The following is a 144179-nucleotide window of genomic DNA, read 5'->3' as shown; positions in this document are numbered from 1 at the left end:
GTGTCCAATCGAAATCGATCACTACTTACCACCTTTTTGTATATTTACCGTCTTGTGAGTAACAGTATAAGCTTAAATATGTGTTTAAAGTTTTATAAGACGCTACTTTATTTACTTTCCGTAAATTTAATAACACGTACGATGCTGATCAAGAAGTTATTTTGTCCTAAATAAGCTAAGATTGGAACTTTGACATCGTATCTGGTATCAAACCGAACGTTGGACTACTGATGAAGCAATTACTGATGTTTTTGTGAGAGTCGTAATTGCTGTTTAAGGAGTTTTTGGATAAAGTATTACCTACATGCAATTACAGAAACTACTGAGCACCAACTTCGTTTAACAACCAACACCTACCACTCACAACCGTTGTGGGTTCGCTGACTGAGCAATACACTTTTTCACCAGCTTTGTAATGGAACGCTGCTTTGATCTTTGTACCAGACAGAGTTAACTCAACCAAAGCACTTTGTGGTACACTCGAATGTTTACACGAGAAAATCGCACTTGAACAACATGTCATTATAATCCTATGTGGACAGCTACATCTATTTTGTACAAAGACCCGTTTAAAATAGCCTGAATGATGTTCTTTAACCATTCTAATATAGTATTATTCTAATGAATTCATTGTTAATTTCATCTGGTGTCCCAAAAGGTTCTAATTTAGGTTCTCTACTTTTCAAAATTTGTTTAATGACATTGTTGAATTTATTCATCATAGTAACGTTCTTCTATATGCTGATGATTTGAAAGTCTTCAAAGAAATAAACACCGTTAATGACTGTATACCTCTTTAGGAATACCTAGATCGTTTTGTAGGCTGGAGTAATCAGGGCTTGAAATTTCATCCAGATAAATGTTCTGTGGTGTGGTACACAAGACGTACGCAGAATATAATTAATTTTCACTACTCAATGAATGGTGAAATCCTTCAATATCTTTATAAAGCCAAAGATCTTGGAATTACAATTGATGACAAGTTTTCATATGCAGAACATATTGCTGAATCCTGTAAGATTGCGTATCGTAACTTGGGTTTTATATTCAGATCTGGGAATTTCCTGAAAGGAATAATGGACTCAAACTACTATATTTCTCCCTGGTTAGGTCTAGACTTGAATTCGTTTCAATAGTGTAGTATCCACATCATGCTTATCTCATTGAGATGATAGAACAAATTCAAATAAAATTCCTACGGTACCTATTTTTCAAAAGATTTGGCTATTTCACTTATGACATTTCATATCCTATATTACTGGATTTGGGGATGTATGATATGTAATTTCTCTATTGTTTTACTGTAATAGCACAAGTATATAATATTATTTATTTTAAAGCAGAACAAGACTTAGTGTTGATTCTATTTTAACAATCCCCTAAATTGTTTGGAAATTTTAATTTTTGTAAACAGCTTATAAATAGTTTGTAGGTGTTTGTAAAAACAACACAGAAGTGGAAACGTTTCTTACGACATCGTCCGTTTAATGTCATTCTTAACGACCTAAGACAACCACAGTATTAATGCCAGGCGTCCCTTAAAGGTGACAGCTTTTAATTTAGAACAAAAACAACCTACTTTTACATCCATTAATAATTAATTCTTTCCTATTTCATGTCTACAAAATATATTCTAGTAACTTTTGAACAATTTCAATCTGTGTGAAACTTAACAATGCTGTATGTGTGTTATCCTTTCAGATTTACACATATCTCCAGCTTCAACTCTTTATATTACAAGTAATATGATTGTGTAAATTTAACTAGTATTTGTACTAGTTTTACAGACGTCCTAAATTCACACCAGCATACAAATATTTTAAAGAATTTTAGGGCATACCTGTACACATTAAATGCCAGTTGATCTAATGTAATGATGGAGGATAAATCAAGTGCCTTTTATGAGCAGACATGCAAACACGTTTACATAAACACTAGATAACTCAGAACCTCAAAAGGGAGTTCAGGTTGGGATATGACAATTCATAATGCCTTTAGTTTAAAGACAATTTTGTAATCTTGAAATATCTTGCAATTTATCCAACCTATATTTTACTGATCTAAAAATTATATCCTTGAATCTTTCAACAAGTTTGTGCTTTTAAGACTACAAGATTTTGTTTAACGTTTAGAGAGCGTTTTCTCTCATATGAGCTTTTAAGCCGTAATGCAATTCCAGACGTCGCATTCTACAGAGTCTCCCTGTCACCTGTCTTTCTTCCTCTCACTTAACTCTTCCTAGCACTTAACTATGCCTTGCACTTAACTGTGACTCGCCCTTAACTGTACCTCACACTTAACTGTGCCTTGGACTTAAATTTGCCTCGCGATTAACTGGGCATCGCACTTAACTCTGCCTTGCACTTAACTGCCGTTCGCACTTAACTCCAACTCGCACTTAACTGTGCCTAGCACTTAACTGTGCATCACACTTAACTCTGCCTTGAACTTGACAGTAATTACCGTACGCTAAGTTATTTGATATTGATTATTAATGCTATGTATAGAACTTATTGGAATATTTAAAGACCTGCAATGCACAACTTAAGTTCAATTTTTGTCAAGTTTTGGCAGTTTTAAAACTTTTAATTTGTATACTAACACCTTGAGATATTATAATGTATTAAATATACTTAAAGTATTTAAGTGTCGTTAAAGTATTTTTAAAACTTTAAATTGTGATATACGCCAAGTATTCAATCACTGGGTATTGTCAAATTTTATAACTTAAAAATCAACTTCATTCTTATAGTTTATCTAAGTACAAACCAAAAAATACGATTTTCTCAAGCACGTGAAACTTAACATAGTGGCTCACTTGAAATTAAGTCTTTAGCTACTTACTTTAGCTGCTTAAATCTAAAATTAAATGTTTAATTGATTTTTGTTTACAACATACAAAACAAACAATACAGTGGTTTTATGAAGTAAATTTAAATTTTTTCATCAATTAATTGTAAAATACATGAACGTAACACATTTTGCAAATAATCATTAGATTATTTCCAATTTGTCTATTTAAGAGACACAGTATGTTTTTAGAATATACATACAGCCATATTTCATGTATTTTCTAAATATTTCTATCGGTAAAACAACAAACAGCCATAATTTTCCAGTGTCAAATTTAACCAAATCAGACTCTGTGGCTAAGACAGCTAATGACAAGTCCAGCTGATGTTATGTCCAGCTGATGACATGTCCAGCTGATCTCTGTACAGTTCAATTACCATTCTATGACAGCTGGATGACCACAATGTGTAATTGATGGATGGTCCTACAACAGCTACGTCATAGGCCAAATAACATCACCTTACCAAAGATAACACGTACCTCTTATAATTACCAATCGACTATCAAACGTATGAAAATTTCGGTTTATGAATAATTTTTTAATTTGTAATATAAAATTATCGACTTAATGTGACGATATTCCTAATATTATTTGCAGCACATCTTATTTGTGTAACATCAAGTCGAAATCAAATAAAACTTCTGAGGATGTAGAAAAACATCAAAAGGCTTTATCTCACAGGATCAGAAAGCTATTTAAGTCAATACATTTTTAACGTTTTTTTAGAAATTTTAAAAAAATACAGCATATTTTTTAACACGCAGAATATAAATGCCAAACATTTATTTAATTTTATATATTTTAATTGGACCTTGCAGGGTCTGTTTTGATAATAGATTCATAATTACTTTAATTAATGTTTATTGCAGTTATAGGTAATTTTATCATCGATTGTGTACTTAAATACCACGTGATGTATTAAATGGAAGTACGTTTTAAATTAAAACCGCGTGGCATATATATAAGACCACCCTGACCCCTGAACTACACAAATGCCCACACAAGCTGGAGCCCTCAAACGTTTCATTACTGCTAAACTAGACCAGACACTTCCACAAAGTACAAAGTTCAATCCACAACATCCTGAATGTAAAGCAGACCTGGCTTCGTGACACTAAATGATTTTAAGTTACTAAAACCGTTTTAAAATGTGATCACAGTCAAAATTAACTTAACTTAGCTTAACTACGATATAAATCTATTAAATAAAATATTATGCTTTTCAAATAAAATAGAACATTTAATTGAAGTTTTATAATACACAGGCTACACAACACAGCTTTTCTTTCTTCGCTACGATAACATTTTACGACCAATTTCCACGTGAATCTCCAACAAACCTCTCTGCTTGCATTATTGAAATCTACGTTGAGATCTTGAAAAGGGAATTCAAACTTACTGGAGAGTGATAGGTCGAATATTACGAAATTAGTTGTTAAAGAAATATAATCGTCATACGGCTTAGGTAGAGTTTCTTTGCCCAGAGGGACCCTATACTTTATTATTTTTAATCCACCAAACTATACGCTACCTATGTGTTGAGCGTGTCTTTTTTGGAAATTAAGAAGCTTGACCACTCAATTCCATTCAACAGAATTATTTAATATGCACCTCTAAAATATTTAATATGCACCTCTAAAATAAGATTGTACTTAGATGTTTTGAAGGGCTAGGACAAGAAAAGGAGTCAAGATTGGTTACGGCAGCAAGTTCCACCCTTTGATCTAGATAAAAACCGTAGACTTTTCCAACAACAGTAAATTAACAATGGTTTGTGTTTAATAGTACAACTAAATATCTATGAGGAATATAACAACTTAAACTGGCTCCAATCAAAAGGTTTGTTCTTTAAATTCTAAAAAGCTTCCTAATTAAAATCTGAGCTAAGTTTATGTACGATTTATGTAGATTTGATAACGCAGGTTGAATTAAACTATAGCTAAAATATATATCAAATGCAGTAATTTTAATTAATTCAAAATATATCCTAACCAAGTCAGGACGTAAAAATTTAATTCCCCATATTCTTGTAAGTAAATAAATTTTGAAAGGATTCTACACGTCTTGACAGAAAATCGATCAAACGCAAATAGCTCGGTTTCAACATAACTGATCAAATATTTTAATGTTGGAAGGTAAAGTTTATGGCGATTCTAATGTGTAATATTCTAATAGGCTATTGTGCATGGTTCAAATTAACCTGTGTGTATTAGATTCTCATAACTTTTATCAGTCCTTTATGGTTTAATAAATTTATTAAATATGTTCTGTTCATTTTGTTATAAGATAAAGCAAATGTGTTAAAAACTGGTTTAATCTAATACTTTTATCAGTACAAAAACTTAGCATGTCGATAATATAAGTAAAAATATACGTAAAAATAATTGTTTCTCTTGAATTTAATCCAAGCAGTATTGGGAAGTCTAAAATAGGTTACGTTATTCACTTTAGTAAATCGAAAGCTGACCGTATATTACCGTCAAGACTGTGGTGGACCTTGATTACTCGCAGGAGATATTGTCAAAGATATATCAAGCCCAGGTAGGGGCTGTTTCTACCCTTCACTTCAAAACACCTTACAACAATTTACCTGGCCAAACCTCATATGACTGTCCTGTGTAATATTGTCTCTCTTGGTTAAACTCTCTTTATACTAGATATCACACAGACGTCAACAAAATCAAATCAGAATTTTCATCCTCTTCTACAATATTTGTTTGAACAAGTCTTATTGAAATCAGCTCATATTCAGTGGTTATGAGGTTTTTCCGATACGTAAATGTTCTTGATCTTCAAGTTTATTGAGTTGTCCGGTGTTACTGGTCAGAGGCTCATCCTAGCAACTACATATTTCAGCTCTCTCTGGCATTACAGAATTTCAAAACTCACAATATAGGCCTGAGCTTCACAAACTTTGACAGATTACTGGGAAAATCCTCAAATGATTATGGTTTCGTTACACTTACCACATAACTTCTGCAGTTGCTGGATGAATAGAGTCATAGGCAAATATGTTTTTCTTTGCACAATAAAGTTCATTACATAAATTTATATTCGTCAAAAGTTTGGTACTAGTTTTAAAATACACTTTTTATAAACCCAGTGCCTTTTGTGTTTATTCTTTCAAATTTTAAGTCAGTTTGACTTTTTACTGAGTAATAACTAAAAAAAAATGTAAGTTTCACCCTAGTACTCCTTTTCCAAGATTCATGTTTTCAGCACCCCTTATCGAATTAAAATATTATTGAAATCTATCATATTCCTGTACATTAGCTTAAACTAAGCTAATGATCAAGGTTTTATGTAAAAATCTTTCAGTATGAAATACATTCATGTGGGTCTCATATCTAAGTCATATGGATTTTAGTGGAGAGTTGTCGGACCCAGGGAAACTTCTTCCCTAACAGACACGATCTTATTGTGTTTTGTACAGACAGCCAAGATGGGTTCCAAACCACACGCTCTATGCATTTTTTTTTTTAGCTAAATGCAACAATAACTGTGCGGTACGGCATTTGTAAACTATCACAATACAACAATTTCATCAGTATAAATTCAAATAAACTGTATAACAGTACTTAAATCAAGAAGGCATGGTCTGGTCAGCCAATAACTGTCATAGGTACTTGCTGTAATCTCGACAGTAACGACTTCGCGTTTCCGATCCGAATGAAGTCAATTTCACCTACTTCCGGTAACAATTCAGGATCATGAATATTTTTGTATAAGGCGTACTTTACTTAAGACTAATTAATTATTGAGGCACCTTACAGTATACAATTGTATAGTCAATTGTCTAAGCCCAGGTAACATAACACTAGTCAATATTTTTAACTAAGGTTTAATAATGTTAACTTACCATCCCCGAAATAATACTATAGAATGTTTACCATTCATTGCGATTACACTCATTGCGAACACTTGCGAGTTGTGCTAGAAACCATGCTCTAGAATAGCTTGCTTCTATCTTAACGGGGTCCAATAAGATCCCACTAGTTACCCACTAGTTAGCATATATGTAGTTTTTAGAAGTTTAAAGTTTAGAAGTTTAAGGTGATAACAACCTTTATTGACCAATAAGTGGAAATGCTAAAATGTAAAAATAGTATTTATATACTTGTTGAGCGGAGCGAGCGAAGCGAGCGAAGCTCTTTGGGATCAACTTCAATGCAAACAATATAACACCATCACTCAATAACGGCTGAACACATTTCAGCCAAACTTAACAAGACTGCTTAGACTAATAATGAGATGGTTTGTAAGCAAACACATTTCAATTAGATAATGCTAATGCAATTTAAAACGAACTTAAAATTTAAAATTTTTAACATTAGGCTTATGGGACTAAAGTAGTTATGACAGTTTTTTTGTTTACAAGAAAAATGTAAACAAGAGAATCATAAGGTATTTCTGAACTTTCTATACTTTTCTTTTAAACGATTTTAAACCATTCCTATGATTTTAATAAACAAGAAAATGCCGTTAAAACATTTTTTTAAGGCACGGAATTCACTGAAAATCGAGAAAATATACGGAACTACTTTCTCAATGCGCGGAGCATAAACAAGGAGCGGAGGGATACGGACCGGTGACTACTTTCTTGGGAACCTATTTGTGTTGCCAGCTGATTAGAAACAGCCAATGTTAGAAATCAGGATTTAATAAGCGATATATCGAACCGCATCGAAATCGGTATTTAATCCGATAATACCTCATAGGTTATATTATGTTGAATTACATCGATGGTACAGTAAGTTATTACACTTATTGATAAAACGCAGATTGAACACTGGTTTAGGCATGTGGGGAGGTAGGTCGGGGTTTATGAGTATTCGTGACTACATTAAGTGTTTTGAAGTAAGGTTAGATTAGGAAGGTATAGTGTAGGTTATAGGTAGGCGATCGGGTTGTTTATTTGTGTTGCACCATGTAATTTTTATCTTTTGGAATGGAATAGTTGGTTAAGGTTAAACGGGGAAACGATTTCAAAAATGCTTGCATATGATCTTAACTTAACAAACCATCTACAGTACTCTAGCTTTGACTTTGTATAAAGTCAATGATTCTAGCAAATTATTACATACTGACCAAAAGAAAAGAGAACATTTGGATTTGTACCTTTGACCATAGCAAAACTAACATATAATTATGGAATGTGAAAAGTTGTATATCATTATATACTATTCTGTAATATTAATAATTGTTCGGCAAATCCTCATTTTAATGGCTCGGCTGAAAATGGAATCTGCATTTTGTGAAACAGTAATTTGGTAACAATTCAGTCATTTCAAATGTTGATAACAGTAGCCTATCCTATATAAATACTGTTATTTGATTACCAAGCCACGGACTATACCAACTATACATACGTCCAGTTACAACCGTTGATAAGTAAACCTGGGCTTATAGAAGTACACTTTTAACCACGGTATGGATAATTGTCTAGGCCTGTCCAGAAGTAGGCTACTAATTTCTAATCATATTATCTACATTGTATATTTAAGGCATGTCTTCCCTTCTTATTATTATTCTGTTTTCACTTAAATCAGCTGAATGCGATGTTTATTTATTACTTATGTTTATGCCTACATTTCAGCCATCTTATTTTATTGTTCAATAAGTAAGACTTTTTGCAGTTTTTACGTTTTTTAACATTGAAATACATGACTGATAATTCAGTTTATTTTAGTCTTTTAAAGGCGTTTTACATTTGAGTCTTACATTAAAATAGCCCTACATTTTTAGTAGGCCTATGTTTTATCTTTGACTATCAAATATCAATACAACTAGACATTCCATCCCCATGTTGAATTTGTAGCCAGCATTTTCATCAAAATCTACTGTATTCAATGGTCAATGGTATTATTAAGGCCAGTATTAAAATGCCGCTAAATCGTCCTAATAATGGCAGAAGACCTACATTCCAGTTACATTACAATCATATCCTCCATCAAGAATACTTGGTATTAACAATCATAAATTATTTCCAGCAAAGAAAGCTGAGTTTAAACTATGTTTATGCTGCACAGTTGAATTTAAATGTCACATTTCCTCTCCTGTTGTTATACAATACTCGTTTTTTAATAGGTACTGTTTTTTTATACTTAAATACTTTAACCAATTGTAAGGGTGAAAAATGAAGTCCAATGTTTTTGTTGTAGGCTACAGTTGAATTTGAATGTTAAATTTCCTTTCTCTTTTTTATACTTTAATGCCTTTTTTGGATGTTAATATCAGATTCCAACTACTGTAATATTTTCCTGGTCAAAACTACCATAATGCACTTCTCGAAGAGGTAAATTTGAATTATTATAATTTTAATCTTTAAAACCAGCATTAGTAAATAAATCTATTGACCTTTTTACATTTAGTTACTTATACAAATATACGTTTGTTCCGCTCAACTGGCTTTCACCTCTCTGAAAGCAACCCTAGTATAAGTATAGTACGGTAACTACCATTTTCCATTAATAACCATATTTAGGTTGGTGCAGCCAACCTTTTATTGACTCCAGAATCGGAACACTTGTATTCAGGATGAATCCATTATGACAAATTAGTGAAAATTATCATTCCACTGTTGTGAAATTTACATTACTTACTAGATTGAACTATTTTGTTATTCCATTATTTAATTAAGACAATTTTTATCAAGTTTTCATTAATCTTATGTCTACAACAATTTAAAATATTTTTTCGATTACACACAATCAGTATGAAACAGAAAAATTCATTAAAATTCCCAAAATGCCAAGCACTAAGCGAAGTAAATTGGAAGAGACCCTATTTTCATCTTAGAGTTGGCTCGAGTCCTTTCTAAGAGCTTGAAGGACCTCTCCGAAAGATTAGTAAGCAAGTTGGGCCAAAATCAATTGATTCAATTATTGACATCTGGAGAACTAAGTTCTATTCGCACTTGCTACTAAATAATTTTAGAACCCGGTCTTATTTACTTGGGCCTGTTAATAGATCAAGTTATGTTCTACATTTTAATTAAATACGATATTCATGTTGTAACTGGAACATGTATACGATAGTACAGCTATTTATCATTTTGATTACTTATTCAATATATTTAAGGTTAGTGATCTAAATAAATACCACCAGCATCCTTTCTCTAATACAGTATGTTTTACATTTCTACTAATACAACGAGACAAATTGAGGTAATTATTTGGGCCTGTTTCCTGATTGTGGAAATGTAGAATTTGTTTTAAGTTTACGGGAAGGATTTTAATACACGAGTTGTAAATACATCTTTTGAGGAAATCTGAATAACTGTTTTTAAAGTCACTCCAAAGTAAAATGGAACCCTCCGAGTTATAATTGCAGTTTATTAAACTGCTTCCTTAAGAAATTGTTTCAGTTACGTAGAAATTGCGAAGTTAATGAACAAAGAAAATTACCTTCGCTTAGGAAATCCCAGTTAATTATTTAACCATTTACTTTTCTCTTTACGGGGAATTTTAATTATTGTAGGCTATGAAAAGGGAACTTTATAAAGCAATTACTGGTTTATAAATTTTGTTCTTAATAAACAATTGTATTAACTATTCGCTCCCTAACTTTCGGCTAAAATTAAGTTAGTTTATTGTAAAGTGACACTATGTAAACTATATATGCAAACATTCACCAAACACTGATCGTAGGCTTCATGTAACCGCATTGGTCTACACAGTCAACATAGACTTAAATTACGACATTAGAAAAGGTTTGTAGGGACAAAAAAATTGGAAGGGTTAGTAATATAAACAAATTATTTATTACAGGTGGGACAATGAGAGCATAACATTTTTTTTTTCGCTGTCATATGATAAGTAATGCAACAATGAATGAATAGCTTTGCTAATAGAAACAATTAAACTTTACCACTTTAGTAAACGTTGTGCTTTGGGGTTTGTTAACACTGTGATTTTTATGTGGAAACTTATTTTGAAAATAGTGATTTCAGTGCAATCCCCAGGAATTGTTGGGACCTAATTCCATCCTTGATCAACTTGACACTGTTCCAGATCACGAAACGATAAGGAACTGGTGAAATTATGTATGATAATAGCTTAAACCCTATAAAAACATGTGGAAGCTACAAAACACTTCATGCACCAGAAAACATCACAAGAGTGCATGTCGCAGTAAAATCCAAAGAGTAACGCAGACAGAGTTAACGCAACCAAAGCACTTTGTGGTACACACGAGAAAATCGCAGTTGAACAACATGTCATTATAATCCTATGTGGACAGCTACATCTATTTAGTACATAGGCCCGTTTAATATAGCCTGAAGGATGTTCTTTAACCATTCTTTCGTTGTATTTTGTTGAAATCTAGCGTAGAAGCAAAGCAAATACCTTTAAAGTGTATCAGTGTTAAAATATTTAATGTATGATGTGTAATTATTCTCTATTGTTTTACTGTAATAAAAACTTACTTAAAGTTTAAGGTTTTTTTAAAGTCATCCATAGATTTAAACTGAAGCTAAGAATTTTCCAGGAAATTAAAGCTATCCCTGAAGATAAGCTGGAACGATTATTCGTGGAGTATTCAAGAGACTAAAAGGAAATTTTTAGTATGACAAGGTGTCATTTGAAGAAAGTAGTTTGCAAGAAAAGAAAAATGACCCCGTCAAGTTAAAATAGCATAAGTTAACTTTTTTATGTTTTATTTATTTGTATAAGGTATATAGTATGGAATTTTTGTATTTATATATTTGAAGCTCTTTTATTGCATCACCCTTTATTTAAAAGCCCAACAAATTATCTCATTAACAGTTTAGAAAATCGTAAATATATAGTTTTATCACTTTAAAATAGTTACGTAGGATAGTAAGGTTGATGAAATTACAATCCTATTTCCAAACATAATAAAACTATTTATAACAAATCAAATATACCGAAATAATCAACAAAAATAGCCTTTAATCAATATAATATCTTTTTGAAATTTTAAGGTGTTTCAAGGTAGTAGAAAATCCCATTACAGAGGGTATTACTGCAATATGTACAACTCATAAATCACTGATTACCAATTTCACATTAACATGCTAACCTTAGATTTGGTTATTTAGTCCAAGGTAATCAGAATATGTAGCTAATTAACTATTCTCATTAACACCTATCCACTGCGGAACGGTTGACATTTAGGTAGCTGATGATGACTAGTTTCAATAAGAAAACTCTTATTTTATTTTAACTCCAACGGCCAAGTCCATTACATAATTGATACAAGCAATTACAATCACATAATGTACTCACATAGGCATTTGGGCAGCTATACAATACATAATAAATGAAACAATATACATTTTGAGTTAAAGAGAGCAAGAAAGAGACGACTATCAGTTGACATACACTTTGAATAATAAATATATTATATATTTAAATGTGTCACTCCATCTATTATACACAAAAACAATAACTAGTTTATGTGGTTGATGTAAGGAACTCAGACGGGCCGTAGCCTTCCTCTGGAAAGACTCTGTGGTATCGTCGTACATATCGATACTGGCCCACAGTGTACCTCCAAGGTGGGGGAATGTTGCAAGAGGCTCATGACCGGTAATCGTATCGGGGCCACCTGAAGTGCCGCCTGACGAACAGATCTTGTGGACGGGTTCTAGAAGGCATTGGAGGTCCACTTGGGAAAGTAGTCCGGGGCAGAACCTCTTTGAAATCGAACCTTAAAAAAACGTTGAAATTGAATCACTCAATATAACATATTAAAGCAAACTTATCAGGGTTGTTTCGACAAACAGTAAACATGTTATTTAATGCCTGTACAATATAAAACTAAAATACCCCCGCCGCAGCAAACCTGCCGTCTAAGCGAATTTCCATTTGGCCGAATTGATTTTCAATTGATCTAATTAAATAACATTATTAGGTTTAACGAGTACCTAGGTTTGCTGCTACAAGGAAACTAAGAAAGTAGTGTGTTTTTAGTAAAATATTGGTAGCTTACTATAAAATAAATAAATTTGCCAAGTTTGATCAAAATATATCCATAAACAAGCAAACTACAACATTTTACAATATTATCCATAAGAATAACATGGGAATTTTAAATTTACCATTTTTTTAGTTTTCTCCGTAACCAATAACCGTACAAAAACCCTTTTATATACTGAATTGTTTGTTTTTTTAAGCTCTTTAAGAAGGTTTAGAGAAAAATTGGGAAATTTTGTGTTTTGAGGGTAAGAAGTGAGAAAAACCAATTTTTACCCCATAAAACCCCCCATAAAACCCTGTTCCCATGGTCCGATCATGCTGGATCGCGAACTCATTCAAGTTTATCCCGCCTTATACCTTCAAACCAAATTTCATCAAAAACGGATACAAATTACTCAAGTTATCGTGTTCACGGACACATATATATATATATATATATATATATATATACATATATAAAAATTTGAACGAATGGTGTTTTTGGCCTCTGGGGACATTAAAATGAAAAAGTAAATCGGTCCCGGGCCTAAGTCTTACCATGAGACCTACGGTAATAGCTACTTCCCTATAGGGAAATTCGCTAAAAAGCACTTTTCCATTTTAAACGGTAGCCTTATGGGTCGCTATGATGGTTACGAGATAACAACGTATATGTGAACAAAGAATCATTGCATATACAAAGAAAATGTAAACCAAATGTAAATAGCTATGGCATGTAGTATAAGGAATTTTGTATATATTTTATGTATTAACTTACTATAATTGACATAACCAATGCATGTAAACTATGTAAATCTGGGTGAATAAATGACTTATGACTTATGACTTATACTTATTAACGACTACGATCCACTACGATCTACAAAACACTACAAAAAACTACGATCTACAAAACAAAGGAATGCCTCCACCGCATCAAACCTGCGGACTAAGCGAATTTCAATTCATCTGAGTGGATTTTTACTAAAATATTACCATAATCAAGACATATTTATTACCCATTAAAAATACATTATTCAACGAGTACTTGGGTTTTCTCCTACGGAGAAAGGAAAAGGTGGTTTTTCGTCAAATATTACATAGGATTAAATAAATAAATTTTCCAAATTTAATCAATAAATATCCATAAACAAGGTAACCACAACTACCTTTATTTGGCATTGATAGTATGCTAGACATGAACGTAGTCAAGACAATCAATTTACGGTACAGAAAAACTTGAAAGAAAATCATCTACACACGAAACCTTAATGTTAATTGATAAAACTGTAAATACACTAAGAAGACATATTCATTAAGGTCATTAATACGTTTATGAAATAATTTTTCTTATTATATGCTTACAAAACGAAAAAATATTCTAACACGAAACTGACCTTTAACGTAACTTAATCTACCAACAAAGTCCAGATATGTCAATTCCCCTCAACAGAAGCAACTTAAATGAGTTTTCTTTGTTCAGAGCACAATTCTTCTGAGGAAAACCCAATTTAAGTTATCTTTTTGATCAACGGTTTAATAAAGGAGACCCTCCAATCGCTGATGAGTTTCAAAGACCGTTTGAGCACAATGTAACACATTGTATTTCCTCTCGAAAATAAAAATAATAAACATTATGCTAAGTGGCCCAAGCAATAACAAAATAATTAACAATCGTATGTCTTGGGACATACAATACCGTGAATCTAGTAATTGACTTGACTCTAAACATTCCTGAACAAATATACTATTGATCACTTTACTTACAGGGTTCTAATGAAAAGAATATCTGGCATTGCGTAATATTGTATCTTGAAAGGAAACCTGGTAATTTCGAAACCCTTACTGGAAAAATTAAATCAAAATCGTTACTACTACTGTATTATAAGTCAAATATGCCATTACGAGTTTGCCAAACTTAGAAATGAATTCAATTTGTCAAGAGATGTGATTTAAAAAATAATTATTAGAATCTCATAGGTTTGAAAAGGAGATATATAAAACATGATCTGCATCTAATAAAAGTCAAAACTGCCTTTCTTCTCAGATACTTCTACAAACTATCATAACATAATTCGGATTTGAGGCAGTAAACTAAGTTCTTTAATTTTTTTTAGTTTATTAACAACTAATATTGTGACTTATAAATACTAAACGTGTCTCCACTTTGTTTTCCTAATGAAACAAGTTATAAAATGTTGGATGTTAGTTTTTAAATGATAAATGATTTCAAAAAGCATAATTAAAATTTGTGATGCTCAATATTATTGCGTTTTTAGAACCCCAGTTAATTGTGTCTTCTTTCATCATGATTATGAAATAAAGTTTATGGAGTATACTATACGTATGGTACTATTTTTAAAACATTCAATTTATTGAATCTACAATTGAAAATATTTTCTTAAATTAAATTGTAGAAATAATTTTAAATTATTAAACGTCCCAAATATTTATATTTTCACGCTATAATTTATAAACCTAACAAAATGGCTGAATGTGTAGTAGTGTATACATCCTAACTCCATTTAAATCTTTGACTACGCATTTGCCTCAAGTGGCAATGTAGGCTAATGTTCTTTTCCATATAAACTCAGACCCTGATACAGAATCAACAGTGAGGTCCAACCAATGAATGTTACATGAGGGAAGGTAGGAACTCGTTTGAATTCCTTCTACCTGCAAACTTTGTACTTAAAAATTTCCTTTGTCCTCTGCATGATGCATGCATACATCACCATTACCATAACACGGGTTATGTGAGAAAGCTCCCTTTTCTATGAGTTTGGTGACTTCTAACTTAGGACAGTATAGCATTATATGATTCTAAGGGTGATTCTATTGTTATTTTGAAGATATATAAATGAAAATCCATACAAAATATCATATCAGGGTGAGAATCGACTGAAAGAGGAGATTCTTAAGGTTTGTTTGACACCACTTTGGTGGAACATAGTTGCAAAATTAGCCTCTACAGACATTTTTAGATTATAACTACGATGTTATATTAATTACACATTTTTACCTCTCTGAATCTCAAAACTTCATACTCTACGTTGAAGTATCAAAATTTTTAAGAAATACCACTAGGAGTCAATTAGTTCTATTTACCGCTCAGTTATTGTTGTTCACCATGATTGTAAGCTGAGAGGAACATGATTTCAAAAGAGCAAAAAGTGTTTTGTAGTGTTTCATTGATTTAAAAAAGTGTCTTTAGAGGGTAATTTTGCATATATGTTTACCAAAGTGGTGCCAACCGAAACTTTAAAATTTTCTCTTTCAATTGTTTCTCATCCCGGTTGTATAGTTTGCATTTATGGAGTTAAAAAGTGTAACATTAATTTATAATCACCCTGTATTTAACATCAAAAGAGTATACCAACTGATTATTTAATAGCGTTTGAAGTCGTATTCATCTGCTTGTTAAAATATCCTAAAATAATGTAAGGCTTATGGAACCTAATTACTGAATGTAACTCAAAATGTAGAAACTAACCTGTGTGGGCTGCCTTGACGGTTCCCTTATCTGTGCTTGACGTCATGGGCTGCGGCGTCGTGGACATTGTAGGTGACGTTGGCCTGCGGCGGCATTGGCAGCGGCGGCGGCGGTGAAGTACTTCTTGACCGTGTTGTTGGTGTGCCGCTAACAATTGCAGTCGGCTTTCTCTTTCTGCTCAACACCTCGAACCGCCGGTGCCGGGTCGTATTGCAGCGCATCGCCGATGCCATCAATCCATCTGGAGCAACAACAAATGTAGCCAACAACAATGTACCTTGTATTGTGAATGAACAACAAAGTTGTGCTTTACATTATGTTGGCACAACTTTCTCAGACAACTTCCTCTGACTGTCAGACCACAGTTGACTATGTAGACGTTACCAATGTTATTTTTACACTTTTTTAGGTAAAGCCTAGTAGTTGTTTGTTTAGTGTGTTTGTGTTATTGTTGTTTTTATGAACTTGACTGTTGTTGACTGTTGTTTCACTTTATCTTGGGTCTTTTTTAGCGAATTTCCCTATAGGGAAGTAGCTATTACCGTAGGTCTCATGGTAAGACTTAGGCCCGGGACCGATTTACTTTTTCATTTTGATGTCCCCAGAGGCCAAAAACACCATTCGTTCAAATTTTTATATATGTATATATATATATATATATATATATATATATATATGTGTCCGTGAACACGATAACTTGAGTAATTTGTATCCGATTTTGATGAAATTTGGTTTGAAGGTGTAATGCGGGATAAACTTGAATGAGTTCGCGATCCAGCATGATCGGACCATGGGAACAGGGTTATATGGGGGGGTTTATGGGGTAAAAATTGGTTTTTCTCACTTTTGACCCTCAAAACACAAAATTTCCTAATTTTTCTCTAAACCTTCTTAAAGAGCTTAAAAAAACAAACAATTCAGTATATCAAAGTGTTTTTGTACGGTTATTGGTTACGGAGAAAACTAAAAAAAATGGTAAGTTTAAAATTCCCATGTTATTCTTATGGAGAATATTGTAAAATGTTGTAGTTTGCTTGTTTATGGATATCTTTTGATCAAACTTGGCAAATATATTCATTTTATACTAAGCAATAATTATTTTACTTAAAACGCACACTTTATTAGTTTCCTTGTAGCAGCAAACCTAGGTACTCGTTAAACCTAATGTTATTTAAATAGATCAATTAAAAATCAATACAGCCAAATGGAAATTCGCTTAGACGGCAGGTTTGCTGCGGCGGGGGTATTTCTTTTTAACGTGAACCCCAATAGTTGTCTATTCTTGTGTATGGTATACAATAGTGTTGTAATATATCTCTGATTCGTAGTGGGTTTTGATTCCTATAATTTCTCAGTTTAACCTTTGTCTAGTGATAGAACTTTCTGTATCCAATAGTCGACTGTTCACGTAGGGAGTTTTAGTGGAGAATTTGCTTTTACTGCTGTTAAATACTGTACGTACATATTATACATTTTTTTAGCCAATGTTGTCCGACTGCTAAGGATTGTATAGGATCATCGCGTAGTATTGTTTTATCCGTTCTCCCAAGATATATAAACATATTTACCAAGTCTAAATACATCGACATTTTTTACTGTACAATGTCCGACTTCAAATCGAAGCTCAACGACTTGAAAGTCAGCAGGGGTCCACAGAGGACGGCTATAACTGATTTATTTGGTCAACCCAGCTGGGTGTGAGCAAGGCTAAAGCACACTGAAAATACGGTGCAAATGTTATACTCAACATTGTATTTAATGGGACGCCGCATATAGTCTTCTTACCAAAGCGGTTTGCCTTAAACTTGACACAAGCTGAAATCAACTTAATCGCAGGCAGCGGGTACAAGATTAAGTGTACTGGCAAGACCGGGAGGTCACCTAATGTTCAGATAGCTATAAATAATCTACTCTTATTATTTTACTTATTTACTAACCTGGAGTGTAATTGGTCCCCACCTCAGTGATATCATATGAACTCGATGGCCGTACCTCGTACCGGGATTGTAGGGCCTTCAGCGCTGCATTCGCGTCAGACTCGTTATCACACTTGAACAACACCACAAACCGAGGCATTTTGACTGCATATCCATCCTCTGCTTGCTTTTATACCAAGTCCGCACTGAGCAGTTTACCCTGACTTTGAGTGCAGTCGGTCACCTACATTATGCAACGAAATACACTGGTTTAGTGACCCCAATAGTGCACTCGGTCACGGTGAGCGCCTAATTTAAAAGCGCGTATCCAAGGTCAACCAGTGTCGGCGGCGCTAACATTAACTCCCCTCCAAACCGAGATATGTACATCTAGCGACTAACCCAGACAAGCGTACCCAAGGCCGTCTGAGGAATATGATATCTACTAAGTTGACACACTCACACACATTACCTTCAATGGATCTGCTGAACTGAAAAGTGATAATGTCTCTGAGCTTGAGGAACACTTGAAGGGATGTCAGGTTGCTTATATCCATCCTTTGGTACAAATGGGTTTGTTGCTGAGTAATGATTATTCTATGTCTGAGGATAATTTATATAATATGTCCCACGAAGAGGTTTAAACGTTTGATTTTATATTACTTGCCCGTTTATGCTCCGAACATTTTGAAACTTTACTCAACTTATAAAGTACGTTTTAAAAATATTCCGGAAAAAATGCAGCTCTTTACCTCACGTAAAAACAAAATAGTGGCACATTGAAAAATTACACTTTAAAAATATTAAAAATAGTATTTTTGGTTTTCTTAAAATATTTGTGTTATTACATTATTGGAAAATGATGTTTTTTCATCAGGAAATTAGAACATAGCCTAATAAAAACCCTAAAAGTAGATTCAAAAATTATTTAAACTGTGTACCATCACTAGTTAATAAATAACAATTAACTCATTAATTTTATATATTTAGTTAACAAGAACATTTAATATACCTCCATTTTGATTCCACAAGTGTAAGGGAACTGAAATTCTCTAAGAATATTTTTAAACCCTACTTTATAAATTGAGTAAAGTTTCCAAATGTTTGGTCTATAAATGGGCAAGAAATATAAAATCAAAATTTTAAACCTCTTCGTGGGACACCCTATATAATTCTAATGACAAATATTATAAAGAGCTTTTCCATGATGAAAATCAGATAAATCCGTAAATTTAAGACAATCTCTTAAAGATGTGTCATTTTAATAATCTTTTAGACAATTTTAAGTTCAATTTTAGCCCGGTATGTTTCTGGTATTTTGAATAAACCGCACAGATTAAGGTGCATGGTGTGAAAATATCCCTAAGATGTGGAATAAACCTTAAGGCAGTTTTGCACTCGGACGTAGCAGTATATAAAACGCATATAAAACAGTATTCATGGGTTTTGCAATAGAATAGGAGTAGTGGCAATAAAGGCACATTATAGGGGCATTTTTTCCACGAGAAACATGTAGAATAATTTTGTAGCCACTGTTTTGAAAATGTCTTCTCTCAGCATGTACTACTGTCCAACCCCATATACAGGGTGTTCAAAAAAGGTGGGGACATATTTTATCTAGTGATTCCTTTTGTCAAAATAAAGAGAAAATAGTAGAGGGATTTAGCGGCTCCGGCGGCAGTGAGCGTGAGTGAGCGTGTGAGCGTGTGACGTCACACGACGCCGCCCCCGCCCCCGCCCCCACCCCGACGCCACCCCCACCCCGACGCCACCCCCGACGCCACCCCACCCCCGGCGCCACCCCCGTCGCTAACCCCTACCACCCTCGGGCAGGTTCAAGGTCATCCTTTGTTGTCTGGAACCACCCTACGCATCGTGGGAGGTCTCCAAGCCTACCCTCCCTACACCATCACTCACTGTCAGCCGCAGCTGCTCCCCAACACCTGCGCTCCAAGCGGCCCCCACTCCTCCCTTGTATTCTTTGTTCTCCATATAGCGCACACTTATTTACCACCAATAGGATGTTAGCTTATTTTGACCAATCAGAGAGCAGTATTTCACATATTTCAAATATTTTAACCGTTTTACCTACCAGACTGTTTGAACGACCAACCCAACTGAAAAAGTGGTAGGAATAGTGATGTAATAGACTAACTATGAAAACTATGAAACTATGAAAATAGCATACATATGACACAAAATTGTAAGAAAAGTGTATGTTTTTCAAGTCCAATAGTTTAGTTTATTTTACTTTGCGGACTATGAAGAGAGAAGATGCTACTCACATTTAGATAGTTTCGTTTTAAACTAAGAATAGAACAGACTGAAACATTATTACGTTAACATATTCTGCTAAGGTTACAACATATAATAGAGTGTTAAATGTAAACCACGAGTTATGTGGGAGGTCTCCAAGCCAACCCTTGCTCCTCCCGCTCACTCACGATCCTCCCGCTTACTCACGCTACCCCCACCCGCCCCAACACCAACCCCCCCACACTCACACCTCGACACCCCCACCGCCCAACGCCTCACCACTATGCCCCCACCCCATTCTTCCGCCTTCGCGAAGGTTCAGGGTCATCCTTTGTTGTCTGGAACCTGCCTATGCATCGAGGGAGGTCTCCAAGCCAACCCTCACTACACACCATCACTCACTGCCTTAGCTCACTGTCAGCTACAGCCGCTCCCCAACAACAGTGCTCCAAGCGAAAGTGTTTCACTAATTAAATGCTGTTTAATATTCAAACCATGACACGTAAAATTAATTTTTAGCTTAATTTAAATAAAAAGTATTAAACAAATTATTCTATAGTTTTTTTTTTCAATCCATGCAACTAATGAGAAAGCAATAACAGGATTAATCATTACGATTTGGCAGGTCACCAAGAATCGATTTTACTGCCCAACAAATTTACTAATTCCACGATTAAATTGTAGATTCCTTGGGAGAGTAATTAAGGTGTGAAATACAAACATTATCGTTATTATATCACTTTTTCTTCAAAAAAATAATTATCATTTAATGCCTACATGACCCGTAATGAGTATAAATTTATCCATTTTCCACTAATTAAACTGTCACTCTTGTTCAAGAAATTTAAGAATTTGGATTTGTGCCTATACATAAAGTTAGTAAATAAGATAAATTACGTTAAAAACTTCAAGTTTTTATGGTTTAATTTAAATTGTTGTCGTACATTTTTCTTTTTTTTTTAAAGATAACTAGGTTTGATAATACACATCTATTTTGTATAGGTATGAGTACAAAAATATATTGATTCTAGTTTTGGCTTAGACTGTACTCAAAAATTTCACTAAAATTAAAAGTCGTATAATTTAGCTGATAACGTTACATAATACTATAAAACTAATATTTTTACAGAACTATTATCTGACATTTTCTCACTTGAGGAACATCAATTGTCTAGGCAACGCACATTCAGAATAATATACGGGCTTTGTTGGTTGATAGTTAATCAGTTAAAAAGTAGGTTACGTAACTGAATAATTTCACCACGGAGATAATATTTGATAAAACGAAACTATTGTCCCTGTTGAGTTTTGCTTGTCTTCAAAAAGGTGTTATTGAATGATTATTTTTTGTTAGATTTCTTGAAAAAATAGTTAGCTGTTTTGACAAAACATTTAATTGAATTAATTTCAGACAAAGATATCACCAATATTTTAGTTATGTTTTATTATACGTCATAACGAAAACGTTACAAAATTAAATCTCACTTATGGACAATGTAATATAAAATATAATTTTGTTTGGTTATTTTAGGTAACATTATAAAATTATCTCTAGTTATAATACATGGATTTATTAATGTCATACCTATAGTTTTATCAACGTAGAAACAATAGAAAATTCTAAAAAACAAATAAATACGGGTAAATTGTTTGGGAGTGCAATTTTAACGTTTGTTAATCAAACCAGTATTGCAAAGTTGGTCACACATGTGTTATTTATTTTTCTCCTAAACTTAGTTGAAAAAAAAAACAATAAACAAATGTAAATGTATACCAACTCCTTTGCACTATAGTCGAAGCATTTGTATGTAATTTTGTTAACTCCTTTTTACAATTTTCGTCTTTTACAGAAAATAGTATTCATTTATATTTAATGGGTTTTACGGTTTGTCTTAGGAAAACAAAGATCAATATAACTTAAATATGAAAAGCTAGATCTCCACTCTTTTCTTCGTGTTTAATTAGCTTGTTTGGGCGTATATTGGATTATACTTTTACCAACTCATATTGCAATAGTAAAGTGATTAGGCATAGCTATCACATTAGTTTTAAATATTATGCCATGTTTATGTAAATACAACCATGATGGTAGGCTAATGTTGCTTAAAGGGTTATTACAGACACTTTTCATCACACATGTAAAACACTCTACCCAACGTTTCAGCATCTAAAAACTCATCTCGTACACAAATGAGAAAAAACTTAACACATTGTAACATTGTAACTTAACATATTGTACAACTAACAATACACAAACTCCAACCTAAGTTGGAATACACTTCAGAGAACATTCAAGTATAGGCTATCCACTGTATAGCAGTCAAGTCATGATCCTAAATGCAAAATACAACAAATCAAAACACAACAAAATCTAAAATGTAATAAAAGAAAAAAATAAGATATGTGGTTTCAGCTGTTGGCCTATGATAAATACATAATACAATAAAGTTAAAATAAAGTTATATAATAACTAAAAAGTGAGAAATAGTGACAAGTTCTCACACAATATCTTTCGTCAAAGTTTGGCAATTTTTGGTGCAGGTTTTGCCTTTTTTGAGCTGTCATTGGTTGGAGGAATAAAAATAACTTTAGATGAACGGGATTTTATTTCTTCCACGGTCAACGTTCAATTAAATATGCATTCTCATATACAGTCAATTTAAATATAATTTCAAAATATAATTGCTTTATTTTTCTTGAAAAACAATCTTTCTTTTATTTTCATTATAATTTTTCTATATTTTAAGAAATATATGGGGTTTTGTAGAACTATTTAGTTTTAATTATTGAAAAGTCAAGTAACATTACTGTGCGCAAAACCTATACAAACAATTGATTGCAAAGAAGATGCTTTGTTCTCAACCACAGTTTATTTATCTTTCATATTGTCCCACTTAGGTTCGTATTTTAACTAACTATGAATGTAGAATGAAGTATTCACCTTTCCAAGTCGATGTCAGTACTGATCACGATACCGTTACAATCGACACGTAACTAGTCTAAACCTTGTTAATAATTTTAAAATAAACTAACTACAATTCCTTCTATAAAAAAAAAATAATAATTAAAAATTTATTAAAAAAAACTTGTATTCGGTTTAAAAAATATTCTTTCCAAGCTAGAGATGTCTGATATGTCTAAAATAGGTCAAATTGTTATGAAGTTTATGTGCAGTTTTATTTTATTGAATGCTACAGAGAGTAAAATGATGATTTAGTTCAGAACGCGTTTTATACTCAGATTTATAAGTTCCGCTCGAGCTTTAATAGTTTATGAAGCAATATAGCATTTAATAAGTTTATACCATAGCATACCGTGAATTTAAAGAACCAAATTCTATCAAACTGTGTCCACTCCCATTGAAAACACAAAGCTTGAGTATAACTGCAATACGCATTTTACACCTATATGCCAACCGCGTACAAAGGACGGATACTCTGCTATTAAATAAATAAATAAAGCAAATAACTCAAAACAACATTCGATAACTTCCATTCACATAATAGTGCAGCTTGATTATCAGCATACTTGTAATTCCTTAGCATCCAGAACCTAGAAATTTTCAAATATATTTCCATCCCTGTTTTATTTATCAGTTAACTAAACCTGTAAAAACATGAAGAAATAAGGGTTCACTAACTTAATCCGTTACCAAAGACACCACTGTCGAGTATAATTATTTATCTCATACGGCAACACCCAGTCGTAAATATCCATTACTTTCAAAAGATATAAGAAATCATCGCGGCCAATTGTATCATTGTTTGAAAGATTGGTATATCAACCGCATACTCCTCAGTGTTGTTTGCATACACATTCCTTTCACAGGGTAGGTAGACAATAAGAAGCGATTGTTGTATAATAAATTTATTCCTGAAAGACGAATATATACAAATAAGAATCCTTGTCCCTGGATCAAGTGTGTTAGGTAAAATATTTGATAAACTTGTGTTTCAGCAAATCTCTAGTTATATTTGTGATATTAATAAGTTGTATAAATACCGATCAGGCTATAGTTTTAACTATAGCACCCATACTGCATTGGTGTCAATAACTGATGATGTAAGAAGAGCAATGGACAGTCGTGAAGTTACTATTATGGTTTTGTTAGATTTTTCTCGTGCTTTTGATAGTGTCCATCATAAAATGTTACTGGCATTTATGAGATCTTTTTCTTTTAGTGATAGCGTTGTTAGTTGGTTCGAATCATATTTATCAGATAGACAACAAAGAGTTAGAACTAGTAAAGGTTCATTGTCAGAATGGAAGTGCAATCCCATTGGCTCTACCTTGTCTGCAATGTTATTTTCTCTATACATCATTAAAATTTGCGATTCATTGGTTTTTACTAAATCTATTCTCTGCGCAGATGATTTTCAATTGTATTTACATGCTCCTGTTAAAAATATTAATAATGCTATTGATATGTTAAACACTGATTTGGACACTTAATTAGAGTGTTGCAATGGTCATGACCTAAAACTAAATATAAATAAATAAATATAATTTTAGGTACTAGCAGACTATTGAACACAATAGATTTGGAAGTGGTCCCTAAAGTAATGATAGATAACAATGCTTTAGAGTATCAAACTACTTTTAAAAACTTAGGTTTAAGAATGATGAACAGCTTATCATGGTCCGAACAAGCTAGTTACATACACAGAAAGGTATATCAGTGTTTATACCAGTTAAAGCGCATGTGCTTCAATCCCTCTGTAAAGTGAAGAAAAACTTTAATTTTAACATTGGTTTTTTCCCATTTTTGATTATGATAGTGTAGCTTTTTGTGATATCAGTAATGCTCTGTTAACTAAACTTTAGAGAGCACAAAACGCTTGTATTAGATTTTTTTAGATTACAATTACATGAACACGTGACAGAATATTGTAAAAGATTAAATGTCCCGAAGGTTAAAGAGCGATTAGAATATAATACTCTCGTCTTAGCTCATAAAACAATTAAAAGACACGAACCAATGTATTTATTTGAGAATTATAGATTTATGAGGAATGTTCATCTTAGACAGACACGTTTTGGTGATAATATTTTACATTTTACTAGACACAAGACAGTCATATATACTAATTCTTTCCATGTTCATCAATCAATACGTTTGTTAAATTCCCTCAATGATGAAGTTAAAAAGTAGTATTAGTGACAAGATTTTCGCAAAAAGACTCAAAGCTAAACTCTTAGAAAAATATAGTTTGTAAGATGTTCAATATAAACATGTTTATAATAAGAATCCTGACAATTTGTTTTCTTTTTTTTGTATCTATATATAGTATACTAAACATAGTTGGGTTTCTTTTTCTTTTACAGTCCAATTGTATAAAATAGTGTGTTTGTATTATAGCTACAACATTTCATTAAACAACTTGTGAATAAAAAAAAAATCGGCATTGTAATAAATATTTTATTGAGTGTAACCACAACAATGTATTGTAATGTGTTTTTTGTGCCTGTTGTGATGGAAGATTGGACCATCGAGGTCTAAATCAAAGCAGGTGAAATAAAGAAATGTCAATTGTCAAAATGTCTCTCTCTCTCTCTCTCTCCCTCTCTCTCTCCCCCTCCCATTCTCTCTCTCTAATAGTAATATATGAAGAGTGAATTTTGATATTCACTCTTTTTCATTTCTTATCGTCATACTTGCATTACAACATTTTAGCCAAGAATTAAATAGTATCCTGTTTTATTATAATTAATTTTAATCACAACGTAAAAAATATTTAGTTACGGAAAATACTTCCAAAAATCGAGCCAGCACATTTTAATGTATAACTTCCGCGAAGCGCATTACGCGAGAGAGTAACGCGAAAGAATAACGCGAAAGAGTAACGCGTTACCCTTACGCGTAACGCGTTGTCTTATCGCGCAATGCCACCACCGGCAGCCGCATAAAAAATTTCAAAAAATTAAATATTTTTTACGTTGTGATTAAAATTAATTATAATAAAACAGGATACTATTTAATTCTTGGCTAAAATGTTGTAATGCAAGTATGACGATAAGAAATGAAAAAGAGTGAATATCAAAATTCACTCTTCATATATTACTATTAGAGAGAGAGAATGGGAGGGGGAGAGAGAGAGGGAGAGAGAGAGAGAGAGAGACATTTTGACAATTGACATTTCTTTATTTCACCTGCTTTGATTTAGACCTCGATGGTCCAATCTTCCATCACAACAGGCACAAAAAACACATTACAATACATTGTTGTGGTTACACTCAATAAAATATTTATTACAATGCCGATTTTTTTTTTATTCACAAGTTGTTTAATGAAATGTTGTAGCTATAATACAAACACACTATTTTATACAATTGGACTGTAAAAGAAAAAGAAACCCAACTATGTTTAGTATACTATATATAGATACAAAAAAAAAGAAAACAAATTGTCAGGATTCTTATTATAAACATGTTTATATTGAACATCTTACAAACTATATTTTTCTAAGAGTTTAGCTTTGAGTCTTTTTGCGAAAATCTTGTCACTAATACTACTTTTTAACTTCATCATTGAGGGAATTTAACAAACGTATTGATTGATGAACATGGAAAGAATTAGTATATATGACTGTCTTGTGTCTAGTAAAATGTAAAATATTATCACCAAAACGTGTCTGTCTAAGATGAACATTCCTCATAAATCTATAATTCTCAAATAAATACATTGGTTCGTGTCTTTTAATTGTTTTATGAGCTAAGACGAGAGTATTATATTCTAATCGCTCTTTAACCTTCGGGACATTTAATCTTTTACAATATTCTGTCACGTGTTCATGTAATTGTAATCTAAAAAAATCTAATACAAGCGTTTTGTGCTCTCTAAAGTTTAGTTAACAGAGCATTACTGATATCACAAAAAGCTACACTATCATAATCAAAAATGGGAAAAAACCAATGTTAAAATTAAAGTTTTTCTTCACTTTACAGAGGGATTGAAGCACATGCGCTTTAACTGGTATAAACACTGATATACCTTTCTGTGTATGTAACTAGCTTGTTCGGACCATGATAAGCTGTTCATCATTCTTAAACCTAAGTTTTTAAAAGTAGTTTGATACTCTAAAGCATTGTTATCTATCATTACTTTAGGGACCACTTCCAAATCTATTGTGTTCAATAGTCTGCTAGTACCTAAAATTATATTTATTTATTTATATTTAGTTTTAGGTCATGACCATTGCAACACTCTAATTAAGTGTCCAAATCAGTGTTTAACATATCAATAGCATTATTAATATTTTTAACAGGAGCATGTAAATACAATTGAAAATCATCTGCGCAGAGAATAGATTTAGTAAAAACCAATGAATCGCAAATTTTAATGATGTATAGAGAAAATAACATTGCAGACAAGGTAGAGCCAATGGGATTGCACTTCCATTCTGACAATGAACCTTTACTAGTTCTAACTCTTTGTTGTCTATCTGATAAATATGATTCGAACCAACTAACAACGCTATCACTAAAAGAAAAAGATCTCATAAATGCCAGTAACATTTTATGATGGACACTATCAAAAGCACGAGAAAAATCTAACAAAACCATAATAGTAACTTCACGACTGTCCATTGCTCTTCTTACATCATCAGTTATTGACACCAATGCAGTATGGGTGCTATAGTTAAAACTATAGCCTGATCGGTATTTATACAACTTATTAATATCACAAATATAACTAGAGATTTGCTGAAACACAAGTTTATCAAATATTTTACCTAACACACTTGATCCAGAGACAAGGATTCTTATTTGTATATATTCGTCTTTCAGGAATAAATTTATTATACAACAATCGCTTCTTATTGTCTACCTACCCTGTGAAAGGAATGTGTATGCAAACAACACTGAGGAGTATGCGGTTGATATACCAATCTTTCAAACAATGATACAATTGGCCGCGATGATTTCTTATATCTTTTGAAAGTAATGGATATTTACGACTGGGTGTTGCCGTATGAGATAAATAATTATACTCGACAGTGGTGTCTTTGGTAACGGATTAAGTTAGTGAACCCTTATTTCTTCATGTTTTTACAGGTTTAGTTAACTGATAAATAAAACAGGGATGGAAATATATTTGAAAATTTCTAGGTTCTGGATGCTAAGGAATTACAAGTATGCTGATAATCAAGCTGCACTATTATGTGAATGGAAGTTATCGAATGTTGTTTTGAGTTATTTGCTTTATTTATTTATTTAATAGCAGAGTATCCGTCCTTTGTACGCGGTTGGCATATAGGTGTAAAATGCGTATTGCAGTTATACTCAAGCTTTGTGTTTTCAATGGGAGTGGACACAGTTTGATAGAATTTGGTTCTTTAAATTCACGGTATGCTATGGTATAAACTTATTAAATGCTATATTGCTTCATAAACTATTAAAGCTCGAGCGGAACTTATAAATCTGAGTATAAAACGCGTTCTGAACTAAATCATCATTTTACTCTCTGTAGCATTCAATAAAATAAAACTGCACATAAACTTCATAACAATTTGACCTATTTTAGACATATCAGACATCTCTAGCTTGGAAAGAATATTTTTTAAACCGAATACAAGTTTTTTTAAATAAATTTTTAATTATTATTTTTTTTTTTTATAGAAGGAATTGTAGTTAGTTTATTTTAAAATTATTAACAAGGTTTAGACTAGTTACGTGTCGATTGTAACGGTATCGTGATCAGTACTGACATCGACTTGGAAAGGTGAATACTTCATTCTACATTCATAGTTAGTTAAAATACGAACCTAAGTGGGACAATATGAAAGATAAATAAACTGTGGTTGAGAACAAAGCATCTTCTTTGCAATCAATTGTTTGTATAGGTTTTGCGCACAGTAATGTTACTTGACTTTTCAATAATTAAAACTAAATAGTTCTACAAAACCCCATATATTTCTTAAAATATAGAAAAATTATAATGAAAATAAAAGAAAGATTGTTTTTCAAGAAAAATAAAGCAATTATATTTTGAAATTATATTTAAATTGACTGTATATGAGAATGCATATTTAATTGAACGTTGACCGTGGAAGAAATAAAATCCCGTTCATCTAAAGTTATTTTTATTCCTCCAACCAATGACAGCTCAAAAAAGGCAAAACCTGCACCAAAAATTGCCAAACTTTGACGAAAGATATTGTGTGAGAACTTGTCACTATTTCTCACTTTTTAGTTATTATATAACTTTATTTTAACTTTATTGTATTATGTATTTATCATAGGCCAACAGCTGAAACCACATATCTTATTTTTTTCTTTTATTACATTTTAGATTTTGTTGTGTTTTGATTTGTTGTATTTTGCATTTAGGATCATGACTTGACTGCTATACAGTGGATAGCCTATACTTGAATGTTCTCTGAAGTGTATTCCAACTTAGGTTGGAGTTTGTGTATTGTTAGTTGTACAATATGTTAAGTTACAATGTTACAATGTGTTAAGTTTTTTCTCATTTGTGTACGAGATGAGTTTTTAGATGCTGAAACGTTGGGTAGAGTGTTTTACATGTGTGATGAAAAGTGTCTGTAATAACCCTTTAAGCAACATTAGCCTACCATCATGGTTGTATTTACATAAACATGGCATAATATTTAAAACTAATGTGATAGCTATGCCTAATCACTTTACTATTGCAATATGAGTTGGTAAAAGTATAATCCAATATACGCCCAAACAAGCTAATTAAACACGAAGAAAAGAGTGGAGATCTAGCTTTTCATATTTAAGTTATATTGATCTTTGTTTTCCTAAGACAAACCGTAAAACCCATTAAATATAAATGAATACTATTTTCTGTAAAAGACGAAAATTGTAAAAAGGAGTTAACAAAATTACATACAAATGCTTCGACTATAGTGCAAAGGAGTTGGTATACATTTACATTTGTTTATTGTTTTTTTTTTCAACTAAGTTTAGGAGAAAAATAAATAACACATGTGTGACCAACTTTGCAATACTGGTTTGATTAACAAACGTTAAAATTGCACTCCCAAACAATTTACCCGTATTTATTTGTTTTTTAGAATTTTCTATTGTTTCTACGTTGATAAAACTATAGGTATGACATTAATAAATCCATGTATTATAACTAGAGATAATTTTATAATGTTACCTAAAATAACCAAACAAAATTATATTTTATATTACATTGTCCATAAGTGAGATTTAATTTTGTAACGTTTTCGTTATGACGTATAATAAAACATAACTAAAATATTGGTGATATCTTTGTCTGAAATTAATTCAATTAAATGTTTTGTCAAAACAGCTAACTATTTTTTCAAGAAATCTAACAAAAAATAATCATTCAATAACACCTTTTTGAAGACAAGCAAAACTCAACAGGGACAATAGTTTCGTTTTATCAAATATTATCTCCGTGGTGAAATTATTCAGTTACGTAACCTACTTTTTAACTGATTAACTATCAACCAACAAAGCCCGTATATTATTCTGAATGTGCGTTGCCTAGACAATTGATGTTCCTCAAGTGAGAAAATGTCAGATAATAGTTCTGTAAAAATATTAGTTTTATAGTATTATGTAACGTTATCAGCTAAATTATACGACTTTTAATTTTAGTGAAATTTTTGAGTACAGTCTAAGCCAAAACTAGAATCAATATATTTTTGTACTCATACCTATACAAAATAGATGTGTATTATCAAACCTAGTTATCTTTAAAAAAAAAAGAAAAATGTACGACAACAATTTAAATTAAACCATAAAAACTTGAAGTTTTTAACGTAATTTATCTTATTTACTAACTTTATGTATAGGCACAAATCCAAATTCTTAAATTTCTTGAACAAGAGTGACAGTTTAATTAGTGGAAAATGGATAAATTTATACTCATTACGGGTCATGTAGGCATTAAATGATAATTATTTTTTTGAAGAAAAAGTGATATAATAACGATAATGTTTGTATTTCACACCTTAATTACTCTCCCAAGGAATCTACAATTTAATCGTGGAATTAGTAAATTTGTTGGGCAGTAAAATCGATTCTTGGTGACCTGCCAAATCGTAATGATTAATCCTGTTATTGCTTTCTCATTAGTTGCATGGATTGAAAAAAAAAACTATAGAATAATTTGTTTAATACTTTTTATTTAAATTAAGCTAAAAATTAATTTTACGTGTCATGGTTTGAATATTAAACAGCATTTAATTAGTGAAACACTTTCGCTTGGAGCACTGTTGTTGGGGAGCGGCTGTAGCTGACAGTGAGCTAAGGCAGTGAGTGATGGTGTGTAGTGAGGGTTGGCTTGGAGACCTCCCTCGATGCATAGGCAGGTTCCAGACAACAAAGGATGACCCTGAACCTTCGCGAAGGCGGAAGAATGGGGTGGGGGCATAGTGGTGAGGCGTTGGGCGGTGGGGGTGTCGAGGTGTGAGTGTGGGGGGGTTGGTGTTGGGGCGGGTGGGGGTAGCGTGAGTAAGCGGGAGGATCGTGAGTGAGCGGGAGGAGCAAGGGTTGGCTTGGAGACCTCCCACATAACTCGTGGTTTACATTTAACACTCTATTATATGTTGTAACCTTAGCAGAATATGTTAACGTAATAATGTTTCAGTCTGTTCTATTCTTAGTTTAAAACGAAACTATCTAAATGTGAGTAGCATCTTCTCTCTTCATAGTCCGCAAAGTAAAATAAACTAAACTATTGGACTTGAAAAACATACACTTTTCTTACAATTTTGTGTCATATGTATGCTATTTTCATAGTTTCATAGTTTTCATAGTTAGTCTATTACATCACTATTCCTACCACTTTTTCAGTTGGGTTGGTCGTTCAAACAGTCTGGTAGGTAAAACGGTTAAAATATTTGAAATATGTGAAATACTGCTCTCTGATTGGTCAAAATAAGCTAACATCCTATTGGTGGTAAATAAGTGTGCGCTATATGGAGAACAAAGAATACAAGGGAGGAGTGGGGGCCGCTTGGAGCGCAGGTGTTGGGGAGCAGCTGCGGCTGACAGTGAGTGATGGTGTAGGGAGGGTAGGCTTGGAGACCTCCCACGATGCGTAGGGTGGTTCCAGACAACAAAGGATGACCTTGAACCTGCCCGAGGGTGGTAGGGGTTAGCGACGGGGGTGGCGCCGGGGGTGGGGTGGCGTCGGGGGTGGCGTCGGGGTGGGGGTGGCGTCGGGGTGGGGGCGGGGGCGGGGGCGGCGTCGTGTGACGTCACACGCTCACACGCTCACTCACGCTCACTGCCGCCGGAGCCGCTAAATCCCTCTACTGAAAATCAAGAATAATTTTTTCCCAAAATCGCTTCGTTAACCAGATATCCGCCATTTTGTATTTTTACATAAACATTTTATCTTTAAATATTTTTAATCGATCTTTAGAAAACTTGGTATGCATGTTAAGGAAAAAGATACCCGGGTTAGAAAAAAAAGTTCATCTTGATTCAACCTAAAATTTCAAAATGGCCGCCATTTAACATTTTTAAACTTAAATTACTCAAAAATGGCTGGATTTATGAAAAAACGCCAAAAAACTTTTATTTCGCATTTTAATTATCTATCAAACGATATTCAAAAAGATCGAATAATAAATAGCTGAAATATTACGATTGTTAGTTGTTTTTTTTTTTTTTTTTTTTTTTTTTTTTGTTAGGGAGGTGTAAAATGCATTAGGCACACCCTCAGTCCTTGAGGGTAGTGTGGGACTCACCAGTTCTGGTATACCCACTAAAAGCACCTCCCCCCTCCACTCACTTATGTGGGAGGGCGATCACAGCGAGATGACACGTCTCTGCTGCCGGAATGAATCTTGGAGTATCTGAAACAAGACTTAGCCGTGTTTGTTGAATAACTGACATAGGTCTACTGTATTTCTGACTGACTTGCTGTGCGTGAAATTTCTAACAGGTTTTAAAAACTAGCTTGACCTGGTATGCAATGGGCCGGAGCTGGGCTCGACGTACCCGGTGTGTGTCGGGGCGTGGTGACTCTGTTACGGTGGATCATCCAGGACGGCTGCAGGCCGGGGTCTCCAGTCCTCGGCTATGTCATAACGCCTGCAAAGGTCGGAAATGTGGTCGTGTTCCGATTGCGCCGCTTTTTGGAACAAGCGGCTTGCCTTCCGGACCGTGAACTCCTCCAGACTTGGGATTCCTAAAGAGTTTCTGATGGTAGCGTTGCTGACAAACCATGGTTGGCGGGTGATGCGTCTGAGCGCTTTCGATTGGATGACCTCCAGCCGCTTCCTGTGTGTCCTGCTGGCCAGGGCCCACCAAGCTTCTGAGGCGTACATCATGCAGGAGCGGACTATGAGCAGGAACATGCAAATCTTAGTGCTAAGTGGCAGAGGAGTCCTCGGGGCGATCATCGGCCACAGCATCGCTTGGATGGCAGTTGCCTCGCTGACTTTCTTCCTCACGTGGTCCCCGAATCGTAGCTTAGAGTCTAGTGTAACACCTAAATACTTCACCGTGTTCTGCCAGGGTATTTGCACCCCATCTAGTTCGATTTCTGGTATGGCTGCCCCAGGCATCCTTCTACGTTTCCTGAAACAAATGGCATTGCTTTTGTCGGCATTAACCTTTACCCTCCATTTCTGCAGCCATGGTGATAGGGCGTCCATCTGTCTCTGCATGGTCCTTGCGGCCTGGGTTGGTCGACAGCTCCGACATTGCAAGAGAGCGTCGTCTGCGTAAAGTGACAGGGTCACACGTGGGATTGTCGGCATGTCATTTGTGTAGATTAGGTAAAGGACTGGGCCTAGAACGCTGCCTTGGGGGACTCCGGCCTCGACTGGTCGAACTGTGGACAGCTTACCCTCGACGAACGCTTGGAACGATCTTTCCTGAAGGTAAGATTTAAGCAGGTGAACAGCAGACTCGGGGATGGGTGACTGACTGAGCTTATAGAGGAGACCTTCGTGCCATACTTTGTCGAATGCCTTGCTGACGTCTAGGAGGACTCCGACGGAGCACAAGTTTAGATTATGGTTGTCTACCAGCATGTTGAGGACCCGTATGAGCTGCTGAGTTGTTGAGTGTCCCCGCCGAAACCCAAACTGCTCCGGTCTGATGTAGCCATCGAGGAAGGAGCTTTTGCCTTATTCTACCCCCGAGTCTAGAGAAAAATATAAGGACCCGTTCATGATAACCGTGGTCGAGATAGATCTACTTATTCTAACAATCATTAGTGACAATGATTTCCAACACAATTTTTTAAGTTTTGCTCCAAAAATAAAAAATATATACTAAGATCTAAAATGGTTATTTTGTGCTAAGAGTACATACAGATTATATAGATATAGTAGCTTGCTGTACAGTTAACCTAGGTAATACTGGTTATCTTTGTTTGGTTATATAGGAATAGGACACATCATATATAACCAAATTTTTGTTTATAAATTAATTGTACGTCAAATTTAACTTCTACATACTAGTATAAATCCAATCATTTCAAAAGTTATATTTAGAGACTCTTCACAGAGCCAAACTAAATCAATATACAAACAGATATCTCACTGATTGCCCCTACTATACACTTGGTTATTAAGCAGCAGGTAATCAGAAGCTAATCACCTAGTCTCACCCTACCCTCGTTACTGTATCATGTATGTAAATTACACCTCATCGGTTAACACTTCTACATTCAAACGATCATACTCCATCAAGTCATTGGATGACCAGGTTATTTGAGTCATAGGTAATTAGCTTATTGTTTTTAATGCCTAACCACTGCAGAGTTTTTGACCTTTAGATAACTTATTAGGACTTCAATTGCACTTCCTTTCGATTTGTTATAACTTGCATTCTCAAAATAAATATCATACAATTCAATGTGTTTAATTAGCCCGGGAATATGGATTGTCTGCTTTTTGAGACATTGAAATAATAATGTAGGTTAAAACTTTACCCGTGTATTTTTTAAATTAGTTAATGAGTAAGTTGCATTAACACACATGCTTAGAAAATAAGGGTACATCAAAGCAATCGTGGTTTAATCAAGCTTATAAATATGTTTATTACTATTCTGGCCAAACAGACACACCTTCGAAGTATAAGATTTGTTTGAATTACTCGTTTCCTACCATTCATTTAATTGACGACGGCCATGATAAACTACCTGATAAGCACGCTATGTATTGCTGGGGGAATATGTTTAGAATTACTCACTTATGTTTAGCACAAACTATCTATATTTGTCGACAACTTCCAGTCAAAGCCTCAGAGTCTAAAAAAGAGAATATCAGAGAAGAGATCTTTAAATTAATTGTGTAAATTATTTTTATGGAAACCCCATCAATATTTCTTAAAGTTCAATTTGTCACGGACCGTTCGGCATTCCTCACAAACTCATACAAATAGATGTTGGTTTATTAGCTAAATTTTATTTATTATTTTTATTTACTATTTTTATTTTATTAATAATCGTTCTGGAATAATCTTCAGATACAAACCGTTGATACAAACACGCACATTAATGCTCAACGGACGGTGTTTTACAACTTCAACATAGATAAAACAATCTCAACCAAGGACAAAGTAGTAAAACAGAACGTAGCGTTTCCAGATATGCAGGCTAAACTGTTATAGGAATGCTATAGGAAGTACTCATACTCATAGGGTAGCTGGTCATCAGTGTTACAAAATATTTTTGTTGTAAGTACACAGTAAATGGAGTGTGATGATTCATATAAGAGACAGTCTAGACGCAACTTCCGCATTCTCAAAACGGGTCCGCTTGTCGAGTTCAATGTTTTTATCGGCCATATATTATGTGTGCGCACTATGTGTTTATTGTTCATCGTGTGTTTGTGTAAATGTAAAAAAACTGTTACTGACGACCTTCATATGAAGTAATTCTTCCTTGTACTCACCTCATGATGACCTCTTAGCAGGTTGAAACTAGTTGTGGAGACAACAATTGGATTGCATGAATAAGGTATTTAAACCACTATCATAGTCATATAAGAGGTTTCAAGAAAAACAATTTGCTTAAAGAATTATTTTAATTTTGTTACCTGCAAACTGATTTGAGTAGATGATGTCATTTTCGAGTACTACGTTAGATTTTCATTCCAAAGATTAAAATTAATATCTATTAATTAAAAACCATTGGTCTATTGCATATTTTATCCTATACCCAAGAAGGTAACAAATTATATTCAAAACTGCGCCATTTTATATTTCCAACCATATGCTACACTATTGAGGCTTGATCTGCCTATGTTCGCTTTAGTTGTTTGAAGACTTCAAAACACAAAGTTGTTAACATACCCTAATTAATAAATGTTGAATACATTACTAATATGTCTGATTAAATACTCATTTTGTAGCATTGAAATAGTTGTGGTATTTTTAAGGAAATATTATAATAAATCTCCAATCAGATAAATGGTAAGTCGATTCCCCTGCATTCTATACTGTGACGGTTCCTCATAAATTAAAACAATAAAAAGATGATAGTACACGATGAAAAATTAATTATTTACGTAACTATCCATGCCACGTTAAAATAGTGGTCTTGATAGAAAGGTGTGGAGACAGAGATGTAGCATTCAAATTGAAAAAAAAAAAAAAAAATACTAGAAGACTATTTACGGTTTCAAAGGACACGTTTGCTAATTCATAGGTTTAGGGTTCAGAAGAAGAACACTCTTTTCCAGCTGCAGACCTCATTCGTCAGTTCTCTCCTCGGCACACCTACGTTGACAACAGACCCTCAACCGCAAGTCGATAAACAATATTTACAATTAACGCTGCCTTGATCTTCGTCACCGACAGAGTCTTTGCCTCGTAAGGTTACACAGCACAGGTAAAATAACAATGAAACTGTTTGATCTTCGCATAATTGCGTGTCATCTATTTATAATCGTCAGCGCACACCTCCACAATACCACAGAAAACATAGTATGTTTTCTGTGACAACACCAAGATCGCTTCCAACAATACCCGTGCTATCTCCATCCAAAAAAGATCTCTACTAAACCAACTGTAAAGTCAACTTTCAAAATCCAGCCGAAACCTCACGAGATGCGCTTAAAATCCGCAAATCTAGACCTTTCCATGAGAAACGTGATTTTATATCAAAACTTAAAAATAAGTGCTCAGCGTTGACTTGTGGACGTAGAAACATAAATAATATAGAAATAGAGACACAGATTAAACCAATACGACGAATGATGTGTAACTCGTCCGAGGGGCCTTGATGTCTTTCAAACATGGACAGAAAAGGAATAACAGGGAAATACCTAACGAAATTCTAAGTAGAAAATGTAATAGAGAAACGTACTTTTTTCAAGAGACCGATGACGTCAAAGAATATTTGCAATCCATTACCCTTACACTTTCTGACGAAGCAGATATGGACCTAGAATATTTGGCAAATACCGTTAAGAAAACTAACGTCCTCAACACTATAGTGACAAATTAAAAAAAAAGACGGTACAGCCTAATCCCCCTAATAATGACTTTGAGCGGTCACCGTGATAGCCTCGGAACAATAGCAGAATTTGACTATGAGGTTGTTAGCCAAACTTGGAAAAATTGAAAATCCCAGATCGCATATACAACCGATACGTTCTATCATTGACTTTTGGATACAGAAGTTGTTGTATTAATAGTCAAAGGTTCTATGCAGCCCAACATTCTTCAAAATCAATTAGACGAATCTGAGAAAAGCATAAACAATAGTTGTATTAATAGTTAAAGGTACAACTTAGCCAGTCAGTTGTGTCAGACAGAATCCGCTGCAGATAGGATTGCATATTATGAGTGAATCTTTCCAGACATGCAGACAAAACTGTTTTAGGAATACTGTACTTATAACCTTCATAAATACCATATATCTCACAGTTTTAACCAAACCAAGTGCTAAACTTGGTTGCGGTTTCATAGCATAAACTAACATTTGGAAAACATTACAGTAAGAAATAAATGCAATTTTATATGATTGAAAGCTGCAACACCAAACGTTGTAAAATTTAAAACTTATATATCTCATCTCATTTATTTATAATTAATAACAGTAATGTGTTGGTACTAATGATTCTCTCACAACAGTATAACTATCTAATGTTACAAAATTAGTAGTTAGTAATCAGTAATCCTAGTATATATATATATAATTCTAAAACATGAATTATAATGAAACCATATTCCTTTGGGTTTTATTCAAATCGGTTAGCTAAAATCAGAGTGAGAACCAACTGTTTGTCTGGCGTTACCGAAAATAAATTGTAGCTTACTCTATATTTAGAGTCTGTGCGACTTGTCAAATAATAATTTAGTGCCACGTGTATTATATTGTTATTTAATACAATTTCCAGATTTTTATCACCCAGCACGACTCAAAAATGAGTTATTTCATTACACGTGTAGTGCCCATAAGAAGAAATAACAATAGGAAGGGCTTGATTGGATTGGGGGTAATGTGAATGTAGTATTTTCAGAATAATTTCTTGGTTCTGAATCCGAGGTTAAAACCATGCATGGATTTTAGTCCCTAGCACTATAAAAGAGGTTACTAAACTGTATATGCAAGCAAAATGTTGTAAAGTATTTCTCATTATTATAAAACTTCAAATTTATAGGTCAAGGAGTAGAATTTTGGAAACTATAATGGTACGAAATTAAAGGTCAAACCTTAGAAAGTGTCAAACAGTAATAGTTTTGCAATACATACTTTAAAGGCATAAAAATTTACAAAAACCGTTGAAAATGTGATTAATTTTGTCAATTTTTGAGAAATGTTATCCTTGCCAGTTACAAGGTGAAGGATAAAAGTAAGGATAAACTTACTTTATCCTTACTTAAAAGTGAAGGATATACGATAAAAGTTTTGTTAGAATGTTAAAGATAATCAAAAATGAGTAACTCCAGAAACTGTTCGTTTAAGATACGACCAACCAGTTTATTCAACCCACTATCAATGATCCGTAGAAAAACGTGATTTGTAAATTTTGACTACCCCAAATAAATATTGCTTGAAGATTTGGTTTGATTATAATATATTTTTTGGGATGTACTACAATTTGCAAAAAGTTCAAATTGGTTTGAACTCAAATTAAAATAGATAGATTCATATAGATATTCTACAGTTAAAACTTGTTACAGTTGTAGAAAGGAGTTTCCTTCATGTAAATGGCCTCAAGGTAACTTATAAACTTATAACTTATGTGAATTCAGTCTTAATTTGTCAGATAAGGCAGAAAACTGTTTTGTTTTGTCAATAGACCCCGTGTCTATTGTCATACCGGCTTAACACTTGGATGGCAACCGTCCAAGACCACTATTGAATAGGATGTATGTCTCTAAATCATCAAGTAAGTTTTATTTCAATTAATAATTACAGGATCAATCTAGATTGACAAACGTTACTGACATTTTTTATTCTTCCAATATATTATGTTGAATGCCAGCTCCATGTTCAAATTCTCGAGCAGATCTCACTTTTTTTCTTCTCAAGCACATACTCTTTGCCATTAAAATTAACCATGCGTTCTTTATTTCAAACGTTTCTGGTATTTTTGAACATTAACTGTCTTCTTTTTTTTATTTTGTCACTATAGTGTTGAGGACGTTAGTTTTCTTGACGATATTTTCCAAATATTCTAGATTCATATCGGTTTCGTCAAAGCTTGATAGGGTGAGTGTGACGACGGATTGCAAACATCCTTTGACGTCATCGATCTCCTTGAAAAATTATGCTCTTCTCATCCATTTTTGACTTATAGTTTCTTTGAATATTTCCCTTCTATTCCTTTTCTGATCATGTGTGAGGGACATCATGGCCCCCGGACGTTTAATCGAATATTCTATCACCCTACACCATCAGTAAATCATACTTTCATTCATCCCTGCCTTAAGTGCCTTCTCTAGGGTCCGGATGTAGTTCTCACTGGTTTGGGAACTGAATTAATCTTTAACTTTCAATTCGTTCCAATATGTGATGTGAGTCAATGACTTTTAAATAGCACCTCCATTTCAGACCTTGAGGAGTGTGCTTCTCTGTTTGTGTGCGTAGCACATCATCTTTTGTATTTGTTTCAGATGATATTCCATATTGTTGATCTAACCACCGTCAACGCTGACCTCTTAAGGCTGGGTTTCGTCCAGATATGCGGTTTTAGCGAATCGTGTGTTAGTTTGGCTGGCTTGTGAAAATTGACTTTGGGACTTTCTTGTTCCTCTTCTACTATTTTTTCCTTTAGCTTAATCAAAATTATTTTGGATGGAGATAGCATGGGTGATGTTGGAAGCGATCTTGGTGTTGTTGAGTTGTGCGCAGACGATAATAAACGGATATACATATAAACTTTAAGGGAAGACTTTTCTGACGTGGTCTGTGAATTGTTGGTAAATAATAGTTTTCTTCTCGTTTCATTCTTGTTTTACGTGTTCTGTTTTATCGTGTGACTCTGTCAGAGACGAAGAGCAAGATAGCGTTGATTGTGAGTCTTGTTGATTGACTTGCAGTTGAGGTTCTGTTGTCAACGTAGGTTAGCCGACGAGAGTCTTGGTAAATGAGGCCTGCAACTGGGCCGGGAAAGCAGTGGTCGTCATAGAGTGCACACTTAATATTAATAGTTTTTATTTAATAGACGATAAAGTCTAAAGTTTTATTTATTGGCAATAATGCTTTAATAAGGATTGCATGGACTCATTTTGCAAGGAAATCTTTGTCTCTGCGTGATCTAAATGTGCTTAAAATTCAAGCCTGGGGTAACAATATTATTTTGCTTGTACCTCCTCTCTATTCCAACCCACATTTTTATTTTCACGTTCTTATGGCAATGGATTTCTTAGCCAGATAGCGTGGATGGATCTAAAATTTGCAGCTAAACTAAACACACATTTTCCTAGGTTTGAATATACCGTTCCGAAGCTTTGACGGACAAATTTGAATTTTATTTGTTAAGTCGATGAAATTGTCTTTATATTAAATCCTCGCCTTATTTCGTCTGTATTATAATGTAATCAAGATTCTAGTTTTTGTATATTGGGAATTCACCAATTTTCTCAACAAAATTTTTTTACTTGGATTTTAGGAATATTTTCCAAAGAAATTTAACAATAAAACTAAAATAATTGCCTCAAATGCATTTACTTAATAACAAATTTTGAAATAATAGCCAATTTTAATTTATTGTTTAATATTTGTAGTAATAATTTTAGTTACTGAATGCGGGGTTCTGTATTTAGATACACTACACAGAAGTCATGCACTCCCATACAAGAGTTGTCGAAAGTCCCGAAGTGTCTGATATTGCGTTGTATGTACACATAGAGTGCAAGCAGTACCCATATCACCTGGGGCTGTTTGATAACTTGAACATCTTTGCACTAGGACTCTTTTGAGATAGAGACAGTACATTTTGAGGTTTCGCTTGTTTTCTTTGTTTCAATAATTTTATAATACAAGAATTTGAGAACAACAATAAATGACTTATTTCAGATGAATTTATGAATTTAATTTATTAAAGTTGCAGATAAAGATGTGAATAAAAAAATATTTATTTTGTTAAAACTTATTTCAAAGCTACTTCTATTGGATTTACCATTGGGTAATGATTTTTTTCTAACATCAAAAGACGGCTTAGTCACTTTTGCGTTCACCAAACACATAAGTAAAAACCACAAATACTAAAATAAAAACTGTAAATATCATAACCATAAACAAATGATGTCTTTGGTACGACTCCTATACGAATACCATTAGCAAGGTTTGCAATTTTTTGACAGTTCCATTTGAATAGTAATACAAACATGTTTACTTTCAGGCCAGTTACCTTATTTGTTTATGTTTATGATCCATACAATTTCTATTCTATAATTCGTGGTACAAATTATTATCTCAGGGTATTAAGGCTGATGATACAACACAACGAGTGTTGTATATCGTTGGTTAAGGTTAACAAAACTGACAGACTAACACTAAGATTATATAGTCACTAATTCAACAACAGTATTTTTATATTTTATATTTTATAGATTATTTTAAAAGTATGAAATTTATGCAATGGGTAATAATATGTCAACTGTAGTCTACGTAATTTACATAGAATTATCATCTTTTATGACGAGGGAGAAAAGTAATTTTGAGAACCTTGGAGAAATATTTAATTACAATAGTCTTTTTATTCTGTGAATAAATTATGCCATCAATGTGAAAGGTGTTCACAACTTCAAATTGATTACTGACTCTCAAAAGTAAAAAATAAAGTTATTTTTAAAAATCAACAATGTGTTGGCCTGATTGGATTTAAAGGTTGGTAAACAGTTGTTATTAAATAAATAATACGTTTTCACAATAATTATAAATTCCCCTTTTGATAAAAAAAACACACATTAGGTTTTAAAAGCTTAAAACAACAAAGTAAAGCTTGTATGATGAGGGGGTGAGTGCATTTACGATCCATTAGGATAGGTGATTAAACAGGCAGAACACTCACTGCAGGATGCTTAAAGGTCACTGCTTAAGATACTTTAAACCTTGCATTTGAAGATGTAAATATCAATAACCAAAATGTATACATACTTTTGAATATTGAAATTATACATTAGAATTTGGTACCAAGCGTTTCTTAGCCATTTTTGTTGGAACCATTTATTATATTTCGTCCCAAAAGGTACCTCACTTAAGTTTATTCCGCATTTCCTGCATGCATTTGTCTAAATAACGTTTAAATATTATTATATCTTAGAGATAATAATTGTTGAGTCCAATAAAATAAAGATATCAATAAATCAATATATGGTGGATAAAGAGTGCTAGTATTTATAATTAGGCGATGATTAATTATTTGAAAAGAGTATACAAGGCAAGGTTGTATAATTATCACGTGTAATAATGAAATTCGTAAAAAAGGTAAGTTTAAATCCTAGCATTGACTTTATATCGACAAGATAGATATAGAGTAGATATAAAGTCAATGATTCTAGTTTGTAGTCATTATTGGAATAATAATTACATAACGTAATTTACATTATAATTTAAAAAAATTTAAACAGTTTTATTTTTATAAACACCTCAAATAAATTTAAAAATATTATTGTAAAATCTTACGTTAATTATCCCTTACTGGAGATAATGATTCGTTTAGAAATTCTTCAAAGGCGATCCTTTATTTTTCACACATCCAACAAGCTGAAGCAGACAAACAGTTTGTACCTAAGTATAGCACATTTTGAGAAGTGTATTGCCCATCATCAACCTCCTAGCGCTGTTTGTTATGAGAAATGTGGACACTCTAACTTGGACCACACTCTTTCTCGTTATTTAAAGTGTTTACATATAATTCAAGAGCATAATTCGTTGTGTTCTTGAGCAAAATATAATCGTTTTTTACGAATACGGAGAAAATTTGTTTACACCTGAAGTTTTATTTTTATTATTTTGTCATAACTTAATTCCAGAGAGTCTCAAAACCGAGTCAATGTTTAACATTGGTGATTGGAGTGAACGGAATTTTACCTTTAAATTCGAAAACAAGACCTCTTCTCTCTACTATTTAAAATAGACCTAACTTGCGCCCAACGCTGTATCCAACAAATAACAATGTTTTAGTATATGCGTTATATCGTGTAAATTTTTAGGATCCTAATCAAAATGTCTACTATGGTTTTTCCTTGTTATATTTTATTTGGTGTTTATTACCTTTACTGGTATTTAAATATATACAGTATCTGTATTGGCATGACGTTATAATTTCAAAATATATATATATGCATCGCATTTATTAAAAAAACTATTAAATTATTTATTTTGTTAAATCAGGAACCAACACATTTTCTAAGACCAAGGTGAAATGGTGTTTTATACTTTACTTAAATGTACACAATGAGTGTTAGAAATATTCTAAGTACTATTTAAATAAGTAATGTTTCCAAAACATATTCCAGGTCGTATATTTTATATATACTACATGTTAAACCACTTAGACTTTTATGTGCACCACCACCTTTATATACTAAATTGCCATGTCAGTTTACTACAGAATATAATGGACTGAAAGTGCATGCCACACTTATAACGTAAGAGGTAACGTAGGTAGTGATGAGCTTTTAAGACTGCAAAATTTTGTCACAATGATGTTTCGATACCAACATTTATTTTTCGGTAAATTAAAAAAAAAAAATATTTTTTACCTACATGTATATAAATAATGATTTAGTCTTACAGTATGTAAAAACGGTCGACATAATGTCTATACACTAATCGATTCATATGTATAGGTCCATTCCCAACCTGGTATATATTTAACGTAATTTTACTCCAAATCATAAGTAAACTCAAAAAATATTAATGTTTTCGATAATTAGTTAAACAATATTTTATATGTTTAAATAGTGGAACGTATCTTATATTTTGCTAGATATAATTTTCATTCAAGTGTATTAAAAAATAAACAATCACCTATACAATACTCACATTTTAACTTGAAAACTTCCCATCACCTGGCAAAGAGGCGGAGATTGGATGTCTCAAAAGTCAACTTTTCTTAACGTCTTGCGAAATTTGACATGTGATTGATTTGTAATCGTTTATTTGTGTTATTTTGATTAAAACTGTATATATTAGATTAGTTTTAAAATGTTTGTTTATTTCATAATACGGATCAATAATTTTAGAGGTAATTATTGTGTTATACGTAAGTTTTTTAATTTATTTCATATAAGTTGCTGTAATCTTATCGGATCAGATATACAGAAAATCTACAATTCTTATATAAAAAAAATCAAATTTCCTTTCTTTCAGGGACATGATGTTTGAAACCCCTGTTCAATAATTTTTTTGTAGGAAAACGGCACTCTTAAAATGTTAAATATTTGTAACTGATTAATTTTCGTGGGTTTAAAGTAATAAATTATTTGTTTCCATTGGATAAAAATTTTATGAAACTTCCATAAGTCACTGGAATTACTTTTAACATGGTTACAAAACAAACAAAGGAGTATGTACTTTTACTTTTCATATTTGTTATAGTATATGTCATATATTTACTTCTGTACAAAAAATCTTTTTTAGTTGTTTCTATTTAATGGTAAACCTGAACTTGCAGCGAATTCTAACGTTCGGGAAATTAGACTCATAAATTTCAGCCACAAAGGCCAAGTTCACCACTCGATTACATAACTTGTAAACTACAGCCTCTCTCAGCAGGCTACTACACTTAACCTCATCACGTGACTATTTTATATTTAAGTGGGGGGGGGGTTAATGTGTCGACTTTTTACTGTTACAAGGATGTATGTTTGTCATGATGTAGTAAATTGTCTTTACCAGGTAAAAAAAATATATCAGTTTGGTTGTAAGTTAATTTTAGACTGTCTTTTTACAACGTACATATATGCAGGGTGGGGCAGGGAAGTATCCCTAATTTCGAAGGTAAATTAAAAGACAACCAAAAATGTTATAACCAAACTTTTTATTGAGATTAAAAGGTTACATCTGGGAGTTTATTTTAATATAACTTTACTTGGTTTTAAACAGCTTATCCTGCAAGTGGTGTTCCTAATCTTAAATGCATTGCTTTATTCTGGTTCTGGAGTTCATAATAACTTTGTGAAGCATGTGTTGTGGAAAAAGGCAAAATTCAAGGTGAATTGCATCCTTCAAGGCATCTAGGGTCTTCCCTTGAACTACCCTAGGCTTAGCATCACTCCAATAGAGCACATTCTGCTTATTTACCCGCTCCAGGAATATGGAAGTGTGCCTCGTCACTAAACAAAACCCGAGCAGCATGAGGTAGTCCTGCAATTAAGATTTCACATTCCTGCATTCGTTGTTGCCAGTCCCGTTGTGTGATTTCATGAGCAACGCTCTTGTATAGATGGAGGTGTAGGTCCTCATGGAGAATACAAGGCACAGTACGATTAGACAACGCCAGCGCGGATGCATGCTTACAAGCACAACTTTGAGGAGACTGCAAAATCGATCTTCTGACAAGGTCAATGTTTTCAGGACTCCGGACGGTTCTTTGAGCTCCAAATATTCTTCGCAATACACCACCACATACACGAAAGTAATTCACCCACACCAAATTGTAACAGCTTTGCGACAGGCCACCCGATAACCCGACAGCCAATGGTAGCTGCACAGCAACAATAGACTGATTTTTGAAAAAAAAATACATCTCGAGTGCAAAAGCACATTGCTCACTCGAACAAGCCATATCTACTACTGATAGTGATACTTTTAGAAATTCCCAAAATAAAAGCTTCATTTGAGCCTAACCCCATTCCTCCAGCACACCCCCACTACTCACAGTGCCATCTTAAAAGTAGGGATATTTCCCTGTCCCACCCTGTATTAAATTATAAATGAACGTTAACGGTCGTAAAAATCTATTATTCTAATTCCGTAAGGAATTTATTGTTTACAGCAAAACTCTTTTATTTATTAACCGATTTTTATGATTGATGTGTCAAATTAAAGGGAATTATCTGCAGAATTCATGGAATAATTTTCGTCACGCTCAGTTCAAGGTGCTTCACCCTATTGGACTTTAAAGTGTCCATGTGTTTTTAATATCAGTGAATATTTAGTTAAGTTTATCAAACATGGATTCATTTCTAAAAAAAAAACCATCCGTCTTCAGAAAAATAACCGATTTTCCTTATGTCATTTAAATATTTACTTGTTCTGTTTATTTACTTTCAAATACATTGATGACTGATGAAATTTGATATTTAATACCAGTTTCATGTACCTGATGAATGTATTCAAACTTAAGCACCAAGTACTTTACCACCTCACAAGTTATGCCTTAAAAAAGGCCTAATTTTAATTTTACGAAGAAATTTAAATCCCCGAAAAGGACTGGTTAATAGAACCAGATGAATGGTATAAGATATGAATAACAAAGTCCTAAATCTTGAAATTATTACTGGAATTTTGGCTGGAAAACAAGTGTTACTGCTTCAATTAAGTTTAGAACCATCAGAAGAAAAGTTTTCCCTAAAATTCAAATTCCCAAACTCCCATGTCGACTCGCTTTTGCCATGACCATTACAAAAAGTCAAGGACAGACACTTGAAAAAGTTGGTCATTATCTGCCAGAGCCCTGCTTTCAGCAATAGTCAATATGCCGCATTTTTGATGATCTAAAAATAATGGTTAAAGAACAACGAAACCAAGGTCATCTGGCTAAAGACGTTAGTGTTTACAAAAAACATAGTATGGGAAGAGTTTCTCATTTAACATTTTAAAAGTAAGATGGAAATTTTAACTGGTCTGTCGATCAGTATTTTGTAAGCCTACTCTGTTAGAACCTTTATAAAAACAGTACTGAGCTTAACGTTTTTATTTATTGTTAATACAAGTTTAGCTCTTAAAAGGTTTTTTTCCTTTTTTTCGTAGTGATAAGTTAAAAGGTCATTTAAATTGTTTAATGATATTGAAATATATTTCAAATAGTTAACTGGAAACAACTTGTTATACACATATTTTTTAAGGATTTTTCGTCATTAACAAGGTTTTATTGAGAAGAAGAGGTTTTATAAGAGGAAGAACATATTAATACTCCAATAACTTTGGCTATGTCGTACGATTTTGTCATGAATTACCATAAGGTAAAAGAATCCAGTTTGCTATCCAGTTAAAAAGCACATTTTAGTTAGATTCCAATTCACAAGGCTCTGTCTTGTAGACCTTGGAAGTAGTTAGAGAACAATGTGTTTATCTAAAATAAAGTGAGTAACTTAAGCATGATGTATAAATCTAAATTCGGCGGAAGTTAGAGCTACATTTTCCCTGTACCTCTTACACAGATATTTCACTTGTGACTGATTATAGAAACTGTACAATGTAGTTAATGTACAATCAATAAAAATAGTCTTTAAAAAATGGTTATCATGACGTCAAAATTACAACATGTTGATAGTGATTTTGATACAACGAAGTGCTGCGGGTATAGCATATTTAGCGCCTTGTGTGAGCTTTATGTACAAAACATATTCAAGCGGGCTGTACTACCTAAGAAATTATCTGTTTAAGCAGTTACTATGTGATATAGTTAAAAATCATGAAAAGCCACGCTTACGGTACATAAAGAGAATGTCTGGCGAATGAGTAAAGTTACTGGCTCCAGAAAATCATTGGACAATTTTCTCTACAAAATAAACTATATAAAGAGTGACGGCTACAATTAAATATATGGCAACAAGAAAAGGTGACTGAGCTACAGTACAGTTCTGATAACTCGATTCCCTTTCAGTATTCAACAGATAAACACAATGTGTTTGCATAAGCCAAGTCAAAAAAAATTAAACATAAAATTATACATTTAAACTAATTAAAAAAACACAATTACAAAGCACTCTTATCAGTAACAAAATATTTTCACTTCACTCAAAATTTTACATTTTGTTTTTAATATTAATCAAAAGTGTAGCCCATGATAAAAAGGATCATCTATGCACACCTTGTCTCAATAGTAACATTGGCGTGTTGAGTCCTCATTGTCGACAAATTGCTCGTCGGCGTTGTTCAGCTAAACATTCTTTCTAATTGTTGTTTTCCACGGAATTCGCCGGTTACAAGGTGTGTTTCTTAAATGATTGGCATGAATTATTTGGCTTACAATAGTTGGCTATTTCATGGATCTTTTGACACTTTACCATGGATCAATTTATATTTTATTATTTTTTTGATCCAGTAGGTATGACAAAGATATACATATTTAGGCCAGAAGAACTGTCTCTATAGAAAATTTCTCAGGGAAAACGTTGCAATGGTTTCTTTGGTAATGTCGATCAACAGTAAGTTTGGTTGTTACAGTTTACACCCTTAAGTAAAAAATCATGACAACAGTGTAGCGATGAAAACAAACAAAATTTGTCCTAAACACGTCTACAGTCAAATTTGACTGGTTATACTTACCTTAGCAGATGTTATATAATACTTGATTTACTTTAAATTTAAAAGGCCCACAACTAAAAAAGCCTAGTAAACCTCATGAAATGATTGGACATGACACTTGGTTAATTTAAAGATTTTTATTTATAAAGCATATCCATATAATACTACATTCTAAAAATGTCCAACATGTTATTTAAATTAACCGCCTAGTTGAGGTGTAAAAAGTCGTAAATTCAAATTAGAACGAATGTAATAAAAAGGTGGAAAGACTGGATGTAATAAAAAGTAGTTGAGTTGTCGTGGCGCAACCGTTCCGTGCTAACAACAAAACTGTCATATTGCGGTAGTAAACGTAACGAGTGGCTTTGATTGTGTCTCTACGAAATTAAATTTTGTATCTCGTCTGTTTCTAAAGAATTTACAATCAATAAACTTGAACAAAATTATATTTTTTGGTTCACAGGCTAAATTCTTTTGAAAGACGAACTTAAATAGCATACCCAAAGTTTTAACGGAAGAACATTTTTAAATTTGTTTCATTATTTTAAAAGTGATGCATTTTTTAGCCAAATTTAAAGTTGTAACATTATAATCTACACTGGTTAAGGGACAGTCTGAGACACATCTCAACTGAAACCTTTCTTCTTCCTTTTTGCCAAAGTTTACGTGTCTTAGCATGTATTTAACGTTATTTTACACTCTGCTAACCTCTACTTTACACCTAACACATCGTTACACCACGTTTACACGTGTGTCGTGGTCACGAAGTTTACACGTGATTGTGTTAGGCCTACTGGTTTAATTATTGTTAACAATAACAAAGTTCAAGGTCACCTAATATTTTATTGAGCTCGCGTTGTATTTTAATTGGTAGTTTTTCTATCTGTGATTGTTAAGGATTCCAATGATCTAAAAACGATCGATTGTATCGATAATATTCGTAATCTGATCGTTATCATTATGCTTTTTACACAAGAATTAAAGAGAAAAATAAACGGTATAAGCATTCTGACACATACTTTTTCCCATAAGCTCGTCAACAACCTTTATCATGGTTAAGAGTAAATATGATATTTTGTGGTTAAAAATCACAAAAGTTGCAATAACTTTTGAAACGTAATTGTTACAGCAATGGGGTGTTGTACATTTTTTTTTTGTTATTTTATGGGTTTTTATGAGGAAATGATATAAGTTACAATAACTTTTGAACCGTAATTTTTACGGAAATGGGATTTGTACCATTTTGTTCAGAATTTAAAGGACTATAAGATTCTACATTATTAAGAAAATCGTTTAGGCCATTTTCGACTAAATCCGTTATTTTATGGGGTTTTATGAGGAAATCCCCATTAAAAATCTAAATTTCTAAAAAATGAAAAAAACGTTCAAAATTTTAAGTACCACAACATATTTAGTTATATCAAAACAGGGTTTTTTCTAAAATCCTATTTTTTATTTTATGGGGTTCATGGGGTCATTTTATATATTTTTTTTCATTTTATGGAGTTTTTAATGGAAAATAACATAATTTACAATAAATTTTGAACCGTAACTTTTCAGAAATGGCAGTTGTTCCATTTTGTTCAGAATTTAAAGGGCTTCAACGTACTCAATTTTTATCAAAATCGTTTGGGCCATTTTTGAGTAAATCCGAGGTTTCCGTTATTTTATGGGTTTTTATGGGAAAATCAACTTTTACACAATTTAGTGAATCGTCATTCAAAAACCTAGTGGTTGTAGCATGGTCCACTCAACCAATATCTTTTCATTCAAACTATTACAAAAATAGGTTGACTTTTGATTTTACCAAGTAAATTTCTCCATTAATTTAGAATAAGCGTTGTAAGCTTATTGTAACTTGTGTATGTTATCTGGCAACGATTGGGTTGAATCGACAATATAGAAAGAACGTTGAAAATATAAAAAAATTCGTAAATATGCCAAAATACTAGACCTTTTCTGATCCCTAAGGGTAATAAATATGTAGGAAGTAGTAATTGTAGTAATATAGTATAGTAAATATGATTGAAGAAGTTTTATCTATCATAACCGTCACACTGACTCAAGTAGTGAAGTAATATATGCTAATCCTTTTAGAACTTAATCAGTTGATGGTAAAATTATCAAAGAGGAACTTTACGCTACGGATGATGACAAGATTTTCCAGTCTCTTGAAAATGTAAAAAACGTCATGTCGCAACTTAACATTACATAACAGCTCATGCGACACATTGTAACTTCGTGTCATGCAAATATTTTGTCGTATTGCGTCATAACTGGGTAAAAACTTTAATACATTTATTTAAAGTAGTTTATACAGTATAATAGGTTGTTCGCAACATTCAATTTATTTTTTACCGTAATTCCAGCTATCTACCTAATTGGTTGTTATGTGGGTTCTAAAATCATTTAAAATATTGTTGAATATACGAACTGTAGCCGAGCTGTATCATTAATCGCAAAAGAGTATTTTCATTACCAATATTATTGTAATTCTTAACCAAGATGTGGATGATCATGGGTACATTTCAAATCAAATTATTTACGAAGGATTAGTGTAGAATTGAGTTGGATGGAAAGTAAATGACATCAGCGCTCTTAATCGCAGCCAGCCATAAACACCTTGCTTCGGAGTTTGCAATAGTGATGAGTCTACTTGCATGATTTTGACTCACTCACTTCTTAAAGTTTCCCAATGTCTGAGATATAGAACCAATTCTCTCATGTACTTAACCAACTAAAAAATCCTTCTTCATAAATCGTATCGAAACATCTTAAAACTGGCTTCATCTGAACTTTGAATATAAGAATACAGTACATATGACGGATTATCATCATACGTACAAAGGGATTGTGTTAAATGTATCATGTTGTTTTATTATTTCTAACTTTTGTCAATTCAATTTCCGTATGTTTTCATGTGTGTGTGTTCACATGTTTTCATGTGTGTTTGATCACATGTTAAATGTACTCTAATCAATACTTTTGCTTACAATTATTGTCAAATTAATTCAAAATGAACAATTGTCCTTTTACATCCAACGTTGCGTGAAAGCTAATAAAGCTTCCAACTTTATTATCAGCACGCAATGAATAAATTTAGAAGTTTAATGATTAACATTGAACTTTTCCTAAGGACGCGACCATGAAACAGTTTTGGTTGTGCTAAGTAGATTATGTTTGGACATACAATATACAGAGTGTACGTAAGTAAACAGCCAAACTTATACAGATGTGAAATAAGGCAAAATAAGACTAGTCAGGCTGCACCTCATGATCCTTATTTTACAACTAGTGGTATTTTAGCTATTCGTTATTAGATTGTTTTGAAGTTGGTGTCGTTTGATTAGAAATTTTAAGTGCTAAATACAGATTTTTATCATAAAATGACCGACATTTTAAATTGGAATAGCTGAATTTTTCCAGCATAGGTTTCTTCTACCTCAAAATATATATCAAGATTCATAAAAATCAGTTGAAAAAAAAATGAAACATTAAAATATCCATGTAAAATAAATGGCGGATATATGGTTATATCGGGAAATTCTTATAGGTACACTTGATTAGTTTCGTCATTGACTCCAACAAAACTCTTCATATTTTTTCGAACGTCATAAAACTAATTATTAGAACGACCTATTACGGTACATTTATATAGCCTTATCAACAAGCTAAATCAAGCTAAGAAACAGGAAAACAATGTATTAAAATGTAATTGTAATTCTGACATAGAGTAATGTGATCTCGGCCAAACAGAGTACGAAAGACTCAGTTATGTGTCGTGTTAGTGACGGGTCGAGCCCCGGGGAAATTCTCAAAGAGCAGTAAATGTCACAGACAAAATCTACAGGCTGTGTATCAGCTTAAGTTTATACTGGAGACAGTATGAAGTATACAATGTCCATAATACACTATAGATGTATACAAAAGTCAATGATAATAGCTAACGATGTAACACACTCCTCTGTAGCTGTATTACTTAAAACTTTTGTTTCAGTTTTCCTGAATGAGTTTTGGCACGATATCGTGATTATTTTCAGATATATCGTCAACCACAGTAATAATTGGTAATAGGTTTAGTTTGCACTTGGAGTACTCATACAAATGATTAACGTAATTTTCATCATCGCATGTCTCGAAGTTAGTGCGTGATGAACCTTAATTATGTATTTATTAGTTAAATTACTTTGGGTGAACACCACATACAAAAAAATTGCCAATATTATGTCAAGCACACTTAAATTTGTTTATTTTTATGCGACGCTAAGAACACTTAATTCATAGAGCCACCTGACAAACAAAAATGTTTACCTTAAAGATTAAAATTGATTAGTACATCATTCAGGGTACTAAAATGATTACCTTTAATTTACTGTGAATGTTTTGCTAAGACAGTGTTTTAATTATATACCTCAAGCTTCATAAACTATCTTCCAAACTGTTGCATAGAAAGATTGAATTGTTTTAGGAAAGATAACGCATTTCTACTCCGCCCAAAAAAGCTAGCTATGCAATTATTACGATTACACGTATTTTATTCCAGTATTGTATATTGCAGTAGCAATAGGACTCCAGCTAGAGAAAATGGTGTGCCTCGTCCACCTTTCAATAAAATACAATTTAATTCTACACATTTTTGTGACCAACTTGACATCCTAGGACGCTAGTATCTAGCTCGGAACCGTGATGCACATTGTTTAAAGCTACGTCAAAATGATTGTGGGACTATCACAATGCTAAAACCATTAGTGGTTTGGCAGGATTTGGACCCGGGACCTCATTGACCCCGCTCTAGCTCACTCTGACATCCTGGTCACAACATGGCCACGTTCTTAGTTTTCAGTGGTCCTTTCTCTGTTCACAAGCGTCCTCAAAGTTTTGACCAGAAGATTTAAACAACAAAGTACCTAAAACATAATTAAAGTAAGATTAAATTACCCAGAATTATGTTATTTTATGTAACCAAATCATGCTTACCTGTGTAACATGGTTACACTGACTGATAATCAAATCATGCTTAGGGCCTACCTGTAGCATAAATATGGGAAAACTCTTCATAAAATGTTTATATTATCTTTGCAAATATCTCGCATGCAAAGGCTTGACTAATTGATGACCCTTTTTATGTAAAAATCGTTGGTCGGTTATCAGAATTTAACTATAGCAACATGTAGTCTACCTAGTTTATTTCCGCGACTGATGTCTTGGGCAATCACAAGCTGTAACTAATGAGCTAATGTCATTAGCACCTAAACACTGCAGAATGTTTCACCTTTAGGTAACTGATTATCTATCCTTGGAAAGACTCGCATTTTATAACTGTTCTTTTCAATATCCGAAAATATTATGTTACTTTAGAAATGTGTTTTCGTTGTTTACGAGTTTTGATATACTGCATCAAAGTGTCACATATCATATATCAAAGTGTAACATATCATATATCAAAGTGTCACATATCATATATCAAAGTGTAACATATCATATATCAAAGTGTCACATATCATATATCAAAGTGTCACATATCATATATCAAAGTTTCACATATCATATATCGAAGTGTCACATATCATATATCGAAGTGTCACATATCATATATCAAAGTGCCACATAACATATATCAAAGTGTTACATATCATATATCAAAGTGTGTGATATATCATGATTGTCACAAATACAATTTCAAAAATTAATAAGTAATTCACGGTTAGTTAATGATTTTCACAACTTTTGGGATTGCCTGAATAACTTTGAGTACATAACGCTTTGTTAATTACTACTAGTAATTAACAAAGTAAACTACTTAACCTACATACCTAACTAAATTTATTTTTACAGTAACTCGAGAGTAAAAAAACTGTGTATTCATTTTTGTCAGTCATCCATTTTTTTCTAGAAACAATGACAAGATTCAAGCTTGAATCTTCAACGGGATGTTTAGTTAATTAGTTAATGTATTTGCATACTCATATTCACACGCTCGACATGCAAGAGCGTCAAAGCAATTTTGGCTTCAGGTTTATAAATATGCATGTTACTGTTCTGGCTTGACCAACTCCTGCAACGAGACAATTCGTTTGAACTTCTCTGCTTTAATAATCTCTTGCTTTATTTCCTAAAACTCTGGATTGTACTGTTACTATTATTGTTAAATTTTGGAGACTTTATATTTTATAATTAGTTTTTTTTGCGAGTACATAGAATCTGAATGGTCTTAGGTCAACACATTCCTTCTTTACTAATTTACGGTAAAAGGCTAAGCAAACCAAGATACATGTTCGAGAAGTTTCAACAAACAAATAAGGTTGAAGAAAGTTGGAACGAAGATGTGTTCCGTAAAATACCACAGTGCTACTGTAAAAGGTTAAAAGGTTGCTGGGAAATACTCTTTACAAATAAGAAAGTAAGTAATGGAATTAAGTAGAAAAAAAACTAATCTTTAACGTGAGAGGTAATTTAATTCAGTAACCAAAATTCATCACTAATGTTTATTTTTAGGCCTACAGTTTATTATTATTACAGTTTAAATTACAATTAATTATCAATATAAAAAATTGTCATATTATTAAATCAAATTCTACAATATCACATTTAAAACTTTAACAAATATTTAATTATTAAGATTAGTAACACTGTCATGCAAATAGTTGAATTAACTCTAAAATAATTTTACATTTAATTAACCCTAAAATAATGATTTTAAAACAACTAGATATATATATTTTATTTTATTTTGTAGATAAACTATGAGAAATAGATAGAGATACTAAAAGGTGCTTGATAAAAGTGAAACTTGAAACCCATTAATTGTTGGCTCCTTCTAACACTTAATGGGTGTTATATTTTTTAGTTTTAACATAGATCAATTACTCATAGAATATATTATCCTTGAGCTTAACAAAGTTATACTTTCCATATTTCTTGGCTGAATCAATATTGAATTTGGTGTTATTTTTTTCGCATTTTAACAACTTACAAACGTTATAAACGAAATGAGAAGATTTATAAGCTATTGTTTTCCCTCTGGCATTTCAGCTAAAGATGAAAGAACTCTAAATCTAAATAAGAGAAAAACAAAAATGGAATTTTTCGCACTCAACCGTAACTGAACATGAAACAGGCGTGCATACAAAACAGGTTTTAGATTTTACAATATGATTAAACATCTAGCCTACTTGTGGCTTTCAAAGAGAATGGTTGTAGTAGTTTACGCAACGATCGCGTAAATAGTGTCAGAAACATCTACAAGTATCGTTAACACTATTTACGCGAGTTGCGTACAGTACTGTCTACGACAGTTTTTTTTTTATTTCCCTACTCATAACTTCTGTTATGTTTTCGTTTATAACCTATCATTGTCACTGAAATTGATGCAACGACTGGATTGTACCAATCACTAATAATTGCTCAACAATTAAATTGGTAAACAGCTGATTAGTTGAATTTCGAAGCATTATAGCATTACAATACCCGTGTTGTTAAGTAAAACATGGTAAAACTATGCTGTTATGTAAGTAAACAATGCTAATGCTGTTATGAAAAACTTTTCAATTCTAAGAACTTAACTGAAATGGCTACTTTAAATAACGGTCGTAGATAAAATATTTTAAAGAATCATGATTGCGGTTCTGTCACTATTAGTAATATCTTATGAGTAAACTGGTTTTGAAATTTAAGGGAGCGTCCCTTTCAAGAGTAACGAGAACATTGTTGATGGTTATAAACAACCCGACATAACCTTTCAAGTGTTCCTTAAGCTCAGTGACATTATCTTTTACCTGTCAGTTCAGCAGATCCATTGAAGGTAAATGTGTGTGACAACTTCTATAACCTCTTCCATCCAACTGTGTACCAGTTTCGCTTTCAACTGATGTGCCCCCATTTTACAATGTTAGAAACAAGCAAAACGGTGTTATACTTAAATACTGCAGACTACGAAGCGAATTTCCATTTACCCGGCTAAATTTCTACTAAAATATTCCCTACAAATTGTCAGATTTATTTCCTACTAGTTTACCTGTTGCTCGAATTCGAGCAACTGCTAAGTATTACAGGCGTTATTTCAACACGAGGCGTTTTTTAACTGTCGAGATTCGATAAGTTGTGGTATAGGCTCGAAAATAAGCACAAAAACTTAATTTAAAACTAAAAAAAGATTAACATTTGCATGCAATGCTGGTGACGAAATAACAACGAAATATGAACAAAAATTCAAAACCAATGGAAGAAGCTCTAATCACATGTTTTATTTACAGCTTGGGGTGAAAATAGATGAAGTCATATTTTTATCTGTACATTACATATTTTTGGTCGAGTTTTAGACCACTGGACGACCTCTAGATTTATTTATTCTGCTGACATATTCATCATTTCAAACCAATTTACACTGTCTATTACTCTAAAAAAAAACCTTTTCCTCTATTGCAACTAAAGTGTATAAGATTAGGATTCAAATCCAAAAATTTACCTTAAAATAAGAGAGATTTGCCTTCAACGATTAACATTGATCATTTTTAGGACGCCAAACAAATGTCACAACAAAACGTGAAGTGATCGTGAAGTTTCAGAGGGCGAGGAGCCTCTGAAGCTGTTCTATGAATTGGTCCACTTCGACCTTGGATGATGTCAGCTTTGAGCTTTGAGTACAAGAACAACAACCATAATAATAACAACAATAGAATAACAATATGACTTCAAACAAAATTAATAGGTACTAAATGATCAGCTTTGATCAGACGTATTAATTTTGTTTGAAGTCATATTGTTATTCTGTTGTTGTTATTATTTTGGCTGTTGTTTTTGTCACTACTTCTACTTTGTTCTTGTTCTACTTTATAGAAGTCTATGTTGTTATTCTTCTTTCATCATATTGTTGTTAATAACTCACGTCTTTTTCAGCATGATACGGAATTAAAATGAGATTAGAATGTTATATATCAAAATGTTCTATTGTTTGGGTGTAAATTGACAGTTACTTTTGTTATACTTATGACATATCTGTTAAAATAAATTATCTCAGTGTGAGGCAGTGTATTGCAAGACTTTGCGGTTAGCTCGAATTTTACTAAATATTTGGGCGTCTGTCTATTTTCTGCATCCAAAGTCAATAGTGTGTTGTGAAATCTGTGGTTTTCCATAAGTGTTTCCTATTTTCCGAGGGAGCATAAATTAAGCACACAATCACTGTTTTCCTCAGACGTTGCAAAGTAAAACAACTTAGAGTCCTTGTAGGCTAGCGGCCTTCTTGGATCATTCCAATCAGCTGCTGAATAGTTATTTACCGTCCAAAAATATTTATTCAAACACTATAAATATCTAGTATACTTTTAAGATTAGAAATTGGTAGTTCTTTATTTTTACGAGTTAGAACTTTTAGGCTCCAAGGACTCTTAGAAGAAGAAAGGATCTTTATCCAACATCACATGTATCAATTGCATATTGGTTCAACGTTACTCACCGCCCTAATGTTAAAATATTACATTACATCATTTATATAAAATCATTGCTATCACAGTGTCCTTTTGTTTGAGTTTTTTTACAAAATAAACTAGCAGTTGACAGCAAATATTGTAAGCAACCAAACATTTACGCATGGACGCCTTTTCAATCACGAGCTGTCGAAACTGTCATGATAAATATTTACATTTCCGCTTCAATCAACGAATCAACACTTCTTGTCAATTCGAGGCAAAGCTAAATGTTAAGCTAGTTTATTTGTTATGAAAACAAACTGAACTAGCTTTGATTCATAAGCTTAACAAAACAGTTTAGTAACGTAAATAAACGTAACGTCCAGTGACAATTAACTCTTGATATATATATATATATATAGATTTAAACCCGAGTCTCAATAAAGAATTATTGAGACGTTATAATATTTCGTCTCACATGATTAGTGAATTTAAGGTTAAATAAATCAGTTAAAGTGTTTACAAGTACTAGTGAATTATCTAGAAGAACTCAAGGAATTGAAACTCCACAACGTTAAAAAGAGCTGAAAGTTCTTTACTAACATTTTCCTATTTCCCCCTTTATATAAGTATATAAAATATACTTCTCCACTGTAAATTACTTTATTTTTTAGAGAACCTATTATTTATTATGTAATTGAGTACAATTACAAAAATATAGTTCTCCGACTTTCCGAACCCCTGTTTGAATAGAAATTTTATTTTCAATTATAGGCTGTGGGAACATAGCATTCAAAATTGAATCTTTGGGCTTAAACTGTTAATAAACTTGACAGAGTCACTTTGAGGTGATAGGTAATCATAGGTAATCAAGGTAATTCAAATAGTAACGCAGAACTGTCAACAACTGTTCAGCCGAACTAACAGTTTGTCGTTACTAAATGCCAGCTCCGAATCGTGTTTGCGTTAAAAAGACTGCAATGTGTGGTTTGACCACCAAATATACAATTTTTCTGTAAGCGGATAACACGATCAAACATTTGTGATCGGGACATTAGGCGAGCCGAAATATAAATGTTTGCTCGGGTTTCAGTCAGTGTGTTTAACCAAGTAAATAAATATTGTTTGTGTGGGCTGATATTTAACAGCCTCTGTTGGGCGTTCGACTGACAAAGCAAAGACCACTGATAGTACAGTCCATTGTATCAGTAATGATACCATTCATGTTTACTTTATTTTAAAGATATCTCTTTTCAACGCAATATTTTGTCGATTTTCATATCGATCTTTGATGTCGCTGTTTAGATTATATTATTCATTAAAATGTTGAACTATCGAATTTAAAAAAATACATACAACCTTTAGTTAGCTTATATAAATTGCACATACACACTTGTTTTTTTTTAATACTTTAATTCAAACTAATTCCTTGGAAACCAAAAAAAATGTAGAAAAAATGTTCTTGTTGCAATTTTGTAGGCATATTTAGTATAATTCAATCAAATTGTATTAAATCACAAAACTAAGCAAAATTACATTAATCTAAAGATGATTTAAATCCATCCAAAATACCAGTCACAAAGATCACTTCAATTTGCTCCCTTTTCCTGTATTCTTCGATTCTTGTGAAACTTGAAATCCATTTGAAAACATCCCGATACCATATTTATGGATAATAAGCACATATATCCTTTGGGTTTTTTTCCTAGGATGCTAGGCACGAGCCTGGGGTGTTTTTCACATTACTTCAGGCTAGACCTAGAGGTTGCGGCATTATCACTTCGATAAAATCCATTGGTGGCTTGGCGGGTATCGAACCTGGGACCTCAGGGACTGCAGTCCCGTGCTATAACCACTACGCCAGCTCACTCCCCATCCTTGGGGATAGGACGAGCCAAAATAACACTGTATAACAGGGAGGATTAACAATCTATAATAGGCTAAACATATTATATACAATACTTCGATTCTTAAAAAAATTATAATTGATTTGTATTGGTTATTTCTATTCTTGTATGTTGATTTGTATCATTAGATTGTTAGAATTAGAACCTAAAGCATTTTTTTGGGAACACAAAACTATTGATAATATCACGTAATTATTCTGGGGCAGCTTTTAATCTAAGAAGCTATCAATCCATCCATGACATTTCCAGCTGTGTTTTGATTGATCTTCTTGGGGTGATTAGTTGAAAGGAGTGTCTCACCAAAAGTGCAGTAAGCTATTGTCTGATGTTACTTTTGTAAGTTAGGCCTATACAGTGAATTTGTATATAACTTACCAAATGGCGTCTTCAGCGAGCCGCCACATATTGTTTAAGTTGTATGTAAATAAATAAACCTTCAGTTCAATATGCGAATATGCTTACAAGAAGGTTTTGGTTTTATATAAAACAAGAAGATAGTCTCTTCCCATCAATTGCCTAAATTTAAAGCGCATAGTCATTTAATGTCAGCCTCGTGCATTCTTTGAAAATTGGAAAATCTACCAGGAAAAGTTTATAAAGATTGCCCTCGAGAATCATAGTATAAACTTAAAACTTCAACATGACGAAACATCTACGAACTTCATACGAAATGAAATACTAATGTATGTAATAGTACCGGGTGGTCAAGAGTTTGGACACAAATATATAACAAAGCAACTTAGAAACATGGGAATTCTTTAATTGAATAGCGAATTTAAAACAGTTTTATACAGTTACTTAAAAAAAGTATTATAAAAATTTTTAGTTATTATAAAAAGTAGTTAAGAAAAGTCTGTTAGTCACCTAAACTGTAAGCGTAAGTTGTGTTTTTTTCTCAATGAGAAAGAAAAGAATTACTTCACTTTTTACTGGTAACCCCTATTACCACTATCACCGTGGAAACCCATGTTGCCATAGTTACCCATGTTGCCATGGTTACCCATGTTGCCATGGTTACCCATGTTGCCATGGTTACATATGTTGTCATAGTTACCTCTGTTGCTTGGTTTACCACCGTTGCCATGGTACCACCGTTGCCATTGTATCCCCTGTGACCATGGTTACTGCCGTTGCCGTGGCAATCACTGTTCTCGTGGTTACCTCTTTTACCCTGGTTGCCTCTGTTGCCATGGCTACTGCCTTTGCAATGGTTATAGTGCTGTTATCACGGTAACCCCCGTAGTCATGGTTAACCCTGTTACCATGGTTACCACTGCTGCAATGGTTACTCCTGTCACCATGGTTACCGTCCTTGCCATAGTAACCCCTATTACCATCATTACCGCCGTTGCCATGGTGACCCTTGTTACCATTATTACCCTCTGTTGCCCTTGTTACCACCGGTGCCATGGTTACACTGATGTGATGGTTACAGTACTGCCGTTGTCATGGTGTCCCCCCTCACAATGGTAACTCCCGTTACCATCACCGTGGAAACCCATGTTGCCATAGTTACCCATGTTGCCATGGTTACATATGTTGTCATAGTTACCTCTGTTGCTTGGTTTACCACCGTTGCCATGGTACCCCCGTTGCCATTGTATCCCCTGTGACCATGGTTACTGCCGTTGCCGTGGCAATCACTGTTCTCGTGGTTACCTCTTTTACCCTGGTTGCCTCTGTTGCCATGGCTACTGCCTTTGCAATGGTTATAGTGCTGTTATCACGGTAACCCCCGTAGTCATGGTTAACCCTGTTACCATGGTTACCACTGCTGCAATGGTTACTCCTGTCACCATGGTTACCGTCCTTGCCATAGTAACCCCTATTACCATGGTTACCGCCGTTGCCATGGTAACCCTTGTTACCATTATTACCCTCTGTTGCCCTTGTTACCGCCGCTGCCATGGTTACACTGATGTGATGGTTACAGTACTGCCGTTGTCATGGTGTCCCCCCTCACAATGGTAACTCCCGTTACCTGTAATCCCCGTTGCCATGATAACCCCTGTTGCCATGGTTACCTCTAGGCTCTGTTACCCTGGTTGCCGATTTTGACATAACTACCGCCTTTGTCATGGTTAGTGCTGTTATCATGGTACCCTTTGTATTTTTGGTTAACCCTGATAACTCCGGTTGTCATGGGGGCTAGGCCTACCGTTGCCTTGGTTACACTGGTTGCTGTTAGCAGTTAGCGAGACCAAAAATTCAAGGAAGCATATTTCAAATACGGATCAAAATACATCTTTGAGTGTATTATACACCAGTAATACAAAATGAATGACCAGTTAGAGCCTATGCATCCTTTGACAATACAGCTTGCATACTACAAAAATAGACGTCATTCCATTTGTACGAACCACACTTAGGTCTGGTCTAGGTGCAGTACCATTGCAATAAATTTGTGGTTGATTGACTGTTGAGTAATAGACGCAATATTGCAAGCAGACAACTGCATTTTACTCCTAGTTATAATAATTTTACAAATACTTTCTTGTAGTATGTTTTCGTTTTAGTTGGCCGTATTCTGAATCCAAAAGCCAACAGAACAGAGCATCAGTTTGCATGGTCAAAACCAATGAAGAACAACGGAACAGAACAAGAGCTCACCATACCATCACAAAATCAACAACAAAAACAAAAAACAAAATAGGTCTTGGAGTTAGACAATGGAGTTTTGTCCTGTCAAAATTCAGTTATAAGGTTAATCTTTTTCAGTCAAAGTTATGTAAGTAAAATGCTCATGTTGTTTTAATTTGTTTGGATATCTTAAAAATGTCAGATCTAAAGTATATTTTTATTCTAATCGAGTTAACGTTGAAAGTAAGATGACAGACCGGAGCCCTAGGTCCCTACCTCCTCTCATAGAAGGAAACTCTTATGGGCGTTTATCGGTGAGAATTGATGAAATTCTGTGGTGTAGCAAGTTAACAAACGAAGTGATTGTTGTTTTACAATGGTGGGGAGACGTAGATTCAGTAACATTCAGGTAACTAAGTTATTTAGCTTGGCATAAGTTAGGTCTATCTTACTTAAAGCAAGGAATCTAAGGCTAGGCCTAATTCAAGTTATGGCCCAGGCTTTGGCTCATTTGAATGTAGTTTTATACAGGTCGATTATTGGACATTAATATGGCTGTATAGGTTATTCCATCTAAAAAACATGCAAATACCTTTCCAACAAACTTTAAATGTAGACCATAAAAGTTAAGCTAGTGATAGGGAGTCCTAGGCTAGGCATAAGGGATTTTATGTAATAGCCTAAGTTAGGTAAGGCTAAGTTATGATTGTTATGGAATTAAGTTGTGTGTTTGTCACACATTATTTCTGCCCTCTGTTTATCCGGCCCATTCCAGGAAGCCAATATCAAAATGTTTTTCTCACTGCTCACAGACACCTGCAAGCAATCTTCGTGACACAGGCTAAGCGCTCTCACTATTTAAGTTATCTGTTTGTTTACAGTTGACCTTAACCCTAGATCTGGCGCTGGTCGATTATCGACCACTAAAATGAGAATCCTCAGTGGCACTAGTCGATTATCGACCAAAACGACATGGGTCGAGCTTTTCTATTATTAAATTATGAAAACCGGTTTTGCAATGAATATTATACCATTCGAAAGATGAGATTCTGAGGATTCATTTTCATGTATAAAACATTAGCCTATTGAGCGAGTATTATGTAGTGAGAAATCAAATCAAATCAAATCAAATCCATTTATTGCCATCAACACTAAAATACATGTATAGCAACGTCATACAATTACATCACAGTATATGCATTAACCTACTTAATATGTTCTACAAATTCTTTGACCTTATACACACATAAATCACACAAAATCTTTCTAATAGTAAATTTAAATTGTCGTATTTCAAGACATTTAATGTGAGCAGGTAACATATTATACAATCTTTTGCCAAATTCACTAAAGTTATTAATTGTGGTCATAAAATTACATTGGTTTGGACGGAGAAAAGTGTTTTGTCTGGTAAAATGGTTAAGCTAACAACATAGTTTCAAACATAGTTTGAAAAACTAGAGCGTTCTCCAAATAGATTTTGGTGGTGGAAAGTTTTGGTCACCTGACTACAAAAGCAGCTGTTTTTTGAGATCCACAATTAAATTGTTGGCTAGGCTACACAATATTATTATATAGGTAGGTATGTCATAAAAATTATGTTACATTCTGGTGTAAATTAATATTCAGAAATGTTAGAATTCAAGTACATATAGCCTTACCACTGTCTTTCCGATATTTGGTATATGATACCTCTACAAAGGGCCAAAATATACCCGCCACTGGTGAATAAAATGACCGCCAGATCTAGGGTTAACTTTAGTGTGACATTATTCAGTTGAGCCAACTTAGTACCTAACCTCTGAACGGTTAGTTAATTATTTCCAAAGCAGTTGGGTCAGGGGCTTAGTCCCATGGTGGTCTTATATGAGGGGTTATATTGTAGGCCTATAACTTAACTCAGCTGCATTTAAGTTTACGCCCCACAATTTACTGACATGAAATTACAGCATGTTTGGTTACGTTAGGTTAGTTAAGAACAGTTATAATCAGCTGGTATTTAATGTACCTAGGCTAAGTTTTAACTTAAAATAGTAAATGTGGAGCGTGAACTAAAGTGCAACCCTTAGCGCTCTAGCATAGAGTGATAATTGTCAGTTGCCAACCAACCCTTAACTGAGAGGAGGTGAAATGGACTTTTAAGTTGCATATTTCTAATGATTATAGATACTGGTAACAACCTCATAGGCCTACACCTTTTTTATTTTTATATATCTCCCTAATACAAATCTTTAATACGGAACCTTCCCTTTTTTCCAAGGTTGAGCTAATGTTTGTTTTGGCCCAAATGTTTAGTTAACATTTTGTTTGTTTCAGACCTGCTGACATTTCAAAGTATCCCGAGTCAGTAAAGAGCAACAATACTGTTCAATACAACATCCAAACAAATATATCTCTCTTTGAGACTTATTTAAAACAGTGTAATAAATTGAAACTTCTGGTTGTGAATGATGAAAACAAAGAGATTGTTGGTCATGTTGAAATAAGTAACTTACTTGACCACATAACTAAGATACAATTGCAGAAGTATTTCCCAATCGTAACATCTTCAGGCAAAAGAATTGGTGACTTACGAGTTGATTTTGAACTATCCATGAACGCGTCATCTGAAGAAACATCCAAGAAAACTAGGAAAAGATCTCGCAAAAAATCAAAGACCGGCATTAATTCGTCTAGATCAACAATTGAAGAAGAAAAATCCAAACAATTCAAAAAGGGCTACAAGACTTGCCCCACTCATATTAATATTCCCAAAGACTCTTCTAAAGAAAAATTTGTAAATTTTGATATGCCTGAATCACCGAAGACCAATCAGGCACCTCCAAACACAGGGAGGTCCGAAGCTTCCGATTATGTACTGCTAGATGTTCTTGAGAAGGGAAAAAAGCTACGAGATGCAATGGTTTTAAGTGTCTTGGAGGATTCAGACTATCCTGTTGATATACATGACGAATTACTTTTAAAACTTGACAACAATGATGAAAAATACAACAAAACCGCTTACAAATCAAGCAGTAGCACTAAGAGTGGAGAGTTAGTAACACCTCATGAAGAGAAGTTAATCAGCAACTATTTGGAGGGTGAGTAAAGTTTAAACCTGCTTATCTAGATTGAAGCTCAAATTCAGGTATTTTAACAAAAAAAAATAATGACTTATGATTTAAAAAAATTGAGATTAGGCACTTCTACAGTACCGGTACCTAGGTTTCTCCAAATCGAGCCAAACTGTCCCACAACCTGTCCTTTGCTGTTCGGCATAGGTGTTAGTTCTAATCATGATTAGATTCATAATTTCATGATCAAAATAGAATTCAAAAATCTAGGGGCTGGAATTTAAGGTATATATTAACAACGGTAAATGGTTCTCTAAAGGGTTTATGACCTTTCATAGTTTTTAGGTTTGAAAACAATACTGTCTCTGTCGCACTCACTACCATCAAGCCAGCTGTTAAAGATTAGCAAATAATGGACATTGTGATATATGCAATCTTGGTTTGAGTTGTTGTAAGATGCCACCACTTACTGGGTCATGTCATGACGAGTGGGTCTGGTCAAATCGATAAGATCTGATGTTGACAACAAAATCGAGAGGAGCCAGCAAAAAAGCTTTGTTCAGGAAACGAATGCTTCAACTGGACCAGGTGTTTTATACAAAGTGGTTTCTAAAGTCAATGATTGATTTTTTAATTAAGGTGATATTCATCCGTTGAATAATTTTATCAACTAACTTAAACAATTAAGTTAATCATAGTTAGGCCTAGCTACCATCAATCAGGATTGTCCTTTAGGCTACTATTTGTTTGCTTTCCAAACGCCATGTGTTCACTTTCCTGCCTATAATCATGATATAGGTTAAAATATACAAAGATGATTGTTTTTGTAGTGTTGCAATGTTGTAAACTGGCCTGTTTTGCTTAGGTAAAGTTATGAAAGAAGAAGAAGAAAAGCTTGTTTTAGCCACACTCCATTCGGAAAATCTTCACGGGAATTCAGTTGTTACAAATGATCTTCAAAATCAGGTTTGCTTTTAGTTAATTTGAAAATGAATTTTAAAATATGTTTTACATAATGTTCTACATAATTAAATAAGTTCTAAAGCTTAGAATCATAATATTTTAAGCTAATAATTAATTAATCTGCAACAAACTCATTCAATCAACTATTTTCTTTTTTTTTAAGATTGCATCAATTTAAAAAAGTTGGTTGCTGTTCTGCAACAATTAAAACCATAAATTAGCCTATTTAACAGCTTGTGGCTCTTGGTTTTTATTTTTATAATACAAAAATAGCTCTGCTATGCATCTACTCTTACTCCTTATTTACCAGTTTTTATTTATGTTTTGATAAAATAGCTTACTATTAGCCCTGCTCCCTGATTTTTCAATGAAAATCTGCCCATTTGTTGTAATTAGGTCTTCTGAAATAAAATTTGCAATATGCCACCATTTTGTTTCTAAGGGAGCGGAAATTTGAATTTTTCCTGAATATTTTTTTTATCAACTCTTTACAATTTGTAAAGTAGGGAATATAAAATCAAACTGAATCGGTCTTATGGTGAGTCGGTGGCTCAGTTGGTAGCATCACAGACTTCGGGCCCAAGACAGTGTTGTCGTGGGTTCGGATCCACTAAAATTTATCAGTACAATTCACCTTCGTACTGTACCGGCTAACCCCTTGCTTTGCTGGATACATTCCACACACAGATCTGTAGTCTATGTGGACAGGCAAATGCAAGGTTAAAAGAGACCAACAACCTCTTAAAAAAAGGTTTGAACCTTTTTGTTGGCCACCCTGTATTTCAAAGCTGTTAAGATTTTTTTTCTCAAGGAGATTCTTTAGTTCTGCTTATGGTTTCAGGATAACTGTAACTCTGCAAATACCAGCTGCCCGCCATCTACCTTTGGTCATCCAGCGGGCACCAGCAACATTGGCATCAATTCTCTTACTGGTCAGTTTTTATTGATTTTTATATGAACCGACTGCACAGTTTTGTTTTGTGTTCTGGAAATGCTGTCAACCTTAAAAATAAGGAAACTGAAGGACAGGGCCGTATTTACAATCTATGAGGCACCGGCAGAGTGGCCTCTCTATTCGGATTAGGCTGGTCGCCGAGGCTCGGGGTTTAGAAATACATGCGGTAATGCTTCGACAAGATAAACTCAACCCTTGGTTTTTGATGATCCGATTGGCACAGAACCAGGAGACTACCTAATAAATCATTTTATTTGTTGATGATAATATTTCGGATCTGTAAGACCTTTTTACTTCAGATTAAGTAAAAAATGTCAGCCTTAAGGTCCTAGGCCAAAATAAGGTCACGGCAAACTCACAAACAAACTAAATTGAAAATGAACGGCATTGTCCTTGGTCACATAAATATCTCACGTTCATGGCAAAATGGTGAATATTTTATTTGCGATCGTGGAGGCATCTTCATCATCTACTAGGATCGCAGTGAAATCGTCTATACCTTCTTTGTTGAGAGAGATAATTTTTGACTTCTGCGACTGTGGCAAAATCAATCTGAACGTCTTATGTGGTAGTGGAGAAATCGTTAACATCTTTCGCGGTAAAGGAGACTACATCATCGTCTCCCACGATTGCTGTGAAATAATGATTTTCCACTATATCTACATGGATATATAACTTTTTCTGATTGTCTTTTGCTTTCTGGATTTTTTCTGACCGCCAAATCCTGCAACTACAAAAATGAAGGAGGGTAAAATAAAGCGATAGGCCTACATGCCCAATCATCCTCAGGTCTTAGTTTTGTACTGACTATGTTGTGAGGGGTAGGCTTACTTATGCAAATATGGAGAGTTGACAAACTGTGTGGTTTGGTTGTTTGTACATATTTTTTCTACAAGGTTTGAAACCTGTTAAAGAAAAATCCAGATAGCTTCAAGAATAAATTATTAGAGATCATTTAGGATCAAAAGTATATCCAAATATGTGTTAAAATCACTAGGTAGACCAATGAAAGCAATGTTGTCACTATTAGACAAAAGACTAGTTCATATAATCTCAGTTAAGGTAAGAACCTGGGCTTTAACAGTTTAAAGTCCTAAATTGCCCTGTGGAGAAAAATATCTTACATCTAGGCTATTCATAATTCAAATGCCTTTCCTGAGGGTATTCAGTATATTTAAAACATCTTTTTATCCTAATACAAATTCTTCAGTTGTGTGGGATGATCAAAGTTAGCATAAATCTTTGTACCAACATATTTAAAGAACGTTTTAAATTTTCACTGTTTTCTAATACTTAAGTTGCAGGGAAAAATGTGAGAGATTTGATGAAGAAGATCAACTGTTTCCGAATCACTGTAGACAGCCTGACTCTTACTCCAGCTGGCTGGAAGAAGATAAATCAAGCTGTTGACAACAAAAACAAGAACGGTAAGTCAAGATTATAATTATAAACAATCTTTTAAAACTCAGCTGCTAGTTTCTATATAGTCTCTTGAGTTTTTATGTAAGTGCCTATTAATTGTGAAGTACCATCATAGTACACATCACAGGAGCAAGCATCTGGTATTGTAGTGATAAGGGAATAAAGGGAAAAGGGTATTGAATTGGATTCATTTTGCCTCGTAACAAGTTCTGGGCCCTGATCAAACTGTGCATGGGTCCATTCATTATAACCTTATAGTTTATTGTTAAATTTTGTTACATTGGTTGAATATTGGGCCTACATGATACTTGTATTTACGTGATAATCATCTGTAGTTACACGATGTTTGTCCAGGTGACCTGGTGCCACCCCCTGGAGCCACTTACTTTGTCGAGTGTCAGTTTGTTGAAGACTCCCCCAGGTCCCAGGCTCAAAGCTGGAAGGCCTCCCCTCTCAGGTTCTGTTCCCGAAGGCAAATCCAAGATGGTAAATATTGATTTACGATAGTTTTAAATTATTTTTTTCAGTGTAACCTAAAAACAACAGTCTGTTCTTTTCTGAGAAGTTCAAAAACTTTGGAAATTTTTTTATGCCAGTTTGAAAATGTTAAGGACTAGTTGATATAGCAATATAGTAGGTAGCAAAACCCGATAGGTACTCAACTTACTAGACTTTCTTAAACATTTCTATTTCCATTTTAAGATAAATCATAATCTCCTAAAATGTAAAATGCACTTTGCATGTGTTATTAGTAGATGTGTGCGAGCGGCTCGATATTCGAGCTGAGAGATCGAGCACTAAGTTAGCAAATCAAGCTTGAGCCAAGCTTTTACAATCACGGTCATAAAACAGGGTTGTTAAGTTCTGCGATAAAAAAATGCATGCTTTTGCCGTGATTGCGGACGACGTTGATACTGTTTCCGTATTTGCGAGAAACAATGGTAATGTGTTCACGACTGCGGGAGATGTTCAGGATTTTGCCGCGACCATGCAAGAGTATGGTGACTGTTCCATGACCGCAGGAGATGATGATAATGTCTACAAATGGTGGGAGATGTCTAGGATTTTGCCGATGACTTTTCCATGACCTAAGATGCGATAATATCTGCAAAGCAGGAGATATTCAGGATTTTGCCGTGATCGGGAGAGACGATGGTGATGGCGTTTCTGTTACTGAGGGAGATACTGGAAATTTTATCGTGATTATGGACGTCAATGCTTTCATGACCTTAGGTAATGATGATAATGAAAAGTAGAGTGCCCGAAGAGTTGAAGAGCTGAAGAGTACCTGAGCTGTGACCCTCAAGACATCATCTATTGATTTGTGTTAACACTTTGACGACACCTTATTGTATACTGTATATTTAATGGTGAATAAATTCTTGGTTCTTGATTCTTTGAAAATTATCTCTACATTAAGAGATATAGTCAGCACAACATCGTGATGAATGCAAATTGCAGCAGATTTATGTTTTATGATAGGTACTAAGTTTAACGCTGCATTTACTGGTGACCAAATCCAACATTTATTAAACTAAGTTTGAACTCACGTTAGATTTTGAAATCCAATTGATCCAACCCTCAGTAAATTAAAATCTTTTCTCGTGATTTTGTTAAATAAAAAACTCAGCCTTAGCACATCACTACTGTCATCTATATTCCACTCTACGTTGCAGTGGTGTACTTCGGACAGAGTTCAGCACATTCTCTGAAGCCACCACACACTCTGCAGGAGCTGGAAGACGCCAACTGTCTGGTGTGTTGGCGGCACTTGCACCAGCGAGTGCCAGCACTGCTTGGCACCTTCAGGTTGGCACCCCTGCCACCGGGGAGTGTGGAGATGGAGGATACACTTCCAGTGATCTCTGACAATGTCACCGTCGTTGGCCACATCAAGATCAAGCTTCAGCTTGGCAAAGATAAGCTGTACTATGGCAATGATCTTTTAGGTATGTTGAATATAATTGTGATTCTTTGGTTTGGGAAATATCAAATATGTATTGTGAGTATTAATCGGCTTTATACTACTGAGGTCAAGTTTTGCAAATGCAACGAATGTTTTAATATTTTAGTCAAATTATAGAGTGTGCCAAAATTGTTTTCTTAGTTCTTCATAATTCCAAGAGCCTTACCTGTCATTAAAATTGTCTTGACTGCCTCTGATACCCTACACTATTTAATTAATGTAAAAGATGTGTAACTTTTAAACTCAAGAGATGTTTTGATTTTTTTCTGGCAGCATGATGTACAAGAATAACCTTATCTTTGCATATAATCCTCTACTAACCAAATTCAGCTTATAAAATAGAATTAAGGTCAAGCTTCTTGTTTCCTTGTGTTTTATTGTTTCATTCAAAAAGTATTGTCCTCATCTCAGTGTGCATCTATTTAAGTAATCTAGCTGCTGCCAACAAAAACCATACTAACATTAAACAATATCCTTCAAACAAACAGTAGGTCTCTATTTTGATTTGAATCACTGGTTCAATTTTATGTTTTATTTCTAGATGAATCCCCACATGATGTTCCCACTGTGAAAACACCAAATGAAACAGAACGTGACATAACTTTTCGATCCAAAGAGACTCCTCGGCTCAATATGAAAGACTTGGAGGGTAAAACTGTATCAGTTGTGGAGACTTCAACAGTAAGGAATCACAAGGATAACCACAATATTCAACCGCCTAAGGCTCCAATGTCCAGCTGTGTTAAAATACCAGCATGTACTAACTGCGGACAGAACATGATTCTGCCCAATCTGCAGACTCCTGATGACACCTCCTTGTGTATCAGCTGTTCAAGTTTACTGGGACAACATCAAAGCCTGTCTAGACCTAACTTTGAAATAAATATTCCTAAAAACTTTACCTACAAAGAAAGGCGCCACCATGAATTCCTGTTAGGTATTGACAGTGTGAAGGGATTCCCGCTGTTTGCTGATGGTCAAGAGGAACTAAGTTGCTACATTGACTATAAGTTTCCTCAAATTACACCTGGGTTCAAAGGTAATTATTTAATTAACTATATTCAATACAAATTCTTTACTGATATTTAACTTAATATGTAATGAACAAATGTATATGGATAGTCCCATTTGTCCCAACATTATTTTTTATTGGAAGTAACCACCAGTCAAAAGGTTAGAACTATGCGAATAAAACAATTTATTTTGTAGTACTTAGTGTTACTATTGACTATTGGATACTGAAATATACATGGGCACTATCTATATGGACCAGCTGTCGCCAACTTTTTACTAAAAAAGAACTTAGTTGTGTGAGCCGGTCACAGAATGTGACAGTGTCTAAAATTTTATTTGATTTTCTTCGTACCTTATACGTTGTCACTGTCATAGTTGATGGGTCTTGAGAGTTGCTATAGCTCACAATAAAAGTTGTTCCACAGGTTTGAATTGGTAAACAAGTTCTTGTATTCAACAGAAATACTTTTGGCAATCAACATTGGCCGCTCACACACCTCTAATATAACTTACCTGACCCAAGCTGAGCCCGAACATTCATTCCGGCCTAAACTAATCAAGGCGAACTAAATAAAAAATGTTTGAATCCACAAACCATTGTAAAAATCAACCTCCAATGCCTATGTGTGTGTAATAACTATGTGCTAATATTATATCTCTTTGATTCAGAGCCCAACTTAAGTGTTAAGTGAATTTTAGGAAATTTCTTAGGCAAGGAGAATTTGTATGGGAAAACTCCCTCTAATAAAAAATGTCTCAAATAATTGCAATAATCCCAGTTGAGATGAGCCGCTCGGAGACAACCAGTCGAGTGGTTGCCGTGGAGACACAGCCCTGCCTGGCGTCTGTGCATCGTCACTCCCTGGTGCTCCCTGTCATGCTACCTCTGTCTCCTTTGCTGACGGCCTGTAGCTCTGGCGTCACCCTGCGACTGTGGCTGCGCTACTACAAGCCAACCCCTCGCGACCACATGGTTGCCATGGTAACTCAGTTTTATAGCTAGGTGTATCATTGAACACTTGAGTAAACAATCCACAAATCCATTACCGGTATCAAATTGGAAACTGAAAAAATGGGCCTACAGTAGAACCTCTTCCAACACTTCTAACTGATAATTCTTCAGTGTGGCAGATTGCGTGAAAATATAATAATATTATTTTGTTCTTAATGTCTGTAGACAGTAAGCATAGACTGAATCAGGGGCGATACTGCACTATGACCGTTTCGGAGATAACTCCATCTTCAGGTGCGTAGTGGTACACTAAATTATGTTCTTGTTACATGAAAAGTCTTCATTTGCATAACACCAGGGGTTAAGTAAATATTAAACATAGAAAAACAGGACGGACGCACGATAATATACGAAAACATTGAGAGCTCGTGCACAGCTTAAAAAGTGATGACAGTGGTCTTAAAGCACCTACCACTCTGTCCAATATAATACGAATCACACTCTCCACACTTTACCTTGTAAACACCTGGCTTTTCCAATAATGATGTGTTCCTGTGTCATGGAGCTGACAGCTTAGGTTGAAGGCTGGTGCTGGTTCTGTAAGCTACTGAATAATTGTGCCTACTTAATGGACGGGTTGCTAATCGTTGGTTCAGAGTATAGAACTCTAATGTGACTTATTTTTTGTCATCTTTGTCAATTTTATTGTTAGCTTTTCTCTTCAGCAGCCAATCCAATTTTTTTGAAAATGATCCAAATCGAACAAGATAAGAAATAATTTGAGTAGATAAGTTGATACACCGTGTTATCAGCTATTCCAGTCATCCACGTAACTCCCGCTGTGACCAGGATTGAACAGTCGGTCGTCAGTTTTTAAGCCGTGCACGTGCTCTATTTTTTCACGTATTATCGTGTTTCCAACCTGTTTTTCTATGTTTAATAATTACATAATGCCTGACACCATGCAAATAAAGACTTTTTAAAGTGAAACAAGACTACCTATAGTTTATTAGTGTAACACTGTGCACCTAAAGATGGAGTGTTATTGGAAGTAGTGGGTTGATATAATATATCTACATGTATATATTGGGCCTTAAAGTTTATATAAAGTGTTATATAACCTCAACCAACATGTACTTCAGTTTATTACCTGATTTTCAACACCACTGAAAAAAATGGGGTAACTTTGTAACTGAAATTTGGTTATCAAAAACGAACTCCCCTCCATTTAGGTTAAGAGAGGTTCATCTGCAGCTCATGAACTCAATATCAGATAATACTATGCCTTGTTGTCTTGAGGTTATCTGGTTCACACTGCTGCTAATCTCCTTTTAAAATTAATTATTTTTTAAAATCATGAATAACCTGTTATTATTCTCACTGCTGAGTCCATCCAGGCATTTCTGGCTACAATACGTTCTGAGTAAATGTGTTGCAAGTTGCAAATGATTTGTTTTGACACTTTCTTAGTCATCTTTACTTGAAAACTAAAAGTGTCTGTAGGGTGACAATCAGATTGATATGTGTGTGCTATTTCAGGCTTTGTGTGTACTTACGTTTTTTTTTTCTGTTGAATGTTTTTGCTTGTAATATAAAAATAAAAATAACTTTGCAATATAAAATCTTTTACAATTTTCCTTGGTAACTTTTAGTGTAATGACTAATACTTGTTGTGACAGGCCCTGTTGCCGATGGATGACTTGTGCCTGATGGAGTTGGAGTTTGATGAGAGACAACAAGAGATCGCCATCACCAAGGTTTTAGAGCTGCCCCTAGCTCTGGTGCCATCATCCGTAACGTCTCCTTACCAGAAGTGTCCGTCAGGAACACTGCGAGTCTCCGTCACATACTCTAACTTCATAGCTCCTCCCACCCCGGTACAAACCAGGGAGCTTCAAGCCAATGTGGAGAGTAAAGGCAGAGAAGGGGATCGACATGCATCACATCACGAACTGAAGCCTATCAGCGCACTGCTAGATAGAATATCTGCCACATGTCCTGACGCTCTTAGAGAACCCAATACAGAACTAGCAATACAGAAGAATAGATTTTGGATCGGTCCTTTTAATACGGATAATCATTGTTTGCAGAAATCTCAAGACAAAGGTTTGTTGGATAATCCTGTAAACAATACTGTAATGTCAAATAACAAAGTTGACTCAGCAAAAGAAAGAGATCAAGTGAGTTCTTCTCGACCAGTTATGAAGGAAGATTTAGACATTCTTGCTGAAAGTATTGAACATAGGTTTAACCGACTTCAAAGTGAATTGTTGAAAGAAAAACAAAGAGGGCTTGCGGAAGTGAGCAGTATTGTCACTGGCTCTAAGAAAATCAATAGCTCTTTGAACGGTGATCTTGATGATTTTCTATCCTTTCACTCACCATTGAGTTCAAACAGTTCGATGGAAAGTTTGCCATTTATATTAGGCCCTCCTGCTGATTTCAAAGACACACTGAACACAGTCGCTCACACTGGAGGGAAAGCTTTTTCTGAATCAACCAGTGACAAAAGCGTCTCGGACACCATTACTGGATTCTTCAAGGAAGAAAAGGATGTTGCCAATTATGTTTCCAATGAGTCTCTCGACAAAAATATACCCAAGCCTGAGAAGACAAAACCAAAGACTTTTAAAGCGATGATTAAAATTGACCGGGCAGTTAATTTAAAGGCTGTTAAAGCTCCGTCTAATGGCAAGAAGGGGAAAGTACCTCCTAGCAGTTGGGTTTCTTTCGGGATTGGCGATTGTTGTGAACAGAACTGTGGGACTGGAGGACTTGTTTGTGCTGGACCGAGATTCACTACTCCTGTTGTCAGAAGAAACCACAACCCCATCTGGAACCTGTCCTGGGACGTAGACCTTCCAGTGGAATACCTACAGAAGGTTAGCTACTTAAATGTCTAGAGTGTGCATGCCTGCAACATATATTTGTGATTGGTTAAGTGTTTTGTGTACTCGTTTTTTTAACATTGTTCTGTTGCAACTACTAGATATAGGCTAAATAAAATAATCTATTTTAACACGGTTTATCATGTTTTTTTTTTTTTTTTCTAGGCTAATTTGGATTCTGTCATATGCTTTAGGTCATTTGTAAATTGAACACTAAACTTAATTTATAACATGCTAAGTAAGTAATCATAATTTAACAGATTTTACCTACAATGGTTTTTTAACTAGGCCTACTGTAGCCGTTTCAGTTCAGTTCTTAGAATTGAAAGATTCACTTAACAGCATTTTTTACTTACTTAACAGCATTGTTTGACTTCTTTGACTGCTTCAAACTTCAACTAATCAGCGGTTTTGACCAATTTAATTATGAGTGAGTGCAATTAGTGGTTGGTACAATGAGTTGTTACGTCACTGACAGTGGCAATGAGAGGTTGTACACAAAAATATAACCTCTCTAAGAAGTTATGAGTTGTGATTGTTAGTTAATAAAAAACTGCCATGGCTAAAGTAGTGTATGCAACTCGCGTAAATAGTATTAACGGCACCCTTAGAAGTTTTTAAGGCTTGTATCTTAAATTTCTTCTTGTGATTTAAGCAACTATGGCGTAAATTGCTTTTAAAACATCAGCTGGACAAAAGCACAGCTCTTGATGAATGTTGAATATAATTCTCATTATCAGTTTAACCTTTGGTAATTTTTTGTAAACTATCAATATTTCAGCCGATCCTTGAATTGCAAAATAAATATTAACAGCAATTAAATTATCCAGCTGATCATAATGTAAACAAACATGTTCTTCATAAGGATAAAATGGGAACTGCAAAAGCCAGTGGGGCAAAGCCCAAGGGACTTTTTCACAAATTTAAGATCAGTTTGCACATCTACCTGACACGCTCTTCCACTGAGATGTGAATGGTCAAAATCGGTTAAGAAATGGGGTAGTAGTTCAACTGACAAATGTTGTGTTGGAGTATTTATTAGGCCTATATAGATATATGTAGATATGAAATTAAATGAAAAATTTAAAAGTAAAACTTATAGTTTTTGCACTAAACATTTGGCCCATTATTATTTAATTTTTTGTATTGGTCCTCCAGAAAACCTATAAAAACTGTTGGTTAAGTACTAAAAATCATAGATACCTGCTGCAGGTAATAAATACCGTACCCACTTTTTTAGTGCATGTAGGCCTATATTTTTTTCATGTTTCTCGAGCTTTTAACTTCCCATTTGTCATAAACTATACTGGCCCTCGATCCAACAAATGACCATAATTTTAATGAATTTCTCATATAGGAAATGAGCTATTACCATAGTTCTCATGGTAACACATTGACCCTCATTTTATCATGACAAATCCAATGAACTATGCAAAAAACATTGTTGGTTTTTATTACTGATGGTCAAAACCAGAAATTTTGAATCTCAAAACCAAAACCGAAACTTTAAAAAATCTAATCTCGAATCTCAAAACCTAAACGCAAAAATTTTTTACTTAGCTGGTTACAAAGGTCAAGGTTACAAAAAATACACATAATACTAAAATTTTAAGTGTGTAATCAAAACTGAAAGAGATAGACTCCTGACCGTGACATAACATAAATATGTGAATGTGACTGATAATCTTAAAACCCAATGCAACATAATTTTTCACAAACAACCAACAAAAAAAAAATAAATTAAACTTCTCACACCAACATAAACATGAATATTAGATTAATTAGAACATTAGTGGTCAATATTTCTGAAGTGTTTAAACATAATAATGTCATGTCAGTCAGTTGTCTTCTGACAATATGGGTGTCGATGATGATCTCTGTGATTGCAGCCCATGGATGATGTTCACGATTTAGTTTCTGCAATCGCTAGGAATTTACCCCATAGGGGTGGGGGCCGCTCAAGTAATTTGGCCTAGGGCCGCAGGTGCCCTAAATCTGGCACTGGTCTGAACTACTGGCATCGTGTAAACCCAGCGTATAGTGAAGTAATAAATACACAATTATTACTCATTCAGTATATTTACACCATTACAGGAGGAAAAGCGGCTAGTGTTTAGTGTGTTTGAAGAACAGCTGAGCTTGTGTGTTGGACGAGCCTCTACCTCTGTAGCCATCCTGCGCTCTGGCCTGCCTTGTCTGTCCACCTGGCTCAGTATTGACGACTCTCAGGGGGCCTGCAGAGGACAACTCAAGGTCAGTACTCACACTAACTCTGTACTCCATTCCACGTTCACCGTGTAGTACACAGAACCAAGTGATGCATTGTTATAGGCGGTTTGGGTGATAATAGCCATTTTCTACATTTTAGAACCCTTCAAAACTCTTTTCTTTTACTACTAATCTTGGATATAGCAGTCAAAATTCCAGTACACTTCAGTAAAAATCATGAAGGTATAGGCCTACAAATAAGTAAAATGTACTTTAGCCCCTTCACCAGTGGCGTTGGGACAGTTGACACAACCCGCATGACAATAAATACAGTGTGTCCCGGAACTCTCAACCAATATTTTAGGGCTTTGTTCCCGAGTAAGAAATATAATATATCTAATAAATATTATATTTAAATTGTCCAGAAGTCCTTAGTTACTCACACAGCCGCCATTTCGTTTTTAGCACTTATTATTTTTTTCTAAAAATACTTGTTAAAGATACAAAACTGAAACTTTGCAAAAACTTTAATTTATTTATGTAAACATTTAAACAACTAAAAACATTGTAAACATTTATTTACAACTAGGTAGAGCCACAAAAAAATTATGACCATTTTTCAAATTCATAAAACAAAATGGTGGTGATTTTAAACTTTGTTAAATAATTAAAAAACCGATAATTTTACAAGTTTTTAATGGCTGCCATTTTGTTTCATGAATTTGAAAAAGTGTCATAATTTTTTTGTAGCTTTGTCTATTTCTATTTGTCATAAATATTTTTGCAATGTTTCAATTTCGTATCTTAAACCTCTTTTAAGAAAAAAAATAACAAGTGGAAAAACTAATAGTATTACTTTTTATAAGTTTTTTCTATGATTGAAAATCAGTAGCTACAGTATTGTTTATGTTTTTTTATAATGTTTTAGACTCAAAATAATCAGTAAATTATAGGCTATTGAATTTCAGAATTTGAGCTATTGATCGTTTGAATTAATTAAGTTCAAGATACTGTATTACTCAATCAAAAATCATAAATTTGATTATTTCTCGGATATTATTTATTTCAACGCTGCGGAGCAGCATGGGTCCTCTAGTGTTATTGTGAAAAACATTTACCACGGTACAATAATTTTACCTTACAAAAAATTATAGTAAAACATCTTTGTTTTAGGTTGTTGTTACTCCTTTGGAAGATGTGCAACAATATCAGAACTGTTCAGTATTCGATATTGAAGAAGATTATTTTGAGGAACCAAAAGAAGAGATTTTAGACAACATTTTGGAAAATGAAAGACAGATAGTTCCTGCCTTTGTTGCAAGCCAAACCGAAGTATTTTTAAATGAAGGAGAGAGCACATCATCCGAAAAAGAAAAAGCGCATGATATAAATGACCAAATCGATAACACTGAGGCTATTGAAGGGTTAGTACTCGATTGTATAGTTGTTTTCCTTCAACTGAATTGCTTGTTACTATTCCTTTGCATAAGCTCCAAATTCTTAATTTGAAAGAACCATTTGACTTTACCTTGAAAGGTTATTATCATCTCTTGTGGCCTACAGCTCAAATGTATTAGGCATTTAGTATGAGATAAGGGTACAAACTCTTTGGAAGTGAACATTAGAACAGTTAGGTTGAAACAATTCATGATGTACTCATGCTATTATTTTCTTATCACTATGTCCATAGTTGTTCGTAAATTCTTTTCTGTAGGGCTAAACTTTTTTTTAAAACACCAAAACATTGTTTTAAAATGCATTTATTTTTATTTTGTAGGTTAAATGGGCGCAACACTCTAGAACAAAGTTGAGTAACTCCCTGACACAGAATCAACACAAGTAATAGAATTTTAATGGGAATTGATAGAATGTTAAGTTACTTTTGAAACATAATTGTTCTGATGTTAATTTGATGTGTAAATGTTATTGTTCTCTTTTCAGGGAGGACCCATTCTTAGCCGATGACATTATTAGCGATTACAAGAATACTCTTGAGAACAACTTCAGAAATGAAATGGCTGGACTTGAGAATCTCATAAAATTTTTAAGAGTCGGGTCCATGAGCAGTGAACTTTCGTTTTTTAGATCCACAGAAAACAAAGAAAACCTTTCCTCTAATCCATCACCGCAGTACTACGGTGGAGACACAAGATCAGCTGTTTTAGAGCCCCTTAGCAACGCTTCTCAAGTTAAAATGCCTGCAAGTAACCACTCCTTGAATCATAGCAGCCAAAAAGACCGTTGCTTGTTAGACGCCACTACAGAAACAGGAGACAATTGTGGATATACATCAACTCAACAAAACGGCGAGGATATACTTTCCAAATTACTTCACCAAATATCAAATTTTCAACCGGCGTCGATAAAAATCACAGATAACACTAGTCAGACTTTACCTCCAGAAACTAAAGAGTCATCTACAGAAACAAGTGATAAACCAGAGCAATCAGAAACAAGTTCTGTCTGTATGAAAGACGCAAGCACAGAAACAGATGACATCACTGAGCAACGGTCACCTCAGAATGAAAATCTAGGGTCTCGTCATGTTTGTGAGGAGTTGGGAAATGTTTTGTTGCAGCATTTCCTAACCTGCAAACCTCCCCCTGTAAAAGTAGCGGACGGCGTGACTCAAACTGACTGTCAAGACGGAGTATCGACTGTAAACAGCTCCGGAGTGTTCATGTCTGGAATCTCTGTTGATTCAAGGGATCTTCAGGATAGGAACCAATCGAGAGCTCAGACTAGTGGATCAGCACCTGACAACAACCTAAGAGACCTAGAGAAGTTCTTGAAACAAAAAATACCAGTTAGACAACACACATGTGGTAGTTCAGAAGGAAGTGTTTCATCAACATCTGTTAACGAGCTGATGGATTTTAGTGGCAAAGACAGTCGGTCATCTAGTGATCTTGAGTCACTTGAAAGTTATTCACAAGTCACAGTTCAGCCGAGAGAAACACCTGATGGGGGGAATCCATCTGTTGCACCCGACCCGCCTAGCAACAGTGGCAATATGGAGACTTCTGTGAGGAGGAGAGGAACCTTCGTCATAAGTAAAGCCACTGGTGACAACGAGCATCCTGAGGTAAAAACTGTTTAAGGTCTCAAGCTGTTGTTTTTAAAGGGATCAGTCAAGTTCTATTGTAGTAAATTAGTAGCTTTAACTAACCTTTGCAATGGGAGGACAACAATTTTAAACTTAAGATTATAAATCTTCAAATCTCCTGTCCAAACACAGAAACTTGTTAAAACTCAATCGTGGTTTGTAAATTCATTAATTTACAGAGTTTTTGTTGATAAAGTTACCAGCCATGATTGAATTTTAACAAGGCAACAGGTTTCTTTATTATTTTTCTAAATTTATTTGATTTGAACTTGTTGAGTACTTATTGGTCTCCAACAAATAACTCTTTTAAGCCAACTTCCTTTATAGGGAATAAGCTATTACTGTAGGTCTCACGGTAAGACCTAGCCCCGGAACATATTTTTTTTTGAGGTTCCCAAAGGCCAAAATCACCATCCATTCAAATTGATAATATGCGTCCCTTAGCACGATAACTTGAGTATTTAATGAAATTTGGTTCAAATGTAATAAGCTACGTTTATTCAGATGTGTTCACAAACTAGCATAATATTACTATGGGAACAAGGTTTTATGGGGGGGTTTCATGAGGTAAAAAGGTGGTTTCAAAAATTTTAGGCTACCTTAAAAACATAAAACTTTGCAATTTCACACCAAACTATTAAAAAACAATTTAGTAAATTGAACGTTGTTCTACGCTAAATGGTTATGGTAAAAGTTCAAAAACCTTTAGATTTGTAGATGGTTTGAATCCCCTAGATTGATATTGAACAGGGGAAAGCCTACAATAACTGTCTTTGATCAAAAGTCTAGCACGATTTATTCAATATTTTATTTGTTACAGAAACAGACAGAAATCTATCTGGGTTTGGATGGATGCTGGTTTGATACCTTGTAGGGTTGATTTCAAAGTCGGATGCCATTTATAAACTATTCGCCAAAAAATTGTATAGCTTTTAAATCCATATAACGCCAACAACATATTATAGAACTGACTACATTAGTTGAAAAATGATGAGGAATATTGCACATTTGAACACTTTTATTTTGTTTTCATTAAAAAAATACTACTCTCTAAAATATTGCCTTTGCTTATCACCCCTAATACACTTTCACAACTATTGAACTTTTACTTATAACACTCCTCAGTGGCGTTAGTTGCGCTGCCATGATATTTTGCTGCCCCGGATTTTGGTTCTATAGTGTTGCTCTGTCTAAATTCCTCCCTTGTTAATAAATACCTTCTATTTTATTTAATTGCCCATTAACATGTGTATTGAATTTATATTTAGCACAAAATGTGTCACTGATTCTAAACAAGACACGATGTCTCATTTAACTTTATAACATTTCAAATACATGTTTACTAAAATTTATAGGTAGGTAGATAAGGGTATTTTTAACCAAGTTTTTCTTTGTTTCTAGGAAAAGCCATCTGGAAATACGGCTTAGAAATTTTATTAGAATCCAGTATTGAAGTCTCCGTCCTATGTACAGTTCTCGTCTTTTTTGGTGCTCCTTGCTGTATTTATTCGCCAAGTCAATTTACCTTTATGTTATATGTACTTTTTTATCACATTTTTATTTTAATAAATGTTTTTAAATCCACTGGATTTACTCGTGGCTTAACCTTGTCTCATACGTTTACTCCTCAGGTGTTATTGTCGTGTAAAGTTTATAGGGTGAGGATCTCCAATGAATGACTGATATTGGCTGAGATCTTACACTAGTGGTTTTACTTTAACTAAACTAGAAAAGGCTTAATTTTGAACATAAATACATGCTCTAGAAAGGGTTGAAATTTACACTTAGCAGTTATTTTATTATTTCCTATTACAAGTAGGCCTATATAGCATTGTTGGAATCAATTGTTTAGGATTTTGTTATTTCTGTTGTTTTTCTGTTATTTATCTACAACGAAACTTATTATTGTGCTAAAACGTGCAGTGCTCTAGTGGCATTCCCACTCTGCTTTTCCCAAAGAACTTGTATATTTTGAAACAACCGGTATTTTTCAGGACTTTGGTGAGCGGTCCCACACTTGAAAATTTACGACTACCCCGCTACTAAGGTATTCCTTACCTTCATACGATGCGAAGTAACATTCAAGGAGTCTAAGTCTCCTTATATCTTTGTCACTCATGAGTGGGTAGGCTGCTGTAGTGCCTTGATGTTTGTGAATATCAATACAATCACGGATTTTCTGAAAAATGTTATATTATACTCCGCTATAAATAATGTGGATAGTTATGGAATCATGTAATGAAATGTAGTGAAATGAAAATCCTTCTTTATTGAGGCGAACTTGGGACCTCACGGACCTTTCTTGAAGTTAACATCTAAAACACTAACAATAATATTTTTTTCCTAGGACGCTATAGGCACGAGCCCAGAATTGTTTTTCACATTACTTCAGGCTAGACCTAGGGGTTGCGGCATTATTACATGGATAAAATCTATTGGTGAATTGGCGGGATTTGAACCCGGGACCTCTGGAACCGAAGTCCTGCACTCTAACCTCTAAACCAGCTCGCTCCCCACTAACAATAATGATAAACATTTACAAAATTAAACAACAAAGTTTACAATAAACAAACAGTGTCTAATAACATAATAATCGAATCACACACACATACACCCTCTGCTGCACCCAGGCCTAATGCATGCCATCCCGTTAAGGTAATATTTTTTTCAGCGCCACTGTCAGTCAGGATCGGTTTTCCAAGGATAAGATACAGAGTTCCAATGGCAGCATGTAGTTACCACAAAAGATTTTATATAAACAGTCGTCCTGTGATGTGGAATACGCAGCGTGGACAAGCCATTCTGTATATTCTGTATGCCATTATGTACTTGGTATTCAATTGATTTTACAAAATAGAAGTGTGTACTTTTTCTGAGTGATATTGTATGTGTGACAGAAAACAATACTGTAACATTTTTATTTACTTTTAACTTTTCTTTCTTACGTTTCAAAACAGTGTTTACAATGAAACAAATTAAGACTAGCTGATGTTAAAGTGCTTGCCTGGTAATCTAAATTTATATAATTTAAAATTCTTAAAGAATTTACCCATATTGTTATTGTCAATAACCAAACCATTTGATTAAAAATCTAAACCCTGCTCATAGTCACTCCAACGTTTTAATCATTATTAATAAACAGACTACAGTATCTCTAAAATAAATTAAAAATTTTCAAAAATTATTTTAAAATCCATTTTTTAGAAAAAATGTTTAAGAAAAAATTTTGTACCGATAAAAGATATTTTAGAACCAAAGCTCTTTCATGAAAAATTTAATCCTATTGAATTCATTTTGCAGCAAAAAAGTAAATGGAATAATTTTTAAATGCACTTAAAGTGTTTCCATTTTAAGCTTTTTAACATACCCTACCCTTGTAGTTAATCAATTTACTACAACTAAATTTTTGGGCTTAGTAGTTGATGAAAATCTTTCATGGAACTCCCATGTTGACCATGTTGTCAGCAAAATCACATCTGGAATTTATGCAATTTATAGAATGTCTAAATTTTGTTCAGCAGATATTTTGAAAAAGATTCATTTTGCTTTCATTGAATCCGCAATATCATTTGGCATAAGTGTTTATGGTGGAACATCAAAGAAAAATTTGGACAGAATTTTAATTTTGCAGAAAAGAGCAATAAGACTAATGTTGAATTTAAACTGGGATGTTTCCGTACGTGATCATTTCTTAGCCATGGGTATAATGACTGTGTACGGCATTTATGTTTTCCATACCGTTCTTTTAACTAAAAATCTTTTGTCTGAAAGTATGTTACCTAAACTAAGGGATAATCACGAATATGGCACCCGGTATAGAAACAAAATTGCTGTTGGTGCCCATAGATTGGAATTTTATAACAAAAACCCGTCATGTGCTGGAAGAAAATTTTTGGAAGGGCTTCCAGAGGGGTTGAGGAAAATTGATGATAGTAAAAAATTTAAATCCCAGCTTAAAATATACTTAACACAAAAAGTACTGTATAATTTTGATGAACTGTACAGCTGATATTATGTTGTAAGTTTAAGTAGTTTTACGAATTTTGACGCCATTCAATGTACATACTTGTATGATTTATGAATAAAGTCATTTTCAATTCAATTCAATTCAATACTTGAAAAGCTTCCAGCTGTTGACGGCTGAAGTTGTGTGGTCTGTTCCACTCGCGGCTGTAGCATGGCCGACAGAGGTATTGGTGTCCACTGAAGTAGTAGTCTCCTCGTGGCTTTAGCTCACAGATACTACATACGTCAGGGTTGTCGGGGGTGCACTTCCACAGTACGTGGGGCTTTAGACGAGTGCGACCTCCGAACGAGTGATCAAACTGCATCTCCCTCACTCTCTCCGCTCTGGCTATGTCGTAGTAGAATCTGGAACATGAGAATGGAAGCAAAAAGGCGAATTTGATCGTGTTCATTCAGTAGTATAGCAGATTGGACATATAGAATTAGGTCTCTCTTTATTTTACGTAAACGTTAGGAGGCGGTAAATATTAAATAACTTTTGGAAAAGGAAGAGTGCATTATGGCAATGAGATATAAAGTATGATATATTTAAGAGCCAATACTTCATCTTCTGAATTGGTTTTGTCCCTGTTGTAATGTCCATATAATTTTCAAAGAGAGCATAGGTAAAAGTGATAACATTGGTTTGTTTTTATCTCAGAGAAATATTACAAAATATAAAGATTGTTGTGAGATGTGTTCATGCATTATAAGCTGTTTTGGTTTTTTTTTATAAAAAAATACTGCAAAGAATCACTGATTTTATATGCATAGATTTTATCCAGGAAATATTATATTTCATCACTAGGGCATAGAGTGATTAGTGATTCTTTTCAAAAAGACATCGAGGAAAATTAGCATAGGCTGAAAAGACACTTTGGCTCGTATGCAAAAAAGAAAAAATTTTATTTTCTGTTATATTGAACCATTATTTGGGAAACAAAAATACTTTCCAATTAAAGATAAACTCGCAAAATTTCTTCCATCTTGTGAAAAAGTAGTTGTTTCTTAACCCTTTATATTTGTAATTTTCCAAAAAATTCTAGAGTTATTTACTTATTACGTCCAAAAATTGCTAGGCTTGCCGGGTGTGAAGTCTACTGTGCGAGAAAAAAAATCTGTAAAAATAAAATTGTTTATCTCAAAAGTGCTAAGGAACTTATAGAATAGTAGTATCGATCGATAGTATATATCGAAAGAAACCATCGCTGTTTTGAAACAACAACCGAGTCATCCGATATGCCCATTTAAACTCACAGGATTGTCTTTCCGCTTTCCGGCACGATATATCGTCGCTTAGCACTATTCTGAAAAAATGTGAACAACGATATATCGTTCCATAGTACCTTTCGGATAAAAGACTCACAATGATGTATCGTTGCATAGCACTAAAAGGGTTAAGGTAGGGTTTGAATCAATGACTATTGTGATTTGTGTGTCCATTATAGGTACTTCTCCTATATCATTCAAACTCTCTATATTTCAAACTTCCCATGATTCAAAATATAGTCTTTCCTCTGAAATTTTAATTAGCGAGGTTCTACTATAAGGTGAGAATGAGTAGATAGTCAGTGTTTGAAATAAAATAACTCAGATACATAAAAGTATTCACACATATCTTTACTACATAGGATGGATTGGTGAGTAGATATAGTAAGGTTCTTTTGTTCGACTAAAGTAAATTTTCATTTTTCACCTTCTTAATACTCATTACCATGCGAAATAGTCAATGAAATTGAAAAGTTTATAATGTGTCAACTTACCATTCTCGATTAAACTTTTCTAATTCATTAAAAAGAACATTTTCAATTCATCCATGTGCATTAAACTCTTTTTTTATTTTACAAAATCACAACCATTCTAAACTCTTAAGAAATATCTTTAGGAATCTGGGTCATTTCACATATCAAGCATTGTTGAAGAATGCCACAGAGTACAGTTTCTTATTTCTTCCTCCAGAATGGATAACATTCTGAAAATGTTAAAAATGGGCAGTAGAAATGGCATAAATTTAAACTTAGAATTTCAGCTATGTAATTATTTATTAGAACTTGAAAATAATCAATGGTAATATTTTAATACTAGTGCCAAACAAGAGGTAAATTATATTGTTAGAATTTCAGATCATTAATTGGAAAATACCGATTATATTTTGTTAAGTTCAGAAAAAAAATGTAAATTGGATCCCAAACATTTTAATGCAGAGTTATATTTGGATTGGATAGTAAAATGATGTGCCTCACATTAAAATCAACCCCTAATGAATATAAATACCCTACTCCACCTACCCAGGGGTGTCTTCTCCTAGCCCGGGTGGATCAGTGTCCCGAGGAATGGCTGAACCGAACGGTGGAGCAGGTTTGGGGTATTTTCCAACTCGTATTTTAGGTACGTGCAAGAAACACCTCTTGTGAAACGGAGTCCCTATGAACGGATGAGGTTGAGAATCTCTCCTCTTCTCAGCAAACCTAGGTGCTCTCGACGCTAATCCTCCGTAGCCCACCTTGCTTGTCACCTTTAACATTTGTAAGTAACCAAAAACCTTCAATATAGAGTAAATGTTTTAGAGTGTCTTTTTAGGAATCTTTTTGCCATAGTGGTTTAGGACCACTATCTGGTCATTACGGTTTTTTAAAGTGTGTAAAGAGGCCACCAACCTCTTAAAAAATAAAAAAAATAGGACTGATTAGAAAGTATGCTTCGCATGGTTGCCAAATGTTAATTATAAAATGTTAAGGATATGTTTTGTTTTTATTCCATACATGATGGAGAAAAATCTAATTTTTATATTTAGAAATATTGATACTTTGTTTTAAACTTATTTGAGTTTTGAAAGACAGGAATAATACATTCATTTAATTGGTTTAAGCGACGAGATCAATTGGGATAAAACTTGCTGTAAATATAGTTCCAAGATATACTGATATATTTTTTACTTGAACCAAAGCAGTACTTCTGTCTTTAGACCAGTTCAGCTGTCTATGGTGGTAGTAGAGGTAGACAACAGAGCTATACAAACAGCTTAATACACAAGTATTAGGAGCAAAAAGTACGTCATTGCCACTCTAGCTGAGTGTGGCCATACATTTCTTGAGCAGCTCGTAATTGGTGTAGAAACACTAATTGTGAAATCAGATGGTTTAGGGAGCGGGAATGATCCATTCTCCGCCCTAGAGTGGAAATGAACCTTTTTGCATAATATTTACAGGTGTGGAAATTTGATCATTGCAGTTGCAGGAAAATAAATAAAACAACCAGTTTACCTTATTAAGAGTGTGGTGGAAAGCCGATGTAAGATCCTCAGTCTGATAGCTACCAGGACCGACTCTAGGAGCTTCTCGTACAAACTGACGATCAAACCTGGAGTATCCTCCACTCAGAATCTGTCTCTCCTTCCCTGACAGGAAGCATACTTTTATCTTCTCTTTACTTGCCTCTTTACATTCCAATGGGAAACCTTCTGTGAAAAAGTCAAAATATTTTGTAGCAAGCATCTATATACTTAACATAATAAGGGTTTTCTCTGTTACTTCCCTTTTTTAGCCAATGGGGTGTCATTTTTTCCAGCCCACCTCCAATGGTAATGAAAAAGGTAACCCCCCTTGCATTTAAATTAATTCTAGAGATACAGTGTTGCTGGCCAACTTTCTTTATAACGTGTTGAATATGAATTGTAATCTAACAGCTGACCCTTTCAGTTGAACACAGTTAGATTGTAAACTAGATACTGTACATATAAAACAGTGTATGGCAACGGATTTTGAATAGGTTACATTTTACTTTCAAGTACATTAAGAAAGTATTGTTTTCGTCAAAATTTTCGAGTCTGAGTTTTGAGTGGATATCCGTTTTGGATCCACCTGAACCCAAAAAAGTTGTTTTCAAAGTGATGTCTGCGCGTGTGTCTGTCTGTCTGTCTGTCTGTATGTTAGGATGTGTACAGAGCTACAGAATCCACACATGTAGTCCGATTTTGATTAAATTTGGTATGAAGATTTAATCCATAGTATCTCCAGGCGTTTTCTTAGTTTTCTTGAAATTTTGATTTTTAATGGTGATTTTCCCATAAGATAATGGGAAAACTTTATTTTCTCAAAAATGACCGAAACTATTTTGATAAAAATTTTAGTTTGTTGTAGCCCTTAAATTGTGAACAAAATGGTAGAACTCTGATTCCTTTATAAATTACAGCTCAAAAGTTAAAGTACCCCTAACTTATGTTATCATCCCATAAAAACCCATAAAAAAAAATATTTTCCAACAAAATAAGCGGTTTTGATTTAAATTTGTCTATTATGGTCCTATAATTCTAAACAAAGTTCTGCAAAAACCCATTCCTGTAAAAATTACGGTTCAAAGGTTAATGGAACTTTTGTGATTTTACCTAAATATCATAGTTACTTGAATGCTTACCCATGATAAAGGTTGTTGACAAGCTAATTGGAGAAAGTATGTGACAGATTGCTGATACCGTTTATTTGATAATTGTAATCTGATTAAAGTAGGTAAATCACTCTTCAGTCTCTATACCATTGGTGTAGAGGCTAGATATTTAAAAAGTAAAGAACAGTATTGCACCATATTTCATTACTATTTTTACCTAGGAATTAAGTTTATGAGGCCTACAGTACTAAGATGGGTAGTACTAGATGGGGAGTACCCCCCCCCCTTCAAACTCCTATTGAGAAATATAGAAATAGAAAAAATATGAATATTCAAGCACAACACAATACAATGATATATACATATTTTTTGCAAAACCGTCTAAAAAACTGTAGTACTATATCAAGTAATTCATCATTTATATTGTCATACTTAATAATTTTAAAAATCAATTGTCATAAGTCATTCATAAGTTATTATATTTATTAGTCTTGAGACCTTCCTCAGCCTCAATAAAATAGTTATGCCTCATCGGTATTGCAATTTACTCAATAGATTACAATAGTGAAAAACTATTTTTGAGGAAACGAGTTAAGGCTTCAAAATACTATCTTGCAGAGTGTAAACTTATTAGTAAAAAAGGCATGTATTTTCAAATCCAGATATCTTTTTGATCAAACATATAGGCCTGGTTGTATTATTAATTTAAAATGACAATAACCCCAATTAATATTTAAATCACATCCAATCAATCTGATTCATTTAAATTGTTTCGATCATAAATATATGTGTAATATTTCATGTGCCTTTAGATTAAAAACTGCTAACATATTTTGTTACAAAATTTACAACACTTTATAGTTTTACCTGCGACCTTTTTTTAAAGGAGCCGTTTCAGTTCAGTTAAGAATTGCAAAGTTTCACATAACATCATTGTTTACTTTCATAACAGCACAGTTTTACTCATAACACGGAACACGGGTAAAGGATTGTGAGAGGAGAAGTTAAAACTGTAATGATCTAACATCAGCTGTTCAGGCCAATTTAATTGTTGAGTGGTGCAATTAGTGTTTGGTACAATGTTTAATTGCATCACTTTAAGTGGCAATGAGAGGTTAAAACGAAAACATAATTAACGTATCTTAGAAGTTATGAGTTATAGCTATAGCTTTTTAGTTTAGTTCTATTAATTGAAAAGATTAACTTTTTTTACTATATAGTGTTGTTTACTTACTTTACATAATTGTTTTGTTACAATACAGTAGGCTACAAGTTTGAACCAATGCGGTTCAAGAATTGGGAGAAAAGAAGTAAAATTTTAATACTTTTAAGGTCAACTTATCAGCTGTGTTAACAACCAACAATGCTTGTGGTTAGAACATTGCATCACAATCAGTGACAATGAGAGGTTAACAAAAACTTAACCTCTCTTAGAAGTTATTTAAGTAATGATTTTAGTGATTAAAAAACTGTCGTAGGTAAAGTAGTGTACGCAACTCGCAAGCACGCGTATACGCATATGTATGCACGCGATCGTTACTATAATGACATTTCGGACCTAAATAAAAAAATACGATACAGCTTTCTAGTCGACACTGCTAATTTGTTACAGCCCTTTCACAATGTCGTGACAAATAGTATTTAAATCGAGACCGGCTCAGATCACAAAGAGTACTTTACAAGTTCACTCGTCAATTCGGTTTAATTTGCGATTGTCGCGTGTCTCGATAGCGGTCGCGGTCTTCCGCGAACATTATTGATATCTGTCAAGACATGTCGTGACATGACGGTGATTTGTCTCATACATGAACGTTATAACTGTGAGACAAAGATCTCGCAAGATTGATTGAAATGATCGTTTGGTTGTTGTATAATTAATTGTTATAGACAATCAATCAGCTGTTCGTGATAAATGAAATGTGATTTGTCATCGATCGATATACAGTTGGTTTGTGAAATGTAGGACATTATATAACTTAATTGTGATTTTGTGAAGCGTTACTTATGTAATACACAGTAGAACCCCGGTTAACCGAAATAAAGGGGGAGAGCAGTTTCGGATAATAATTTTTTTGGTTAACCCATCATATGCTAAAAATACCCAATGTATTTATTACCACAGTGAGTATTAAAAATGAATTTAAGACTATGTCTATGTAATTCAGTGTTTTATTTCAGCTACAAAAATGATACAATGGGATTGAAAATACTTTAAAACAAACCAGACAACTGAAGTTATTAAAGCATTTTACGGCCATATATTATTTTATAGAACCATTTCGGTTAACCCGGGTTTTGGTTAACCAGAATTCGGTTAACATGGGTTCTACCAATTTGTGTTATTGTTGAAGGCTACTTTCAGGAACCGGTCTTTCAAACTAACTTATCCTCAAATTTGTGAATAAACTTGTTTAGCTAACTTAATTTCGTGAATGTCTCGACCTGCTTAAAGTTTTAAAATTCCGGAGCTTTTCCTTTAATTCTCTACCACTAGTTTTTAACAGAAGTATGGTAGTGAATTAAACTTTGGATAGGTTGGATTAGTTTAGTATAGAGTTAGAAAACCCTAACCTAACCACATTCCACTAGTGGTAGTGAATAAACGGAAAAGGACCAAAATTCTATATTTAGTTGTGGAAACCCCCATTTATTCCTTGGATATAAATATTTTATGCCTTTCATTGTCGACAGTGTCATCCAAAGAGAAATCTTTCAAAGATCGGATCACGCAGAAGAGTAAAATCATACGCGTTGAATTCAAATACATTTTCATTTTATTTCCATTTAGATTTTTACCAGATATTACACTAAATATTAATTAGGCTTGTTTAACAAAAAATATTACAGTATGTTACAGTATCTATAGTTATTGTTTTTAAAATGTAATATTTTATATAACATTTTGTTCGCTTTTCACTCTTGTCTTTGGCTGATTTGATTTGCAATTCTCTACTTGATGTTTCTGTTACTCTTTAGAGTTTTAATACTGTTATTTCCACTAATGTTATTGTTTGAATTAAAACAGTAGGCCTACTAATTTATCAGGTAAAATATGTATTGCTGTTTTACTGAAATACTTTTAAGGGTACAGCACGTATATTGTATTAGACATATCAAAAAATTTTCTTTATTAAAAGAGTAATAATTTCAAAGAGCTTTTGTTTAAAGTTACAGTACTATGTAAAATCGTCGGACTTAGAATCATTCCAGTGTTTATCTTTACTGAATAAATTCTGAAATGTTTTACATTACAAATAGGGTGGCATTTAGATTTTTTTTATATAAATTTTGTTTATATAAATTTGTAATACAATACAAATTCCGTTTTTAGGCCTAGTCTTTTTATCTGTCTATTATATCTTTTTTGTTAAACAGAACATTTGGTGTATAAAGAAATACCCCCGCCGCAGCAAACCTGCAGACTAAGCGAATTTCCATTTGCCTGATTGGATTTACACTAAAATGTCTCCTTAAAAATATCACATTTATTCCCTATTTAAATAGAATCAGTTTAACACATACTTAGGTTTGCTGCAACAGGGAGGGTAAAAGTGTTTTTTTATGTAAAATGTTAATAGTTAGAATGAAATAAAAACATTTTCCAAATTTGGGCAAAATATGTTAATAAACAAGCAAACTACAACAGTTTACTTATTCTCCATAAGAATAACATGAGAATTTTAAATTTACAATTTTTTGGAGTTTTCTCCGTAACCATTAGGCGCATTATAACGCTTCAATATACTAAATTATTTGTTTTTTTAAGCTCTACAAAATTGTTTGGAAAGAAATTGCAAAATTTTATGTTTTTTGGGTCAAAAATGGGAAAAACCCATAAAAGCCCCCATAAACCCCCGTTCCCATGGTCCGATCATGCTGGTTCGCGAACTCGTTCGAATAAACGTAGATTTACACGTTTGTACCAAATTTCATCAAAATCGGATCATTTTTGCTCGAGTTATCGCGCTAACGGACACATATATATATATATATATATATATATATATATATATATATATATATATATGAATTTGAACGGATGGTGTTTTTGGCCTCTAGGGACCTCAAAACGAAAAAAAAAATCGGTCCCGGGTCCAGGTCTTACCATGAGTACTACGGTAATAGCTTATTCCCTATATGGGAAATTCGCTAAAAGTAGGCCAGTTTTTAACTCCAAGAGAAACGTATTTTGAATGAAACTCATAGAGTCTGCTAATGTTGATTTTCCTGTGATAGGTTATTTGTTGGATACATAAAATATGCTAGTTCCTTTGATTTTGGCCTGGAAAACATTTAGGTTATAACAAACAAGTTTTTTTCTGCCTGTGACTTAATAGTTGAACCTTGTTAATTGTTAATTCCACAACTGAAAAGTGGACACAGCAAATCATTTCTACTAAATGGTATCCACTGTCATAGGGTAAACCACAGCATAGAGTATGCTTTTGTATACCTACTACAGTGATAGATTAAAGCGAAGCCTAATATCGACGTTCCCGAAAATGATTGACTCCCTTCCATTTATTACGCTGACGTTCAACAAAGAAGGTTATATGCGATTTTTAACAATAACAACGGTTATTGGCCAATGGTTGTTGCCATAGAAGTAGTTCAACAACATAGACCAATATTCTAAACCTCAAGACATAATGTTTTTCCCAAGCATAAGCTTGATGTATGTTACCCCTCGCAAAAATAATGAGTGCCTTTATCCAATGGATTTAAAATATAATTTTGGAAACAATTCCATACATAAAAAGGCTGAATGCAATTAAAATAACATTATTTTCGTAGCTACCGCCATATATTATAGAAGTATTATAGAAGAACAGTTCTAATAAGTCCAAAACTCAATCTCATTTTGTCGCATACGAATTTAAAACAATTGAATACGTACGAAGCGGTAAGACCAGACCCGAGACAGTATTACTTTTTCATTTCGATGGGCACAAAAACACTATCCGGTAAAATTGGCTTGTATGTGTGTTTGTGCGTGTGTGTTAGTGTATTCGGGTGAAATTGTGCCGTAGAAACAGGGTGTTACGGGATTTTAATATAGTTTTTTATGTTTTTTTTTTATTCTTAAAACGTTAAAAAGCACAATCTTCATTACAACTATCAATTGACAATACAATAACTTTTGCATGAAAGAGTTTCTGTACAATTCAAGGCGGAGAAAATTTAAAAAAAAATGTACATTAAAATCCCTACCTATGTAATTCTCACAAAAGAGAATTCAACTATTGTAGTTTGCTTGTTAATAGCATTTTGTTCACATTTGGCAAATTTATTTATTTCATACCATGCTATCACTTTTGTTTGTTTTTACATTAAATACACTATTTTATTCCTGTCAGCAAACCAAGGTACTCGTTATAAACCTAATGTTATTTAAATAGGGAATAAATGAAAATATTTGAGTAAAAATACAATCAGACAAATATAAATACGTTTTGTTTTCAGATTTGTTTTGGCTGTGGTATTATTTAACGCCTTTAGTACCTACTATAAATACTTATAAGTTAATAACCGCCGAACGAACGTTCAAGGGTATATTATACAGGGTGTGGTGTTGTTTGTGTTCAGAGTGTGTTGCGATGTACAGGGGGTAAGTGATTCGTTGGGTTAAAATAAAAAGAGATATCACTATGTAAATTATGCCCCCACCTTTTTGAACATCCTGTATATTATTTTGATCGTTTATTTTTTACGTATAGACTTCTTGTAGATCTCATATTTCATTAACCGGTTCTAGTACATCAATTATGACGCATTGCTGTAATATTTACTACAAAACTCTAATTATATTTAGTGGTGCCCATATAAAATATTTCTAATAAACATCTAATCGTTATAAATAAATACGTTTACATCGATATAACGGAATAAGTTATCTAATCGTTACTCGTTGTAATCAAGTATACTTTAAAATTATCTCTATTTATCGTTTGAACGAATAAACAATTTTAAACGTTTTACCAACTTGATGATGAAACTAATAAATCATTGCTTAAAATATCTGATATTTTGTGCATTAAAAATTTTTATATGAAGGTAGAAAAATTAAAATCTAAAATTAAGCCACGCATCAGTCATTTAACGACTTTAGAATTTGCTCGAGCTGTGAGGCAATTTAATCAAACATCAGTTAATTAAAAAGTTAATTGACTCATTGATTAGAAACACGTAGAAAAGGTTTCAATCGAGGTAAATCCAAGGTTTAAGATTGAAATTTCTTCATTATCTGACATATAACTTGTTTTTATCAAAATAACGTTTTATAAAAACTATTCTACCATCCCTACGTCTTTTCTATTTTTACAAATATGTTCAATAAATCTAAACAAATTTAAACACCACTTTATACTTGCATAATCCTAAAAAATTAGAGAAAATACGTTTCAATAAGCAGCGTTAAGATAAGTTTTTTAAGCTATATTGATCTTTACTTTTATTATCTCTTGCTTACCTTCCTTAGACTTGGAGGTAGAAGGTTGTTCGCCAGTTTGGGCACTATGTACAGGAGACAGATGCAAATCTTTAGCTAGATCTGGAGTCATGATTCATTGGTATCTTCATAGTAGATTTACTCAATATAAACCAGTGAACAACAGCAAACCGATCCAAAATACTACACATCAAAAAAAAAATAAATCTGTTGCAAATATTATACATATAAAATGTTAAGTAATTACTTTTATAAAGTTGCAAAAATCAAAATATCGAATCTAATGTATTTTGACTAGCTAAAAACTGTAATGACTCAAAAACCATTGTTTGTAAAAATATAGAAATTAGTTAAATTCCAAACTGAATCTTGTTTATATTTTAATATTTATCCATGTTAATCTTATGAACATAATGTAAAATGTATTTGCTAAGATTCCCACAAACCTGTGTTAATATTAATTACAAAATATTGTCTCAACGTATATTATAATTTTAAATCAAAATTTATTCATTGGCTTATCAAAAATGTTATTCCAAAACCATTTCTACAATTATAATACAATACATCTGGGTTCAAGATTATTAATAACATTCAACACATGTTTTAAGTATGTGAACCCCATAAAATGATGAAGAGGCGACAACAATGAATAGTGTGGAAAAGGTTTCCAAGAAGAACAGATCAACTAACAGTAATAAGTGTGTTTTATCTATGGTAATAATTATTAATTAAAATTAATTGTGATAGCTAAATTGTGAAATTGAAATTATATTCTAAAATGAAGTGTTAAATCGAACACCAAATTGAAGAAAGAAGAATAATTATACAGTCCTGAAGACAAATTACTTAAAATAGAAGATTGGTGAGAACTCTCTAATTGTTAACTTGAGACTAAATACTCCATCAGCATCCATTTTGGACTAGACCTACGAATTTCAAAAGCCAACCAAAGGAAATAAAATTTAATCAAAACCGAAATTTCACTTAATTAATTATTGTTTCCAAATAAATATTTAATTCACAATTTATTGAATTTTATATTAGGCCTAAAGGAAATCTTTTAATTCAACTGTCTAGACACGAATCCCCACCCCTGAGAAATTTTGTAACCTTAGTTTTAATAACTTTTAATGTCCCAATAAACATTCTATTTTTAAAACATTTGTCCCTCGTCATTTCTAACATCATTTAGTTAAGATTAGAATAATTATAAAAATAAAAAAAATTAAGGTTTAATTAAAAATATTGGAATTAGAGAAAAGTCATTCTAGACTATTTCATCGGTTTCATCAAACATCTTAACATAAAACAATTCAACTAAGCTATAACAATATATTAAATACTGTAACCATTTTACATACAAATATTATTTTAATTAATTACGGTTAGCAAATGATTGACGCACAACCAGCCACAATTGGGGTGAAGACTGACGGACACGCTAGCAACTGCCGATACCGATAATCAAATCATACTGGCAGCGGACCGACCCATCGCGTGCTTTAGTTCGCTTTTTTGTCGTTATTTCCGTTTCCGCCGAACATAACCTACACGGTAATAGCCTCCAATGGCAATATTATTCCGTCGTCCCATCCGTCATTCGTTCCGTTACAGCCTATCGTCAGTTACTTTTGACGGGTTATAAATTCTACTTTTCGTGACTCCGACTTCTTCCGTTGTTCTGTTTGGGAAAACTGCTTAATCAAACATGATTTTCTTGATATTGTCTCTTGTTTTGGTTTTAAAACCACCCAGTTGATAAAGCAATTTTAATACAATGAACGCGGACACAGAAATAGTTGTGAGTCCTACTTATATTATATTATATAGGTATTATATTTATCTGTGGGTTGTTAATAGGCTGCATCAAGTAGCCTAATTTCGTCAAATACTATGGCGGGGTTCGTTATCAATTCATTTAAGGGGTGGTTCCACTGACTGCGGAAATAACGTTGCGGAAATTCAATCCTGTCCAAACTAGCGACGAGTATGGAACACAAATATAATACCATAAAATAATATTAGGTAATATTCAGACTTAATTATTTTTAATTGTGCTTACTTTTATTGTAAACTGGTGTTAGACCTAGTTCTTAAAAATCACCTTATTAATTTTTTATGAGGATGGTGATAGTAAACATAAATAAAATAACAATTTGGACTTAAATTATAGTTTTATTGATACACGAATAAAAATACAATTCCCAAAAAAGAATAAGGTTATTGAAATAATGTTAGGAAACTAAATTAATCGGTCACAATAATTAATTTATGGCTCTTCTCCGCTGGCGGAATCCGCACTGCCACTGCTCTCAGACCAGTATGATTTGTCCGCCATGCGGAACCGAAAATTCGGGATGCGGAAACGCACGTCAGTGGAACCGCACACAAGGGAACTCCATTAAACCAGAGTCGTTGTAATTCCGCAGCGGAAAAATCGCACCGCACGGCGGAGATTCCGCATCCTGTGGAACCATAGCTTTATTCATACAAACGGCAACCACCAATTTACAACAAACTTGCTTAACATAGTAAATATATGTAATACAAAAAGACTAACGTACGAATCAACAATAATGACATTTGAAATACAATAACAGTGATAATGTCTACAGTTTGATACAATCGAACAAAATTTGAACATCAACAATAATGAGAACAAGACATTGATTAAATTATATCTAGAATTCTATGTCGGAAAGATGATAATTGAGAATTTACAGCAACAATGACGTGAATAATAACTCAAACATTGACATGCCAGAATTGGGAGATATAACTTTTGCAAGAATTTTAAATAAACTAGCTGGACAGACAGACGTCGTCCTGTCCTAATGTGGTTTTATTTCAAATGCTCGTTCATTTTCAAGAAGAGCTCGTTCGCATGGCTCAATCACGTCCTGGTTGAAGTTCGTTCGCTACGCTCATTTACCTTTAAGTTGGAACTCGTTCGCTGCGTTCACTTGCCTTCAGGTTAGCTCGTTTGCTACGCTATCTCGCCTCCAGGTTGAAGTTCGTTCGCTACGCTCACTCACCTTATGGCTGCAAATTAGCTGTTATCATAAATTTCAAAAGATAATAGTGCTGCACCCTGTTGGTAAACCTATTAACTTTTTAATGCTATTGAGCATCACAGAATCAAATTGTTTAGTTGAACCAGCTGTTATGATTCTTTAATTCCATTTAAATATGAGTTCTCAAATAGTACAGTAAAAATATGTTTTGGCCCCAAAAAAATTGGCACAACCGGGGAATTTGGTACAGATGTTGGGTGTACCTTCCTTTTGAACATACTAAAAGCATAGATAAAACATACTCCTTTAGTAGATTTCTCATCCTAATGGAACAGCTGAAGACAATTTTATTTGTTAGTTCTGTACGGTTTATGTTAGAGGTCGTGTTTTGTTTACAATTTGTTTCCCGTTAATACAGTCATTTAAAACCTCATTTAACCAAATAATACGATCTAATCATAAACAATAGATTGTCCCCTAGTTATTTAACCAAACAGTAAAGCACAAATCAAGAAATTAACCCTAAAATAATAGAAACAAAATTTCGTCGACACTAGCGCCCAGTGTGGCGTACATGAACTAGACATGAAAAACGAGCTTCAAAATTTACAATGGGATGAGAAGTCTAGTTGGTTAGTCTATGCTAAAAGTCCCCTAAAATTGAAGCTGTGCTACGGCCGCCATATTGGAAAATGGCGGCATATTTCTGTATTCTTCGCTGTAGTTACTTTATTATTAGAGATACAGGAAAAAGCTAAATGTACAAAATGTAGGTCATGTAAAAATACACATTTTTTTATTTACCATCTTTCTCTAAACCCAACGGTTTTTGAGTTATTTGTTATTAAGTATATTTAGTTTTTTCTATTTATAAAAAAATAGGTGAAACACATGGAGATTGACCGTTACTTTCAAGGATTATGATAATTTATCCTATTTACTTAAATAGTGTGATACTATAAAATCTAAAAATTTAAGCTTATTTTATGAGTAAAACAACTCCGCCACAGCAAACATGCAGACTCAGCAAATTTCCATTTGATTGGATGTTTTATTAAAAAGATGGCGATTATTCGTCACGATTAGAATATTAACCAAATGGGTTTTCAAAAGGAGATGCAGCCTGTTATTTAAGAAATATTTATTCGTACCAAGCACCAAAAATATTGTATGCAGTAAGGTAATCTACCATATTTTGTAAAGTATGCAATAGTCATATTAATATTTTATCTTCATTTTTTACCCTTTTAATAGTTAACATTTTAGTATTTTGATGGCACCACCACACTAACTAACTATACTTGACATCCCATTGTAAATTTGGAAGGGTGTTTTTTGTGTCTAGTTCATGTTGGTGACTATTTAAGTATGGTATAGTATAGTTAGTTTTATTTATAAAAAATCGGTGAAACCCATCGCAATCGACGGTTACTTTCAAGGTTTACGACAATTATTCATCCCACTTAGTTGATAATGATAGTGGTAGTGCCATCAAAATATTAAAAAATGTTAATTTATTAAATGGGTAAAAATGAGTATAAAATATTAATATGACTATTGCGTAGTTTACAAAATATGGTTGATTTCCTCACTGCATACAATATTTCCGATACTTGGTACGAGTTAATATTTATTACAGTACTTAAATTACTTGCTTCATCTCCTTTTGAAAACCCCTTCAATTAGTATTCGAATCATGACGAATAATCGCCATATTTTTAGTAAACACAACCAAATTTTTTATATTTAAATTTGTAAATTGTAAATCTTAAGCTACCATGCTATTGTTATGAATTAGGTAACTGTTGCAGTTTGTTTAGTTGTTTATAGATTTATTATGATCACACTTGGAAAATTAATTATTTTATACTAAGTTATTGATATTTTACTAAAAAAACACACTATAATAACCTACCTGTAGCAGCAAACCTAGGTACCTGTTGAATCTAATTTTATTTAAATACAATTAATAAAACATCCAAACAAATGGAAATTTGCTGAGTCTGCAGGTTTGCTGTGGCAGAGTTGTTTTACTCATAAAATAAGCTTAAATTTTAAGATTTTATAGTATCACACTATTTAACTAAATGGGATAAATTATCATAATCCTTGAAAGTAACGGTCAATTTCCATGTGTTTCACCTATTTTTGATGAATAGAAAAAACTAAATATACTTAATAACAAATAACTCAAAAACCGTTGGGTTTAGAGAAAGATGGTAAATACAAAAAATGTGTATTTTTAGATGACCTACATTTTGTATATTTACCTTTTTCCTGTATCTCTAATAATTAAGTCACTATAGCGAAAAATACAGAAATATGACGCCATTTTCCAATATGGCAGCCGTAGCACAGCTTCAATTTTAGGGGACTTTTAGTATGTTCAAAAGGAAGGTACACCCAACATCTGTACCAAATTCCCCGGTTGTGCTAATTTTTTTTAGGTTTATGGAATTTTTCTCTTATTTTTACTGCACTAATAAGGTTAACATGGGAATCTCCAGAGCTACTGGGGCAGAGCCCTTTTGACGGATCTGCACCAAACTTCCATCCTTGAATAATGCTTAATAATGCTTGAAAGTTTCATTACAATCTGTCAAGCGTTTTCGGAGTCCATAAAGGACAAACAAACATACATTGGATTTTATATATATAGATAACAAACACAGAATGCACACGATATATCAATTATCAATTATTTAAGATGGGGACGCCACATGAATGTGATTGGAGACCGAGGAGTGGGGAAAAGCACATGAAGGACACTAACACTTAAACACTCGTTACATGGGGCACCAAAGTGAGGACAGTATAGACTTTAGGCGACTAATGTTATGAAAGGAGTAGTAGAGGAGTGAAACCAAATTGCCAAGCGTGTGTCTGGGAATGACACTGTTACCAAGACCTTTCTTTAGACACCTCTACCAAGCTTCTAAGCCCAACCCAGCTGTTCTCTCAAATTAGTGGAGACAAATTTTCCAATTAAATAAATAGATTTCTCCATGTTACACTTATAGTAAGAAAACCAACTTTGATCGAAGACCCTGCCCAAACTAATAAGAATTAAAAAATATAAAAACCACTTTGCAAAACTACAGATCAGGGACACTTTAATCATCAAAATCGGGCTAAACATGAGGGAGGAGTTCTGTTCACAAAAATCGGCTTAGCGTATTATATAGATAGATGGATGGATATATAAATATAGATAGATTTCATATTAACTTAATCAGGTTATAAGTTATGAATTTAATTTGAAAAAAATTACATTTAAAACTATAAACTCCATTCAATAACACTCTTTTTTAATAAAAATGTTCGACCAAACAAAAAAAACAGCGTATCCGATGTCCAAATGAGTCCAAATTCTGAAACCACTAACCAGAACCACCACTAAAATTGAAAGGAATGGCACCGGGAAAGTGTGGTGAACGTCATGCAATTAATTGTTCCTCTGAAAACGAATGAGTATGACGTCAAGGAGCGTCCCGTGAGCCTTGCAAGAACTGGACCCGTAAGTATGAGCATGTATGAGCATCTAACTTAACTTTAACTTGTAACTTCCTCACTAGTCGCGCTAGTGGCTTCACAAACCATAGAGGAACCTTGAAGGTATACGATTATTATACACTACAGTACTATATAAATAAAATTCATCTACGAACGATTATAATGTTAAACACGTACTATTTCAACATTTATTCTCTACGGTATTTTGATTGAAATAATAAAAGCCAGGATATTGTTTGTTTTGATTGCTAACTAAGTGGGAGGTTTAGGATCATAAGTAGTTGGTCAAAATGGCCATAGTCAGCCATACATTAAGCATTATGGTACCAATAAAAATATATGATTTTCCTCATTAATGATTAAAATAGCCTAACCAATATTTTTATTGGTGAGAACGAATTCCACTAGTTCGTACGGATAGTTTGTTTAGTTGAATAAGGTAAAGTAGTTTACCTAATATTACCTAATATATTTATTTCTAACTATAATTACATACTACCAAAAATTAATTATAAATAAATGTGTGTGTTAATTAGTTATAAATAAATTTTTTTCCTAATATATATGTACCTAATATTTTTTTTATAATTTTGTATTTCGCTTCGTAAAATTTTTATTTAAAATGTTGTCTTAATAATAGACAAAAAGTGCCAGTTTTGTCTATTTGATACAGTATGTATTTACAATGATTGCGTTTTGGTACTTGGGCCTATCTTAAAATTTACTATTAAAAAAATTGACAAAGAACATGACAGAATGCAGTGTGTTGGTTTATTTTATACACACAATATATTTTTCAGTCTCAATTACCACTAATAAAAATGTTTAGCTTCAAGCAATAATTTAGCAGACTTTTCTTTCAGATTGATTTCCAAGAGAAAGAAAGAAATAAAACATTCTCTTTGCAATCTTCACACAGTGTTGCCAATTCTTTGAAACTCCTCTGTTAGTTTACGATTATTTTCGAATTTTGAAGAACCGTAGATAGATCATGCCTATATACGTGTTTAAACAAATGAAATAACATTTTTAACTCAATTCTATTTCGTAGAAATGTTTTCCTGAAATAACAATCAATGTAAAATATTATTGAATGAGGTGTTGCAACACTGCACAGGGGGAAGTGGAATCAACTCAGATCGCCACCTTTGGGTTGCTGCTTCTTCGTATTTCAGTGAGAGCCGCTGTGTAGCAGAGTAGCAGAGATGTTCGGTTGTATTTTGTGTGTCACACATGGCTCCGGCTGTGATCAGACGGCCGCTCGTTTGCTCTTCCGAATAATTGATATTTTACAAGGTAAGGACATTCTTTAAAAGTTTAAAGCAGTACTATTGTAGTTTCACCACTACTTCTAACGTTTTCTGGTATTAGATAATGATAAATACACTTTATTTGGGAATAAATCTAAATTCACAAGTCAACTTCATTTTCGCACGTAGTCCCCAATGTAGATGTAATGGCTGCACGAAAACGAGACACTCAGAAATGAGATTGACCGCTAAATAGGCTAAAATAATTAAATTGATTTAACTTAATGTTGTTAATTATTGACCAAGTTAGAGTTGTTGTAGTGTTAGGTTTTTTAACATAATGTTTTCTAACTTTCATTCTGTCTGTCTAACTGATCTTGTCTGTGGTTGATGAAATGTCTTGTAAGTTAATTATTAATAATAAAAAATACCCCCGTCGCAGCAAACCTGCCGACTAAGCGAATTTCCATTTGTCGGAATTGATTTTCAATTAAATCTATTTAAATAACATTAGGTTTAACGAGTACCTAGGTTTGCTGCTACAAAGAAACTGTTAAAGTGGGGTTTTTTAGTAAACTATTAATAGCTTAGTAACTTATACAATAAATAAATTTGCCAAGTTTTATCAAAATATATCCATAAACAAGCAAACGACTACATTTTACAAATTTCCCCATAACAATAACATGGGAATTTTAAATTTACATTTTTTTTTATTTTCTCCGTTACCAATAAACGTATAAAAACACATTGATATACTAAATTATTTGTTTTTTTTAAGCTCTTTAAAAAGGTCAAGAGAGAAATTGAGAAATTTTGTGTTTTGAGGGTCAAAATGAGAAAACCCATTTTTTACCCAATAAAACCCCCCGTAAAACCCCGTTCCCATGGCCCGACCATGCTGGTTCGCGAACTCATTCAAGTTTATCCCGCCCTACACCCTTAAACCTAATTTCATCAAAATCGGACTAAAATTACTCAAGTTATCACGTTCACGGACGTAACTTATATATATATAAATCTATATACCGGTATATATAAATCTATATATATATAAATATAAATATATCTATATATTTATAGGCCTACATATATAAAAATTTGAACGAATGGTATTTTTGGCCTCTGGGGACATCAAAATGAAAAAGTAATCGGTCCCAGGCCTAGGTTTTACCGTGCCACCTACGGTAATAGCTACTTCCCTATAGGGAAATTCACTAATATAACTAGGAACAAAGATTTTGCTCATGGAATAGTTCCCTACCAAATCAATAACAATTTGATACTATATTTGATTTTTGCAGACAATTAATAACTTATGCTAGTTATTAATCTGTATAGTTTAAAACCTAAGTTTAGGGCCTAAAATAGCCTAACGTTACTGGGAATGCCCAGTCTGGACCAATTTATTTGGAAGTTATTGTGCCTTGTCTTATTTTTATTAATTATAAGGTTAATGTTTTCGCAGGCTGTTGTTGGTATTTTTAAATCCATTGTTAATTTATCAGACTAAGGTTGTTTGCTTGGTGGTCCGAGTGAACAACATTAACATAACTTAAGTTAGTGTCATCCGCAAAATGTTTGCACCAATATAAGTTAAGTCAGATCCCCGGGAAATTCCTCTTGATGTCCTACGTAGGAACCATGATGATCTAGTGGTAAAGTGGTGTTTTGATACTGGCTTTCGATTTCTACCTTTTGAAGTTATCAGAATAGCCTAATAACTATCGATCCACTCTAAGTAGAGTAGTCACATGGTCCATAGATATGGGGGGGGGGGGGTGGCACAACCAGGACACCGTACTAAGTTACTGGGGTATGTTATAACCATATAACTTTTGGTAAGATGCCTAAATAAGTTTAGCTTTTGAGTAGAGTAACTTAATGGAAAGTAAGGCATAGAGGAAAATGTATTTTTATGGATTTTAAGTTACTGTTGGTAAGTTAGGCTTAAGCTACACAAATTAACTTAGGCTAACTAGCCTATTTTTATGTAGGCCTATTTTAGGCACTTAACTTATCCCCCATACCTAACCTGCACCTCGCATGACGCCAAGGCTTTATCTTGGATAGATTAACACGCTCAGTGCGAGGGGCGGGAATTCTCGTCCCACTGTACCGGCACCACTGGTGTGGGGCGGAAAATGTCGTCCTTCACCAATGCCAACAACTTTGCTTCAATGGCAGCTCAGCCGTTGCCGGGGAACGTTGTAATTATTACTAGCCTGTAGCTTAGAATGCGAGCTTTATTTTGGTGTAGGTTGGTACTAAACATTCCCGTAAAATCCCGTCTAGCAATGCTTTCGTCCAGTTTTCAGGGATTTTCTCTATTCAAGCCATATTACAAGGACTCTGGTTATTGATTCAGGCAGTGCTGCTACCTTTGTGTGTTTCAGTGAACTTCGTCCACTTTTGGGGTACCTAACGCAGAACAATCACCACTGCTCTTTTGTGATTCGTCTTACTGAGATATTTCAATGCCAATAGCGATCGTTGATTCAGTTAGCGTGCCGGGACTCCGCCCGGGCCTCGCCGCAGTTTAGGATTACCTGTACCTATAAAGGTTTTTAGCAGTGAACGTGTTAATTATATTGAGTAATTTAAGACAATGTTGAATAATTTGTATTTGAGGATATCCTAGTCAAGGGGGTTGTTGAATAAAGCAGGTCTAGGAAAATTCCAGAGCCATTTCTTTCTAAATGAACCTCTAATTTGTTGAGTGGAGCAAGCGAAGCTATACGTTGACTCTTATGCATTTTATAATACGCAAACTCCTAGACGGCTGAAGCAATCATTTTCAAATTTCGCATGATGGTTAAGACAATATTGGTAAGTGCTAATATCTATATTACGTTCCAAAATTCTCTAAGGAATCCGCCCCACAGGCCCTCAAAATTACAATGTTTAGGCCTACAGTTTTTGACACGAAAGCAGAGGCATAAGATCAGCTGTTGACTTAAAGGAGTTATTGTAACTGTTATCACGGATATATTTTAATTTAACAGAAACGGCTAGGATATAAACATAAACAAATGACGCACTAGCTTGAACCACTAATAACATTAATATCTAGGCCTAATATGGCTTGAAAGTTTTTTGACCTTTTAATTTAGAACTAATGATACAAACATGTTTGTTTTCTGGATATTCAATATCCAGCACCTCGTTATTTTTAGGACGTTGTTTTTTTAGGATCAATACAGTTTCTGTCCTAATATTTGTGCTGTTAGTAAGTTAATATTGTTTTTGTATCAATTTAGTTAGTGATTATTTCTTGGAATCAGTTTGAACACGGTTATTAACTCGCAGAAGTTTATTATTACGTGTACGGTACCGGTACCTATTCTTATCAGTGTTCCATTAGTTTTACCTTGTGAACTAGGCCTAAACATTGTTATGGCTATTGACATAAAATGAGATTACTGGTCAATCCGTCCTATATTAATATTGCCGTGGATGACTATAGTTTTGGGGTTAAAACCCTATTTTCAAATCTTCTCTTCAGTCGTCATATGTCAAACATATTCTCTTGTACAAGACGTCGTCAAAATTATTTCATATATAGGCTACACATAAACACATACGAAAACATTTATAATAAAAAAAACATGTACATGCGCGTGAGGCCGGCCAAGGACAAAACCAGTGGCAGTCTGTTTAGGGCCTATCTGGTAAATCTTCAGATTTCTTTTGAAAAGTCCTGGACTTAGTTCACGATGAAACTATCTAAGCCAACAATTATCGACAAACGCTTACTGTACGTCAAAGGAAACCTGACAACCACAAAGTGTTTGGTGGTCTTATCTTACTGCATATATGTGTGGTGATATGGCTTTATCCGTAAAGCCATCTGATCTTTCAAAATCAGTGGTACCTATACATTTTGTAAACATTTCATCATTCAACAATTGTTCATCTAAAAACTCATCATGCGTCAATTTGTCGAAGAGCAAAGTCATTTCGTAATGCTGTTGCTCATGGAAAGATAACAGAGGAAGATTCTTTGCTTCACAATTCATATAAAAAATATCAACAGAATCAGAACTCTGCAACGCTGTTCGTATCACGTCAAGAAAACAAGACGTGTTGACGAGGCTACTTACAACCTTAATGAATTGGCTAAACTGCAAAGTCCTGTGGCATTCATTTGTGTCATAAACAAACCTTCAATATTGCCGCAACAATGTCAATGGTGCTGTTGGCACTGTAGGTACACGATATTTTATACTAAGTGTACAATGCAGTTGTCTGCTTACAATATTGAGCGGAGCTAGCATATTAATCCAATAGATAGCCTACTTTCTAAAGTCAATGCTACATCTGATTCTCGTAAATGATATGGATACTTTCAGTATCCAAAGTCAATTATAAGTATCTAGGTTCACGTAAATTAATTGTTTACATTTGGTCTACAAAGTCTATGTTTCATTTGGTTCTCATAAATAAAATGTCTACTTGCAGTATCCAATGTCAATAATATATTTGGCTTTCTTAAATAGAATGCCTATTAGCAGTATCCAAAGCCTGGTTCACTTAAATGGAATGTCTATTTTACAAGTCCTAAAGTCAATGGTAAGTCTGGCTCACGTAAACAAAATGTTTACTTGCAGTATTATCCTAAATTATAAACATTTACTGTAAAACTCAGTCTAGGTTTTGGATGTTGCTCTTAAATCATAATCTATACTTTAAGTGCCTTTCTATCTATTAACAATTCTTTCTATTAAGTGCCTGACAGGAAACTTCAAAACTTACTGTAATAATATCTTCTATTAAATGTTTCCCTTAAAGTGGAACAATATTATAAGGGCCTATATTGAAAACTGATGTTTTAGAGCCAGGATGACAACATCTTCGGAAGAGATCCTCCTTCAGGTGGGTCAAGTAAGGCACAAGAAAGGAGACGGAACTCTGTATGTCATGAGCGAGCGGCTTGCTTGGATGCTGGACCATCGGGACACAGTCACAGTCAGTCACCGGTACATGGACATCAAGAGTAAGTCAATGAAATTGATAGTTGATAAATAATTCACTTTATAAGCTACGGTAGAACGTCGCTAATCCGTCACCTACTGGACCGGGAGCATGGTCGGAACAGCAAAAAGGTCGGAGGAAATTATCAGAGGAACGTGTATATGGACATAAAATCATAGTAAAACTGAATTTTGTACAGACCATCGGATAACTACCGGTACTGAAAACCATGGTTAATTCATCGTGACATAAAACAGTCGTTAACTTATAAACAACACCTAATGCTGTATAAATGGACTTTAATGTGATCATTTTCATATTACTTAATGATTACATAATCATGATAATTATGTTAAATTATTAATCTTGGTTCAGTAATAAAAAATGTAACGTTTAAAATCACAGCTTTCTTAAACTTTTACACAAACAAAAAAATTCTAAACACTGTACAGCAAAATAAAGAGCAGAACAATAGAAAGTCCAGTAAGCTACTGCTAATCATAGGCTACTGCTACGCTGTTTCAGGACAGAAGAATGTTGTTAAAACATTAGATAACACATGAAAAAGTATAAAATAATAGTACTGTAGACTACTAGTAGACTAGTTCGGCTTCGGTTGGATCGGCCGCCGGATGGTCCGACCCGGTCTCAGGGGGACAAGCATATCGTCACGGGCGAATGACCTTGGACAGGATTCAACTTGGATGTTTAGTTTCCGGCCATAGAAGTAAACAATTCATGTCAGTTTAGTTGACGGGTGCTTCTATGGGTGAATTGTTGCATATTAACTTACCTATGTAAATCTATGTTACATAACCACAAAAATACCAACAACATTTTATAAATTGTTCTGTTCTTTACGTGATTTATTTCTGTACTTACAGTGATGTGTAATTTTTGTTTTACTTGAGTAAGCGTGATATTAAACGTTACAGTTTTAAATTAACCAAGGTTAATGACTTATCACGATTGCGCAATACTATTTGTATTTTGATTATTTAAAATGCACTACAGCCGGTTAGTCCAGCCGTTTTGTAGTCCGGCCAGTGGTCCTGTCCCGAGGTGGCCGAACTAGAGGGAGTCTACTGTACTGTAGCCTACTTATGGACAATAACAACTGTCGTAAAAAATTCCGATTAAGATAACAATGACATAAAAACATCGCTTACATATTCTTTCTCTTTGTTCTTCTATTTTTTCTTGAGTTTCTCTTCATCCACCCATTCGACATGCCTATTGCCATGGTTACTAATCACCTAATCACAGGCTACTAAAGTTGTCATGTTACCAAATACCCAATCACAAAATGTTGTGACATAGCAAGCGCACAGCCAACCGATGTACACATCTAGGCCTAAGGAGCAGGCGATTGTCAGTGCAAACAGATAGACAACAACATCTAAATAAACAATACAATCTGTGGTTATTTGTAGACCTTGAAGCTTTGTTCAACATTTATTTGTTTTGCTTCCATTAAATTGTTGTCAAATGAACTGTGATTTTTCAAAAAACAATAATGTAGGAGCCTACTGCATATAAATAATGGGCAGAAATAGAAATATACAATGAATTTCAACACATTAGACAAAAGAAACACAATTTATAAAATTTCCTAGGTAGCCTATTTTCCTTGAACAATGAGGTTATGTGAGCGGAGGCCTATCATGTAGGCAACACGGTCGGACCAAGCGAGGCCATCCGAGGTAGGATTAGCGAGGTTCTATTGTATATGAATTGTTTTATTTATTTAAAAAGAAGTAAGCTACTGTATAAGTTAAATTACCAACTGAAATTACGAATTTAGGCTACACACAAACAAGTTTATTTAAAATGTAGACCTAGTAGACTCAGCTTTAAAAGCTCAGTGGTGGATCCAGGGGGGATACAAATGGGGCGACCACCCTCGTGCAGAACATTTTTTTACTGCATGTAATGTTAAAGTTATTGCAATATGCGAAGACGGCATGATGATGTTACTTTGCAGTAAGGGTTATTCAGGTACCGCATATTCAGGGGTTTGCCGTTACCGTCGGACATAATGACGGTGTTTATATGACCACGGGAAATTAACCAAATTTTACCGACGTTTCTGTGACTGGGAGCAGGAGATGATCAGAGTTTAGCCGCGAATGTGGAAAACGAGATAATGTCCACACGCTGCGAGAGATTCTTGCTTTTGCCGCGTTCGCGGAAGACGGATGATGTTCTTTTACTGCCCTGCAGGGGTTATTCAGGCTTTGCCGTGACTGCAGAGGGCAATGACGATTTGGGGGGCTTTTCCTCTGATCTTGCCCCCTCCTCAATCCAAAGTTAGTTCCGCCACTGTTAAAGTAGCTTAAAATTAGGCTATTTGTAAGTTAATGCAGTAGACTCTCTCTTATCCGGACTCCTCAGGACCGAGGCCAGTCCAGATAACGGTTTTTCCGGTTAAACCGACGTCCCTAAAAACTTGTTAAAACAGACCATTTAAATGCATACTGTATACAGTATTTGACTTAAATTTTGGAGAGCATTGTATTTAGACACGTGATCACTGGTCTCAAAAATCTTTCCCACGAGAACAGTCGTTTCAGTACCTCCCACTTCTTGCAGATCTAGTCCGGTTAAACCGATGTCCGGTTAAAAGGTGTCCGGATAAGAGGGAGTCTACTATATGTTAGTTTACTAACACTTTCTATTTACTAGTATTAAAGTAGTAAAATGACATTTAGTTTTATGGATTGGCTGCACTGACAACTGATGACGAAAACAGCTGACGTGATGTCAGGGACTAACAGTCCAGCAAATGAGCAACAGGTTAGTGGATGTCACGAATACTTGAACCGAACCGTTATGCATCATAAACATAAACAAGAAGTTGCTAGCCCGAATCCTATATCAATAGCATTTACAAACAATATGTTAATGCTATTCATATATGAATCGGGCCAGCAACTTCATTTGTATATGTTTATGATCCATACCCAGTCTGTTCAAGTATTCGTGGTGGACGTGATTTACTACATAGTGCGTAGTTACAATATACTAGTTTTAATTTGCGTTTTATTTTTACAGTGCAAAAGATTTCACCAGAAGGAAAACCAAAAATTCAACTACAAGTAGTGCTGCATGACAACACAACATCAACATTTCAATTTGTAAACCGTCAAGGCCCTGCAGCTGCTATCAAAGAGAGAGATCAAGTCAAAGATTTGCTGGTCCAGCTTCTACCAAAGTTTAAGAGAAAAGTCAACAAGGAGTTAGAAGAGAAAAATAGGTGGGTTTGTCATGCAGCATATTATAATAAATGCATATAGGTTAAGTTAAATAGTGTTAGTTAAATAGCACGTCAAAAGTGTTAATAAGGAACAAATTTTTATTTGACTTCTCTAGTGTAAACTAGCCTCGCATGAAATTCTCGGTAAAAAAATTACAACAGAGCTTTTAAATAATGTGTACAATCAAATTGATGTACACTACCTACTGAACAAAACGACGGTTGGAAGAAAAAGAACAGAACAGGACTAAATTGGCAAATAGCAAAAGTTGTTGGTTCCAGGGAAAAATTAATTTCATTTATGAAGTTTTTGAATTCAAAAAGTTAGAATTGAGCCTGGAAATGGTCCACTCAACAATACTTTTTAGACTTTAAACCTTTAAAACTTACCTGCCTTTATAAATGTCGCCGATGAAACCAGAAGTGTTATTTGTTACCTATAGCCTACCATCTTAAGGGTCATTGTCATTGTGTGGGTCACCACTACAATACCAGAAACAAAACCAACATTGCTCTAAACTGCCACAGATTAGAACTTTGCAGTAAAAAACCAAGTTATACCGGCTCCAAATTTTACAACAAAATTCCAAAATGAAATTAAATCGGCAAAAAGCATGGTGGGATTTAAGAGGGGTCTTAAAACATTTCTCATCAACAAGGTATTGTATTCCCTTGATGAACTTTAAAATTTGAGAAGGAGTGTTAATTTTTAATTTGTTTAAACTTATGTTAGATTTTAAGGACTTTGTATCCATAGAATGTAAGGACATTGTAATATAAAAACATTTAAGAGAATGACACTATTCATGTACTTTGTGCTTTAATGAATAAAGAAATATTGAATTGAATTGTCACAAAATGGAAAAATTTTGCTAATTTTGGCATATAACTAAAACTTTTTTATCAGAATACCAAATTTAAATGCAGCAGAGCTTAAAACCTTCAATTAGTAAATATTTTCTATTTTATATGTAACCAAATACAGTAATGGTGAACAGTCTGGTCACATTTTATTTTGATGTAAAATACAAGGTTATGTTGTTCCATGAAAAACCTAATATACTGGTAACCTTGAAACACCGTTGGTTCAAAAAATCCTATCCTATTTGAAGGTTAAATGTTTATTATATTGGTAAAAGGAAAGAAGAAAAGGTGAAAAACAGCTCCATTAACGTTACCGGTGTCATATGTTTGTTGTTCTTTAATATTTATTTAGTTATTATTAAGATCATCTGGAGATTGTTTTTGTATTGTATTTACAAATAATTCAGTTGGTAACATTTTATTCCTAAGATAAAAATTGTTAATCAATATTAAACTTCTTTATTTGACATGGTGGCAGCGGTTTAGTTAAAAAAAAAAAAATGCCAAAAAACAATAGATTACCAATCAGAGGAAACAAATCAAATCAATCATCAGAAACACATAATGTTCTAGAACCAAGACAGCAGCAAAATAGGACTACATCAGTCATGTTTCAACCTCCTGAACCTTTTGATTCAAAATATCCAGAATTATGGGAAAAGTGGTTTAAGCGATTTGAAAGGTATAGAATTGCATCAGGACTGGACAATGAACCTCAAGTAAAACAAGTAAGCTGCTTGATTTACTGTATGGGGCCTGATTCTGAGGATATCTTATCAACAGCACACCTCTCAGAAGATGACAAAGCCTCATATGAATCGGTAACAGAAGCCTTTGACAACATATTTACTGGCAAAAGAAATGTCATATACGAACGAGCAAAGTTTAATTCAAGATCACAACAACCAGATGAATTATTTGATACATTTCTGGCAGACATAAGCTCAATGGCCGAACACTGTTCATTCAAGAACCTTAAAGCAGAACTAATACGTGATAGAATTGTAGTGGGTATAACTGATAAACGTTTATCGGCCCAATTACAAGAAGATTCAAATCTTACATTGGAAAAAGCAGTTCAAAAATGCAAACAAAAAGAGTCTATCAGCAAACAAGCAGCTGAACTAGAAATGATATGCCAAGGAAAACATGCAGAAGTTGACCGAATCAAATCAGACCAAAAACAAAGTGCAAGATTTAACAAAACCCATGATTTAAAGACAGCTAGGAAAGAATGTTGTTGGAACTGTGGAGGTCCAATGCACCCCAGGCACTTATGCCCTGCTAAAGATTTACCATGCTATTACTGCCAAAAAATCGGTCACTTTACCAAACATTGCAGAAGCAGATTATTAGAGACTAAAACAACGGACAGCACGAAGAGACTCAACGAAATAAGACGTTTAGACAAGCCTGACAACACTGAAGCTTCAGTAGCATATTTAGGACCTGTGAATGCTTCATGTTATGACTCCAGTTCTTGGTATGTAGAAATATTTATCAATAACCAGTTAGTTAAAGCGAAACTTGATTCAGGCGCAGAAGTTACAGCCATTCCTTCAAATGTAATTCATGCAAAACTTATGAAATCTGACCGTATACTTAGGAATGCTGATCAGAGGGAACTAGATGTAAGAGGTATGTTTATAGCAGACATAGCTTACGATGGGAAAATGGTAAAAGAAAAGGTGTATGTTGTTGCAGGATTAAATGAACCTTTACTTGGAATTCCTGCGATTAAATCTTTAAATCTCATAACCCTCAGAAAACCTGATACTGCAGGACTTAACTCAATTACCTTAGACTCTGTATTAACTAGCCACCCTGAGCTTTTCATTGGTCTGGGTAGCATTCCAGGAGAATATAAGATTGAATTGAACGAAAACGCTCAACCGCACTCGGTTCGAGCTCCAAGAAACATATCAATTCCTTTACGTTCAAAAGTGGAGACAGAATTGAACAGAATGTTGGACTTAGGAGTGATAGAAAAAGTAGAGTCTCCAACTGACTGGTGTGCACCAATAGTACCAGTACTCAAGCCCAATGGTAGTCTACGTTTGTGTGTTGATTACACTGAACTTAATAGGAATGTTAAACGGCCAAAGATAATACTACCAGATGTAGAAGAAACACTAGGGCAAATTGGGCGCTCTAAAATATTTTCAAAACTAGATGCCCAGTCAGGGTTTTGGCAGATAAAAATATCACCTGACACAGCTAAATTAACTTCTTTTATTACTCCATTCGGAAGATTTTATTTCAAGAGATTACCCTTTGGCATTACAAGCGCACCAGAGTTTTTCACTACACAGATGTTTAAACTTTTAAATGGTATCGATGGGGTATTATGTCACATGGATGACATACTTATACATGGCCGAACACAAGAGGAGCATGATTACCGGCTCACTCAAGTATTAGATCGCTTAAAAAAAGCAAAGGTTGTACTGAACAAAGAAAAATGTTCTATTTCTCAAACATCTGTGAAGTTTCTTGGAAACCTGATCGACTGTGATGGTATCAAGGTCGATCCTGATCGTATACGAGCACTCGAGGAACTTCCCCCTCCTAAAGATATTGCGGGAGTTCGACGATTAAATGGTATGTTGAATCAACTGAACAAGTTCATTCCAAACTTAGCTGATAAAACTGAATCATTCCGTGAGCTTACTAGAAAGAATAGACAATTTTGTTGGACAAGTCAACATCAAGAAGCCCTTTCAGACATTATACAGACCGTCAATGAATCAATATCTTTAACTAAGTATGATGTAAATGCTGAAGCTATTGTTATAGCCAATTCATCAGCATATGGATTGGGTGCAATGTTACTTCAGGTTGAAGATAAATCTCCCAAAGTAGTGATGTTTGCTTCAAGGACCTTACAGGACTGTGAAAGACGATATGCCCAGATAGAAAAGGAAGCTCTTGCATGTGCATGGGCCGCAGAAAAGTTTTCTAAGTTTTTAGTCGGAAAAAAATTTAGAATCCTAACAGACCACAAACCATTAGTTTCGCTCCTTGGAAGCAAAGACCTAGACACAATACCAGCTAGGATTCAGAGATTCAAAATGCGATTGATGAAATTTGACTACTCCATCGAACACATTCCCGGAAAAGAAATGTTTACAGCAGACACATTAAGCCGAGCGCCGATCCCAGATTCTACAGATGAGTTCACAAAAGAGGTATAGGCACACATTAAGGTAATATCTTTAAACTTTCCAGCAACACAGTCAAGATTGGAACAAATAAAGAATGCCCAGATCCTGTGTGAAGAATGTCAGATGTTGGTGAAATACACAGAAAATGGATGGCCTAAATATAAGAAGGATGTGCCAGAGAGTATGAGAAAGTGGTATACCTTTAAAGACGACCTATCTATAATAGAAGACTTGATATGTTATAAAGAAAGAATTATTATCCCATTTGAACTTAGAAAAGATATCATTAATAAACTGCACGATGGTCATTTTGGGTCTACACGCACAGTCCTCCGAGCGAAACAATCTGTGTTTTGGCCAGGAATTACAACAGAGATACATAACTTGATTGAAAATTGTGACACTTGTGCTAAACACCAAAACCAAAAGTCAGAAAAAATGATTCAATCAGACACTCCTGACTATCCATGGCAAAGAATAGCAGTTGATTACTTTGACTTTATGAAAGGCAAATACTTGGCTGTTGTGGACTATTATTCACGGTACTTGGAAATGATAAATGTATCTACAATGACTGTAGATGAACTAATCAAGAAGATGAAAGCCTGTTTTGCTCGACATGGGATCCCTGAAATCGTAATTTCTGATTCTGGCTCACAGTTTACAAGCTCAGAATGGAGAGCCTTTGCAGCCGATTTTGGGTTTAAAACTATTTGTTGTAGTCCCTTACACCATCAGGCAAACGGTGAAGCTGAAAGAGTAGTCCAAACGCTTAAAAAGATGCTTACAAAGAACAAAGACCCCACTCTTGCATTACTGGAGTACAGGCATTACAGTACACAACAAATAGGACTACAACACCAGGTCCATCAGGGTACAGCCCTTCGGAATTGTTGATGGGAAGAAGACTAAGAACCCGACTACCGTCATTGACGAAAGATCTCAAGCCTAAAATGGTAGATCACAAGACATTTAGAGAATTGGACAAACTATATAGAGCAACTCAAGCAGATTACTTCAATAAACGGCATGGAGTGAGAGATGAAAAGCAATTCACTTTTGGATGCAACGTGTATATTCCTGATAGGAGAGAAGATGGGAAGATAGTTAATAAAGTAGCTCCAAGATCATACACAGTTAAGACAAACGAAGGCATGTTACGTCGCAACGGGGTAATGCTAAGACAACTACAACCCAAAACATCTGATGACCCTGGAACTGAGCCTAATTGTTTTTCCTCATTTGGTAGACAAATAAATCCACCAAGAAGAACATGTCTTTAAAAAAAGGGAAGAGAAGATGTCATATGTTTGTTGTTCTTTAATATTTATTTAGTTATTATTAAGATCATCTGGAGATTGTTTTTGTATTGTATTTACAAATAATTCAGTTGGTAACATTTTATTCCTAAGATAAAAATTGTTAATCAATATTAAACTTCTTTATTTGACAACCGGACTGTTTGTGAGAGGACTGTAAATTTGATCCATTCATTGAAATAGCTCCTAGCGTAGTCAGTGGGACTGCACATCATTTTGAGGTTATGTTTGTGCACATTTTGGCAGACCACCCAACTTTGTTTTTCGGAATTTTATTGAAACATTAAGGAATAATATGAGTGACCAAACTGTAACATAATAAAGGTACTGGGTGTTTCTTAAACACATTGTTTAATTAGTCCAAAATAGTTGGTTTTGCTGAATAATAAGTAACTTCCCAATGTTGCACACATTACTACTCATGAGACTGTATACTGATCCCCCTCGAAATAATTTTTTTAACGATTTCACAGGCTCTCTCAGTTTGACGTTCTCTTACTCAGTTTGACAGATGTTTTGCATTGAAAATTTTATTTCAACCAGATGTTGGATTGAACAGATGATGGAATAGCAAAGTTCGCATTACGTAACCTGTACTCAAACCTCTAAACTGTTTATTTGATTTATTCCAACTTTGACATCGCAGTAAATGTCAGATAGTGCCAATATGCTTCTATATCCTATAAAAACTATAAAATTATTTACGATGGCAGAAATGTAATGGAATATATATTGGGAAATAAGGTATTGAGATAAGTGTGCTCATTTATTTGCTTTTATTTTCATTTTTATTTATGTTTTTTTTCATGAGACATAGGTTATCCCATTTTGTGACAACGGCCCTTAAATTCATTTAACACTGACTTTAATCAGGGTTGGTACGGTCAGGGAAAACCTGGAAAACCTGGAAATGTCAGGGAATTTTGTTGGTCTGGAAAAGTCAGGGAAAAGTCAGGGAATTTTGGAAAAAATCTGGAATTTCTCTTGAAAGACTACATTTTTTACAGATATGCTAAATTTTGCATCTACGTCTCAATACTTGGTCATAAACATTGAAGTTTGACGAAAACATCGATGTAACAAAAACATCGATGTAACAAAAACATCGGGAACCTACCATCGATATAAAAAACATCGAACATCGACAGACATTTTATCATCACCCTCTTTTATCATCACTGGCTTCAATTGAACGCACCGAGCTCCCAGTGTTTCTACACGACCAAAAGAATATAATCCCGGTCACTGGGTTAAGAAATCCCGTTTAATCGCTTAAGATTTTTGATGTTAAATTCTGAGTGCTAAATTAGACATATTGTGTTAAAATAGTTGTTTTAACATTGCTATTATATTTTGTTAAGGTAATTTTTTGATTGGGGTTAGTTTTTCACTAAAATAAAGCATAGTAAATAAAAACGGACGTCATAGCCAAAACTCCTGTTTTATCCCACATCCCCTTTTTAATCCTGCTCATGCTCTAAAAATCTTGTTTTCGGGATAATAATCCCACGTATGGAAACACTGCTAGTACCGCGATGCGCAGAAGGATAGGCCTACATTCATCATTTCAATTTCAATACGATACTGAATACAATTCCTCATTGAATTTATACCAATACTGATTCAGCCTTTAATAAACTAAAAAAAACTGCACTTGTAGGAGTTTATAAAAAAAAGTTTATCCTGTTAGTTGAAACATGGTAGTTATTTTTCCAATATCACATGTTTCTTCCCATATAAGCCGATGATATCGCAAGCAAAATATCGATATATATCAGTATCAGAAGCACCGTATCGTCTATCTGCTAGTGTCAAGTCAAGGCCAAGTAGAACATAAAGTGTGAGGTTAAGTTAGTTGGTACTCTTCATTTTCCAGATTCCAGATGTTTAATTCTTTTCTTATTGGTTTTATGAGTAAACTATTTAGGCCTACATTTTTTCTAATAATTCTTGATTCTGACTATTCGATATCGTCTTACGGTATACCTGGAAAAAGTATAATATCAGTCTGGAAAACCTGGAAAAGTCAGGGAATTTCATTTTCCAAAATCAGTACCAACCCTGTTAATTAAATAACTTATAATAAATGTTTTCTATTTATTTCAGGCTGTTGTCTGAAAACCCTGGGCTGCTCCAGTTGTATAGAGATCTTGTCATAACACAAGTCATTTCACCAGAAGAGTTCTGGGCACAACACGCGTCCCAGTATACCCAAAAGCAGAATAATCAAAAACAAGAAGTTGGGGTCTCAGGCGCTTTTTTGGTCAGTTGTAACTTCAGTAATATTAGGGTTAACAATAATTTCAGACTTCTTTACCACTGTATGGCCGGAAAAAATGTATTTAGATTTACTGGGGATTTTGACCTCCTATAAATCCACAAATCAAAGTAATAGAAAATTTGTGAATTGAGTTGGGCTGTTTTTGACTTTGGAAACTGACATAAAGAGAGTTACTAATTTGATATAGCCTAAACACTGTTACACTATGCTAATAATACAAATTTATAAACAGAAATTATAAACCCTATGAGCACAGAAAAGAAACCCATGAGGTCAAGTTAGTGTGGATGATTTCAATGGTTCTTAAAAAAATGTTAATCTATTAATCTTAAGTTTTCCTAGTTTAGCGATGCCTAATTGAATCTTTCGATTGACATGCATTGGGTTGGTGTTTTTAACCCAAAACATTATTTCAGGCTGACATCAAACCACAAACAGACGGATGTAATGGGCTCAAGTACAATCTTACTGCAGACATTATTGATTGTATATTCAAGACTTATCCAGCAGTTCGCAAAAAACATATAGAATATGTCCCTCACAAAATGACTGAAGCTGACTTTTGGACCAAATTTTTCCAGTCTCATTATTTCCACAGAGATAGAATCACTACAAGCTCTAAAGATTTGTTCACCGAATGTGCCAAACTAGATGATCAAGGTATGTTGATAACTTATTTAGGTGTGTAGGTTGTAAAATACATTAGTATAAGTGGGGAGGGGTATTATCTATTTTAGTTTAAATTGAGAAGTAGTACAACAGGAAGAACTGATAACGGATTCATTGCCAGCGCTAGGATGGACCACTTTCCCTAAAAGTCTTCTTTCAAAATGTCAGAGGCATTTAAATAAAAATTAAGATCTACATTATTATTTTAAAACAACAAATAATAGCTTTAAATTCACCTACAGTAGAACTCCCAACTATCGGAACTTCAACTATCCGAATCTCCGATTATCCTAATTGCTTAGGCCTACAGAAATAATTTAAAGATTTTAAACCACAGTAGGCCTAATAAGAATCATAAAAGGCTGTGATCGTGGCAAAATCCAAAACCTGTCTCACGATTGTGTTGACATTGTCTCCCGCGGTCACGGAAACATCTTCTTCTTTTTTTATCGTAGCAAAATGATAAATATATCCCACAGTTGTGTTGACAGGTCATCATCGTCACCCGCGGTCATAACATTGTCATAGTTTTTCGCAATCACAGCAAAATGTTAATTAATTCTCACGGTCGTGTAGACACCATCATCTACCGCGGTCACGGAAGATCAAAATCATACTCCAAAATCGGGCCAAAAGAGTAAAATTGCCAATCGCGAAATAGTGGCAGACGCGTTCTGCAATTGCAATAGAAGCTCACCATGACTCTGCATCTTTTCTTTATAAGACTCTGAATTTTGGTAAAAATGCAATTATCGGGATTTTTGATTACCCAAATATATTGGTCCCAATTGCTTTGGTCGATTTGAGTTCTACTGTACCCTACTTGAAGCATTTAGAATCAAATTAAAGTAGCATTTATTTGTGATTGGTTTTCAATGTTCATATTTTCTTTTCAAATTCCATCAAACTTTAGAGGCATTGTCTGTAGTTACATTTTACGTCATTAAGTACTGTAGCAGAGTTAGTAGTAAAGATAAATAGCTGTTATTTCTTCAAGCTGCCCAGCCCAGAATACAATTTTATATAATAGGTTATATCAATTTTTTTTCAGAAATGAAAAAAGTAATGTCAAATGGAGTCAGTGATCCTCTTTTGGACATTACATCCTTTGACGATAAAATCGGTGATGAACCATTAGAAAGGCCAGCTGCGACTCAAAATATTGTTCACCAAAATATGATAAAAAGGTGAGTAAAGTCCTCAACTGTGTACTTGATACTTTTACCTGAAATGGCTGCCATACGAAGGTAGGTATTATAAGCCAAGTATGAATGGAGATGAGTGTGGCGCGATCTTGTAGTCTTGTTATTGACTAAGGCCGACATATTCCGTAGACAGGACTGTTAATTAATAGCCCATACAACCAATACTCACTCTACTACAAGAAGACTCGTCCTATTTTAATTAATGAAGTCTGCTTGTTGTGTTTAATGAATGTGCTGACGTAAAGGACACACTAGATCCAATGTCAGTGTACGTTACAACATTTAACGCAAAACGATTACAGATAGGCCTATCGATTCACGCGTATTAATTGCCGTCAGTAAGACTGAGTGTAAACTAGATCAGGTTAAGGTTATGATGGACCGACATGGTCTCTGGATTATCGTCTGCGTTTTCAACAGCTCATATTGGAATATTGTAGTGACTGAGAAGAGTGTTGAAAATATAATTGGATTCATAATTAATCGAGTGTTTTCATTCAGAATTTGTGTGCTGTCCCTAGTATTATGTTTTTAAATATTTCAAACTCTTACAAAGTAATTAATAAATTTCCTTTCCCGCAGTAATGTAGAATATTCGAGACCATAATTTATATCTAGCATATAAATTGGTTATTATTGTCAATAATTTTGAATGGGAAACTAAATTATGAATCTCTATATTTTCAACACTCTCCTCCGTCACTACCCTACGATTAGTCCAATATAAGATTATCCTTTGCAACGTAGAATCACCTGAAATCCAACCCCAACTCTGCTGCATAATTAAAGTAGGCCTAAATCTTCTTCAAGACTGTTCATGAGGCGTTTGTTACCTAGGTTCAACCAACACTCCATTATGGTGTTGAAGGCGTGTCAACAGCCAGCTGCAGCCAAGCCTGAGGTCAACGGAACCAGTCAATTGCCTCAGATGAATGGTGAAGTACCCAGCACCAGTGCTGACCCTCACGAAGTACAGGCTAAGAAAGTGAGTATCTAAATGTCATGGTTTGTGTTATTTATAGTAATTGTTGTGATAGACTTGTAACTTAGAATTAAAATTCATTTCCATTCTAGCTCCTGAGCTGTTGTATTCAATATAATAAATAGGTTACATACCTTATAAATCCGACAAACAGCTCATTTTGAAAAGAACGTTGTTTACATGTTTCGGCTTGTATCGGCCATTGGAACATCGCAGTTGGATGGTGAAATCCTTGTTGTGTTGTCAGAGACTGGTTCCAGGTGAATGGGTTGGTTATGAATGATGATAAAACTCAGCTTATAGAGTTTAGTTCTAATAATAATCAATATAAAACAGGTAAAATTACAACATCAAAATCTAAAATGCCACTGCAGCAAAATGTGAATTTTTTTAGGTATAACTGTCAATGAAAATCTTAACTGGAAATCACAAGTTGTTAATTTGATTAAACGCTTAAACCGCTGTATTTTCTCTCTTCGTGCAATCAGACAAGCTGTTGACTTGAAGACTCAGCTTATAGTTTATCATGCTTATTTTTCTTCAATAATGACATATGGTATTCTGGTTTGGGGAAACTCATGCCACTCCAAAAAAATATTCAAACTTCAACAAAAAGCAATTAGAATTATTGGGCGAGTTCCTCGTAGAACTCCTTGTAAAAGTCTTTTTCAAACATTTTCGGTTTTAACATTTTATGATCACTATATTTTAGAAATTTCAAATTGGGTTAAAGACAATCTCTCCTCATTCATGAACCAACCCATTCATTCCCACCACACTAGATTTAAGAGTTATATTAAGCCTGAAACCCATAGATTGGAGAAATTTCATTTATCTCCCCAATATATAGGCCCACAAGTTTACAATAAGTTACCACTCCGCATAAAAAATATTGATAGTAAAACACAGTTCAGATCCACCCTGAAGACCTGGTTAAAAACAAAAAAAATTTTTTCTATAGAATGTTATTTAAATAGGGACGTTAAGTTAGATTAATAATTTAGTAAGACATTATTGTTATTTCTTAGTTTTAGTATATCCTGTATATGACTTTATGTCCTGTCAAAAAATGATGTAATGACATGTAGTAAATAAATAAATAAATAAATATTTCCTACTAAAAGTACATACACAAACACACACACACGGACGGGACGAAAACATTACGAAAACAAAAATACTTTTAATAGGCCTATTATACATATAGAATACACGGGCAAGGCGCATGCACACCGTTGTCAAGGTCAGGATCCAGTCTGCATCCTGAATAAATACAACTTCTGAACTTAATTATTTTTTAAACTTACCCTTAAAGTTTGTGTATATTCAATAGGCCTACATTTTGAATTTGGTTTTTCATGAAGGATCTATTAAATATGCTAGATATATATTTGATTTGGCTACTGTTAATATAATTTTTTTTTTATTTGGTGAAACTAACATTTAGTTTTGTCTGCAGATGAGAATTCGTGAAAAGATCAGCTATGTAGATCTTGATGCCAGTTGCTCCAATACTCCGTCGGTGTCTCACCTGAACCTAACTAAGGTGAACTTTTCTTTATTAAAAGCCTAATTTTTGCTGAGTTTTGAAAGTTGACTTATTTTTTTAAGTGTTGTGTTCTGCAATATAAGTCATTCTTATGACATTTTTATGTTAAATACTAAACAGATTAAAAGAGAGTTGATAAAGTACAGTTAGTGGTAGCCTAAATTAACTTGGACTGTATGTTTTATATATATTAAACTGCTCTTTTATACTCTAGGCATTTCAGAATTCAAACCACCTGTTGGGAAGAAAAGGTTACGCTATAAAATTAACATAAACACTATTTGTTCTGAAATACTGTCCAAGGTATCCAGCCGAACAAAAATAGAGTTCCATTGGAGGACCTAAAACACTTTAGCGTGTAGTCTGTGACTTGCTTGTTGTGGTGTAGGTTGGCAGTTAATTACCCTGTAAAATCCCTGTCTAGCAAGCTTAGAAATCTACTGGACCCATCTTTCTCCCTCCAATTGGCAATACACTGAGGCTGGCTTTGTTTCAAGATTTCTGCTACCTATAGGTGTTTTAGTGAACTATGTTGACTCGTCGTAAGGCAGTACATCACCGCATGTTGTTATTTGCTATTCGTCAGACCAAAATTTGAAAGCCAATCTCCTGGAAATCGGGTTTGTTTGAAGCTGCGCCGCTCCGGGGCTAAGCCTGCCATTGATGGGTTGGAGTGAATGTGTTAAAGCTCTACAAATTGGTTCCGAAAGAGATTTAAAAATATTAAGTTTTAAATGTGAAAAGTGGGAAACCCCTATTTTTACCCCCATAAAATTCTGTTTCCACACTCCTATCATGCTGGTCTGTGAACTTGTCCCAATAAACACGGATTTACATGTTTGTACAAAATTTAATCAAAATCAGATAATTTTTTTTCAAGTTTTTGTGCTAGCCTAATTTGGTTAGTAGGTGATTTCATATATGGGAAATTTGCTGAAATTAAATAAAAGGTGCATGATGTAAGATTCCTAAAGTAGTTGTGGTTGTAGGTGGAGAGGTATCTGCACGGCCCCACACCATCTGCTAGTGACGACAGTGAGGTGTGGGGAGGGGATGAGGCTGTGCTGAGTTGTTGGGGCCGTCTGCAGCAGGAGGCAGGGGGGTGGGGGGCAACGTCTCGTCCCTCAGCCCCCCTCGTACCTCCAGCTGCGGCTGTGTCTGCCCTGGGCGAGCTCACCCCTGGCGGCGCCCTCATGAAGTGTTACCACGACGAGTCACTAGCACGTTAGTATTGCCTTAATAAACTCACCCGTAGTGTCTACTGTAAGCATCTTGTCTAGCTACATCTTCTTACATATTATCATCTTTCATTCCCTATGTGTTGTTTTAAAATATAATAAGGTACTGTAACCCTAACCTCAAAATCTATGTGACCTCTGTGTTATCCGAGATTCTTGGTAACCGAGGTAGTCTCGGTCCCAACAATCTCGGTTAATCAGAAGTGTAGTGTACGCCAATTATTGTTGATTTTCACTTGTGCAAATAGCATCACAATCATTTTGGAACAGTTGGCCATTGTAAATATACTTTTGACAAAATATTCATACTGTTAAGTGATTAGCAATCTGCAATATGACCTCTGTGCAACCTAATAGAAACGGCATACAACTGTTTTATTTGAGTTGCAAAGTTCTTTTTACATTTTCTGTTAAATTTTGAATCTTAGCAACAACATTCAACAGATGATCATACACATAATCATATCCTATATTACTGGATCTGTTCGAAATGAAGAGCTTATAGAGTCGACGGGATGTACTAATGCTGACATTTCTCCACAAATCGGATAATGGAAAAGTTGATGTTAGCGAGATCTTATTGCTGTTATCTTTCCTCGTGCCTCTTCCCTCGTCCAGAGTCCGCGTTTTGTTTGCTCCTACATTCACCCGGACTTGCCTGGGTGCCCACTCAGAAACCTCTATTGCCACGATCGCACATAACTCAGATGGCATTTCCATGACTGCGGGAGATGTTCATGATTTTGCCCCGATCGTGCAAAACAACTATGTCGTTTCCTTGGCAGTGGGAGTCGATGATGATTTTTACACGGCCACGGATAGAGGTAATCAGAATGAATGAATGAATGAATGAATGAATGAATGAATGAATGAATGAATGAATGAATGAATGAATGAATGAAAGAATGAATGAAATAATATTTTATTTCCCATAAATTATATACATATAATTACATTGTATTTTTTTTTACTTAAAATATACTACAGCAAACATTACAACTAGATACAAAACAAAAAAATAAATTCTGTAGAAATAAAGCCAAAAAGTGAAAAAAAATACGTTCTAACAGAGGAAAAAGTCTACATAGGCAGGGCCTGTGCGTAGACTCGAGTTGCGAAAAGGTTAATTTAGATGGGAGGTAAAAAAATGAATAGGAAAACAAAAAATAATTAGTATAATTTTAAATTAAAAAAAAAATGTTCTTGCTTGAAACTGAATTTTTAGTGTTCTGGAAATAATTGACGATAAAAAATAAACTATTTGTACAATACTGAGGAAATTTATAAAAATCAGGTGAAGATTGAAGAGGAGAGGTGGAATGTGGTGTGTTGGCCAGTCAGTGAAGGTGGTGTATCAGTGATTGTGTTGTGTAGTGGAGTGTAGGGTCAACGGTCAGGTCCGCCCAGCGTGATAACGGCCACGGTGTCCTCTGCACTCAGTCCTACAAGCCACGCTACCACATGCTAAAATAGAGAGAGAGGGTGAATTTAGAATGTTGACATTTTGATATCTGTTACACATGTTACGATAAATGATTTGGGTTAAGTGAAAGCAATTCGTATGTGAAAATGATTTTAAGGTTTGTGGAACATTTATACCAACATTTCGAGAAAAGCGCGTATTGTGTGGATGAGTAATTTTTATAAAAATATCATCAAAGTTTTTGTACATGTGAACTAAAATAAATTTTAAAAATAACTGTCTAACTGTCAAAACTCCCGTTTCTACAAAAAGGTCGTCAGTTGAATATCTAAAGTGTTTTTTAAAAGCAACTTTAAGTATTGTTTTCTGTACAACAAAAACAGGTTGCAAAATAGTTTTGTAAGCACCACCAAAAGCAATAATTCCACAAGATAACAATGATTGAACATATGCATAGTATGCTATTTTAATTTCTTGCTCCTCGAGTATATCACCAAGTTGCCTAAATGCATAAATATATTTACGTAATTTATTTTTTAGATATTCAACATGTTCCGACCATTTCATCTTTGAATCAAAAACAATACCAAGATATTTGTATGAATCAACTTTTTCAATTTTGCTACAAAAACAAGAGTTATTGGAATGACTTCCACAGACATGAATAGATAGGTTATCAAGTTTGTATTCGGTTATCTTGCGTAAAGAAATTTGCATGAATTTGGTTTTCGTTATATTAAGAGACAATACATTTTGGTCAAGCCATTTTTTTAGCAAACAGAGGTCTGATTCAGCCTTGTTTTTAACCTCCTCCCAGGATGATCCGGTTACAAATATTAGAGTATCATCAGCAAATAATGTTAATTTTCCTTCTGTTTGAATTTTAGAAATATTATTAATATAAATGAGGAATAAAACAGGACCAAGTGTCGAACCCTGGACCACACCATACTCCACTGGCAAAACATCGCTTGACACTTCACCAAGTGCGACAGTTTGTAGCCTATCAGAGAGGTAGCTGCTGAACCAAGCGAGCGAGGTGCCGCGCACCCCGACAAGCTCAAGTTTACGCAACAATCGGTTTCTGTCCACTGAGTCAAAAGCTTTTTTCAAGTCTAAAAATATTAACATACTTCGTTTGTTGCCATAAATTGCCTCGTTAATGCATTTATTAATATAAAATAAAGCATCAGATATGTTTTTGTCACTCCTGAAACCATACTGATTTTCACTTAAAATATTGCACTGGTGGAGGTAAAAAACAAGTTGGTCTTTAGAAATTTTCTCTAATAGCTTAGCGATTACACTTAACAAAGAAATCGGACGATAGTTATTCATGTCTGTGAAATCATTGGATTTGTGCAATGGAATGATCTTGGCCAATTTCAGCTCGTTTGGGAATATGCCAGATGTCAGGCTAAGATTGACAATGTGCAAAAGAGGAGCACATAGAGAGTGGATGTTTTCTTTAAGAACAAAGGCCGAGATACCATCATGGCCAGGTGCAGACCCTCCGCGCAGACCCTGGACGTAACGTTCTATGTCAGCGTGTGTGACCGTGTTGAATGTGAAATTCGTTTCGAGTGAGAAGTCAGCGTCGTTTACGACTGGAGCCCCAGCTGCATTGATTGAGTTGGCCAATTTAGAACCTACTGATGTAAAGAACTTATTGAAATTGTTTGCTATTTTAGTCTTCATGTTCACATTATTCGAAGAACCAGGTACAACTTTTTCAAATGGAAAATGGTCCTTAGAGCAATTCCTGCCTGATATTTCACTAACTATGCCCCAAAATAATTTTGGATCCCTGTTAGATTCTGAAATTTTACCCCTATAATAATTTTTCTTTGCGAGTTTGATGTTTTGATTTAAAGATAGGCGCAGGGCCCTGAATCTATCTAGAAGTAATATATTAAAAGGTTGGGTTTTGATCTTTTTACTTAACTTGTCTCGTTTTCGAATTAATTTAATGAGATCTACGGTAATCCAAGGCTTTATCTTTTTAAATCTTGTTGAGTGATTTTTAATTGTTTTTGTTGAGGCTTCAATACAGTTACTCAATGTCAAACAAAAACATGCTGTGCACTGATTAACCTCGTGATTACGCATTATTGGACTCCAGTCTGTTTTTGTAATAATGAATTTTGCTGCGATCGCAGAAGACCACACCCGTCAAAAGATGCCGGATTACTGAAGTGGCGCAGTATTATAGATGGTCTACTGTATACAATTAAAATTAAAATTTCAACATAATATTATAGAACTGGTGCCTGCGCCACTTGAGAAGGAGCTGCGCAACTTGTACCTGAGTGGCTGTGAGCTGTTGCGCCACTTCTGGCTGTGTTTCCCCCCCACCACCCCCCAGCTGCAAGAAAAGGTGGAGAAAATGCACGACGCTCTGCATCGCTTCCACTCAGCCAAGCTCAAGCCCTTCGAGGTAAATTATTAGTCTAGTTAGAGTTATTTCATATGATGTATATGGAATTAACATTGTGTAGTTAAACCTTTGCCCATTTATATATTATTCCGCAGTTAAACTGTAGCATAGCTAAGAATATACAGTACAGTAGATCCTCCCTTAATTGACACTGCATCAACCGTTGATCGGATTATTATATCTTTCCAACAAAGCAGTTTTTTTTTTTAAAACATTGAGTCAGTAAGTCAGTGGGTCTGAAATTTTTGTTTACATAAAATCTTTCTTTTTAGCGAATTTCCCTATAGGGAAGTAGCTATTACCGTAGGTCTCATGGTAAGACTTAGGCCCGGGACCGATTTACTTTTTCATTTTAATGTCCCCAGAGGCCAAAAACACCATTCGTTCAAATTTTTATATATGTATATATATATATATATAGGTATATATATATATATATATAGATTTATATATATATATATGTGTCCGTGAACACGATAACTTGAGTAATTTTTATCCGATTTTGATGAAATTTGGTTTGAAGGTGTAAGGCGGGATAAACTTGAATGAGTTCGCGATCCAGCATGATCGGACCATGGGAACAGGGTTTTATGGGGGGTTTTATGGGGTAAAAATTGGTTTTCTCACTTTTTACCCTCAAAACACAAAATTTCCCAATTTTTCTCTAAACCTCCTTAAAGAGCTTAAAAAAACAAACAATTCAGTATATCAAAGTGTTTTTGTACGGTTATTGGTTATGGAGAAAACTAAAAAAATTGTAAATTTAAAATTCCCATGTTATTCTTATGGAGAATATTGTAAAATTTTGTAGTTTGCTTGTTTATGGATATATTTTGATCAAACTTGGCAAATTTATTTATTTTATAGTAAGCTATCAATATTTTACTAAAAACACACTACTTTATTAGTTTCCTTGTAGCAGCAAACCTAGGTACTCGTTAAACCTAATGTTATTTAAATAGATCAATTGAAAATCAATTCGGCCAAATGGAAATTCGCTTAGACGGCAGGTTTGCTGCGGCGGGGGTATTTTTTGCCAGAAGGGGAGCTGTTTTTTTTTTTTCAATAAAAATGGTGACTAAAATCGGCGGTCACTGTTGACTGGGCCGGCAATGACATTTAACATTGACATTCACACAAAAATGTTAAATAGCACTATAACTAACATTTAGAATTATATACAGCCCCTTCCTTCCTCCCAACCATTGTTTACTATTTCAATCACAGTGAATCATGGAAATGCTGATAACAATTTGGTGTTGGGGAGCCCATCTTTATTAAAAGGCACCTAATCTAAAATAATAAACAATACAATATATTTCTTGAGTCGTATGAAAAAAAACACCAAATAAATATGTAAATAAATGTTCAAAGTCAATAAATTATGCAAGTGTGTATTTACTGGTCTTGGGAGACCGGCACCAATCCGTGGGACAGCGGGCAAAACACACAGTATATGTCATGTAACGCTAGCAAAGCACAGGCAATAAGGGTCCTTTTCACAAGGTTGCGCCATACGTCTGGTGGCCGTTCCTCGGTGACTGGCCTGCATTCAATGTGTTAAAAAAAGTTTAATGTGCAAGAATCAAGAATTTATTACAACAAATTACAAAAAGAACATTTTGTATAGTTGAGGTCAATATGAGAGTAACTTAGGCTAAGAAGTCTGAATAATCTGCAAGGATAAAATGCCCAGTGGATAGCATATTAATTAGGGTCAATTCAATAACTTGGCTACAAATAATTTAAACAGCAATGTAAGTTACACATGTCTACATTAGTCAGAAACTAAAAACTAAAGTCGGGTAAGAAGAAAAGCCTTCTTTTGTAGGAGCAAGATCCTGCTGACATCATGACCACAGCCCCACAGCAAAATACCGTAGCTTAAAATACTATTAAAGAAGGCGAAGTGGTCATCCGTAGGTAGGCAATCAATATAGGCAAGGTACTATAGTATAGGAGACGGATCACAAATCTTCTTTCTTCAGTACAGTTATGTCACCAACACAATAACAAACTGTGCATCCTTTTTAACTTGAAAAACTTATTTTGAAAAATATTGTTAAATCAAGCCTTAATCAGAGATCAGATTTTTATTCATATAAGCAATTTTAATGATTTTAGATTTTTACATTGGTATTTTTACGTAGTTGCCTGTTTGAAGCGAGCTTTTAGGTATCTGAGGTTTGGTTAAGAGAGAGAAACATACATTTAATATAAATTACATACATAAATCAAACTCATCAACGGTGTTACAGGACCGAGTGTTAGTTGAGTTCTCACCATTGAGCCAACAGCTGACTAGCCACATGAACCAGCTGTTGACGGCAGCCTACTCCAAGTATGAGATGTGGCAGAGTAGACGCAAGAATGTCTCCATGAGATAACCCTGCCTCTTCACTACTGCTGCACAGTTACCAGTCTAACTCACCTTCTAGTAGGGACCGGTGAAGAACTTGATTGGTTGGATGGTAGTGGATTGTTCCTAAGAATAGTTGTGCAACCAAAAGTGAATCATTTAAAGGCAATATTTTCTTAATTATGTTTTTGAAATAGATTACTATGTGCTAGGTAATAGTTTTTAAAAATTCACTTTCAGTTCAAGTGTACAATATATTTTTGGTTTTAGATATTTTTTCTCAAATTCCTCATATAGTAGTATAGTACCCTGGATTTGTTACTGTTACAGTATTTTCTCAAGCTATCTATAATAATAGAAAGTTAAAAAATAATTTGCCAACCTAGCTAATATTTTATCAAATTTGTCATATTAATTTTCAAAGTATGTTTTAACTTTGCTAATTATTATTTCAAGCGAGGGGAAAAAGTTTGGGTACTTACGTATTATACGGAGGCCACTTATTTTACAGCGCGCTGCGGCGGTTAGGTTAGGTTGGGTTATCATAAGTTTTTATGACTCATCTCGTATAGTTCGATTCATAACAAAACTAGGAAAGTTCTACAAACATTTTTATGATAACCCAACTTAACCCAACCGCCGCAGCGCGCTGTAAAATAAGTGGCCTCCGTATAATACGTAAGTACCAAATTTTGTAATACCCTTAATTTATTGATCTTATAATTGTTGCATCCAGCTGATTTAGATCTTAAGGTCTTTACAGTTTTTAGTTTTGTTTGTTAGTAAATTGTTGTTGTGAATATTTGTTTCTTTTTTAGTAAAATTATAGGCCTAAATCAAGAAACTTATTTTTATGAGTAGTTGCCTCTTCCTATAATTTACATTTTCTATATTTAGTCAATTTAATAAACTAGACATATTGATTGCTTATATTGGTTTTTGTTCTGTGTGTTTTATTTTGTATTTTATTGTATTATAGTGATTTAGTTTTCCAATGAGTTTATACAACTCTTTACACCATTAGCATTTATTATATCTTTTGAGAGGTAAAATTGGGTTGTTGGAATTACTAAAGTGAGTAGCTAGAGATTTGAATTAAAAAGGCTTAAAGTTGAATTTTCAAGGTAACATTTTGATGGGGAAATCTAACTTAAATAGTAAAAGATGTTTTCATAAGTTATATTAATGTAAATTGCAAGATTACTTTAATCTGAATAAGATAAATTTAAATGGTTGACATCCGTGCCTTGAACAGTGCAATTACTTGACTCAAACCACCCTTTATACATTCAAAAGAAATATGTTACCTAATTAATTTGCACAAGTATGTTTAGCAATTAATTTGTATGTTTATTGTTTACACATACCATTTTGTTACATACCATTTTATTAACCTGGTATTGAAACGTCTCAGTAAATTTGACTAACATGTCAAGTTTCAACTTTATCCTTCTCTTCACCACTTTAAACATTTTTTAACAACAAAAATGTATTTAATCTTCGTTAGGTAAGTTTTATAAACCGGAAAGACACTAAACAACATACGTAATGGTCAAACAAAATATAAAGTTTTATAATGAATATGGTGTAATCTAATGGTGAATGAAATCTTAGTCCCAGTATGAGTGCCTTAGAAATGATACTGCCATGGAAATGCAGGGTTTTGACAAGAGAGAGACAGTTTAACTTCGAGGTCAATCCCTTAATCCAATCATGTCTGAAATATAATAGATTAGTCCAGTGTTTTATTGTAATTATGTATTAACTTAATGTATAACAACAGACGAGTAACGTAGGAACAATACTTTGAAGTAATAATATTGTGCTTTTAGTAAAATAATACCTTAAATAATATTTTATATCCTATAGTTTTTTTTTACTTTGTAAAACTGAAATAAATAAACAGCATTTAGGCTAAGAAACAAAAAACCACTAGTAGTGTATTTAAATTGCCAGGGCAAATAATTTATAACAGAATATTCTATTTCAATAATCATTCTTTTAAATTGGGTTTAAATTAGCAAGTGCTGTTCTATACCAGAACCAATATACGACTATTCCTACTGCAATCTTGTTGAAAAGGTGTTAGAACTGTGCCTAAATTATCTTTCAGTAACACTGCCGAAACATCAAGATGTTAAATTGCTGCAGGGATTAAATTATGGTCCCACCTATTGACTTTTAATCTAGGGAATCAATAGTTTTAAAAATGATAATTTTATTTGGTTTTTTATTAATTTATACAAAGGAATTCTTATTTGAGTTTCTTTGGATTGGTGAATGTCAGCAGGAAGTTAAATAGTATCTAACTATGATTTAATGTAAGATATACAAAGATTGTATGAAATCAACTTATGAAATATTTTACAATGATGTGTTTAGAAGCTTGACATCCTTCACAATGGTGTGCACAAGATTATGTATCACCAACAATTATCTCTACTACCAAAGAGTTTCTTAAGCAGCAAATACCTCCTTGAATTTGATTATCTGTTAGCTGTTGTATATAGATATGAATATTGTTGGGCTTAGCCACTCTAGCACATGTTTAGTCATAGACTATAATTTGAACTTGTGGTTCCTATTAATTTGGAATTATTGTTCTTGTATTATTGTTGTTAATTCCACATCCATGTATTTATACATTTTGTTTTACTGACAATATCATTGTAATAAATTATTACTTGTAATTCTGATGTTGAAATTTTTAGCCTTTAATATTTCAAAGAAGTGGTTAAAGAGTGTATTTCAATTGGTTTTTTGTTCAACTGCAAGCAATTATCAGTCAATTCAGCAAAAACACTTTCAGAAATATGTCTTTATACTTCTTTGAAGATCTAATACTTGGGAAAACAATTTAACACATTGTTTGTGGCCATTCCCGATCGGGTACGGTGCTTAGCGTCCTTCAGGTGCGTCCGTACCCGATAGGGAACGCTCAGCAATTATGCCTTTCGTATATCTTCGTTTCTCTGTCAGCGTTGCTTGTTGCTTGTACACTTTAGTCTCGCGTTGTGTGTGGCTTGCTTTTTGTTGTGGTGTAGGTTGGTATTAAGTTTCCCCATAAAATCCTCACCTGGCAAGCTTAGAAATTGGTTTTCTTAAATACGTTCTAAAAAGCCATAATATGAAATATTTTATCACTTTTCCAACTAGAATAACAGAAAATTCCAAAACAGCTATAGACAATTTTTTTATAAAAAATCAAGAAAATTATAACATTTCAATAGAAGGAATAGTATCCTGCTTGTCAGATCATGATGGACAAGTATTATCTTTCAATAATCTAAATTCAAATGACAATACCACAAATAAGATGTTAAAGCAGGAGGTACGTAAGTTTTCTCCAGAAAACATTGCCCATTTCTCAGACCTATTAAAAAATGAAACATGGGAAGAAGTATATTTTGCCCCAGTCGAAGAAAAGTATAGTATTTTCAATGAAATTTTCAGATATTACTTTGAACTAGCATTTCCAAAGAAATTGATAACTAAAAAGAATAAAAATTCAAATTGGATGTCAAATGAAATAAAAACTAAAAGACAAGAAATAATACAACTAACTAATGAATTCAGGCAAAGTAAAAACACAAAATTAAAACCAATACTAAAACAACAAAAAGTAGCATTTAGGAATCATATAAAAAAGGCTAAAACAACTTTTTATGAAGATCAAATATATAAATCATCAAATGTTCAAAAAACTGTTTGGAACATAATAAATTCAGAAGTTGGAAAGAATAATAGATCAATAAGAAAGTTTGTGTTAAATGATGGCTTAAATGATATAACTAATCCTAAGGATGTTTCAAATATGTTTAATAGGTATTTTACAAATGTTGTTAAGAATATAACTACTAGTAATCATATACATTTAAACAAAGAATTAGAAAAGAACTCATTCTTAAGTACATGTTTTAGACTCAATCCTGTAAATGAACATGAGGTGGAAAAAGTCATTAGCAGTTTGAAAAATAAGCTTTCAAGTGGCTATGATGAAGTGCCTACTACAGTATTAAAGGGAGCAAGCCAATACTTAACCAAAGTTTTATGTCACCTGATTAATTCTTCTTTCATTTCTGGTTTGTTTCCGGACCAACTTAAAATAGCCAAAATAATTCCAATCCATAAAAAAGATGATCCTAAAAATGTTTCTAATTATAGACCCGTAGCTCTGCTTCCTTCTGTTTCTAAAATATTTGAGAAAATAGTTTCTGTACAATTAACGTCATATCTAGAGCAACACAACTTATTTGATGACTTACAGCACGGTTTCGGGTCAGGAAGATCTGTTATTAGTGCGGCAGTATCCTTCATAGAATCAGTAATAGAGTCAGTTGACGAGGGCAAACATACAACAGGTATATTTATGGACCTTTCAAGAGCATTTGACAGTGTTAATCATCTAATTTTAATAGAAAAATTAAAGAATATTGGCATTTCAAAAACATCTCTAAATTGGTTCAATACATTTCTTGTAAATAGGTATCAGTATGTAGAAGTAAAACATTTGTCACCGAATAACAAATCAACAAATATAGTTTCAGACCTGGAACTAGTAAAATATGGTGTCCCACAGGGATCAATATTAGGACCTTTGCTTTTTATAATATATCTCAAGGATATAAATAAGGTTCTGTCTTATAAGAACAACAGTCAGCTTTATCTGTACGCTGATGATTCCAATTTAAAAATAACATCAAACTCAATAGAACAAATGGAAATACAATCTTTTGTAGAGCTAGAAAATTTAAACGATTACTTAAAAAATCATAATTTGTTACTAAATACACTAAAAACTAACTTCATGCAATTTAGAACTGCACAAAATAAAAAAATGAGAATTTAATTATTATGTCAGATTCACAGATGATTGAGGAGAAGACAAGTACATGCTTCCTTGGTTTAACAGTGGATGCAAATTTAAATTGGAATGATCATGTAGGTAAGGTGTTATCAAAAGTTAACTCTGGTATATATGCTCTTAGGAAAATGTCGTTATACTGTGGATCGGAGACATTACGCCATATCTATTTTTCATACATTCACTCACACATAAGTTTCGGATTGTGTCTTTTTGGAGCAACAGGGAAAATAAATTTAGACAGTATTTTGAAAGAACAGAAAAGAGCCATAAAAATCATTCTTAAACTAAATTATGATCGATCAGCGAAAGAGGAACACTTTGTTAATCTTAAAATTCCCACAGTTTATGGACAATACATCTATGACTGCATACTAATTTCTAAAAATGAGGCAGTAAGTCCTAAATCTTCCATATGCCACAAGTATAATACAAGGCATAAAAATGAAATTATCCCAAATCATCACAGATTAAAATTTTACGAGAAAAAACCAACATATTCGGGAAAGAAATTCTTTATGCATTTACCAAAAAATATAAAGTCTGAAAAGAATATTGAAAAATTTAAGAAGAAACTCAAAGAGTACATAGTAAACAAACCAATATATTCATTAGATGAGTTTTTCCACCTTTGTTCACAAAATAAATAAAAAGTATATTTCAGGACAAATTGTGTTAAAATAGTTAAGGTTCAAACACTGATGTATTTTTAATATAATTTTTTGACACTATTTATATGTATCTCTGTGCATGAAATAAATAAAGAATTTTTGATTTGATTTGATTTGATTTGAAATCAACTTGTCCGGTTTTTCTCCCTCAAATTGGCAATAATACAATGGGACCAGTTACGTTAGAAGCAGTGCTGCTATCTGTGGGAAAACATATATTTTTCTTATTCAAGCAACGATTTTGGTATCAAAAGAAAGCTCTAAATTTCGTAGGTAATGGGAATACCTACTTTTGTCTTAAATCACAGTAGTTTTCAAGAAAATAATAATTCTATCGAAGCATGTCGTGAAAAGTGATATTTCAGAAAAGGGACCTCTTCGCTGCCCTATGTTCTCCACGAGTCCCAAAACTACCGAAAGCGACCTCTTGGCGGCATTTTCAAGTAAAAAAAAAAATTGTTATAAAGAATGTATTACTTAATAATATCAATAGTTAATACAATGATAAAATAATATTTTAAAATAATAATATTAATAATATTATTTTAATAATAATCAAAGATTAACATATAGTATAGTTTTGGGTGTGTCAGTACAACTAGGCCTACTAAAAGTATTAGGCCCCGGGTACGATACGAGCGGCATGAGCGGCGCCGCTCTGACATCGGGTCTCATTTAGTTGTGTGTAAATTTGTTGAGGGTGGCCACGATACGTCTTAACACTTTAGTCACCAGAAAAGTATGGGAAAAAATTTGGGTTAAGGTTTTTCTAAAAACTAAGTTTTTCTTTAAAGGCAAACAATTGTCAGATAGCAACAAAAGTTGCAATACGTCTTGCAGGTAAGCATAGTTTACCATTTTATACTAAACTAACTCATAAAACTTGGGAAACTTGATGAGCGTTATAAATGTGCCGCTTGTATCGTAGCCACCACCGCCGCTCTCGTGCCGCTCGCCGCTCGTATCGTACCCGGAGCCTTAGGATTTTAAACTTGTAAAGAAAAGGTAGTTGTGATCGAGATGGGTTTTTTTATTAACATAAGATTTGCAATACACTTGTAGCAGTTCACCTCGTCGCCGCTAGAATTCGTCATGGTGCAGTTTGCAAAGTGTTGCATAGCTATATGATTTGTTTTAAAAAGGGAGCTGTTTGCGGCAATGTTATTTTTTCATAAGCGCGATGAAGTACCTTTTCTCAAGCTAGACATCAACTACTTTATTCATTATTCAAATGTTTTATGCGATTACAACAGCTTTGAAATTTATTTCAACTGGTAAAGGACGAAATAGAGCATATTCAAATGCAAACAACCGAAAATCGATATTTTTGAACTCAATCGATAAAAATTCTACTACTCAAATTTTTGCTTTGCCGCAACCAAGGTCCCTTTTTCCTTTCCGCCTCACATGTCTCAAATTATGGGAAGTTTGAAATATTTAGAGTTTGGGCATATTTTTGTCCTGAATTCCAATTACAGAGGCTTTGTAACAGATGCATTTCCCAAGTAGCACACATCGTTGGCCCAACGTTGGGAAATGGTCGGCACGGTTAGGAAATGGTTGGCAGAAATTTTAACGATTTGCCAACGTTGGCCCAACGGAAACTGGTATTTGTTGGCCCTACAAAGGAAAGAATTGTTGGGATAAAGTATAAAACATTCTAAAACGAATTTTAACAAATTGATTTATTTAAAAGTACATAAATGTTATGGCAGCAGAATATAAGACAAATATTGTAAAAATTTGGATCAATAATGAATGTAGTCAGATGATGTTGTGATACTAGATACAGTGGTGAACACCTGCTTAACATATAATAAGCAAAATTTGGTTGTTTGTTGGCTGAATTGACCCTCAATTTTCAAGACACCAACCTTGAATTAAGGAATAATATTCAAGACATCAAGGCGAAATCAGGCCTGATTCAAGCATCCTAGTCAACACAGGTTTGGGTTGAAACAGCCTTGAATTTTATTGCCTGTTCCAAGCTCAAAACCAAGCAGATTTCAAGGGAAATTTCAAGTTCCAAGGCATAAACAAGGTTAATTATTGACTGAACCAAGGATGATTTTTTTTTTTAAATTTTGAATTTTATTGGAAAAATTAATCAAAATTTACTTGGTTACATGTCTTAAAAATTAGTTTAAATTTCCACCTAATTTTCATGAGATGTAACTGAGTAAATTCAATAACCAAAACCACACAATAGCTTGAAACATATGGAATTGTTAGTTCAATACTTACTGCTTTTTATAACTTTTTCATAATCTAGTATAATACTCTAATGTTTTTATAAAAATGGTCAGTATATAAAATATTAATTCAGAGGAATATTTCTTAAGTAATTTTATTAGGTAAATAAAGTTTTTTTATTAACCACCATTTGATATATTTCATTTTTACACTGAAAATTATTTCACTTTACTGGCTATATATCATTTCTTTTTGATTATATAAAAAGTATTTTCTGCCTAATGATATATTTTTTGGCTTTGCATCTTAAAATTGGCACTGAGCATGTTATAAAATATAATTTTATCTATAATAAAAAATATATTTAATCCATAAAACTGTTAAAATAATTAGAACATAACAAAAATTGTATAACCATTTTTACACTTTTACTTTACTTTCATCTTTTGGAACTTAAGTAAATTACAGAGAAGTGTGCTGGTAAGAATTAAAACAAAATTAACTGTTCTTGATAGATATAATGTTTATTAGAAAATTATTATAAAACAATAAAAAATAATAGAGTTAATAAGGTATTTACAGCGGCCAACCTAATCCAAATCGTGGTCCAGAGCTTACTTCTTTCTTCCTGAAACAAGCATTTCAATGTTATTAGAGAAAATCAAAATTTTTACAATGTGAAAAAATGTGAATGTTAGGGTTTTTGGTAGTTTTAAATCTTATGACCATAAGGCTGGTTAAAGATGACAGGTTCTTAACTTAAGCATTGAGGGACTTTAGTTAGGAACACTATTCATTGACCACATCACTGTAATGTTACACAACACACTCAGCGGCAATAAATAATCCCACTTTACGGTAAACTACCTTACCCTAACCCAAAAGTTTTAAATTGGTTTATTCCGACTAAGCATGTGCGACACAAACTCAAGCTTTGTGGGGCTTTCATTGTTTGTGAAAGACACATATTAGTTAGGAATATTCATTGACCACATCACTGTAATGTTACACAACACACTCAGCGGCAATAAATAAGTCCCACTTTACGGTAAACTACCTTACCCTAACCTAAAAGTTTTAAATTGGTTTATTCCGACTAAGCATGTGCGACACAAACTCAAGCTTTGTGGGGCTTTCATTGTTTGTGAAAGACACATATTAGTTAGGAATATTCATTGACCACATCACTGTAATGTTACACAACACACTCAGTGGCAATAAATAATCCCACTTTACTGTCAACTACCTTACCCTAACCTAAAAGTTTTAAATTGGTGTATTCCGACTAAGCATGTGCGACACAAACTCAAGCTTTGTGGGACTTTCATTGTTTGTGAAAGACACATATTAGTTAGGAATATTCATTGACCACATCACTGTAATGTTACACAACACACTCAGCGGCAATAAATAATCCCACTTTACGGTAAACTACCTTACCCTAACCTAAAAGTTTTAAATTGGTTTATTCCGCTTATTTATTCATTGCTTGTAAAAGACACATATTAGTTAACAATACAATTCATAGCTTAGAATGTAAATAAAGTTGCAATCAGATAATAATACGAAATATACCTCCTGCTGGTCCTGAATTTGGCTTGCTGTAGCCAATTACTAATCAACGTCTTTATTGATGCCTCTGTAGCCTCAGAAAAGTTCTTTCTTGCAGCCACTGCAACATTAAGACAAATATAAGTTTAATCTACAACAACAACCAAACAGCAAAATTTAGAGGTTCTCAATCAGAGGCTACAACATTTAAATGTACGCTAATACATGTAATAAAACATTTGGCATCCAAGTATTACTAAATGATTTGGGATTCCGGGGTATTGGGGGGGGGGGGGGAATTTAAGCGTCTGAAATTTATCTTGTTATGTCTGCAACTACTAACACCATATGTCGCACAGATCTAGTTTTTCTGGAATAGAAACCCCTGAATGGCTAAAAATTCCACACCCCTATCATGACTGGTGTCTTAAACTTGAATTTTTCAGTAGAGATAAACCCCAAGTTATTAGAGGTTGTGAGATGTGGACCGATAAGGAAACTGTAGCTGAAGTTTAAATGTTTGTGTTATCCACATTTACTCTAAACCTATTTTTTACGTTAAATTGTTAAAATTACATCATGAAGTTAAATAACTATTTCAACAACCATACAAAGATTCTCATGATAACATAATTATTTCATTGAAAGAGAAGGACAGGCACCAACTGAGTTTAAAGAGAGTTTTTTTAGTAGCACAAGTCTTTAAGGAATAAGTTCACCTTACAAGTCTAATCTTTATTTCTTGTGTTAATTTCATAGCCTAGCACCATTCAATAAGGTACCTAAGTTAATACAAAATTTAAGAATCGCAATGCTCGACAACGATAAAAATTATTATTAACAATCTGGTCTAAGTTAGGCCTATAGGGTACCCTTAACCCCATTGACAGTTAACACGTTGGGTGCTGATGACGGGAATTCCCGCCATTGCTTAACATTGAAATAAATGCAATTTTCATGTTCAAACATGTCAACGGCACTTTAAGTGTTAAAAGGGCAATCAAAATTGAAACAAACCTTAAGTTAAAAGCCGAGTAAGTTCTTAGGGAGATGTATATAGTTTACATGTGAGCTCAAGGGTTACTGTCGGTATATTAAAAGAGAAGAGGGCTTTTCAATTAGATGGTCTTAGGCTAAATGTTTTTTTTCCATAAAATAAAAAATGTCTTAAAATATTATAACTTATGCATTGTTCTTACATGTTATACCTAGAGGATAAATTATTTTATTTGTTTGAATTCTTTAAGCTTAACTGTGGCAGGTCTTAGGCCTGCGATCGTCGGTATGACGCCGTGGTCACGGATGAATGTAGGCCTAATGAAAGTTCTCATATACCGTGGGCCTAAACTAAAAAGACACATAAGTTATCTATTACGGACAGGGCCTATAACGAATTGTATGACAGACAATATTTGAAATGGATTCAAGACTTCCTATTGCCAATACCATTAGCCCTACCTATTAGCCTACCGATATTGCTTTTTTCGGCTGTTGTAGCCTAATTGTCATCGATACTTCTAGACTTTGCATGAAGCCTACCTCAACCCCCTAGAGTAGATAGGCTATAACTTAAGTAAGGCCTAGTAGGCTAAAGGTTAAGTTACCGAACCTATTTTTTACTTGGCATTCATGTAAGTTACATAGGCCTATACAACGCCTAACAAGTAACCCTGTGTTTAATTTACATTCATTTAAGACTAGACTACTGGTCCCTAGTACAATTTTTACCCACGGTAACTTAGGCTACTTAGCCTAAATGCAAATATGTATAGGGATTTATTTATCATTTTATGGTAGGCCTAGGCCAATATTTAAAAGCCTTACTCAGGCTACCTTGTAAAAATTAAAACATTTATGAATCAAAACATCTAGCTTAATATAGCCTAGCCTAGCCTTAACATAAATTACACACTGTAAGTTGTAGGTCTAATAAATATACACACAGGCTAGGTCAAGGTCACAGTCTCGCATGTGGGATATTAAAATAGGTATAGGTCTAAGTTTAGTTTAGTTATAAAAGTCGAAAGTTAAGTTACACTGAAAATAGTGGCGCTTGATTAACTTTATTTGAGGTTAAAGAAGTTAGCAATGGCTACTATCACCTAAATTAGGCCTGTGATTATTACAATTATAAGTGAGCAATTTATAAAACAATCAATGTAACATGTGAACGGTTTCTAGTTGGATTGAAAATAATCCTAGGATCAAATTCATACATGACAAAATCAAAGCCTAGAGACAGGAGTAGCCTAGATGGTAACTTTGTTCCTGTAGCAAGTGAAATAATGAACTCTTATAATGAATACAGTTGTATTTGAAGAACTTACCTTTAGTTTAGAATTGAAAAGTCCAATAAGCACTTAACTGAGTTAGAATAACTATAAACTTAAAACAAAAAGAGATCTGAGGAGCAGGAGAGTTCAAGCGATGACTATTGACTAAGTTAAAGTTTAGTTTTAGACTGCTATATTGCAAATGGCGGAGTTGCAGTTGAGCTTGAGGCGAGGGTAGTTTAGGGGGAGCGCTACCGCTACCGCTGCGTTGCGGTGGCGTCGGTAAACAACCGTTGAAGCTACAAGGAACAATCAGGCAATAAACAGGAGCTGGAGTACCAAACACGATTCGCTGTCCTTGGAACAGTCCTGAATCAACCCAAAAATATCAACTTAAATTTTTAAGCAAAATTCAAGAACGAAGTTGCCCTTGAATCAAGGACTGTTGCTATCTGGGAATTCATTTTTTGTTTAATATTCTTTAACTTATTTAAGCAAGTTTTTAATAGTTATAGAGAAAAGATTAATTAATTATGTATATAACAATCAATTATAACAGTAGCCTACTAATCTAAT

General features: G+C 33.9%; 3 protein-coding genes across 4 annotated transcripts; 2 read left to right on the top strand and 1 right to left on the bottom strand.

Moving 5' to 3' along the window:
- Positions 1-12276: 12276 nt before the first annotated feature.
- LOC128991051 (uncharacterized) lies at positions 12277-18482 on the bottom strand. The gene is made up of 3 exons (XM_054413770.1): positions 18208-18482; positions 16271-16511; positions 12277-12529 (listed from the first exon to the last, which is right to left on the bottom strand). Exons 1-2 carry the CDS (start codon positions 18344-18346, stop codon positions 16297-16299), a joined length of 354 nt encoding a protein of 117 aa, XP_054269745.1. The 5' UTR covers positions 18347-18482; the 3' UTR covers positions 12277-12529; positions 16271-16296.
- A 44777-nt stretch (positions 18483-63259) lies between these two features.
- On the top strand, positions 63260-83299 carry LOC128989820 (uncharacterized). Of its 2 annotated transcripts, none has more exons than XM_054411884.1 (14): positions 63260-63597; positions 65505-66268; positions 67107-67207; positions 68046-68136; positions 69464-69586; positions 69936-70067; positions 71258-71530; positions 72089-72586; positions 73341-73543; positions 75193-76395; positions 78496-78654; positions 79783-80033; positions 80551-81694; positions 83117-83299. In XM_054411884.1, the coding sequence occupies exons 1-14, from the start codon at positions 63437-63439 to the stop codon at positions 83141-83143; spliced, it is 5130 nt and encodes a 1709-aa protein (XP_054267859.1). In that variant the 5' UTR covers positions 63260-63436; the 3' UTR covers positions 83144-83299. The 2 variants fall into 2 exon arrangements, with proteins under 2 accessions (XP_054267859.1, XP_054267858.1); XM_054411883.1 differs by having other exon boundaries at positions 69458-69586.
- Positions 83300-104262: 20963 nt separating this feature from the next.
- Positions 104263-132983, top strand: LOC128990337 (general transcription factor IIH subunit 1-like). Its single transcript, XM_054412675.1, has 11 exons — positions 104263-104377; positions 109167-109327; positions 112360-112561; positions 120015-120171; positions 120606-120849; positions 121910-122045; positions 122901-123048; positions 124505-124591; positions 125584-125818; positions 129517-129692; positions 131951-132983. The coding sequence occupies exons 2-11, from the start codon at positions 109174-109176 to the stop codon at positions 132077-132079; spliced, it is 1668 nt and encodes a 555-aa protein (XP_054268650.1). The 5' UTR covers positions 104263-104377; positions 109167-109173; the 3' UTR covers positions 132080-132983.
- The last annotated feature ends 11196 nt before the right edge of the window (positions 132984-144179 follow it).

The sequence above is a fragment of the Macrosteles quadrilineatus genome, unplaced genomic scaffold, assembly GCF_028750875.1.
Source record: "Macrosteles quadrilineatus isolate MER2022 unplaced genomic scaffold, UCM_ALF_1.0 Scaffold_3__2_contigs__length_128488019, whole genome shotgun sequence".
Classification (NCBI taxonomy): domain Eukaryota; kingdom Metazoa; phylum Arthropoda; class Insecta; order Hemiptera; family Cicadellidae; genus Macrosteles; species Macrosteles quadrilineatus.
Note: the sequence above shows the minus strand (reverse complement) of the source record. Positions and strands in the feature narration are given on the sequence as shown.

What these genes read in the sequence shown, in the direction of transcription:
- LOC128989820 (XM_054411883.1), top strand. Translation starts at nt 63,437, where the DNA reads ATGACAGACCGGAGCCCTAGGTCCCTACCTCCTCTCATAGAAGGAAAC. An exon ending in CTATGGCAATGATCTTTTAG is followed by an intron (nt 71,531 to 72,088) that starts GTATGTTGAATA and finishes TTTTATTTCTAG; the next exon opens with ATGAATCCCCACATGATGTT. An exon ending in AATTACACCTGGGTTCAAAG is followed by an intron (nt 72,587 to 73,340) that starts GTAATTATTTAA and finishes CAATAATCCCAG; the next exon opens with TTGAGATGAGCCGCTCGGAG.
- LOC128991051 (XM_054413770.1), bottom strand. Translation starts at nt 18,346, where the DNA reads ATGCCTCGGTTTGTGGTGTTGTTCAAGTGTGATAACGAGTCTGACGCG. An exon ending in GGGGACCAATTACACTCCAG is followed by an intron (nt 16,512 to 18,207) that starts GTTAGTAAATAA and finishes TTGTTGCTCCAG; the next exon opens with ATGGATTGATGGCATCGGCG.
- LOC128990337 (XM_054412675.1), top strand. Translation starts at nt 109,174, where the DNA reads ATGACAACATCTTCGGAAGAGATCCTCCTTCAGGTGGGTCAAGTAAGG. An exon ending in TGCCAAACTAGATGATCAAG is followed by an intron (nt 120,850 to 121,909) that starts GTATGTTGATAA and finishes ATTTTTTTTCAG; the next exon opens with AAATGAAAAAAGTAATGTCA. An exon ending in ACGAAGTACAGGCTAAGAAA is followed by an intron (nt 123,049 to 124,504) that starts GTGAGTATCTAA and finishes TTTTGTCTGCAG; the next exon opens with ATGAGAATTCGTGAAAAGAT.